The 144,179-nt window shown below is 39.5% G+C and overlaps 1 protein-coding gene across 1 annotated transcript; it reads left to right on the forward strand.

Moving 5' to 3' along the window:
• The first annotated feature begins 7,012 nt into the window (after window positions 1–7,012).
• FRK (fyn related Src family tyrosine kinase) lies at window positions 7,013–62,411 on the forward strand. The gene is made up of 8 exons (XM_030490638.1): window positions 7,013–7,830; window positions 31,059–31,180; window positions 38,782–38,945; window positions 39,577–39,745; window positions 49,501–49,659; window positions 56,511–56,692; window positions 58,845–59,010; window positions 60,915–62,411. Exons 1-8 carry the CDS (start codon window positions 7,400–7,402, stop codon window positions 61,118–61,120), a joined length of 1,599 nt encoding a protein of 532 aa, XP_030346498.1. The 5' UTR covers window positions 7,013–7,399; the 3' UTR covers window positions 61,121–62,411.
• Window positions 62,412–144,179: the final 81,768 nt, after the last annotated feature.

Below are 144,179 nucleotides of genomic sequence, written 5' to 3' on the forward strand. Positions count from 1 at the left end.
ACATACAGCAAAAAGAAAAGAGGAGGTAGGAAACTATATAGGAAAGATACTAGGAGAGAGGAAGAGAAGAACACAGAAACAAATGGAAAGGAAGAAGAGTATACATATTTGCAGGACAAGTTGCATTGGTTTCATTTGTGAAACTTTCTATTTTGAACACACAGGAAACGGGTCAGACTGGTGCTGAAACATGGTAAAGAAACATACTGCATCTTTACTTTTCCAGAAAGACTGTTCTAAACATAAGTCAATATCTGGTTAAAAAGAATAATGAAACATTTAATAAGGGTAAAAATGAGATTCTGCTCTCAGTTAAACCAGTGTTTACAGTATATTGTCACTGACTTCAGAGTAAGAAAAACATGATTTTAAGACCTTTTATACTGGATCAAATAAAGAAATAAGTCACTTAAGTGTTGGTATTTGTTGACCTTCAGATTATGTCTATGCTTCCGAAGATGGGCAGGTAAGAAAACAGTTTTTAAATCAATTGTGCCCTTGGCCATGGCTACGTTATGTTGTTTAAGATTGTTTCCAGAGTTTAACCCATGCCCTGGCTGCTGCTTCCCAACATAATTTTGAAGTACACCCCAGGATTATAGCTTCCTTTTCTGCCTGCCCTTTCCTTTTAATGTGGAAAATATATAAATGCACATCCTGAAGTGGCTCTGGGGCACTTCTGATCCTGTTCCTCTGGTTCGAAAAGACAATGTCTTCCATGTTGGTGATATTCTTTGTACAACATTTCATTTCATACCTGTGAAAGACAAATACAGCAGAAAGAAAGCAAGAGATAGGAAACTGTATAGAAAATATAGAAGGAGAGAGGGAGACAGTCTGGCGAGCAGATGGACCGTGCACAGGTTGCATATAATCACCAGAACTTATGCTAGACCCAGCCCTTTTCTTGTAGATTTTAGCTGAACAAAATCCTAGTGTGTTCACTATGTACAGTAATGTGGAGCAATTTGTGTAAGTATGGTTTACCTAGCAGGAAGAATAAAATAAAAATGGTGTTGAGAGGAAGGTGCTGATCTTTTCTCCCTGGTAGTGATAGGACACATGGAAATGCTTCAAAGCTGCATGGGGAAGGTTTAGACTGGACATTAGGAGGCATTTCTTTACCGAAAGAGTGGTCAAACACTAGAACTGGCTTCCTAGAGAGGTGGTCAATGCCCCAAGCCTGTCAGTGTTTCGGGGGCATTTGGGCAATGCCCTTAATAATATGCTTTAACTTTTGGCCAGCTTCGAAGTTGTCAGGCAGTTGAACTAGATGATTGTTGTAGGTCCCTGTGAGCTGAACTACTCTCTTCTATTCTAAACTTAATATCTAATGTTTTTCTACTGGTATTGCATGTAATATTTCAGTAATTTAAAGTAATTAAAAAAGATAGGTTCCTTTGTATGGTGAATCAGTATATTCTAAGTTTTAGCTCCTTGCCTCTCCCATATACACAGTACAGGAGAGAGTGCTGATTTTATTTTTGGGAAAAAAACCCCAACACTTTAATTCACAGGTGAAGTCATGCGTACAGTACTTTGATACATTATTCCTTTACATCCATCTCTCTTTGGATTTCTCTGCCTCTTTTCATGCAATTCCAACTTCTGAAGATAAAGATGGTAAATCATGTGGGTAAGTCATCCATGGCATAGCATGCAGACTTTGATAGAATTATGTGAGAAATTATCTTGACCCATCATAAAATCTTCATAAATATATACACTTTCTAAATTTAAAACCTATCCATAACAGGGTCAGTTTTGGAATACATTTTCTTAAAAGAATGGGAAAGTCATGTTCACTGATAATTCTTTGTCATCCACTTACCATATTTTTTCCCACTCAGAGATAGTTTCAATTAGAAGTATTTTTCATGCCTCAGAGAGCTGCAGTGGTTTTATTTAGAAAGGCTGCTTCATAGAAAGCAAATTAACTTACAATTTTTAACAGTGTGTGCTGTATATCATTTAGAATAATGTAAGATAAAATGAAAAATAATGGCTGAGGTCTGGTCCCATTGCGCATAATGGCAAAACTCACATTAAATTAGTCAGAGTGAGATCGGATTGTTTGAACAAATAAAGATAGTTTCTATTCTGTCAATTCTTGACAGAGCCTTATTGCACTGTGTTCATTTGTTGTCAGACGTAGCCTGTTGTAGGCCCAAATTCAGCTAATAAATAAGCAACCCTCATCACCAAAGCACTTGAAAATGTACTTTTAATGCTTTTCAGAGTAGAGATGGATTACTGGATCAGCCTTATGAAAATAAATAGCAAGAGTTTTCTCATTACAAATGCGAAAGATTTAAAGTTGGAAAATGCCGAATCAAATATAACTCTATGTCTTTGTGGATTTATGGTTTAAGATAATACACAAAACCGGGAAAGTGATTAATCAATAAGAATAAACAATTTTGTCAAGAATAAAATTACACTCATAATTTATTTTCATTGAAAAGAATGGCAATTTGCAAATTACAGAAACAAAATGGAAGTGCTGATTAAATGGATTATAAAAAAGCTACAAAGTGGTGGTAATGTGTTCTATTCTAATGTGCAAATGGCAAGAAATATAGCTGAAAAGACAGCTGTAATAAAAAAATTACTGTGCTCCATTTCAATTTGTTACCTTAAAAAAAACCCCAAACAACACAACTTTAAAATATTTAATCATTTAAATTATTTCCCAAGCACAGATTCAGAGCAGTATGCATTTACTTTTCTTCTAATTTCTTTAAAGATCATATTATTTGAATATTTTACTTTGCTGGAACATTTGACTTGCTTTATCATAATGTATTAAGAGGTTTTTGTAAGTGAGGTGTAATACATCAAATATTTAAATTAGCATATATTAATGCATCAATATAATGACTTGAAAAAGATTATACAATATAAAAAGTAATGTTACAGGCAGCAGTTTCATACATTATTTACTTATGATTCTTGTATTTTATGTCTTAATTTTTCATTTTCCCACATGGAGTTTTTTCCTGTTTATAAAATTTGAAACAATTCTGGAGGAAAATGTTTGTTTCTGTTGTAATCTCATCTTTTTATGAAGAAAAAACACTCTCTCAATTTCCAGTTTGAACTGATTCATATTTATGAAAAAAACTCCTGGTGGATATTGTCTTGAATATTCTTTTTTCCCCAGCAGAGTACTGTTCTGGCTGTAACTCTTGGCGTGGCATAAGGAAATTGTTTCAAACATCATGTATCATCAGCACCAAATCCGGTGCTCAGTGATCTTCATTCTCCATCTCTGGAATATGGGGCAGCATATTTATGAGTTGGAGGATGGTTAATTTTTTCTAAAACTCTAAGGGTTTATGTAATGATACCTATCGTTCCATACAGAGCACATATAAATCAATAAGCATAGGAAATACCTTTAATGAAAATTCTTACAAGATTGTTTTTGAAAGTGTGGAACAGAAATAAAAATTATATCTAAAACAAGACTTTTGAATTATTATGGATTCAAATCTTATCTGTACTTGCTTAGTATGCCTCGGTCTGATAACTTAATTCGTGCAGACCAGTACCTTATTCAAAGAGCATTTCAATTAATATCAGTGTTGTGGATTATGTTTGTACTAGCTTTACTAAAACATGTCATAGCAACACATTATTCTTCTATTCATTCAGTCAACTAAGAGAAATGTGTTTCACCACCATGTTTAAACATGATTGTTTTGTAGAATAAACAAGGCCTAAAGAATATTGACTTTCAGTTAATTAGAATTTGATTTAATGGATTTAGAGTACTGCAAATTAATCCTTTAAGAGGGGGTAAGGTTATTTGCAAGATTCTTACTTATATAGGACTTTGCAAGCAACATGCCAAATATAAAAAGTTACTTCAGATATCTGTCATCCTCAAACCTATGGCCTCAGTGTGGACTTTTTTCTTTATTGAACAAGGAAATATACTTTAAAAGCAAGGGGAATTGTATAGTTTGAAGAGGGAAAGTACTGCTAGATTGAACAGATTTGTTTGGTTTTCTAAAATCTAAGTTTATATGATCCTGTCATACACAGATTGTAAATGATCCATCTTTGCTTTAAGGTGTTCCATATTTCAAGAAACTACTTGCAATACTAATGAGTTTTTAAATAATATATGGATCAGAATACTAAGTTTCAGTATCCATACTGTAAATGTGCCATACTGGTCATAATAAATTCATCTTTCTCACTAGCTATTGCTGGCTGTAAGAATGAAGTGAGATTCTTGTGTCCTGAAAGCATTTTTGCTAATAAAATTCATCAATATATCTGATTAAGTCTTTCACAGACACTTTACATCTAGTAGCTTATTTATTTGGACAATTTCTGGTTTGACATTCAGCCTCCAAAACAAATTAAGTAAAGAATAGAAGGCCAGTAAGCAATACAGATCTGTTTGGCCTCTTTTGGAAAAAGAAAATATAGTGGGATGCAAAGCAACAAAACTAAATTAAGCCCAGAAATAGGTGCTGCAAAGATTATCCTGTAAAATTATATGTAATACCAGTGGAGAGGACTCAAACAATAGTTTATATTGAAAAGCCTCATAATATACATGATTATCCTAATTTGTTCCAAACTTGGAACATGCTTTTGAGCGTGAAAATTAGGATTATGGGATTTATCAAATTTTATTTTCTTTTCTGTAAAACCAGCAAGAACATTTTTATTACCTGTTCATTTTTTATTGCCTGTGATAAAATTATATAGTCTCTAAAAGATAAAGAGTACTGCTTTATTTTCAGAAATGCAGAGAATCCTCAATGAAGTCACCAGGATGGGAACAAAGACCCTTGCAGAGGCACTGCTTCAGCGTGGCCACCACAGCTCAGCCACAGTCCTGCCCCACATGGGCTTGGGAGTCTGCTCAGCAGTTCTCAGCAACCACACTCGTCTCTCTTTTGGAGGAGAGTTTTAAATCTGACTACTGAATTTCAAGGCTATTTGTTAAAGCCTGCTTGTTTCATAAATAAAACTGATCCTGAAGAGTTGGTTGGAAGAAAGTAATCCGATTTATGGTTATTGATCACTTCCAGCCAAAGTCTTTCTGGTCCTGTAAAGCCAAGCAGGGCCATAAGTTTGGAGAGAAGATCAATTTAATGCCTGGGTTTTTTTTCAGGTAAGATACTCATATACACAAATGTTTGTAGGCTTAAGCCCCATATACTCATATGTGTATACACTCATACACATGAGTGGAATGCAGTGTGATTTCTAATGTGTATCGACATTGGTACCTGGGTGTAAAGATGGGTCTTGATCCTGAAAAGAGCCATACATAAAATTTATTCTGTACAACGCAAGTAGCTCTATTGTCATGATGAAACTATTCTGTGCAGTAAATGTGTATGGAAATCTTTGCTGGATTAATGCCCAACTTGCCAGGACCACAAAACTACAGGAAAAGCCAATCAAATATTCAAACTGAAAAAAACCAGATTATTTAATAAATTTTTTTCTAATATTTTCTGATTTCAGTAAATATAGACAATTCATTAAACAAGACTAATGAAGATAGTTTCCTTTTCAACATAGGCCTTTCCTGACTTTACATATTGTCCTTCAGAGCCAAGAAAAGAAAATATCTCTTGGGTATCTCTGTTGTTATTGATCTGGCTAGTGATTAATAATTGCTGTGGGGAAAAAATAATCTCCAGTGGTGCTTCAGAAACTAAATACAATTTTCATAATCTGCAAAATCAGCATGCCATTTTTTTACCAAACCCAAAGGGTTCAGTACAGATTGTGAGGTTTAGTGATCACTTAAAATGTTTAGCACTTTCATCTTTATTCAATGTCCTTTGCAGCATTGCAGAACAGGAGTAGGTGAGCAGTTCCCCAGCCCTTTTCAGTGGAGATGCACCTGAAAGTGATGAAGTTTCAGTGGAAACTTCTTTCAATCATCCCACAGCTCCTAGTCCATCAGTAGGCTTCTGCCTGTGCCACTGGTCTCCTCATTTAGAGGACTGAGAGACACGATGAAAACAAATGGCTTTGGTTTCTAAGTGATTTAGTTGGCTTTTCTTTCTAGTAAAGTAAGGCAACAGAAGCCAGAACTCTAAATGGAGCTGAGAGATATGTGTGAATGGTTTAGGAAAACAGCAGTTATTCCTGGGGTGAGGGAGAGAAGGAGCCAGCTTGCTTTATCACCAGGAAGCTATAGGTCCACGTGTGGGTTTTGATTGACATCTCGTTTGTAAGAGTTTTCTTCTTACTGAAATGCCACTGCATTGCTCAGATAGGCTATCTCCTGCACTTCCTGCCGCAAGCATTGTGTGTTTCCTAGGTTGTGGTTATTTCCAGCTGTTTTAAAGCTTGGGCAGAACTACTGCGATGTGGCAGTCAGCTCTCCAGGCTGCTTTGCCACAGCAGTATTCGGATGCCTGTGCACAGTCTGTATGCCAGGTTATAGGTGTTTTAGAAATGGAAATATATTGGTCAATGTAGTTTCATTGGCTTACATGGTGACTGGAAGGCAGCCGTCACTTTTATATGTGGTTGATATAATTAGCCAGCCACCTAGAGTAACTGTTTTTTGGCAAGTGCCTTAGTTTCCTTAAAATGCAGAATAAGGAATTAATTAAAATCTATTGCTGTATTACTGTAAGCCCCATGTAAGAAGTGCCTTGTAAGAGGTGCCAAACCCAGCTCAGTAAAAAGAAAAGCCAGAGAACTGGTTTGAAGGGCAGGTGCTCAGCTGGTGAAAGTGCTCGAGTGCAAGCAAGAGCAGAAGTCACAGATGCACTCCAGGTGAGGGCGTCAGCCGGCCTCGGGTGAGCAAAGGCTTCCCTCCAGGAACCAAAACCAGAGCAAACCAGGAAACAAAGAGAAATATTCAAGCTGTCCACGTCAGAGACTTCTAAGGAAACGGGCAGGTCAGCTTAGTTAATCATTACCAGAACAGACTTTACAGGCGTTCACCGCTGATCAGATGACAGGACTCTATCTGAGATAAGAAAACACCCATCCCAAGCAATAAGAGTTGAGAAGCCTCCCTTGCTTAGATGTTCTGACTTTGTTGTTTTGCTGTGGGAGAAGAGGCTCCACGCTCCCCAATGGTTCCCGGAGCTCAGGCTAGCACAGCTTTGTGTCGCTTTCCTGTTCAGAAGAGGAAGTGAGAAATTCCCTCCACATGTGCTCCAGCACTCGAATACTCAGGTTTCACTCCCGATCCAGGACCTGCCTGTAATGAGCTCTCAGTGGGGCTCAGAGAGAAGCTTCCAGCTGTGCCAAGAGTTGTTTCATTTTGTGCCAAAGCAGGAGGGAGAGAAGAAATCCTACAAAATGCTAAAATGTTGATGGTGCACAAATTGGTCTAAGGGTATTGCAACTGGGAAAACAGAAAGAAAAGTAGAAGCAGAGGAAGGCACAAGGAAACAGGATGGGAAACTTTTGTCAGAAGCACTGCACCTGTTTGGAACCCTACATCCCATTCTTATTCTCAGGAAGAGATGGTGAGCAGGATGAGAAAGTCAGCCAAGTCTTCACCAACCTTGCTGTGGTAAAGGATGACTGCCAAGCAGGACAGAAAGACAGAGACAGTAAGATAAAGCAGAAACCTTTACCTCCACTGCCTGGCCAGCATCTGGTGAATATTTGCACATTTGTGGCACTCTTCGACTATGAGGCTCGCACTGAGGAGGACTTGAGCTTCCACGCCGGGGATAAGCTTGAAGTGCTGGATGCATCCCATGAGGGCTGGTGGTACGCTAGGCTCCTCCTGCCAACAGGGTCAGCCTGTCCTGGCCGCAAGCTCCAGGGCTACATCCCTGCCAACTACATAGCTGCTGACCAGAGCATCCAAGCTGAGCCGTGAGTACCCATGTAAAGCACAGCGCAGTATCTTTTCTGTCAGGTTAAATAGGCTTGGGACAGGAAGTTATGGCCTTTTCTGTTGCTGAGGAACACCCTGCCATCGTCAGCCTCCAGTGGTCTTACCAGTGATAGCGCTAGTTGGCATGTTCAAAGGAAAGACACTGTTGTCACAAGAAAATAAATTACAAAATGCAGAGTGTTGAAGGTTTTTGTTTGGTTTAAGTATTTTCCCTCTCTGATATACCCTAATCACATGTTTGAGAAGTGCCTGGGAATATCAGGTTGGCTACAGCTATGATGGTTCATTATTTTATTTGCATAACATTAGGAGTGTGTCAGATACTTCCCAGAGAGTGAAAAGAGATGACCCCTACCCCAAACAGTTTTCAGCCTAAGCAGCTACAAAGTTGTCAATTTTTAGGAAGCTACCTTTACGCCTTCTTACAAATGATGGGTCTCTAACAGCTAAGTTTTTAATGGCTTTCTCTGCATTATTTGTTTCTTCTTTGGAGGCAAATTTCTGCTCTCAGAAGAAACTTAATTAGAGTAAGTACTGCAAAGGGCAAAAGAGTGGATATAGCAACAGAGTACAAATTAAATTTGTTAAACTTTCACAGAGATTAATTATGCAGTCCATGTTTTTCTGCCCCTTCAAAACATGTCCAATCTTATTTAATATTCTGAACTAGAGCAGAAATCACCCAAAATCAGTTACTTGGCTCCCTAGTGAGGATGAGTAAGGTCTGAGTCAGCCTGGGATGCAGAGTTGTTTATGTGTGTTACAGTCAGAGGCAGTGTTTGCTGAAATAGGTCTGACTGCAGTTCCAGAGGTATGTTTTGACAGAAATTATCTGCGTGGAAAGAGACAGCAGAAATGGCACTCATTATTAGTCTCAGAATTAATGTTGACTTCAGAGGGATGATGTTGCAGCTTTTCAGTTAAATCTCATTTGGACCTGAAACATAAGCTCTGGTGTGATCTGCCCACCATACTGCCAAGGGCTAGGAAAATTGGCTCAGATATAATTATGCCGGTCTTTTATCAGCTGTGCTAGAGGCATCTTAGGGCTGCTGTAAGATTCCTCTCTAACCTGAAGACCTTAATTTCTGGAGTCTGACCAGCTGTTTCTATTTCTGTATTCAGGCAGACAACCCTTCCAATGTTCAGAAGAATTCTTCCAATTGCAGAAATTAATCTGCAGGGATGGCATTTTCTGAACTGCTAGAGAAATGGTTGTAGGCTCTAATTCAACTCAGCTTGGCCTTTGCTCTCTTTCAAGAACTAGTTTTATTACAAGTCATCCAAGATTTCTGCTTTCCGTTAATACTTTGAAAGTAATTTTGCTCAGAACTCTTAAGTTTCCTCTTATCTTTCTATACCTACAGCATCAAATACAAAGTTAAGTTTGCTAAAGTGCATTGTTGATAACCTTTGTTGTTTTCTTGTTACAGAATCGATTTTATTTTATTTTATTTTACTCCTTTTATATACCACTCTCCCTTTATTAATAAAGACTAAGTTTTGGCAAAAGATTTTATCTTTATAGGTTGTTAGAACACTGGAGAGAAGGAAATGGAGAGCTTTTACAGCTCTTTTTAGTTTCATACCAAACATGGCTAAACATGTTGTCTTTTCTCAGATCACCTTCTAAGTCAGTTGGCTTTAGTGATCTTCATATGTATACAAAATTGCTGTCATGCCACACACATATAACCATAGACTAGCTCTGGTTGGAAAGGATCTCTGAAAGACATTTGAAGCAATTCTCCAAACTCAAACATGGCCAAAATAAAATTAGACCCATTTACTTAGTTGAGCATTCCCCGTCAAGCTTTCCCCCTCCCCCTTCTAGTAAGGATTTTTTTTTGCTTTGTATCTGATTGGAATATTCCTTTCTACAATTTCTTCCAAGAATTCCGTTTCACTCACCCTCTGCATTTCACATCTCTGTTATTCTAGTAAAACAATAAGAGCCACAGTTATTATGGTTCAAAGAACTAACCCTAAAGTAAAACAATGAGGGTGAAAAAAAATTATTCTAATGTCTCTTTAATTAAAATTCAATGCTTTAATCATATTCTCTTACCAAAGTTTAAATTTAAGTTCTTTCATCATTTTATTTTGATTTTGTTTCCCCTTTGGTGCTGGACAATTGCTCATGGCCATGTTATAGACATTTGTGGAAATACAAAAACTTTTATTGCATCCCTGCATCCTTTATACCAGTCCTTTATGGTCCCAGCACAGAACTGACAAAAACCGGAAGACTTATAGTCTTATGTTCACCTGTCAAAATGCATATATACCATATATGATGTGTGTTGTTTGTGCTTTACAATATTTGTCAGGCACAGCTGATCAACAGTCTTTGAGCTAGTTGAATGCACCTTTCCTAGCACCAGCTAGCTTCTCTATATCTGCAGAGACAACAGGAATTTTAGCTTGTTTCTGGACTATATCTTCATCTTACTAGATCAAGACAAACTGGCTAAACTGTTCTGGGAAACACACTTGATTCATGGTGTGACTCTTAGGAAGCTTGGGAAGAAAACCAAACTGATCATATTCTTTAGCAGCTGATTTCAGCATGTTTGTATAGAAACTTAAAAAAACCCACATTCATATGCATTCATGGATACTCCTTAAATTCACTTACATAAAGGGATAGAGAGGCATAAAATATTCTGTAAGTCATGGAATGACTTAGTGATGATGGGGACACTATATAAGTTTAGCTAATACATGCTCGAAAGCTACATGCACAGCAGTCAAATTTCTGTTGCTAATAATTTCAATTTTGCCTGTAGCCTTCAAGATTATTAACAACAAAATATATCTGGACCCCTTTTATCAACATTTTGACATGGTCTTTATTATAGAGACAGAGATCAGAAAGTCTATCTGGATCTGTGTTGTCCATTCTGGCAGAAGATAATGGTAGGTAATTGCTTGTTCTCGTCAATTGCTGCAGCAGACCATTTTGTCTCCTTGCTGTGAAGCACCTGTGAATTTTTTTCAGGGAAAAAGACTTTTTTAACTTTTCTTTGGTAAGAAAAAGAATGAAGTAAAGTAAGAAGAAAAGTGAGAAACTTCTTCCTTGTCCTCATTTACATAACAGTTTTTCTTCCTGGAAGTCTGTTTGACTCCGTCCAGTATGACTGATGTAGTTACGATAAAGTGATAAATAACTGGATGAAAGGGCAGAAAGGATGTGCAGTATCTCCAGACTGAGGAAAATGAAAATTAAATACTATTTATAAGAAAGGGAATTTTCACGTGTCCTTGGCTATCAGAATGTTCCAGCAGAACTGAGAAAGAATAAGATTTCTTTACTGTGTTGCTTTCCTCGGACCAAAGTTTATGCTAACATTGAAGGAAGACTTTGTTTATACTATATTTTGCTAATATATTTGTATTATATAATATGACAACTTATGCCAAAAGTCAATCACTTCTTATCTGTGCATAATATCATGTTAAAAAAAAAAGTTTCCTTTTGGCTTGAGTGATCTCTTCCAGTGTGAATCACTTGGATGAAACCATTACCAATCTGTGTGAATAGGGGAAGGAGAAAAAAAGGTAAATCCATGGCTTGGGTTCTGCCTGCTGCAGCATTGCAGTCCAAATGTGTGCTACATAAGATTAAATAAGTCCAAGGAATGCACACCTGCTACCATGAAGGCTATTCTGGACAGACTGAGGGAACAAGGCCCTTCATTTTCATATTTACCAGTAAAGCATCTTCTTATTGCTGATCTTTTCTAGCACCTGCAGTACTCCTTATACTAACAACAACCTGTCAGGTGGAGGTATTGTGAAGGGATTGTGCCTAGTGTCTCTGAAGACAGGTGTGTTCTCCTGGCCCTACCTGGGATAGGTGAGACAAGGCAGCTGGGGAGTGGAAGCATTCGTCTACCAAATCGTAGTCGCACATGAGGAAATAAAGCTGTTACTACAAAATAGTTATTTTACTTAATATCTGACTAAAAGCAGATGCAGATTGCACTAATGATAAATCAGCAACTGTAAGAACACTTGGTGCTTTTCTTCTCTCTGCATCACAGATTGCAGTCAAGACCACAAGGCAGACAGATTTTTCGTTTCTAAGGAAGTTTGAGTGAGGTTGTATCTGCCTTATCCCATAACACCAGAATGCTCTTCTTTCTGGGTTTAGACACATAATTCAACTTGCACATCCAGCAAAGAGCAATTCAATTAACACCAGAATATGAATTTAATGATATAAATTGCCTTGGCAAGGAGTGTGACCTTTCTGTCTCTGTGCTCTTTCTGTGCCTGCTTTTCTGCACTATAAACAGGAACCATAGTAACGCATTCACCTACCCTTATTTTATTGCCAGTTGTTTTAACTAAACAAGAAAAAGACATAGTAGAAATTGTTATGGACAACAAATACAGCCCAGCTGTACAATTAATTGTAATGAAGGAAAAAAAAACCCAAACAAAATAACCAAACAAAAAGAACTCACTGCTGGAGTGACATGAATTCTTTATTTATGGAGGAAGGGAAGAGTGTTCTTAGAGAGGGCTCTTGTCTGCCATCCTGATGGACCAGTTGGCTGTCTATTGAAAGTCAACTTCATCCATATGTTCATGCCAACATTATTACATAAGACTGCTGTGCTAAGGAAAGTAAATCCACACACATTCCTAGTAGATTAGGTCAAAGAAGATCACAGCGATTACTTTCAACTTTTGCCAGTTTCAAAAACATTCCATATTTCAGAGATTTCTTATGCAGGTATTTCTCAGCTGGTGGAAACTGACCCCCAGAGCTAATAAATGAAACCTCACCAGGCAATTCCACAATGAGCTTTTTAAACAACTCTTTGAAAGCAGAAGTGACCTGTAGGTTATTTTTGTCAATCACCTTCTGTGACCTGGCTCAGCTTTAACTGTTTCATACACTGAATCTAAGTTACTATATGTGAACAATGAAGCATTCCTTGGGCTGACCTGTTTCAGACTTTCTGCAAAATCAGGTTTATGGGGTATCTTTGGTTTATGTAGGTCATTTTTCAAAGTGGTATTTAGAACCAAAATGTCTAGAGACCCTTTTTAAAGGGAAACCTTAGATTCTGCTGAACACCTCAGAAAACTGAATGTAATCCGCTGTGGTTTCTGCACACTCCCTCTCTCTCACTCATGATTTCTCTCTCTTACAGTACAAACTCCTGAAGACACCACCAGCATTAGCACTAACCCTCGTATGAGAACAGCTTATTGCTTACATGACTACACAAAGTAGTAGTAGTTTATTCTCATATTCTTGGAACCTGATAATAATAAGTACAAAAGCTATTGTCATATAGGTTTTGGTAGAAAAGGTTTCTTTATCACCAAAATATGTATTTATTATAAATCATTGAAAAAATAGTATGTGAACTCATTTGAAATTCCATCTTTTCTTTCATTTGATATATTTCATATGTGCTTTTGTGTCTGCATGCACATGTACACACACAACATAGACAAAGCTTGTAAGACTGATACTTTCAAGACCATGCAAAACAGCCCTGTGAAAATATGTGTGTATTGCAAAGCCAGAAGATCATGCTTTTGAGGTTTTTTGACCTTGTGTTTATAGCATCTCAAGTACCCAAAATTTAGAACTGCCATGCATGTTTTGGAGTGCCTTTCTTGAATTTAAATGATTGAATACTATAGAAAGACAATAAATGTAATCACTTAACTTGTATAGTAGTGGTTGAGCATTCCAGTGCTGTCTTCAAGCACATCTCAAACTTTTTCTTCAGTTTTGCTTGTTTCTTAAATGTGCCAAGATACACTGAACGCAAAAGGAGGTGGTTTACAGTACTATGAAATGTCAGATTTTTCAAATGCCAGCAGTATTTAGATATCCATGTGTATACCCATGTCAAGAAAATGTATGTCTCTGCTCAGAAATGTGGAAGGAATTTTGGCATTGTAAGATGAGCAATTCATGCAAACTTGTCTAATTTAAGTCACCTATTTTCTCGCCATGTGGTTTTCTAAATATACAACCTTGTCTATTTAAATTCTGAGAAAGGAAGAAATTTCTTTCTACCTTGTTTTTATTTGAAATTAGTGTGTACGTTATACATTATAATAATGATATACTAGTTTCCATTACCCTGTTGTGAAAGATTTGACAATAATTCATGGGAAGACCAGAAGCAATATCCTTAAAACCTGCAAACATAGCCAGTTAGTTTTCTTAGTGCACTGTGAAGCCCAGGTGGCCTTTACAGTGCCTTTTAGAAAAAAGAAAGACTAGAAAGTCAGAATAACTCAATAGTCCTCTTTGATGTTTTTTTCTTCAGACTCAGTAGGAATTAGCATTGTGTGTGCTAGCCCAGATTAGTTGGTTTGGAGCAATGTTATTGCAAAAACATTTGCCAGGTATTGTACAATGATTACTGTTTCCTCAATAGTTGCCTTTGATGGCTTTCCATGTAGCACAATAGAGAGCTCTGCAGAGCTGACTGATATTTGAGAAGGTTTAGAACTGAAAAATAGTAACCAACAGTTCAGTCAGGCTAAGAAGTTCTAAAGCTGGGCTGATTTTAAACAAACTAGGTCATGTATCTCTGTGAAGAATCATTTGAAACATGTAAAAAGCACTGTTGGTTTTTAGAAGACTTTGGGGCTTTCTTGGTGTAGGATCATGTCTATTGGTATTGAAGAAATTAAGTCATAAAAACATAAGAGAGATCCTTCAAGGTCAAACCAATGGCCCCTCTAGCCCCATTATTGTATTTAGGAAAGGATTTTATGAAAAGTCCCCAGGCCTGTCCACTTTCTTTGATCTGTTCCCTCTGCACTTCACCAGAGGCTGGAACTGTTGTATAACCCATGTCAGAGGGTACATCACTGCCATGTCTAATTACAGACCTATTGTCAAGTCTGTTTAGCAAAAGTGTAGGTGTTGACACTGCACAATTCTTTATTCCCGCTTGTGGGCAAAGACCAAGCTATTAGGAAAAAAACCCAAACCCACAATGAAACAACAGAAACCAAAATCCAAACCCCACAAAACTCCCTGTCATCACTGCAGAAAGTGATGACAAACAAGTGTTTGGTGTTTTTTTTCCAGATTGGTGCTTGCTTAGTCACGAGTGACTCAAAAAGACCCAAGATCAAAATAGGTAGGCACAAAAGGAATTTATAGAGCTGTACAGGTCCCTGTCAAGTTCAGGGACCAGTTCTTTACAGACCACGCCTACCTGACCCATCTACCCTAATGAACCAGAGTCAGCCTGCGCTGCAGACCTCAGTGACTTTACTGATGGATTTACCTGTCAATTCATTTTGCTTCCTATCAAAGATGCAGAACTAAACCCAGGATGTGTCCTGTTGTTATCTTACACACATTATCTTCTAACATGAGGCTATAGCAGAGGTGCCTCGTGCAAACATAAGAACGATGCAGCCTTCTAGTAGCCTGGTTTAGACAACAAGAAATTTACCTGCACTTTAATTTTAAAACAGATTAGTAAAAAAAATATGATTGATCAGGATTCAGATGCTTTTCTGTAATAAAATGTTTTGTTCCTTTTCAAGTTATGCAAGGAAAGTATACATAGCAAAGAAAGACTATAATTTATTAGGTGCTATTTAAAAAAGGTGAAATATTATATGTTTACTATTACATATAAGAAGAAAAACAGTTTTCAGTGATTTTTAAATAGAACTATATGGGACATATTTGAAGACCCTTCTTGTGTTAGAACTTTAAAAATAAGAGATTAAACTTCTTTAGTTAAGAAGCTTATTCCTCACTGGCATTTTCTTAAATGTTGACATGCAAGTTTGTACCTCATAACTCTAAAAAACCCCAAAAGAGTTACAAGACATTAAAGTGGAAATCCACATCTTTACAGTTTTCAATTCTCTAGACATGCCTAGAATTCATCTGGAAATAGCTTTTCAGAATATAAAACAAAATATTGATCATGAATGCATTCCTTTTCTTTATCACTTAAATCAAAGAGAAATACATTTTTTCCATGCCTGGTACACTGATCTTAACAAAAATTGGAAAAACGAAGGAGTGAATTAAATAATAAGTGATGGTTCCATAAAGGATTGCACTGATTGACGTTTTCATTATTTGTATGCAGGCTATAATTTATAATATTTTACATTATAAATTTATCTGCAATAATGTCAGTAAAAATTTTCCCTTAGCTTTCTCTCACTAAAGCAGATACATTGCTAGTTTAATTAATAACATTTTTCTGTATTTATAGCACAAATGATTTTGCAGCACACCTTTTCAAACATCACTGTGAAAGAAGAGGTTAAAAAGAACTCTAAGGCTCACATGTGGGAATGAATATATACGATGAAGTTCAGAAATGATGAGAACTCACAAACCTCAATCTTTTGAAACTACTGATCTTTTCGGTTAGTGGAAGTCTCTGTAAGGGTGTATGGAAGGAGTCTCTGCTCACCTAAGGGTATGTGGTGGAAGAAGCCATAGATAAGAACCTGCAGAGGCAAACCTGAGGGACATCTGAGAAGGGAGGTGGTGATGAGGACAAGCCTGCTCAGTCACATTCACCAATAAAAGTATGTGGAGTGTGACAATATTTCTTTTTCAGCAAGATTATCAGGGGACTTTGCCCATAACAAAACACACAGAGACACCAAACCTGACCGATTAATATTAACAAAGACAATAATCAGAAATAAACCCAGTCAGTCACACTAACTGATGGGCTATCAAGAAACAGCATGCAAACTTGGACTTTGCAACTGATACGGATTTAAACCTGGGAGTCCAGGATGTTGAAGGTGTTTGTGGGGCTCTGTCAACTGATAAAGCAAGGTTTAGGGGAAAAGGATCAGGTAGGAATAAAGAGGGGATAGACAGAAAGGGGTATAAAAGATGCTGTTCACATGTAAAACGGGAATAGTCAGTACATTTGTCTGGCTGAGCCCTGTGCCTGATCACCACATTCTGTCCTCTCATTAAATGCTTTCTTGACTATCTCTCTGTTATACGCTTGATTCCCTAAGAGTGTAACCTACGCTCTGTCCCATGTGTGAGTGCTGCAAGGACTGTCAGCTATGTGTGGACTGGTGTGACTGGGTGGGTACTGGGCCAGCAACTGGAGTCAGAGCCAGGGTGTAGGTGCCCATGGCCTGTGGTGTCAGCTGCCAGAGCGAGTCAGGTCTCAGTGCCAGATGCTGGAGTGGGTAGGGGTCTCAGCCGCTAGCCATCGGGGTATGTCTCAAAATCAGCTGCTGGGGGACCCTGCTTGCGTGAGTTGAGTGTGGGTAAGAGGGGCTGGGGTCAGGTCAGGGTTGTTGAATGGAGAGGTGGTCTGTGCCGGTATTTGAGGTGGGGATCCGCAAATGTGCATGTGCTTGTGAATCTAGACAGAGATGTGTGTGTCGTCACTAGTGACCTTCTGCCAGCCAAAGAGGAGGAGGAAGGGACTGTGCTTGTGTTTTATATGAGTCCTGTACATGGGTGCTGTTGAAGGCAGCACCTTGTCTGTGGCAGACTGTGTGTCTGGCCATGTCAGTGTCCCCTCTGTGTGTATGTGTGTCTCTGAGACACCTGCGTATGCATCTTCACCGCTGATTGAACTTGCAAACGGGAAAGCACCACCACATTCCTCGGCATGGGCAGACGCCCTGTGTCCCCCTGTCTGGGTCCCTGGAATGCAGCAGCTGGAGGAGGTGGTTGCTCCCAAATCCCCTTAGTGGTCTTCTTTACCTTTGCTTCAAAAAAGAGTGTCTTGGCTTTCTATTCCTTTTATTGTATGCTTTTCCCAACCTTTTGCAGATTTATGCTTAGAAGTGTGTGTATATTCGCAACCACTGACATGGATGAATCAGTACCATTTTTATCCATAGAAGGTCACCTGATGTTTTTTGCTGTTCCAGCAAGACAACTTGATTAGTTTAGAAAGATAATGATTAGTTTTCTGAATTCCTGCAATGAAAGAAAAGAGAAAATGAGATCTTGTTCTTATTACAGAGCTAAAATGTTTGAAAAGTCACCCAGAAACTTGCTTTGATGCTGACATACCTTTCTGACATGGTGTTGTGGTCTTTTACGAAAGAAACCATGTGTGTGGTTTTTGGGCTGATAATATACCAACTGATATGGAGTTTGATGTGCTTTATTTCTGGAAGTCAAAGGTGTCTTTAGTGTGTCACCCTTCCCATCTATCACTCTGAAAAGGTTACTCTGAAAACCTGGAGACCATTTGGTTAAGAAATTTGTCACCATGTGAAAGAACCATTCTGTTGTTTGGCTCAGGGTCACTTGGGGGTGCCAGACTGCACAGTTCCTTTTCGAGACCCTTGGGGACAGAATGACCTGGTTGTTCTCCACTGAAAGTTGACTTGAGAGAGGGTATCAGTCTGCTCAGACTGCTGGCAATAGGCAGAGAGATGTGTGCTCAAGTGAATGTCCAAGAGAGAGCTTGGCACAAAATGGAAGGTGAGATCTCCTCTGCCACCAGTGTCCTCTGCAGGCAAGGTGGGGCTTTTTCTTTCTGAGTGTTTCTTCATTACTTCTGTACCGGCTTGAGTTTCCCTGTGAGAAAAGAAAATAATTTCTCAGGAATGATTTTCTCAAGAAAATCAATTGAGTGCTTTTGGAAGCTGTAACGGTTTTAAGTGAATGTATGATTGAATATTTTCTTGTCCTTTTGAGTTTCCCTTAATGTTAAATCTGTTGATGTTTTTTGTGTTCTTTGTACCATGTTAACATTAAGGCTGCCTCAAGGTTTCAGCTTTATTCCTCAGTTGTTATGTATAGCAGAGTTATTGCTACTTTTAGAGTATATTATGGCAGTAAATCAGTACTTTTTGTTCATTTGTACTAACAAATGCATACAGGTACTACTAGCATTGATGAAAGATTTTACAACGCTATTTGGAAAACTCTATACAGCAGAAATAACATCTGAGGAACACAGTTTAAGTTTTTTAAGGAGGAGGTGATTATACGGCTATATTTCACACCCAACATCCCAAAGCAATGCCCATTAAAGCCAGTGGTAGCCTTTCATTGACCCCAAAGACAAGTTGTTTTAGAACAACTTTTAAATGCAACAAAGTCCTTTTCTAGGTACAAAACCACTACTGGGAGCAAACTTTGATGATTGAATTTAATTTCTTAAGTTGGAGGAATACCAGGGGCTTATGTAACTAAATCACCACAGAAAAAAGAATATGATATCACTTTAATGTACCATTTATTTTCTCATATAGAACTTCAGAACAGTTTAAATGATACAGCATGCAGATGACCAATATTATGGAGAACGAATGCAAATGTTGAAATTAATTACACAATAGCAAAGTGGGGACTCAAAGGATGAGATTTATTTATGGAGATTACTGCAAATTAACTCTATCAGATTGTGATTTGGTTACTGATTTGTCATCTATTGTTCCTATCCTGCAGTGAAACTAGTATTGTGTGAGCTGTGTTAATTTACAGATTTCATGCACTAGGCTTTGTAATACTATCCCTACAGAAGAAATAGTCACTTCCCAGTCATTGCAGAGTGCAAGAGTAGCCAAAAGTGCAATGGTTTGTCATCCCAAAGACTTAGAGCAAATTAATTTCCATGTTTGCAGGACCGTCAACTGCTATTATCAGCTATTGAAAAATTACAACAGAATAACACGACAGTACAGTTCTGGCCTACTGAAGTACTTACTAAAAAGGTTTACATGCAACGTGTCATGGATCTTTTAAACTAATGCTCAAGTAATCTTTGTGTACGTTTACAAGACAGTAAATTTGTTCTAGAGTGTAAGAGGAAATGCCTACCTTTGTGGTGGTTTTTCCCACACTTACTCACTGTTGAACATTACCTTATCGAAACAATCCCACACAGTTATTTACTGTAAAAGTCCCTAAAGCCCTGGCAGGCCCTTTCTTTCAGGCACAGATTAATATTTCTAACAAAAACAATGGAGTAACACAAAACAAAGATATTTCTCAGACCAAAACAGACTTCAGAGGCTCAGAGTCCTCTTTGACACATCTGCTGCCCTCTTCTCATGAGCTAGTAATCTCGTGCAGTTTCTTCATCTGGGCACCCCCAGTGATTTGTTAGTGCAATCTGGGGCTCCTTTTTGGTTTTAGTTATACACAAGGTCAGTCTGCCAGATTAGGTGGGTGTTTCACACATTTAGTATGGTTACACTGCAGTCATTGGGGTTGTGTGCAGTAAGCTACTGTTCAGTGTTAAAGTCAAGATTTCGTTGAGTAGTACAATTAAAATATGTTTTTAAAAAAGGCTCTACACAATGTAAGTGTGGTGAATCTGGTCCTTGAGTCTAGAAGTATAAAGCTTTTTTCCTGTCAATAACCTGATATTTCCCATCTTGCTAAAAAGAAATAGTAGCAAAGGGTCTGCCTAATTTTGGTGGTAGCTCATGTACATTCAGTCCTAAAAGGAGTACCTCTGTTGTAACAGTGGTACATTCTCCAAATTACTGTATGTGAGCATCTATGCATGCTGTGTATCCCAGCAAAATAGTGACTGTGGTATGTTAGAGACATAGGCTTAAGTAGGTTTAAATTGCTTCATTTTAACTCATTTTAAAGCTAAAGCCCTGATAGAATTAACTCTGGCCAGGGATGTCAAGGGCCACAAAAAAATCTTCTATGGGTATGTCAGTGATAAAAAGAAGACTAGGGAAAATGTGGGCCCTCTCCAGAAGGAAATGGGAGAACTGGTCACATGGGACACGTAGAAGGCTGAGGTACTCAATGACTTTTTTGCCTCAGTCTTCACCAGCAAGCGCTTCAGCCACATGGCTCAAGTTGCAGAAGGCAAAGGCAGGGACTGGGAGAATGAAGAACTGTGTGCTGTAGAAGATTAGGTATGAGACCATCTAAGGAACCTGAAGGTGCACAAGTCATGGGACCTGATGAGCATCTGTGGGTTCTGAGGGAACTGGCAGATGAAGTGGGTAAGCTACTGTCCATCATATTTGAGAAGTTATGGCAGTCTGGTGAAGTTCTCACTGACTGGAAAAGGGGAAACATAACACCCATTTTTAAAAAGGGCAAAAGGGAAGACCTGGGGAACTACAGGATGGACAGTCTCATCTCTGTGTCTGGCAAAATAACAGAGCAGATCCCCCTGGAAACTATGCTAAGGTACATGGAAAATAAGGAGGTGACTGTTGACAGCCAACATGGCTTTACTAAGGGCAAATCATGCCTGACAAATTTGGTGGCCTTCTAAAATGGGGTTACAGCATTGGTGGATAAGGGGAGAGTGACTGACGTCATCTACCTGGACTTGTGCAAGGCGTTTGACACTGTCCCACAAGACATTCTTGTCTCTAAACTGCAGAGGCATGGATTTGGTGGATGGACCACTCGGTGATTAAGGAATTAGCTGGATGGTCACACTCAAAGAGTTGCGGTCAACATCTCGATGTTTAAGTGGAGACCAATGACAAGTGGCAATCCTCAGCGGTTGGTACTGGGACGCGTGCTGCTCAACATCTTTGTCAGCAACATGGACAGTAGGATTGAGTACACTCTCAGCAAGTTTGCTGATGACACCAAGCTGTGTGGTTCGGTGGATACACTGGAGGGAAGGGATGCCATCCAGAGGGACCTTGACGTGCTTGTGAGGTGGGCCTGTGCAAACCTCGTGAGGTTCAACAAAGCGAAGTGCAAGGTGCTGCACATGGGTTTGGGCAGTCCCAAGCACAACTACAGGCTGCGTGGAGAACAGATTGGGAACAGCCCTGAGGAGAAATACATAGGGGTGTTGGTTGACAAGAAGCTCACCATGAGCCAGCAGTGTGCACTTACAGCCCAGGAAGCCAACCATATCCTGGGCTGCATCAAAAGAAACGTGACCAGCAGGTCAAGAGAGGTGATCCTGCCCCTCTGCTCTCATGAGACCTCACCTGGAGTCCCGCATTCAGCTCTGGGGCCCCCAACACAAGAGGGATGTGGAGCTGTTGGAGCAATTCCAGAGGAGGGCCACAAAGATGCTCAGAGGACTGAAAACCTCTCTTATGAAGACAGGTTGAGAAAGCTGGAATGGTTCAGCCTGGAGAAGAAAAGGCTCAGGGAAGACCTTAGAGCAGCTTCCAATACCTAAAGGGGGTTCACAAGAAACCTGGGGAGGGACTTTTTATAAGAGCCAGTAGTGACAGGACAAGGGGTAATGGCTTTAATCTGACAGAGAGTAGATTTAGATTAGATATTAGGAAGATGTTCCTCACTGCGAGGGTGGTGAGGCACTGGAACAGATTGCCCAGAGAAGCTGTGGTTGCCCCATCCCTGTGTTCAAGGCCAGGCTGGATGGGACTTTGAACAAACTGGTCTAGTGGAAGGTGTTCCTGCCCATGGCAGCGGGATTGGAACTAGGTGATCTTTAGGGTCCCTTCCAACACAAACCATTCTATGATTCTATGATGATTCTATAAAAGATCCCCTGTTTCATGGATGAATGTATCACTTGTGTGCTTGTGCTCATGTTCGTGATCAAGTAAGTGTGGGAAGAGAGAAAAGAAAAATCACTCCCTTCTCCTGGAAGAAAGAAACAGCAATGTTTCTCAAGAGTCCTCCATTTTAATTTTGGATCAAATCAAAATATTTAACATCATATGAAATAAAATGATGGGTATTGCTTGGTTATATCTTGTTTTCAGATAACCTAGTCCCTTCTGAAAAAAAAAAATTGAAAAGAAAAAATTATTATATTTTGATGGAAACTCCATTTAAGAGCAGAAACCAGAAAAACTTTAAATGTGAAAAATTTTCAAATGGAATACATTCACAAGTTAAGCTATATTTTGTTTAGTAAATATATAAGAATAACTTAATTTTCTTTCCCTTTTTTTGCTTCTATATCTTTTCTGTTATCACCGCATATTCTGCCATCTCACCAATAAAATTCTCTCAAGTCTAACGTAAATTTAGTGTTTATGGAAAAATGCCAACCAGTCAGCTATAATCTGTTGACCAGAACATTAACAAAATGTTATCCAAAAGCAAAGACCAAAATGGGATCTGTTATTTTCCAAAACTGTATTTCACATTGTAATGGTTATTTAAAGAAAAATCACACTGTGGATCTGAAATATGGAAAATACAGTGGAACCTACAGTCTGCTCCTACAGACAGACTGTCACTTTCAAGCATACATGCAGACTTCTACATAAAACATAAACTGATGCTGCTCTGTCATTTTGATACATCTTTGCTGCTTACATAGTGTAGAAATGAGCCTTCAGTTTTTCACAGCTATTAATATGTTCTATGTTTTCCCATGTGGAAAGAAAAACCCACTGCCATTGTGAAAAGACTCGGAAGCTCCAGGTCCCACACAGAAAGCATGTGGATAGTCTTCATTTTAGTTTGTGGTAAGTTATTCAACAACAAGGATCTGAGTCATACACATGACTCAGGTCTTTACATAGGAAGCAAATTCATTGTGGTTGCGAAAGCTTAAGTGTGCTGCCCTACATAACCACCCCTGAAAACCTGAATTTCTAGTTTCAGTTGGAGGAAACTGGTTTCTGATTATGGTAAATAAGTAATCAGAACTGAGCTGTGTCACTACACATGTACATCGTAAATGATTCAGTATTTCAGTTAGTGTCCAAGTACTTTCTGCAGTGTGTTAAGATTTTAACTGATTTACTTACGTAGACACAGAATGTTCTTGTTATCTAAGCATCTTGTAAAAGACTTAATCTGACTCGTTTGTTGATGATGGCACTTTGATGAGTAAGGTTTAAACCAGTACATTTAGCAGTGACCTCTAGTAAATAAATGTATGATGAAAATGAATGTTAAAGTGTTGTCTTGGCAGGTATAAACATGAGTGGTCTGGTGAACTAATAAAGAGAAAGGGAAAAGATACATAGAGAACAATCCTTATAGTGAGAGTTAATCTGGGAAATTTGTTCGAGAGATATTCTGTGAAAATGTTTACCCAAGTAGGACTGAAATTGCTGCCAGAGACACATGCCCTGTGGGAGCAGGATAACCAGCATTTCCTGAGCAGGTGCAGCAGCTCAGGCAGCAGGAGGTTATAGCCCTTGGGCAATAAATGCAGTCCTCAGTTTTGTCTTGTATTTTTTTTTCTCTTCATTGTTGCCTGTTAGTTCTGACTTCCTCCCTTCTCTCCCTCCATCCATTTGATAATATTCTACAGTCCTCTCTGCTCTGAATTTTTGCTGTCCTGTTTTCTCCCTCCCTCCTGCAGTGTCCTATGCATTCCCTTATCATTAGCTTCAAATTCCTTCCTCTTAAATTTTGTCCTTGCCCCATGCATCCTTCAGCATCTGATAATAAATGACAATGAGAGACAGCATTAAAACAATCCCAGGGAAACCTGTAGGAGGAATTAAAGAGGAAGGGCCCAGTTTCCAAAGGGCCTGACACCAGATCTTTGATTTTCCAGCCTCTGGCCAGTGAAAGCACGCAAAACCTAGAGGAATCCTGGACTTTTCACTATGCAGATTCTTGTGCCATCGCTGAGAAGGCTTGTGTTTTAGAAAATACTCATGAAAGGAATCTTTTGCAACTTTTCATCTTCATTTTTTAGCCTGACTACAGATTTTTCTGGTTTTGTGGTGCGTTTTTTTGTTTGGTTGGTTTTGGCTTCTTTTCGCTTTTGTCTTTTCTCTTTTGCCTTTTCTTTCTTTTCTTTTCTTTTCTTTTCTTTTCTTTTCTTTTCTTTTCTTTTCTTTTCTTTTCTTTTCTTTTCTTTTCTCTTTTTTTTTTATTTTTTTTTGTTTCTCTGTTTGGTTGTTTGGGGTTTTTTCCGATGCCTTCATCAGGTTTACTTGCAGACTATAAAGGGAAAATTGAAGCAGCCAGTGCTCATCTCCCACGCTCTCCTTCACGCATGCAGTTCATCATTTGTAAAGCACATCTGTTTCTTAACTCTGTTATATCTGGAAGGCTTTCATCTTTGCAGTGATATTTCCTAATTTCTTGAACTGTCAGCTGTTGGAGAAATTATATTATTTCATTAGTCCTATAATTAAGGCAGCTGAATATTTTCTATCAGAAGAGCTTGTTTAGTGGCTTATAATTTTTCTAGGCTTTTCCTGATTGGATGTGAAATTTCCAGGGTTGATGCCAGGCACATGCTGCCTCTTTCTCTCCCTGAAAGCAAAAAAAAAAATAGCTCAGAACAATATGAGAAATTCTTTGTGCATGTACTTTGGAGGAAGGGCTTGATACTTGGTAGGGGACACTGCTACACTAAAAGTGTGTGATTTTATGCTATTTAGGACAACTTTGCTTCAAACTAACCAGGCCTTTGAAAATAAAATTATGTGGTAACTGAACATATTCATTAGAATTTGACAGCTGCATCTTATATTTTTGATATTTTGCGAAAACCCAGCAAGTGCTTGGAGCCTTCCTCCCAGCTCAGAGAGGATGTGCTGGTGGCAGCCTTGGTAAACTTCTGTCGCTGCTCCTGCGCTACTGTTTACCCACCGCAGACTGCAAACCTGGCATGGATTAAAAGCTGGCTCAGCAGCACTCTTTGTCCTGCATGGATGACGGCAGTGAAGAATGGAGCATGCAAGCCTGTTCAGGTTTCCATGTGCTGAGTAAGGGCAGTGATCACAGGATGGTCATATGATGAATGTAATTGAGTAAGATCCTAGAGGATCTCCCTGTCTCTCTTTCTCTGTATCTTTAGCTTTCCATGCATCTCTCCTTGTCCTTTGTGATGCAGAAGCTAGCAGCTGTTGCTCTCTGAATAAACTACTACCTACTGCACAATGCTAAATTCTATGAAAGGTAGGCCCTTGGCGTTTCAAACTAAACATCCAAAATTAGTAGAAAATTCTTATAATAATGTCTTATTGCCTTAGTCTCTTTCTGTGATGTTTCTACACTGTAAAAAATTTTATAAGGAGAAGTGCCACAAAAAGAAGTTAATGAATGTTCATAAAGCATTCAGATATTATAGTCATGAGCACTATAACAGAGGCTGCCAGGAAATTAGCCATTCATGTCATTTTATAACTCGTATTGAGAGCAGAGACTAAACAATGTACAGTAAATAAACCCTATCTACACAATGACAAAACAAAATAGAGGCTAACTATTCAGTGATCAGCATTCATATTAACACTGTAGGAAGCACTGGATGTGGCCATGTAATTAAAGATGGTATCATACTGGACTTTCCTGAAAATGGCTGAGTTGATGCCATGAAAGCGATATTAATATTCCCCTCTCCTAACTTTGGAGTTCTGGACTTTGCAATTACAGCTTTCTATGACTGTTGATTTTGAGGCATTTAAAATATAAACCTTATATACTGATGAAGCTTTTCTTTATCTGTTTTAGCTGTTGCATGAACTTTCTCATTCCAGAAGAAACTGGGATATATTTGGTTTCATTACATATAGTGCCTATTTTTCATTGTCCTCATCGAAGACTATTGCTCAAATAGTAGTGATTTTTTGTTCTCAGTCTAAGAAACCTTTTCTTCTCCTCATAGCCTGGTACTACAGGCACAGTTAACACACTCCTGTTAATCTTCTGGAGGGCCAGATGACCTGTTTCATAGAATCATACAATGGTTTGGGTTGGAAGGGACGTTAAAGATCATCTAGTTCCAACCCCCCTGCCCATCCAGGGTCAGCCCATGCCTAGGGTTAGGATTAGGAGAGAGATGAATACTGGTGTTCCAGTGTTACGGCTGCTGAGGGACTGCCCGAGGAAGATCAAAACTGCAAAAAGCAGCTTGTAGTCTAAGGCTTAAACCAGGTCTAATATTAATGTTAGGGCATGGATTTAGGATTAGGAGGGTGGCAAACCCTGGAGCTCCGGTTTGAATAAAGCTGGAAGGGCCTGCCCAAGAAAAGACTTGTCTCCCAAGAAGTGTTTTGTCTGGCCAATGACTGGTGAGCTTTGGCTAAAGCTCAGCACACACCTTGCATTATAGTCAGGAGTTAGTGTGTTAGGGATTTAGGAGGGACCAAGCATAGAGGTCCAGTGTAATGGGTGGAGGGGAAGCTGTAAAAGGGCTGTCCAAGGAATCGTAGAACCAGCTGGGTTGGAAAAAACCTTTAAGATCATCAAGTCCAACCATTACCCCAGGAGTGCCAAGACCGTCACTAAGCCGTATCACTGAGGGGCTCATCTAGAAGGTTTTTTAACACTTCCAGGGACAGTGATTCCATCACTTCCCTGGTATGCTGCAAAAAAAAGCCAAACCCAACAGCCCAGTGTTTCCCCTGAAAGCTGCTTCTTCTGGACAATGGCTGGGAATCCTTTTGTTTGGGTTTAACTTTGAGTGCTGGATGGAGTTACTTTCAGGAGAGAAAAAGAGCCTGTAGTTCTCAGATTAGTTGAGATCTTCCATTAAATCTTCAGTGTCTGTCTTGAATGAGTGCATTGCACTGATATGATCAGAAGGGGATATTGCATTAGTGGGAGGGAACACAGGGAATCATACTAATTTTGCAGACTCTTTTTTGGATGGGATTATTTGTGGTTTTTCCTTTTTCCATTGGGGTTTCATCTTCTTCTAGGCATATTGCCAGACACTGGAAACTTTACCAGTGGTATAGCATTGCCTCCCTTTGCTTAGTAATTCTGGCAGTGGCTATGTGGCATACAATAACCCTTGGCCTGTGTTACTCTCTTCTACTTTCCAGTTTAGAAGTTCCTGCCATATCCTTCCACTGTAAGAAAAAAGGTGCAGAAATAGAAATAACTTTTTTTTCATTTTAGCAAATTTTTATGTAGCAAAGCAGAGGAAGACAAAAAGCAGAGGCATCATCTCTACCCAGTAAGGACTGTGGTTGTTTTGCACCTACGTGAAGATAGCCTTTTCTGTCCTCAAAGTCCTCCTATATGTGGTGGCCAGAAGCGACCTAGAGGTAGCCTGAAATTTTTAATGAAGGGATTCCTGAGGCCAGTGAATGGCTTGGAAACCAGGGATTTTGAGGAAGCTGCTGAAACAATCCCCCAAAGCAGATCTGGCATCCTACCCTGAAAAGGGAGTTGGGGTGTTGGATGCAGTGCTGGCCAAGAAAGCATGTTCCTGGGTCCCACTGACAGAAGAGCACCATTACTGTGCTAACCAGACAGCTCCTGCTAGAAATGGAGATTTATGCCCAAGTCTGAATGCGCTTATTTGTGCCATACCTGGTAATCTACTGATCCTGCGTTGACAGACCCAGAGTGATCTGGCTGCAAGCTATAGTTCAGAGCGAAACTGGGTGAACTGCTAACTCAACCTTCTCCTGAACTGTCTAGTACTGATATACCACACTGAAGTCAGAGAATGAGCTGGTTAAATAACTTGTGCAATGCATCGTGCTTGATATTTTAATCCTGCTTTTCCAAGGGTTGTGTTTCAAAACCTTCATCTATCTTTGAGCTATAGAACAGAAATAGATTTACCAAGGACTGGGTGTTGTTTTGGTTTGACCTTTGTATCCCGCAGAACAATATCTCATGGTGAGCAATTACTTTGATTCATTATTACTCTTTGGAGTACTTTTCCCTCTAAGATACACACTTTTGGATGAAGTAAAATATTAAGCTTTTTGAAGCATAAGTTCAATCACTAGAAATTGAAATAAGCCCTTCACGCTTTATAAAAGGAATTTAAACTTCCATTTATAATGAAAATAGTATTTTAAATTCAGATGTGCTTCTGTTAAAAAAAGTGAAATCAAATTAAATTATTTGCTTTGAGGTTAAGGGGTTATTTTTTCACAACTGTTATTGCTTTTGGTGCTGTACGATTATTATTGCAAACCCAATGACTTTGAACTAAGAATCCCATATTCAAGTGCTATTAAAAGTAATTTTCCTTATATTTTTCTGAAACATTTTAATCAGATCATATAAAGTCAGGCAAATGAGGTAATACACAATATGTGTCCACTTTTCACTCTGCGTAATAATTGCTTCAGTTACACTTACCTTCTCAAATACTGTTGCTCTAATTATCTTCTTTTGCAAGTTAGAATCTTCTAACTGCAAATTTTACCTGGAGTCAGAACCAACATATTGCATATCCTCCATATAATCTTTAATAGTAAATTCATATTAATGTAAATGAAGATTTCCCAAACTAATAAAAAAACATATCATTTGAAATATTTTTAAATCAAAGGAACATATACATATGCCTAAATATAATAAGTACTTGTGTATTTTTTTCCAAAATCATAGTCTATATCGTAGACATGACTTTACACACTCAGGTGTGATACTATTTCCCAAATAAACCAATAATTTCCTTGTGTTGCATACATTGTATTACTGCTCATGTTTTCAGCTTTAGTGATTTGAGTTACTACCAGCATATATACAAATACTGGGCCATGTAAAGACTATACTAGTGACTATCCTGAACATAAATTCAACCTTGCTAACAATGCATTGGAAGCTTTTTTGGCTTTGGTACAAAATGAAATCCTTTTGAAAGGATTCTATCCTCTTAACCTGTGAAGAAAAGAGACACAAAATTAAACACCTCTTCTTATACACTCTTATGAGAATCAGTCACTTCAGATATTACTAAGTTAGATCTTCTAGTTCAAGGTGAAAAATATCAGTTCAATTTTTTTTCAGATCATGTAGTTTGTTAGTTTTCATGTGTTATTCTCGGAGCAGGTGCATTTAGATAGTTCAGAAAGATTCTAATTTAGTGTTTAGGGCAGGTGAAATTTCTTTGGGACTTGTATAGGGTTGAACTTGTACTCTGTCCTCTCATTCCTTTGACAAGAACCTCAGTTAAGGATTTGAACATCAATTGCTTAGTTTTCTTCAGTCTGATTAATGAATTAATTTAATTAATTAGTTGAATTAATGAACACTTTTAACTAATTAAAATTATTACTAACACATTCCGGCTTTCTAATGAGATTCCTCTCCTTGCCAAATACATATCAAGGCCCATTTTATCCAAATCATCTTCAAGTCAGAGGACAGGAATGCAGTCTGGAATATCTGGATTTCATTTTCTTTTGTTAACACAGCATATTCAGTGTAGGTTGGCGCCGTCTGTATTTGCCTCTTTGTATTTCCTCTTTATTCATACAAACCCATTTTTCATTCCTCATGCTTGCTCAGACAAGGTGTCACCCAATGTTCTCATTTATTTCCTCCATTTTACTTGATGATTACAAGCTTTGCAGATACTAAAGTAGTTTTTGTTGATGACTCCTTTCGTACTTACCACTAGTAATTGTCAAATCAAGTAGTTAATTGAATAGGCAACTTACGTGTGGTGCGATACATTGATTTATCTTAAAAGTTTGCATAATAGGTTTAGCTGTGATTAATTTAAAAGGAGTTGTCCTGTGAGTATATGGCACATTTCTGGTCACAATTTGTCACCATTTGCTTCAAATAAGGGGTGGAGCTAATCTTGGAAAGAGCTTTGTGTGTTTGTTGGATGGAAGCTGAAGGCTGTCCCATTGAAACTGCTGACTCATCTCAGTCTTATTTCCATTTAATTTACACTCTTTTTTTGCCACACAAAGCAGCAAAAAAGCTAAATAGTACCTTGAAAGGAGCAAACTAAAGCTATTACTTAAATGAGTCCTTGTGAACTACAAGGCTTAGTGAAAGAGGAAAAATATGTTTTAAAAGGAATAGATAGGAATAGATTTTCACAGAACATGGATGTTGAGATGTTTGCAGTGACTTGAGGGACATACTGGTTTTGTTTGTCGAACAGCAGCAGAGCTGAAAAATTGCCAGTAACTCATTTGAGGTATTGACGTGGCAGTGGAATGGGGAAGGCTGCAGAGTGGTTTATATCTTAGAGTGTGAGAGCCCTTCTGCAGTTTTAGGGAATTTTTGACTTTTAAGATATCAGGATGTAAGCATATATCTGCACCTCTACATAGCTCAAGTGGCATCAATGGACTTAGCATCAATTTCTGCCACAGTAACTTTGGCATAATTTCTTGGTGAGTCTTTCCTGGGACAAGATCAGTCCATCACTTCTCGTTCCCTTGAAATCAGTAGGACCTTCCGTCAGCAGTAAAATCCAGATTTCACTCAAACATGTAAGCAATATTTGCTAGCAATAAATTTGTTGTGTAGTTCTTGTTGGGTTTTTTTTTTTACAATGCTACTGAAATTTAGTTAGCATAGCACAGATTATCTTTTAGTAAATATGCATCATGTTTATGAAAGCTATTATTTTTCCTAGTATGTTTCACTGACTGGTAAAATTAATGTTTTTTATTTGTTCAGATGGTTTTTTGGCCCAATCAAACGAGCAGATGCCGAGAGACAACTGTCAAGTCCTGAAAACAAGGCAGGAGCCTTCCTAATCCGAGAAAGCGAAAGTCTAAAAGGCGAATACTCACTTTCAGGTATATTCTAGTTTTTCATCTTAAGCGATGTTTTAAAAATTTCTCAGGTGATCTGGACTTTTTCATATTTGAGAATTATAAACTCTGGGCATGAAAATGAAATTAAGTTCCTAATAATATTTCTTTCCCAGGAGATATACACAGAAAACTTGGCAAGAGTAATTTGAGTTTTTACTAACATTTTTTATAGGCTTTGTTTATTAATATGCTCAGACAGAAATTAACTTTCTTATGCTTAGTACTGCCAGTGTGCCAGATGCCTTAAAATAGAAACTATTTTCATGATTAAAATGCCAAAAAGTACATTACAGTTGTATGCTACTGTTCTGATTAGTAAACACAATAAAAATTAAACCATGTTGGCAGATACCTGCAGTTAGAGAAAATGAGATTTCTGCTAAAGCACACCATTAGGTTTATATTTATTTGTTTTCAGGGGAAAAATGATAGGAAGATCTTCAAAGCTGTACTTAAGAATATCATATTTCATTGAAAAGTTACTTGTGAACATTGGTAGAAAGTTAAACTTATGATGATGATGGGTATTGAAATTTAGAAGTCCTCTCTTTGAATCCAAAAGACTATCAAATAAGGACACTTATTTGATAATAATTGTACTTCTTCACGAAAAGATGATGTCATCTTTTTCGTGTCATAGATTTTTGTCATATTAGATAGTAAATGTGATTGTTTACATTTTTTTTTTCCCAGTGAACATTTTCTATCAATGTCATACAAGTGTGAGTAAAGATTATTGTGGTATCCCTGAGACAGCACAGCTATATGTCCAAACTTCCTAATGTGCTCTACTTATACAATTCCTGACATCAATAAAGACTAGATCTTTATGAATAAACAGTAAGTTGTCATGTGCACAATTATGTCAGTAAAATGAGAAGCACCTTGTGCATAACCAAATTCTTTCATATTGACTCCTTTTCTGCCTGGATGTTTATATGTGAGTCACCTTCTGATCATTACACAGAATCACATTAATCATCTTAATGAACTTTTGACACATTCTTGGTTTCTTTTCCAAATCATAAGGGAATGTTATATACTCTTAATGTCTTGCGGTAATAGGAGGGTTGGTTTTTATCGTCAAGACAAAGAAATATATGTTGCTTGTGGAGTGAAATACAGGGAAGTTTATGAAATAAATATGATATTTACAGTTTTGGGAGAGTTCATTCCATAATCTTCAGTTTGCCCTCCAAGAAGTTCGTTCTTGCCAAGAAGCACTTATAACAGAGTTAACATCAGCAAGGAATCAAACTGCTCTGGAACTGTGACGTAACTGACCCCTGTGGTGCACACTTTTATCCAAAGACTGTATTATAGCTGCAGACCTTTGAAAATGCTTTTCCTTTATATGCCAACTTATCCCTGTCTTACATGGCTTCATCTTCCTTCAAGTGTTCTTCATCAGTGAACTGATTTCATCCAAGGACTGGGCTAGGCCGATAACAGTGTGGCATTATGCAGGGAAGGATAGATAGGCCTGTATTATCTGCTTAATGCTGAGACTTACTCTTTTTATTATTCTCCAACTGTAGATAGCCTTCTGAAAAAGATACAAAATCTTAATTCCTTACCCTGCATCCTGATTAATTCTGTAACAGGAAGGCAGCAGTACTTTATTTAAACTATGAAGTACTGCCGAGAAAAATCCATGAGAATGAAAATAAATATTAGGCCAGCTTTTGTAGTAGGATGAGATTGCCCTTTGATGCTGCGGTTTAATTTTTTCTTTACCAATTGTTGATAGAAACTACAGTCTATCTGGTTCAGTATATTTGATTCAATTATAAAAGCTTGTGGTAGACATTTTTCAGGATTCTTATAAGCTTATCCAGGAACAGGAGACTTGATGATGGCTGAAAACAGCAAGATATCAAACCATCAATGTGGATTTCTTCCATGCTGTTTTGTTTGATGAATGACAGAAAGAGTGGTGCTGAAAAACATAATATATGAGGAGGCAAGGCTCCAGCTACAGGAGCCAGCCCTCCTTCATGCACAAACATGGGCTGTCCTCTGAGCATGTATGCATGTATATATGTGTCATCTCAGATCTATTAAACATCTGTGCTTTTAGGCAGAGAAAGAGAATAAACTCTGAAGCAGTCTGTAGACAGTATTAGTGACACGATTTACCAGTGTTGCTAGATCTTTTAGCAGCTTCCCAGACATGAACGTAATTTAGCCTCAACATGCTACTTCATCCTGAAGAGCTAAATATTATTTGCTGCTCACTGAATAGGCTTGAGTGAATGGCATCTGTTTGTATTGTGCAAGCTTTTTTGCTTCCAGCCTAACAGTATACATGATGGTCTGGACATTGTATATCCATAATCTCATTACTTATATTTACTTTTGGGAGAGCTGGTGCATTCTAAAGCAAATGATGAAGTGGATTGTACTGTGGGGAGTATTAATTGGAAGAAAGATTGTTTAGTTCACCAGATGCTATGGAGAAGGCAGTTTTCTGACTCTCTCCTCTCTGTTCCACCAGAAGGAGTTATGAGACACTCAAAGCTGAGGCAGAAAAGAAGTGTTTTCTTGAGGAATGTTGGTTCAGAACTATTTCTTTTCAAAGCTTTTGGATGGCTTCCATCTCCATCATAGCTGATATACCAGCAGGGGAGAAGTCACAGCCTTATATTTTGGATATTTTGTGTACCTTATTTATGTTTCTGATTTTTTCAGTGCAGAAAGAATAGACCCCAAAATTCCCATCCTCTGTAGGACTGGTTGCATTTGCTTTACCTTCTACTGCTGTTTTGGTTTCATTCCAGAGTAGATGATAATGGCTAGGAGTGACAACCTGGCCTTCAGAATTAAGGTCTTTAAGGAAATATCATAATTCTCTGTCCAGCCTAACATTTAGGTGCAATAAATCTAAAAATGAAAAGAAGTAGAAAAGGAAGAGAGATTTTTACCCAAGCACCAATAAACTGATTTTATGATTTTCAAGCTTGATTTCATACTCATATGTGCAATGTATTAGCGATTTAATGTTAATGAGGGAGATAAATGGATCTCCTTAGGAAAAAATAAAAAAGGAAAAGAAAATAAATAAACACTACCTTTCATTAAAATGACACTTTTCACTTCTAACTTGACGTGATGGGAAAACTCGCAGTTTTTAAGATTTAGAAGATAAATGACTATGTAAATTAAAAAAAAAGTCATGTTCAGAAAGGTTTTCCTCATCTGTGAATGGTTAAATGGAAAGCTTATCAAACCAGATAGGACACTGAGATGTGTTGCTATAATTTTAAAGTGTTTGACATTTTAAAAATAGGTTTTCCCATTTTAAAAATGCACATGTTGTCGACAGATTTTTATGTTGATGACTCCAGCATCTGGTGTGAAATGTATTAAATTTTAAACATGTTGGTGCCATCTTAGACATTGCCTCTTTTTAATTAAAAGCCATAATTTAGATGTGCTCAGCTTAATTGACTGTCATTGCCAATGATAGCAGGAGGCTCTCTACTTCTCCCCTCACTGAATAATGGTATCTGAAAGACCAATTGCATTAAATGACAATGTAAATGGTTTATGTTTTCTTCCTTTTTTTTTCCATGCTCTTAAAAAAGATTGTGTGGTTTCCTCTACGCCAGACTGGGTTTCAGCACAGCGAAGAGTAGGTAGTTGTTTAAGGCAACAGATCAGTAAGAGTGGCAAAATCATGGCCATAGCAGAAGAACGATTTTGGATCAGCCCCTGCACGGGTTCTGTGCTGGTGAGGGTGATCTCATAAGCCACTCTCCTCCCACAGCCACTTGGCATGGAGAATGAGCACAGCTCCTGTTGCCAGCGCTGCACTGCCAGTGCTGCAGAGGACTGCTGACAGGAGAAGTGCTGGGACACTGGTGGTAATGGTGCCTTCGTGTCCCCAGGATTCATCTGGTGAAGATGTGGATTCTGCTGATGCCACTATAAATTTTGCTACCCTGGGGAGGGAGTAGTAAATTACTTATTCTCATTGTTGGGGTGGCAAAATATACTTCTGCATGGCCCAACTTTATGAAGATGGGAAGCAGGGAGAGGAGAATGTTTCTGTTAAACTGAAACCATGAGGAAATCTAACGGGGAGCTGTGATTCTTTTGGGAAGGACAAGTTCAGGAGAAAACCACTTTAGGCTTCAAACCCAGCTGCTCTTCAGCTGTGTGAACCTGAAGTTGTGATCCTGTCCTATTTAGCGGTTTGGCATGGGTGTAGGGAAGACTGAAGGCACTGAGAGGGTTATGGCTAGCTCTTCCCTGAGTGACATGTAGTCTATGTTGTGTTGGTCAGAGGAGGCACACCATGATACAGTGCTGCAAGTGCGCAGTGCAGGATTTGTACAGCCAGAATCAGCCCTGGGATACAAGTAAACAGCTCCCTATCAAATACTGCACTAATCTCAGCTGCTTATTACAAGAAGAGATGGTATCAGTGCAGAAATTCTCTCCAGCTTCTCTACACACATCACTGCCTGACCTGGATACTGACAATTGTAAGACTTTAAGCAAGGCTCATTTTAGAAATTAAAGCACTTCCTTCAAATCCACTCTTGCATTAACATTAGCTGCTTCACAAATAATGATTATAATCATTATTTGACTACCTGCTAATAAATAAAGCAGGTAGTCAAACTACTGTTGCTAGTGACATACAACTGAGACTGGATTAACAGTCATCCTGCTGGCCTTTTATTCAATGCATCATAAATAGCAATTCATTTGGTCAGATGCACTTTCCTGTGAACTTTGGAAAAGTCATTATATTTTCAGCCTGTTGTTACTGAATTACCCTTTCCTTCATTTTGCTTCAGCCCCATTTCTAAATGATACATCACAAAAATACACATGCATTTTATAATTAAAAAATATTATAGATGTTAAATTAAAAAGAAATTGCATTTGAAAAGTGTGATGTAATTATACTCCGGAGTTATATTTACAAACATTCTGATTTCTGGTCCTTATGGAAAATTGCAAGTTCTCAGGTCTCTAAAAATATTACCTGTGGCAGGTATAAAATCCCCTAATATTTTCAATAGCTCCTTTATGCCCTCTGGTGGTCTGGGATGACAATCGCACAGTACTCTAGGGAAATATTCGGTCTGACATGATAGTACCTAAGGAAGGAGAGTTTTTCCTTTTTAACTTAATCACTTAAAAGAGAAATTATCATTTATATCGCCTTTGTTAATTGCATGCAACCGATAATTTTCTCTATTTTTTTCTACATATGATATATAGCTGTCTGCTGTATCTGCTACTATAAGAAAAGTGATTGCTGAAATTCATGCAGTGTTGCCTGTATCAAGGATCTATCAGCTCTAATATCTCCAGAGGAGAACAATAACAATAGTGGGTTATTTTATAATTAGTTTTTCAACTGTACCATGCTGTGGCTGCTTTTATGATTGAAAAATATTTTAATTTCCAGTAAACTATTTAACAAAGAGTCCCCAATGGTCAACATTACCAAATTGAATACTTTTGCTGGAATTTTGGCTACATATATTTGGCTACATATATTGAAGGTAAAGAGCAGAAGGCCTTTTCCCTATGCCTTCCTTTTTTTTTTCAGACTTCTGTCTTGTGCGAGGGGCTTGAGAAGGGGACAATGGTAATCTCCCAAACTGATGGGTATGGAAGGAGCCACCTGGCCTATTGCAAATGTGTAATATTTGGTGATAAGGACCAGGATGGCAACCGAAGCAGCCTCCTTCCCTTGAGAGCTCTTTATGCACCCATCATATTGTTTCATTAAATGCAGGCTGGGAGACTCCTCTGATTTTTGTCCCCTTTTTTTACCTATTGCTACTTGTCTTTTTCCAAAATGAGGTGCTTCACATTTAGTCCTGCTCCAGTGTTTCTTCTTCTAGCCATTCCTCAAGCTCACTAGATGATTCCCATTTGCCATTTTCAGTCGATTCTCAGTCTCACTGGTCCCCAACCTAATTAGGCAGCCTGTCTCCCTTCACCTTGCTTCCACCCCAGCTCTAACAGGTGGGAAAAAAACCTGTCCACACCTTCAAATACTTGTCTCACTTAACCTCATTACAGCTTGCTACCATTCTTTGAGCTCTAAGCGTTTTTCTGCCTGCTATTCCTAGGATCCAAAAACCTCCTTCTACTGATGCATGTATCTTCTGTTTGAGACACAGAAAATTTATTCTACTACGTATTATTGCTCATTGTTCACTTTTAATATTAGAGTTAACAGCCATGGCATTAGTAGTATCTAAATCCTTTACCCTTCAGTATGTAACATAAACTCTCCATTGCTCATTGGAAATGGACAGTGAAGTCTCAGTCATGGAGTGTCATGCATCAGTGACCAACTCCCCTTCCAGCTCTTCAGAACTGCCCCTCTCTTTTGATGCTCAGCCCACCACTGCTACTACTGATATTTTTTAATAAAGGAGATCTTTGAGCTAGTGGTCTCCAAACTTTTTTGATTGTGCACCCCTGTCATTAAAAAGATTTTTGGTCTTCACTCTCAGTATATGTTCATTTATTTATTTGTAAGTTATATACATGTACTACTGTACTGATAGATTATGTACACTGTAGAACATACACACATGCACAAAAAGGATGAAATAAAGATGAAAGAAACAGTATTTAACAATATTTATTTTATCTTATTTATTAATAGTACAGAAATTCTTTCACCCCAATGGGTTGTCTTGAATAGTCCCTGGGTTGCATGCACTCTGCTTTCAACACTATAAGTCACATATGATGGACATGTCAGAAATGGCCATTACAAGCCTAGTATTCCTTAAATAATGTACTAGGTGAATGACAGACCATTTTTTCTTTATTCTCTGGTCTTTGCTGGTCCAGGTCCACACCCAGCATGCAATGGCCCAGCCTTCTTTCTGACACATCTAAAGAGTGCTCAGACAGTCACAGAGAAGGACACTTCACGTGTCATGAAATGCATGCAGGTAACCTGCAGAGAGTGAGGAGAGCCAAGCCTTGTTGGTTAGGAAATAACAGATTAGAATAAAACACATTTCAAGGGAAAGAAGGTCACCAGCTACTTGAAACGGAGCATTGGCCTGATTTTTACATATTCCAAACATACACAAAACGCAGTAAAATCTGTGGAAGACATGGGCGCTTTTTGGAGAATCGTGGCCATGTGGAGGTTATATCTGTTTGCTCTAAAATGCCTGCCAGCCCAGCAGCTGCAATTCAGAATATTAACACTGACAAATGAAATATTAAAAACTGATTAAATGATTACTGTGAATTAGATGCTTCTGGCTGGTTTTGCTGTCCTAAATGATGGAAAGTATGAGCTGCCTCATAGAAGATGTATTTATGTATTTTTGTGTAAGTTCTTATGGTGCAAGCAAGAATCTCCAAACCTGAACAGCTGAAGACTGATAGGCTAGATATGTTAAGGTATTTAAACAGTGAATTTTGGTTTGAAGGATATTTTTCTAGCTGTCATCTTTGAAACTAAAATAAATTATTTTAAGGTCCTCATAAATATACTTAGGAATCTTATGATGCTTTGGCCGCAGGCTATATTGTACCACTGCTATAATTCCTGGAAACTTAATATGTTTAAATTTTCTTAGTTTTTGATGGTGTATCTGTAAAGCACTACAGGATCAGAAAGCTGGATGAAGGAGGCTTTTTCCTAAGCAGAAGGAAAACTTTCAAAACTCTGAATGAGTTTGTTGACTATTATAGTAAGAACAGTGATGGCCTCTGCGTCGTGCTTGGAAAGCCGTGCCCAAAGGTAAGAGTGGATGCTACACTGTGCAATGCATTTTTTGTAAGCTAACTCATCAGAGATCAGTCAGAAGGTGTTAACCCCATATCTGCTTCTACCAGTTCAAAATGCTGATGATCTGCTTATTTTCAGAAAGTTCTGGGTAGTGCTACCATTTTATTCTTGAAGCTGACATGTTAATAATAAAACATCATGCTGTTTTGAACAAACTGTCATGTAGTGTAGGAGAAAATATGCCAAATCATGATTTATGAATACCTTTTTATAAATATATATGGAGATGAAATCTCCAACTTCATAACTCTGGCTGTCCATAAGTAATTACTGAGACAAAACCACAAGGTTCAGGCAAGCAATACGTCACTGTTCAAAAAGCTTGCTAGAGGGATGATTTCTAATTTTTACTTTTAATGGCAGGGTATTTTCTTTGGAGTATTTCTTATTTCTCACAAAAAAAGTACCCAGGATGTGGGCTATATTTCATGTTCTCAGCTCACTTTCTCACATGTGTGTACTCTAAGGAAACATTATTTATATCAGTTATGACTTTACATGACATAGTTAACAATGACTTGTATATGCTGTTGAAAAAATATTAGAAGTATCAACTACTGTATTATTTACTTTCCTTTACCAGGTACAAATTCCTACTACTTTTGATTTGTCGTATAAAACTGTTGATCAGTGGGAGATAGACCGAAAATCTCTGAAATTTTTGAAAAAATTAGGATCTGGTCAGTTTGGTGAAGTATGGGAAGGACTGTGGAATAATACCACCCCTGTGGCAATCAAAACACTAAAACCAGGTATGTGAATTAGTCTTACATTCTAATAATGTGAAATGCTAGCAATGGTGCTCCTTTATTTTTAAAATACTACTGAACAGAGAGCCTATCTGTATATGCAACTGTTCTTAAAACCCATGCACTTTAACATGAAGGTTAGTAAAGCTCAAGGTCCAGATATTTTCTGGCATTTTGGATTACAATTTTGTACAGTTTTCCACTTCCGTATGAACTGAACTCATTCAATATCTATATTACATAAAAAGGCAACCCCAGCAAGGCCATCTCTTTTGTATGATCTTGCTTGTATGGAATCGAATGACTTCATTTCATCAATTTACTACTGGTTTGTCATCTGTAGAATTTCTTCTAGTGCTTAGATGATATATTATAATGATTCCTTTGGAAATATATACCATTCCTTTGGAATACATGCTATGTTAAGTTTGTATTTAAGAAGTGCTTTAATCTTAATATGGATTGATTACAATTTCTCAAAGTTTTTAATACACAACATTAATACCCAATATTTGCATATAATATGGGCTTGTTACTAATACAGCTTTTAACATTTTTCTTAATTATTTTTTATTTACTTCAAGTAATTTGTGCATTCTAAATTGACAACATAAAATACCTGCCAGCAGATGGCAAGAACCACATAGATAAGTGTCATGGTTTAAACTATGACAATAAGAACAGTAGCCTGGATAATACATGTGGTTTTTTAAAAGAGGTAATGTAATGAGCTGCAGTTAATTGAAAAAGCTTGTGTTGGGCATTAATGATCATGTTTCAGGAAGCAGAACAGATTCAGATCTTTGATTCAGAACAACAAGAATATGCTTGAGCTCTGCTTGAATGGTCTCCTGAACAGGGAGGAATTTAAGCTCGTGGTTTAGGACTATCTTGTATCAGGATACTGTTTGTGTTTTGGGATTTGCAAATTGAAAGCAAAAAAACACTTTTTTTTTCTGCTTGACTGAAATTAGAGAAACTGCTCAGACTAAGAAACCCCTTCTACTGTGGCACTTTCGTAGTATCATAGTTCAGCTGGGAAAAAGGGTTGTTTAATCAATACTTTTTCCATTTCTGGTTTTTTTCACTCTAGTCTGACTTCTGTTAAGGTCAACAGTAGTAGTCTTATTGATTTCACAGTGCGTTATATTAAGTTAGGGCAGATACAAGCCCCACCTGGATGTGATGTTTGGATAGCAGAGTTTGTGATCCAATACTGTGATAAGGAAATAGTGCATTGCATTTAGCGGTGCTTAGACTGAAGACTTTGATTATTAAAGCCATCTTGATAAATTTGATAGGTAATACTGAATCTCTTATCACTGTACTTTGTGAACTATCTCATTCTACAAATCCAGTTCAGTCACACATGAAAGCATTTAACCTTGTAGTATACTTCTCCAGGGAATTATCCTCTTCTACACAATGTTTTTCACCACTTGGTGTGCCTTACTGTAATCAGCACACTGGTTTTGCATAGCTTGTTCTCATTGTTCTCATGAGCAATAACATTTCAGTAATTAAATACCCTCACCCTAATCTAAATAAATGCTTAGTTTGGCACTAATAGAATTACAGCAGAGGCTAGGTATGGCAATTTCATTCATCATAATATAAAGATGATAAGTGAATGCAAAACAGTTGTTCTATGATTCTATTCTATGATTCTATGAGTAATCAAGAAATATGTCATGTTATATGTTGGTGACTGAAGCTTCCAATATTCACATAGGCAATATTTCAGGCTTCAGGTGTAATGCACTGTAAAATGATCATGTCCTGTTGCTTGGCTCAAAGATCTAAATCTTTACACTGGGGGAGTAGGGAGTGTATTTTAAATAAAAATCTTTTTGTTAAGCTGCTTTACAGTGTAGACCTGCTGGAAAAGAAACTCATCAGAACAACAGAGGAATGTGATAAACAAAGTATTCTATCAAATATAGGGGACTGAGATAGAGAGGGTTCTATTAAAATGGCCTTACCTCCATAGAAATTATAACATGGAACCATGCTCTCATTACCAAGCTGGATCAGGTTAATCAAGTAAGGTAATGAGATAGCAAATAATACAGAAGGGCTGAGTGAAACCAGCACATCATAGATTTATAGGCCTGAAGAACAGAAGGGATTTCGGCTATTTTGAGTTTTTCTGTTGAACATTATTTTGCAGTGTGCATCTGTCCTAGATCATGTATAGTCTGAATACTTTGCTGGTTTATGCCACTACATTTCACCCTTCTGCTGAGATAGATAGAATATTTATATTTGACCAAAACACAGCTTGTTCTTGGCTAGATAATAAGTAGAAGTCTTGAAGTACTGAGGTGGAGGCACAAAGAGAAGTTGCCTCTGCTGTCTTTGACAGTTTCTATCAATGGTATATCACTACACCTGTAAGACTGTAGGCCTAATTTCTCATCTGGATTTACCTGATGTCTTCTCTTTAACTCTTGTTATGTCTTCTTGTGATAAAATAAAAACCTCCACATATGCATTATTTTTTCTTGCTGTTCTGGGTGTTTATACAGAGCGAGTTAAACCAATTTTCAATTGTCTTTACAAAGGATAAATATAGTTTCTTGTTATATGGTATTCTCATTATTTCTCAATCAGTTTTTCTGGACTTACATTACTTTAGCTATTGCTGCTAAACGGCATAAAATGATTGTGTTTAGGTACATGACCTTCCAATGTGTTGGAAAAATTAAACTTCCAGAATTCTCGTGATTGATTTTTTCCCAGAGCCAGTTCTCACTTGATGCAAATGTGTGATTCTTGACTTGTGAATAATTAGGGTATTCAGAAATCTGTTTCCATTCCAATTTCAAGCAAGAGCCAATTTTTCACATATTGCGCACAAACTGGAAATTTCACAAGTCTTTCTTTCAGAAACATTGAGGCGTAGCATACTAGCTATATTTTCCCTATTTTTAGGCATCTAACATTTTAGACATGTTAGGCTTTTTTAATAATTAGTGGGAAAAAATAAGCACTTACACGTCAGGTAAATCAAACTATAGATTAGAAATGTATGTTATAATGAGGGAATAACATGTTATTAAAGCATGTTTCTTTCCATTGATTGTAAAGTCTGGATGACTAACTCAGATCTAGGTGCCTGAATAATGACCTACACTTGGAGGAGGTAAATTCAGCTACCAGCACTCTTCTGCAATTCCGCAGAATTTACAAAAGTAACAAAACTGAGGAAAATGTCAAGCTGGTGGAGCCTATGAGATCTTAAAGTGGTCAGCCTTGCAACCCTCTGACCAAAAACTGCAGAAGGATTTGGTTCCTGAGGAGGCCACAGGAAATGTCTTCTGATAAACCTGGTGGGGTGTCACCCACTGCCTTTGTAATTAGGGAGTATCTAGTTTAACCAGCTTCAGCGTTTGGGGTCTTCAGTCTACTGGCTATGGACAACAGGGCTCCAAACACAGTCCTCACGGATTGTAAGGGAAATTTTGCAGGAAAATCCTCAACTAGAGATGTCTTTAATTTAATGAACTGCCTTTTTTCAACACATTCCCGTTTCTGCTAGCAATTTCTTGTCCATCTCTAAACAGAATGTTCAATACTTCACTATAAAGAACATCAGAAGATGAATTCTATTTGTCCAAGACCAATTTCCCTCCCCTGGCTCTTTGGAGACTTCTGTCAGAGCCAGTGGTGGATTATTCAGACCTTCAAAATGTGAGAATGATTAGTCTGTGATCTTTGTATTTATGCATGATTTCAATTAATCTTGCAAGAAGAATCACAAGACTCATGATTAAACTAGTCTTTTGGTGTGATGAGTTGACCTTGGCTGGATACCTGGTGCCCACCAAAGCTGCTCTGTCACTCCCCTCCTTGGCTGGACCGGGGAGAGAAAATATAACAAAAGGCTCATGGGTTGAGATAAGGACAGGGAGAGATCACTCACCAATTATTGTCACAGGCAAAACAGGCTTGATCTGGGAAAATCAATTTAATTTGTACCAATCAAATCAGAGTAGCGTAGTAAGAAATAAAACCAAATCTTAAAACACCTTCCCCCCACCTTTCTGCTCATGCTTAATTTCATTCCCGGATTCTTTAGCTTCTCCTCCACAGTGGCGCAGGGGGACGAGGAATGGGGGCTGTGGTCAGTTCATCACAGGTTGTCTCTGCTGCTTCTTCCTCCTCATGGGGAGGACTCCTCACACTCTTACCCTGCTCCAGCATGGCATACCTCCCATAGGAGACAGTCCTCCATGAACTTCTCCAATGTGAGTCCTTCCCACGGGCTGCAGTTCTTCATGAACTGCTCCAGTGTGGATCACTTCCATGGCTGCAGTCCTTCAGGATCAGACTGCTCCAGCATGGGTCCCTTCCATGGGGTGCAGTCCTTCAGAAACAGACTGCTCCAGCATGGGTCCCTTCCATGGATGCAGTCCTTCAGGAACAGGCTGCTCCAGTGTGGGTCCCCCACAGGGTCACAAGTCCTGCAGCAAACCTGCTCCAGCGTGGGCTCCTCTCCCCACAGGACCACAGGTCCTGCCAGGAGCCTGCTCCAGCACAGGCTTCCCATTGGGTCACAGTCTCCTTCAGGCATCCCCCTGCTCCAGCGTGGGGTCCTCCATGGGCTGCAGGTGGAGATCTGATCCACCATGGACCTTCATGGGCTGCAGGGGCACAGCCTGCCTCACCATGGTCTGCACCATGGGCTGCAGGGGAATCTCTGCTCCGGTGCTGGAGCACGTCCTGCCCTCCTTCTGCACTGACCCTGCTGTCTTGCAGGGCTGTTGCTCTCACATATTCTCACTTCTCTCTCCAGCTGCAGTTTCTATGGTGCAGGTGTTTTTGGTTTGTGGGTTTTTTTATCTCAAATACATTATCCCAGAGGTGCTACCACCGTCACTGATGAGCCCAGCCTTGGCCAGCGGTGTGTCCATGTTGGAGCTGGCTGGCATTGGCTTTATACGGGGGAAGCTTCTAGCAGCTTTTTACAGAAGTCACCCCTCTAGCCCTGCCTCTACTAAAACCTTGCCATGCAAACCCAATACATTACACCCCCACCTCTGTGAATCACAAATTTAAGAATGTTCATTAAAATCTGCATTGATGACACTAACTTCACAAACATTCATATCAACAAAAAGAATTCCCCACACCAAAATCAAAATAATATCGTCACAACACCAAAGTGGACAATTTACACACAACCCACTCCTTGTCCCTTCACCACAATTACAATATTCACCACAATTACAATAACCAAAATTCCCCGCCATTCCCAAATGAAATTCCCAAAATTCCCAAAATTCAGTCCATGTTTTGCCTGTTACATCTCCTTATCCTTATTACAATCTATCGATTACTGTGATTATATGAAAAAAGCAGTAGTAATGTGATGCCTCATTCTTTTTGTTCAGTGGTGGTTGACTCCGCTTTGGAGACATCTGTGACATTTTATCAGCTGAAAACATAGTGATGGATGTGTGAATGAAAAAAACAAAACACAAGAATATCTTTGCCTTAAGGAACATCTCTGACTTTTGAGTTGTTGACCCGCAGTCATCAAAGAGGTGTAGGGATCAGCAGATAGAAAAATAGGAAAATTGCTATTTCTGTTCTTGGCTTTGCACGCCACTGTCTTACTGTAGGTCCCTGAACATGTCATTTCACATTTCTGTTTTTATTTCCTCACTGTGACATTATTTTTTCTATGTAAGTGGAAATCATTGCAGCAGGGATTTGCACTTTGTCCTGTGCTGAGTGTGATGGATTCTCTAGAACCTATTGTCTGGGCTAGCTTGCTTCTCCAACTGTCAGCATGTAAAGCAGACATCTATCATCACCAATTAATCGTATCTGAGGAAGTTCCTTATGCCTATTCAAGCTGACAGATACATTTGTCATTATCACATTGTAAAGCATCTCCCAAGCTTCTCTCTTTGCATGGAAACTGCCCAAGCATGATTTTTTTTTTTTTTTACTTTTTTTTTCAGGAGGCTTTCTCGAAATAGTCTCTGGGTTGGTACTGTCAGTGGAGGCTTTAATAATATTTTCAGTTCTTCAATATGTCATCTTTTTAGCACATATGCAATGTAAAAAGCTCTGCACTCAGGAAAGCCTCTCAATTTCACTTCTGTATGGTTAGAAAGCTGCTCAGGGATTGTTAGATACCTGAGATATTCTCCTGTTACTGTGAATAGTTTACACTCAGTCTCTTACGTTACCGAAAACTTGGTCTTTTTAATGTTATTTCTTTATTGCACATAAACTTACTCAGAATATCACAGTATATGCTCAAGGTACTCTGTACATTAGTTCATTTTGAATAAACTTATTCAGAAGACGAGGTTGGTCTGAAGTACAAGGTTAGTTTAAAGTAATTTGGAAAAGTTTATTGAAAGTTGAAAACAAAGGGTCTCGGGAGGTATTTGTTAAATATTTAAGGGCCACTTACCTTTAGCCAGTGGAAGCTGGAAAATAGCTGACCTCTCTCTCTAACTCATTTCCACATTATGAGTCTTTATCTTGTACTGTGAAGCTTCCTTAATTCTAGAAAAAATCTTTTCAGAAAGAAAGTAATCAGAACTGGTATACCTGCTTTAAGTAGGCTTAAAGTAAAGGTGATTTCTGGCAAAGCAGCATATCATAGAACACATCAAAGAAACATATTCCAACATTTTCTTCTTAAGAAGGACTTTGACATTTAGAAAAACATTTTTCATTCAAAAACCAAATTATCAAATTTTTTTCAGGTCCTCATCAATCTACTCCCAAACTGGTGTCTTATACAATGGATACTTGTTTCAGTAAAGGCACCTGTTAACTAGTTGGTTTTTGATCAAGTGGTTTCTACTTGCAGTAATCTGCTCTTGATACTGTGTTTACCACTTACTGCTGAAAATATACTTCATCAAAAGCACATGTAATTCAACTACAAACTAAAAAAAAACCCCCAGTTATCTGAAACTCCATATGGCATATATTTTACATATTTCACTTATATAAACTTCTTCAAAGAAATGTATTGGAACTTCTTTGCCACTATTGTGACAGACTTTATCTATTGTTTGTAACAATCATGTTTGCTTGGGTTTAGAAGCAGTTTTTACTTTGCTTATCTAGTTGCTAAAAACTAATCTTAGACAAAACACTGATAAAGATGCTTTTGAAGTTTTTCAGTTAACGTCCAATCAACTTATTAACTACAGGAGAAGAGCTACAGGGCTCTGGGGGGTTTTGATCACTGTCTGCTACTTGTGCTATTTAAAGATATGAACTAAATAAAACTGGAGGTTACATAGGCTCTTTAAAATATGCAGGAAATACTAAATGGTCTTTGTCACTGGTTATCATTACAATAATTAATTACTTCTACAGAGTAAAGAAGGATTTGCTGCTATTTGGCTAATAGAGTACTTCCCTCCTGATCAATTTATTGGAAGTTGTCATATGTGAAAAACATGTTGCTTGGTTTCAGTTTGTTGGAAGATGTTTATAGCATGATTAAACTGAGAGATCCCTTCTAGTCAAATTTTGATGATGGGAACAAATCAGACTGTCATTTTCTGTGGTGTGAAGAAATCTTGTATAATGATCCATAGAGGAGGGCAGGTGATTTGGTAGACCCCAAGTTAGCATATACTTTATCCTTTTTAGGATCAACTTGTCTGATTTTGGCACTGATGTTAAATCACTTGTCATGGTTATGCGTTTACCTTTAGAGGCAGAATACTTTATATCATGCAGCTTCTCTGTAGACTTTAGGGTGATTTCCATGACAAATGCATTTATTTTGTAAAGAGTAAGCAAATGGACCACAGTATTAAACAAGTATTAAGGTGAGTCCAAACCCTATAAACACAACCCTAGGCTTTCTTTATTTCAGAATCTAAGATTGGTGTGAAGTTCAAATAAAGCTGTAAGGATTGTGCTGCTTTAAACAGGAAAAGGTCATAGCATTAGTATTGCAGATCTTTTTTTTTTTTTTTCCACCTGACTGTCCTAATCTCTGTTTTATCCAGACCAAATATGAGTCATTTGCTTTTCATGTGGGCCACCACTTTCCTTCAACAGTGACAAAAGGAAATGGGTATAGCCTGTACCTATTGAGATGTATTACTGGCTGCTATCCATTTATCGATGGCATGGAAATCCATTAACTTTCACCATTCCTCCTAAGGGCATGCTATACAGTATTGTCAAATTGGACTCCATGGGATTGCCAAGGAAGATATGAGGACACGAGAGAGGAGCACCTGTTCTTTGCAATAATCTTTGCTCTCACAAGTTACAAAGTCAAGTGGCTCTTTTTTCATAAAGTCTGTATCAGAAGCATTTCTGAGTCATTCCTTTTTCATTGATGCAAGCATATGAAATCACACACCATTGCTACATTTTGGAAAATAGGTTGGAGCACTTTTCAGGAGGTGGCATTCAAGGTAGATGCTGTGGTGAAGGTGCCCATGCTGATTCACAAGTTAATTCTGTAGAACAGATTTTCTGTTGCCGTTTTATTGCTGAGCCATTTAGCATCCTCCCAGCATTTCACTTCATTTAAACATCCATATTTGGAACAGAGCCAAACTCCCAAATGAACCTTGTTGGTTACCTAGTGTTAAAAAAACAAATTAAAGACTCTTACTCTTGCAGCCTTGGCTTCTTAAATAACTCATTCTGCTTACACTAAGAAAAGAGTTTGTTTTTAAACACGGCATAGAGCAAACTAGACTTGGGTACATTTCACCACCCCCCACCCCTCCGAACTTTCAGTGTAAACTTTTCCTAATGAAGCTGTTTTAATTTGGGAGGAAGGAAACATTTGAGTAGTTGGATAATTTCACATTTGTTTCTACAAATATTCTGAACTAGATGTTATTTACAATCTTCCTCAAACATCTGAGAATATCTGATCTCTACTGGATCATTCATAGAGAAAGCTTTGCTTCTTGATTTGTGTATATTTTTTCTAATCAATTCCCTGTTCAGGACATATGAGCTCTAATCCTGAGTATGACACTGACTTCAACTCCCTGTGCCATTTCTGTATGGTTTCTTTGGTACAGTTTATGCATTGGCTGACTGTGTATATGAATAGATCTAGAGATATAATGACCTTATCTAACAATTAAAAAGTTGGGATCATTACCCGTTAAGACACTTCTTCATTTAAGGGAATGTAAAATTAGTGTTACATCTGTGCATACACTGGTATTTCTAATAAGGTTGCTATTATGTGAATCTTATAAAGAGGTATTTTTATTTATTTATATAAAATGCACACATCTACTCCTTATATGCTAACATGATTTCAATGTTTTCAGGCTTTGATGGCTGAAGCAGAAAAAATAGTGCAACAATTCTTATTGCAGCATTATTTTTCTGTCAGAAATTTTATGTTCATTACCTAGGCACTCTTTCCTCGGTTTCTGGTCGTTTCATTAACCAGTTGTAACATAATTGTTTGCTTAAATTATATCAGTTAACATTCTACCCTCACTTTTTTCATGTTTGGGGGAGGCCTGGGGGTGGTTAATTTTAGCCTTTCTATTTCTGGTGGCTGGAACACATATGTTCTCTGTCCCTGTGCAACTGGCATGTTTCACTCATTAACTGTTTATTTCAGCTGCACTGTCTGTTTTCTGTGGGAACTGTGAAGATTTGAGATGCTAATGTACTTTGAAGGACAGAAAACAATCTCAGTTATTCCCTTAAGACTGCCAGGCTGGTAGGAAGGCCTTTAATAACCTCAGCTTATGTTTTGTTATATGCTGTTTTTTCAGGTTCAATGGATCCAAAAGACTTTCTGAGGGAAGCACAAATAATGAAGAACTTGAGACATCCAAAGCTTATACAGCTTTATGCTGTCTGCACTTTGGAGGACCCAATTTACATTATTACTGAGCTGATGAGATATGGAAGTCTTCTAGAATACCTTCAAAGTAAGCAAATAGCTATAAACTCATTTCAAGGGGTGTTACAGCTGACAGTTTAGTAAATACCCTAACATAAAGATAGCACTTTGGTTTAATACAAAGGCTACATTATTTGTCATGTGTGGGGATGAGAAAAGAGGAAAGAAAGAGGTTGATGATTTTTTGATGTGCCAAAGTATTTTCACAGTTTGATTCTTGCCTTATAATGACCCACATTTTTTCACCCAGTTCTAAGAGTAGATGGGAACATACACTGACAGAATAAAAATATAAGCATCCAGAAGGATAGGTCATTCTATTTGACATGAAATAGAGGCACTTCCACAAAATGTACTTAACAGCTTTGAAATCTATTACTAGGCAGGGATAGCCTTTCACTGTGAATTTGTCCCTTGCCTATCGCATCAGGGCTTTTATCTCAGCAGCACTTCAAAGTGCTCTTTTGAAGGCAAATAATAATTAAAAATAAAGTTGTACAGCATGAAGCAGACTAGCATGATGATTGCACTTCAAGCTCACCCCTGCTATTGAGAAATGCTTGATTCTAGTGTTACCCGTTTTCAGTTTAGCAGATGTCTCTGAGGTGCTAAATGTCTCTAAGGCTGTAACTATCTCTTGAAGACAAAATGTTCACTGCAATTGTCTTGCTAAATTTTTTCTCTCTTTCCAGCCTATAAGGCAGAGCCCTGTGAAATACCACAGACAGTATTTACCATGTCACACGCCTTCTGCCATTTTCTCTGTGGTACCATTTTTTAAGTAAGGCTCAGACCAGGGACAGTTACAGCAAAAGAAATCTCTGGCAGACAGCCCCACCAAGGAATGGTACAGAGAAGGGCTGCAATGAGCTTGGGCCAGATCAGCTACAGTTTTGTAAGCATTTAGTGGCCAGAGGTAGCAATGTACAAATTTCCTGTAAATTCTCATCTTTGGTTCCTTTGTGTGCAGATTGCTACTTATCTGGTTGAAAGAGCCTGGCACATCAGGAAATGATTGCTGTGCATTAAAACATTTGTTGCGCCACAGAAAAAGCTCTGAGAAAGACAGGATGAGTCACAACTATTGCAGACGTGAAAATTAGCCTGTTTGTGCACAGAGTACAACATGTCCAGGACACATCAGCTCTGCAGCCTGTGTGTGGATCAGTTGCCAGCATATGCAGAGCAGCTTCCCTTGCTGTGGGCAATGCATGTATGTGACCTGATCTTTGCCCTAATGCTCATTTCTGTAGCCCTGGAGAGGCCGAGGAAAGTTGGTTTCCAGGCAGCTGTCAAGATAACTGTAAAAATGGCCAGTTGAAACCCACACTAATGGTATGTCTCCTTGTCTGATGGCCTGTCCACAGGGAGATAAAGAGAACTGAGAGGTGGAGGCAGAGATCCAGGTGCTTCGATAGGTGTTGTTGCCGTCAGTGAGAGTAATACGGAAAGAGATTTGAAGTTTCCGTGGAGCCCTGTGACTCAAAGCAATCTGTATTGGCTGGTGATCAGGGCACAGGTCCTGATAAGCTTTCTTGATACTCAGCCACTGCAGGAAGATATTTCCCGAAGGCTGCTGTGTTTCTGTGTGCACTATGGGTAAATATGCCAAACTGGAATAGAGGGAAAGTCCAGAGATCATTCTTTGGTCAAGTTTCCCCTCTTAGATATGCATGGTATGTTTTTCCAGCTTTAAAAATCCCTAATATTTCATGCATAGTGACTATCGCATACCACCATAACGACAGCTACTTAAAAACGAAGGGCATGTGAATTCCCTGTGCACCCTGTAAATGTAATTTGGGATACTTCTTGATGAACACTGCTATGCAGAGTTATTGAGCTGCCACCAATATGAGAAAAATGCAACTGAAAACTTTCGTTTGCTATTATATGTGAATGAAATTGTCATAAAATGTATGAGTGTTTTTATCAATTCTGATAGACCTGGGGCTTGTTCTGGCACAGTCTTGAGGTTCAGTGAATTATTACAGAGGCAATGCTCTCAACTGGAGAAAGTGCTGCTTATTTTTTTATTTATTTTTTTAATGTCAGGCATCTGTCAATGAGAATTTTTTCCTGTCTTCCCTATATGAGATGTTGTGAATGATTACTTAGAACAGGGTGCAGACCCTATGCCTTCTTTAATATTTTCTCTAATAAATTTTTCATATAAGGGCAATAGTTTTGTCAAAAAATATTAGCAAAAAAGGACATGGAGGCACTGCATTTTCTTTATAGGATAAGTCATGGGAAGGTTTTATAAATTCACCAGTAGTGCCTGCTTTTGAGTGTGGAAGTTATATTAACTTTGTTCTTTTGTTGTAGTTTTTCCTCCTTTAAAACACTTTAAAACAAGCTAAAGTACATGTATACCTATATGAATACAGCTTTTAACTCTTCTGACCTGCTTTGAACCAGCCAGATGGGAGCTGGCTCTCGTCTGGAAACCTCTGTAATTGTACTAATGTAGTGCTGTGCTTGAACTAGTGTGCTTGGCTGGCCCAACCTGGAGTTCTGGAGATATAGTCAGGAAACTTTATGAGACAACTGTATATGATTTTCACTTCAGATCTCAAACAGACCTGTGCTTTTATCCTCTATCTTTGTGCAGTTTGCAGCTCCCAGTCAGCTGAGGCTCCTCCTTACAGCTTTTTGTTCTTTAGCTCCAGAAGACCAGCAGCAGCACAGAACCAGCTTCACACAGAGAAACCCTCCGAGGAATATCAGAGAATCATAGAATCATAGAATAGTTAGGGTTGGAAAGGAACTTAAGATCATCTAGTTCCAAACCCCCCGCAATGGGCAGGGACATCTTGCACTAAGCCACGTTGCCCAAGGCTCTGTACAACCTGGCCTTGAACACTGCCACGGATGGAGCATCCACAACCTCCCTGGGCAACCCATTCCAGTGCTTCACCACCCTCACTGTAAAGAACTTCTTCCTTATATCTAATCTAAACTTCCCCTGTTTAAGTTTGAACCCATTACCCCTTGTCCTACCACTACAGTCCCTAAGGAAGAGTCCCTCCCCAGCATCCTTATAGGTCCCTTTCAGATACTGGAAGCCTGCTATGAGGTCTCAACGCAGCCTACTGTTCTCCAGGCTGAACAGCCCCAACTTTCTCAGCCTGTCTTCATATGGGAGGTGCTCCAGCCCTCTTATCATCCTTGTGGCCCTCCTCTGGACTTGCTCCAACAGCTCCATGTCCTTTTTATGTTGAGGGCACCAGAACTGTACACAGTACTTCAAGTGAGGTCTCACGAGAACAGAGTAGAGGGGCAGGATCACCTCCTTCGACCTGCTGGTCACACTTCTTTTGATGCAGCCCAGGATACGGTTGGCTTTCTGGGCTGCAAGCACACACTGCTGGCTCATGTTAAGCCTCTCGTCAACCAACACCCCCAAGTCCTTCTCCGCAGGGCTGCTCTGAATCTCTTCTCTGCCCAACCTGCAGCAATGCCTGGGATTGCCCCGACCCAGGTGTAGGACCTTGCACTTGGCTTGGTTAAACTTCATAAGGTTGGCATCGGCCCACCTCACAAGCGTGTCAAGGTCCGTCTGGATGGCATCCCTTCCCTCCAGCGTATCAACTGAACCACACAGCTTGGTGTTGTCGGCAAACTTGCTGAGGGCACACTCCATCCCACTGTCCATGTCGCCGACAAAGATGTTGAACAGGACCGGTCCCAACACCAATCCCTGAGGGACACCACCCGTCACTGTTTTCCAAATGGACATTGAGCCATTTACCACAACTCTTTGCGTGCGGCCATCGAGCCAGTTCTTTATCCACTGAGTGGTCCATCTGTCAAACCGATGTCTCTCCAATTTAGAGACAAGGATGTCGTGCAGGACAGTGTCAAACGCTTTGCACAGGTCCAGGTAGATGACGTCAACTTCTCTGCCCCTGTCCATCAGTTCTGTGGCTCCATCATAGAAGGCCACCAAATTGGTCAGGCAGGATTTCCCCTTAGTGAAGCCATGTTCGCTGTCACCAACCACCTCATTGTTTTTCATGTGCCTTAGCATGTTTTCCAGGAGAAACTGCTCCAAGATTTTGCCAGGCACAGAGGTGAGGCTGACTGGTCTGTAGTTTCCTGGGTCTTCCACCTTCCCCTTCTTGAAAATGGGGGTTATATTACCCTTCTTCCAGTCATCGGGAACTTTACCTGACTGCCATGATTTTTTAAATATGATGGACAGTGGCTTAGCAACTTCATTCGCCAGCTCCTTTAGGACCCGCAGATGGATTTCATCAGGTCCCACAGACTTATGCACGTTCAGGTTCTTAAGATGGTCTTGAACCTGATCCTCTCCTACAGTGGGCCTAAGGTCTTCATTCTCACAGTCCCTGCATCTGCTTTCCAAGACTTGGGTGGTGTGGTCAGAGCATTTGCTAGTGAAGACTGAGGCAAAGGAGTCATTAAGAACCTCAGCCTTCTCCAAATCCGTGGTAGCCAGTTCTCCCAGTAGCTTCCAGAGAGGGCCCATGTTGTCCGTAGTCTGTCTTTTATTTGCTACGTACCTATAGAATCCTTTCCTGTTATCTTTCACATCCCTTGCCAGATTTAATTCTAGCTGGGCCTTAGCTTTCCTAACCTGGTCCCTAGCTTCCCAGACAATTGCAATGTCCAGAGCAATTGTGGCCCACTCCCCTCCTCAGCCCATATGCTAAAGACAGTAGGCCAGTCTGGTCTGGGATCCCAAACGAGCCCCAGTGGAAGAAATAATCTTTCAGCTGCAACTTTACCATTAGAGGTGGATCTCATCCTTGCCCTTTAGCACGGCGCACCTGTGTGTCCTGCAGGGCATAAGACAGGGAGGGGTTAGCAGCTCCAGCTCCTGTCCTGCACTGAAGCAGCTCATTATAAACATGAGGCTTATGAGTCACCTTTTTTTCCCTGTGACATTGCTGTGTGTTGACTCTTGGAGCCAGCATGTATCAGGCTCATCTGGAGCATCCCCAGAGCAATGACAAACCTGTGCTCAGGTTTGCCTTCATCCTTGTCTGGTTTCACCAGGAGGTAGTTCACAGCCTGTGCAGATGAAGGAGCAGTGTGAAAGGGAACATGGGGAGAGGGATTTTGAAGTGAGCCACATAAGCTAGTTTCCAAACCCCAGGTACTCATGCAAGGTACTTGTATATATTTAGTTATTTTCTGCTTAAATACAACATCATAGACATAATTTACGGATGTATATCTTTGTCCAGCAAGCTGAATAATAAATGCTGATGTCTGCCATTTATCAGAACTGCAAAAATTTAGAGTGCTATATTATGCTGTGGCCTGATGATGGATTTTCTTGACGGTTAAGCCATAGATTACCACACAGCCTGATTTTTCCTCCTTTCTCTTTCAAAGGTCAAGGAAACTATCAAACATATGTGTGGGAAAGGAAAAGACTTTCTGAGTCAACAATAGAAATAAATAATCTTAGTGCTCGATTATCATGACAATGACTTTAGCCTCAAAAAGGAAGTAGGACAATGCACATACAGGGCAAATTTAATAATTTAAAATTCATTTCTTTTACCTATTCATCTCAGAACATCCAGATGAGCAGGAAATTCAAGGCCTGGAGATTGCAGAATAGATTAATAAACAATGGAATTTCACACTCTTCATAAGGGGTGATTGCAAGGTTAGGTCAGATAAAATGCCAGAACTGGAGGAGGCTATGCAAACCAATGCTAATACACGCTTTCACCAAGAATCAGTTCAAAGTAAGCAATAGAAAACTGCCAGCTACAAATGTTTTATTTAACACAAAGGCTATAAGGAAAAGTCACCATCCTAATGAGAAAGGAGAACTGCTAATAAACCTTGCAGCAAACACTCAACTTTTCTGTATTGTTAAGATTCTGAAACAGAAAGTTAAAACTTTTATTAGAGACTACAGAAATAGGCACTCATGCTTCTGTGCTGCAGCATTTGGGTCTGGGTGACAGTGATGGTTGAATATAACACTGATTTGGCTTACATAGATTACCTCAGGGTAAAAATTCTTTGCTATGAGGTCAGCTGTCCCCCAAAATGACAAGAAGGCCCTGAATTTGTATTCTAATGTCTTATACTCCAATGACTTTTTTGAGGGTACCTGTCTTACAATTTTTGGCTGGATTTTTTCATGGCCTAAGGTTCTTTCCTTCATTTGTGGAGGCAAGTTGCTCTGCTCAAATCTCTTCTACTACTTTGTTTGAACAGGTGATCTTTGATTGCCAAATCTCTATTTCTGAGACTTGATGATCTTACAGCAAGTGGTGGGAATGGCATGCATATTGCTTCAGAAAGTCCTACTAGAGAGGCAGGCAGCTTTAAAGCAGCTCAAGGAGTCCTATTGTTGAGTAGCAGCAACAGAGAGAACAGTGTGAAGCAGCCAAGTTGACTGGAAAGTGAAAATGAGAGTTGCAGTTGACAGCAGGTGGTATATTTCCTAGTAAGAATCACTGGAGAACAGGGAACAAGGATAATCTTGTGCTTTTCCATTTTTAGTCAGCTTTGGCTACTCTCAGTGAGTACTGACATTAATTCTTACAGTTTGAAACTGATTATGCACTTGTCAGAAAGGCAAACATCTGCATTGCTATCAGCAGATGAATGCCTTTCCTTTGGACTGTGTCATCAGCTCCTTCCAGGCCTAGATCAATTGCTGCATTTAGTATTTACTCTTTTAAAGAAGAGGGGACAGTCACTGCTACTCAGTTATTGTGAAATTAGCTGCATGACTTTCAGTAGTGTCATTAACTAACCTCTGTCATTTGGTTGGGCTGTTACTTTATTGTATTGCATGGCTGTTTGAACCAGATAGGATATTATTTATATGTTAATCACATAAATATTATGGTGTCTTTTTTTCCATCTTCTTTTAAACAGAAGATGCAGGCTCCCAAATCTTTCTGCCACATCAAATAGACATGGCTGCTCAGGTGGCTTCGGGGATGGCTTACCTTGAATCTCAGAACTATATCCATCGGGATCTGGCAGCCAGGAATGTTCTTGTTGGTGAACACAGTGTTTACAAAGTGGCAGACTTTGGACTTGCGAGAGTTTTCAAGGTGGGTTGTGAGAGGGTGAACTGGCTCTACTTTAACTCTGGGTAACAAGGTGGATGAGGTCAACTGAAAGATGAACTGTAGCCTCTACATTGCTGGGTTCAGGCAAAAAGCATGCCCAGGGAGACAAGGAGCCCTACTGTGCTCACTTGTATCCTCTACCTGTGTTATCCCATACAAGGTTAGAAGCTGGCCTATGCCTTTATGTCAGTCTGAAGACAGCATCCCAGTGTCTGCTTCCCACTCACCCACCAAGGAAGGAGCCTGGCAAGCAACACCCTTTGCTGTACAACCTTTGTCCTCAACACTAGTGTCTGCCACATGGAGAGAGATCACAGGAATGACAGCAAGATTGTATTCCTGAGCCTGTGAGGGAAGGCACAAAAAAGTGTACTGACAGCTATTCTCTCATTCATTTCCCCACTGCCTCCATGATGCTTGCGAGTGCAAGTAGTAATCATAAAGGGACTTTATTCCTCTCCATGACTAACAGTGGAGTTCATAAAGTGAGCTCTCAGAACTTCAAATCTGATGCAATTTCAAGTTCTTTGCCATTGCACTGTTTCTTTTTTTCTCTAGCCCTTGAGGATGTGGAATGCCAAGTAATGCTGACCCAGATCACCCTGGGAAAGAGCTGTGGTTTAGAAATGAGATTTCCTAACACTAGAAATGATTTTATCACAGTTGGAAAGATTTGATTTGTCATATTTTATGGATTTCAATATGTAATCCATAATTTCTGAGGTGTTATTATTGTTTTTATTGATTTATGTTCTTGCACTGAGAAGGAAAAACGGAGAAAAAAGCCCTCTGCTTCTAGTTTGTTTTTTTCCATTCAAGCAGCAGAAATTGAAGTTCGTAACAGAATTGGATTTATTACATACTGAAGTATAGAATAATGGCTAGACAATGGCATCAAGGGACTTGGAAAGTGCTTTTTGCATAATTTTGATTCTTCTAGTTATGCATAAGTTCAGATTGCACATTTTTTAACATGAAAAATATATATTTTTAAATGAACAATGCTTACAACGGATAGTTCTCCTCTGTCCTCACTAAAAAAAGTAATAATTTACAGATGCTGACATTTCCTATTAAAACTGAGCTTTACTGAGATACTCTGTCATAGAGTCATCTTGGCAGACTTTCTCAGGAGCATTCTGTCTCCTAAGCCAAAGCACTAACATGGTCACATGCAAAGATCCCAGAGTAGGTGTGAGAAATTAAATCTGTATTTCTGTATGTAATTAGCATAATGAAATAATTTCTTGTTTCTAGAGATGAATAGTATGGTCAAGATGCTAGCTGTATCAGTAGATCAGTAGATATAGATACAAAACAGTAACAACCAGTCTTTTCAGAAGCATAGGGCATTACAGCTGGGAAACGTACATTCTGTATTAAAAAAAATTAAACAAAATCTTGTACACATTTGCCTGGATTTGCATGTGAAAAATCTGACTAAGGTTTGGATGCGACCAATATATGCTAAGTTACATGTAGGAATTAAAGGCAGAATAAAGTTTAGATGTCTGTGCTGTAAAACTTTAAGGACATGATTCTACAAATTTGCAAGTAAATGATTTGTCTTTTTTTATGTGTCTTTCATCTTCACTTTACATGAATTAATTGGACCCACTGTAAGCTAATATTTTGTTTTGAATCACTTAGAGATTGTTCTTTGGTCCCCAAAACCTGCTTAAGTGATTGTTATCAAAGTCAATGGCCCTTCAACACTGCAATAAATCACAGAAGAAACATTCTGAAATTCATTAGCTCTTCCTCTTGCCTTCTCTGTTTAGTAAGAACCAGACGTAGAGCCATTTGGTCTCTAGTGTCAGCAGGATGCTTACACTGCCACTGCTGACAGACTTTTGAAATCTTGCATGTCAGGTCCAGAATTCACAGTAGCAGGTCATAATTAATGATGAGCCACTCCAACGCTGTGCGCTCACTTGAAATCATGAATGTTTTAGAAAAGCCTCTGATGAACAGTACCATTGCACAACTGTGAAGCCCAGTTTAACAATAGACTTCAGAAAGTGTGTGCTTTAACACCATGAAAGGCAAGTGCTTGGCTAAAAGATGATAAGATTAATTACATGCTTAGCTTAGTCAGGTGCTTAAGTGCTTTGCCTCATTTTACCCATGGCAGGTAGAAAATGAAAATGTATATGAAGCTAGGCCTGAAACAAAACTTCCAGTGAAATGGACAGCCCCAGAGGCAATCCGGTACAACAAATTCAGCGTTAAGTCAGATGTCTGGTCATTTGGAATACTTCTGTTTGAAATAATCACCTATGGGAAGATGCCTTATGCTGGTAAGTGCTTTTACCTAAAGAATGATTCCTAATGTTTTCTTGCTTTAAGAATGACACACGCAGAAGAGTTGAGTGCTTGTACTATGGGCATGTTAAAGGGTTAAAACTGTAAATACAGAAAACTGCCTGTTCAGATGATGTCCATTTAGTGAGTCAGACCTTCTGGCTGCCCCCACGTCCCCGGAAGCTTTCCAAAGGTTGTGATGAGCAGCTATTCAAGCTCTCTTTGGCTGGAGTCAACCTGCACAGTGCAGGCACCTACGCCAGCTGGCTATTTCCCTCCAGCGTCAGATCAAAGATGCCAATTCTTGCAATGTGGAAAAAGGGAAGGTTTTTCTGTTCCTCACCCTGCCCTCAGTGGTGTTTTTTGGTTGTGGGTTTTTATTTTTGTTTTGGTTTGTGGGGTTTTTTTTGGTTTTTTTTTTTTAATTTTTTTTTTTTTTGAGGAGATCTCATGGAAGTAAGATTATTATGCATGAACTAGTTCTGCACAGGCACTCCAGGAAGAAGGTGTCTGAAAAATAAATCAGGTGGTTTTACTCCCTTTCCTCATACCTGACTATTGCAGTGGAAAGCCTTCAAAAAGAGAAGGATTGCAAGAATTAGGAACAAAATGTCACCAACCTCAAAAGTAGATTTAATAGTATGTGAGCTGCTATTATTCCTAGCACTGTGAGAAATGCTCAAGGAACTGTGCCTCCAATAACACAAGATATCAGTGAGATGATTGACTGTGACTCATTTTGTGCTAGTGAGGAGAACACAAGGGAAGGACTAAAGCAAAAAAAAAAGTTATGCTGCATCTGTACAGGCCTGAGGGGTGTTGCGTTCATCATAAACTACATTTCACAGGGTCCCAAACTGGTATTTCCTGTAAAAGGAAAAATTGATTTTGCTTTTTGCTTCCTACCCTCACCGCCTGTGAAACTGTTCTGAAAAAAGAAAAAAAATAAAAGGAAACCAAAGCCAAAACTCCTCAACTCTTTCTTATATAATCTATAGGTGTGGGCACGTGCACACACACACATAAATAAACTATTCAAGTATAAATGATATGTAAGAAAGACCATGACTCCCGGTATTGTCTGAAATATTTTCAGCATTATCCTATTTGCAAAGGCATAGTTTACCTGTGACTTCACAGTGGAAAATGTCTTTTTGCTATGGCTATTTGCTTACTCGGTGTTACTTTCAGGAGCTTGGCCTCAGCAATCAATTAGGAGAAGAGGTATGTTGGTCCATAGTGTCAGTGGGTAATGTACAGAGGAAACACCATTTAGAGAACTAGGGAAAAGAAGGAAAGGTTACACAGTTCAAGATTTGATTAAAAGAGGACAAAATTGGAAGGGGAGGACAATAGTCTTCATATAGAAACATATAGCAAAGGCAGGGGAGTAGTTTCTTCTCCATGACTTTTGGTGACAGAGCAGGCAGGATGCCATCACATAGCTGCAGTGATGTTTAGGGTTCACATTACGGAAAACTTTCTAAATGTGAGAAAAATTCAGCATCAGGACAGATTTTCTTGGGATATTTTGGAGTCACTGAGACTAGAGTATTTAGGAATAAATTAGGAGAAATAGATCTCAGAAAAATTTTGGCAAACCCATGTGATGGAGGAAAAGCCTCACACCCAGAGCAACCCATTCGCTACGCATCTTAGGTGGCTTAGTTGGGGTGAGGGGGCTGGGAGATGCTGGAGGTGATTTTTAGCTGCTCGTTTGGGATCCTCCAGTGACCACTGTGGCTTGTTGCCATTGAAGGTGCCTGCTGAGGCCAGCTCTGCCCACAGCATGCACGTGTGCTTCGCAGTGAGGCATGCCATTGCCTCGTCTCAGTAGCAGATAGGGACATGTGGCTTCACTAGACCCCCAGCAGTCTGATGAACTCCTTTCTGCTTGCAGGCATGCCAGGACACCAGGTGGTCCAGATGCTGGACAAGGGGTACCGACTTCCTCAGCCAAAGACCTGCCCGGCGCCACTCTACGAGCTGATGCTGCAGTGCTGGAGTGCAGAGGCAGGCGGGCGGCCCACCTTCGAGGCCCTTTGTGGGCAGCTCGAGTGCTATTTTGATGCAGACTCCTCCTATGCCCATGCCCAGGCCTGGTGAACTGAACCAAAGGGTGGGGATGGAGGGACAGACACTACCAACACGTCTGTGGAATCAGCCTGAGCCCAGACGTGGAGGTTCTTAGGGGGTGCTGAGGAATTCTGGTACGTTGTCATCCCTGTGATGGTACTCAAAGACACTTCAAATTTTTGCTGCTGGCAAGTGTTTTGCGAGACTAAGCATCAGGGAGCTGGAGGGGTGGGGGCTTCTAAAAAATAAAATGTCTTCTATTTATTTTTTAAACACCAAATTGCAAGAATGAACAAATGAAATGGGTGTTGCTCAATAACCACTGTAGCGTTTTGTCATTTCTCTGTTGGAATGATTGTTTGCTGTTCTTTAGATTTTTTGCTCCTACCATGTTGTTCTCATGAAGGAATGTGATGACTCTGCACAGCAGGATCTGTGCTTCCAGAGTCCTCTCATTGTAAAAGAATATAAAAATAATACTATGATGGTGATGATGGCAGAATCCAGATTAATCACCCTGCTTAGACTGTACCTGTGCTTTGCTATATGGGAAAATAAAACAAATGTTCATGGGAGAAAAGGAATTATTTTGTGCTGTGGATGCAAAGAATGATTCTTTTTAATTTGTTTACTGTTTCTCTTTTACAAGAGTAAATATAATTATTATTAGATTTTTAAAACTGTTCTTAATGTTATTAAATAGTGCCACGGAACTGATGAGTTACTGTCCATTGAGGTGTAAGGATTTGTTTTGTAGTTCTTCATTTTAGAGATATTGGAGGAAAGGATATTTTAATGTAAACTCAAGACTGCCTCAACCTTTTATAGTGACACCCTTTCCTATCTTGCTGCCAAAATCACAGACCCTTTCCAATAGGACAAGACCCAGGGCAAATCTAGGTATTTTGCAGAGGAACTAGCGATCCATGCTTCCATCTTATCCAGATGAAACTTTAATATAGGAGATTTAAATAATAGATGATCCATTTTATTTTGTTCCATGGAAATGGAGCCCAAGTTCTGCTAGCAGTCTTTACAGCTACAGATTTTAGAATACTTTTGCAGTTTGTCTAATTTACTACAATATTGGTTCTGCTAAAATCTGGTATCACTGTGACAGTTTTATATTCTTAGTTGTTAGGCTTAGAGAACCAAGTTTTAATTATTTACTTATGATGCACAAGTTAATTATTTAACAACATAATCCAGGAAGTAAGAGCTGTACTGTGCTAACATAGTGTGAGCTTAGTATAAGTGTGCTACCATTTTCCTCTCATACCGAAAAAGGGTATAAATAAATGAAAAGATTCATTACTTTAAAGACTGGGTGGCTTTTATTACATCTTTTTCATTTTCTTTTCTTCTCTTTGTACTTCAAATCTATTCATCTCAGTGCCTTGCTTCTAATTTTTAATTTCCTTTTCCCCTCCTCTACTTTTGGAAAGAAGCACACCTTTTTCTTCTTTCATACACATCTCTCACTATTCAAAACTCCTTTCCTTATTTATTGTTTTTCTCTGTTTTCTATCTTACTACACTTGGAGTCTTCTTAACATTCTGTCTCCGTTCACCTTCATTTTCTATGCACTGTTTTTCCCTGCTAACTGTCTTTATACTAATTAAATTTATAAAGCACGAGGCAATAATAATTAATTAGCTGTCATAGCATCCATGCAATTTTGGAAAGTAATCATCCACTCTGAAAGAAGAGGCGGTTAAATGGCTTTGCAAAACCCATCCTGATAAGAATTGGTGTGAAGGGAACTGGGAGACTCCCAGCTAAAGACTCCTGCTGTCCTCCATCCATGTTTGTTTTGAGACTCATGCTAGCTACTGGCTCATGGCCCCAACAAGACGTTATTTATGAGTATCAAACCTCCATCAATCCACGTCTCTCATCTGGCTAGGAGCTATGTTTAACACGGTTATGGTATGAGGTTAGCAAATCCCACAGAGCAGCTTTACGTAATAAGAATAGGAATGCTGTTATTTGGAAAGATCTCTGCCTCAAGCTTGCAATCTTGATGTTCAAGCACTATTTCTAAAATGACTTTTCAGACTTAAAGCATTAAGAGTGTTGCAAATGAAAGTTGAGTTTGCCCAACTCAAAAGAACTATTAGTGAAAGAAATGCAATTTTAAAAAACACAGACGTGTGCAGTTCACAGATGAGTTACCAGGAAAAAAGAAAGAAAAAAAAAATGACAGCAGGGAAGTAGCAAAGTTTTCAGAATACCAGATTAGACCAGCTGGTCCAAGCTGCTCTGTACTGGCCTCTGCCCTTGGGTGGAAGGATCTTGTAGGACTCTACTGAAATGACACTACTAATTCTGAATAAAGCACGCCTGTACAGTAACTATCCTCTTAAACCAATATATAGGGAATAGAAAGTCTGTTCATCCAGATAAACTGAATACTTTGTATTTTTAATTTCTCCTATAGTCAAAAGAGAGAGAGAGGTTCCTTGAAATGGTGAGTCACTGCACCAAAAATTGGGTTTCTCCTCTGAAGCACCCCTGGCAGGCTTCTTTCTGTTATATAGAGGTATCTAGGAGAGATACCTATAAAGGTATCTAGGAGAGATGAGACTCTTTGCTGAGGGGTATGTGTAATAACCCACATGTTATAAACTGAAATTAGCAGTTTCAAGCTACCTCTACTAAGCGTGGACTCATGAACCACCTTTAGCTGAGAGGAGCAAAGGCTGCAAGTGAGCTGCATGCAGCTGAGCTGCATGAGGAGCAGGCACCTGCATGTGATGGCCTCCAGGTAATACAGCCTGGCATGCTGGGCTGCTGGTGGTGGGCATGTTCCCCTGCTGCTACATCCTGCCATTTTATCTCTTCTGCTTTCCCTTTGCATGCTCGCACAGCCACAGCCACTTAATGGGGTTCAGATCTGCCAGCTGCCTCTACTATGTGCTGGCCCAGGGTGAGAGGCAAGCAGCAGTACTAGCTGAAAGCAGGGTATAGGTTCACTTTGGTGCATCTCATTATAGGCATTGCATCAAAGAAATTATTTTGTATTCATCTTTGAGGCAACCTGTGACTCCCCAAGGCAATATACTGTAGGTAAAAAGGTGCAGTCAGTCTTTGTCTTCCAAGCCTGAACACCATTTCCACCCCACTGGTGTGTGTCCTGCAACTAATATACCCTCTTTTCTTAGCAGAAAGTGAGGTGCCTGGTTGAGCCCCTTGGCCACTATCAACCATCCAGCTGAGGTCAAGATTGGAAACCACAGATGCTGCTATGAGGTCCAGTGGCTTCTTTTTCTGGCTTAAAACCATGCACTTGCACTTGCTGCCTTATTTTGCCTGTCTGTAAACTGCTGTTATACCAGTGAAATACTGCTACTCTGAGTTCTAATTTTGCTTCTCTTTTTCCCTGGTCTGGCAGGGGAACAAAGAAGAGAAAAAATCAGCAATACAATGGAATTAGCAATGCTCTGGAAATAGAGAGTATTGTGTAAATTTATCATTTGTTTTCAGCTCTTTCCATATTTTTGCAGTCAAATGGCTCCATTACTGAGAAAGACTGGAGGAAGAAGGTGGCAAAGGGTTATAAAGCTTCACAGAGTTCAGCTTGCTTACAGGCAATGCAACAAGCAAAACTATACTTTTCCACTTCCAATTTCATTTTATAATAATTTTATTTGTATGACAGATAACAATTATAGTCAGAAGTCTTTGCTACAACTTGATTTAAATTAAGCATCAAGGTTATCATTTCCAGTTATAGTGCACAGCGAGATGGGTTTAACTTATCTCATTCTGTTCTTGAGGCTTTTTATGGTCAAGGTTCTGCTAGACCTATCGTCTATTGCACTTGTTTTTACCTGATGGATCATGGAGGGAAAATAATGGATTCAGTTATGAGAAACAGTAATAGATTTTTTTGAACTGACATAAATTTTTATGTTTAGATAGAATAAAAGGATCAGAAGAGATAAGCTGAATTTTCTACAATAGACTAGTCCTCGTGAAATTCACTTCACATAAATTGTACTGACATGTCTTTTGTGTAATGTTTTATTTATGTAATTCAGTTATTCTTTGAGAACTAAATCATTTTATGTGGTCCTACAAAAGATAACTTAAAAATGTCCAACCAGAAAGAAAGCTTTATTTTTCTTAAACTCTCCATTCTTCAGGAAGTTATAGAGCAATGCAATTGAGCTGTAAGTGTTAGGGAGTCCCTAGTGTTTATTTTTGACTTCTATTTGAGAACCTTTGCTCACCTAATCTGCATTCAAGAACATATGCATGTTCTAAACGTGATAGGGCAACAGGGAACCATCTATCACTTGTACTATTTTCTTTTTTCTCTCCATTGTATTTGCCACTTGCTCCTTGAATGACTTGAGCAGCAATTTTCTTTGTGTAGATTTGTAACTTATAACATGCAAGAAACTGAACCAACAGAGTGCGTTATATTATTGTGGTTCAGACTCAAGAAGTTATCAGTGTGCAGAACTGGAATGCACAACTCATTCAAGTGATCACTCCTTATGCTCCCCTATGTGCTTCTGTTTCACTCCTTTGCAAAGTGCTGTAGCATCATGTCCACTCAGTGCTCCCACGGTTATGGTGACTTGCTGGTCAGCTATTTGTAGTGTATGGATCTTGGAGCAGATAAAAATGCTCCATTTAAGAGCTGTGCCACTGTGCTCAGAGACACACAGATGTGTGGTATATTTTTATGGAAAGCTGTGTGGCTTCCATTCTGTTCCAACAACATATGGGCCAGATGTGTTCTCCAGTGTGTAACAGATCCCTGCCTTAGTCAGCTGCTACATAAGTTTGCCCAAAAGAACTCTGCATATGCTCAAACAAAATGCTGAACTGGGGTCTATGAAAGACTTCATTCTATCCACGCTTGCTGTTAGCAGGTCCTTGTAATTTATTTGTCCAGTCTCAGGCTTCTCAGGAATGACGAATACAAAAGAAAAAAATCAACGACATTTATAAGCAAGCTGGGGAAATCACTGAAAAGTACTTTGGCGTTTTAATCTTCACAGCTACATTGTGCTGAAGAATTCAGTCCTTCCTTATTTTGGTATAAAGAAAATTAAAATGTACATTTGAAGCATTCAGTATTCTAGAAATGAATTTTAGCCAATTTCTGGATCTAAATATCACTAGAATTGAAAAACTTGATGGAAAACTACCTTGGTTCCCACCACTATTTTCAACAAAATGAATTCTGCAAAAATTGGGCAGATACGTGAAAAGACAGGTATACAACAACTTCATTTCTTCCTCTTTCCCCCAGTTCTTTACCAATGGTATTACAGTAAGATTAGAATTCCCACAGAATAAAAAGACTTTTTAGTTATGCTGAGGGATAAGAGGTTTTTTCTGTTCTTTTTCTGAAACAAAAAAAGTTGAGCCTTGAAGATTATAAGCTGGTTGTGCTATTTACGCTATTAAAGAAAAGCATACTGCACTGCATTGTGTTCTCTCATTTCTTTGATATAGATATCTGATAAAAACACTGACTAGACTTCTGTGTCTAAATATACTAGAGAATTCAAATGTAGGTACAGCAATATACAAACAGCTTATTTTCTGTCTCTCTGCAGCTGCAGTTATATCTCTGCTTAGAAGAATATCTAATCATGTTAAGGTTTTTGTTGTTGGTCATGTTGGTTTTCAGCATTGTTTTTTCTCTCACTTTTTTTTTCAGTTCTTAATATTTTAGAAAATTTACTTGGCTGTTTTTATACTATGATTAGTTTATTTACATTTGCAATCAGCAAAACCTGCTTGTATTCCAAAGTGCTCCTTTACTCTGCCAAATATTTAAAATTACCAAAAATAGAACCCAATGTACCCAGTGTACTTTTTCCATGAGGCAGCTTCTTATAAACAAATACTTTTCCACTTTGTGCCATCATCAGCATCTCAGTTCCACATCCGTCTTAAAAGCCAGAAGAATGAAAACTGAATTTGCATGTTCCTCTAGAATTCCTTGGCTCTGGGTTACTTACTTTGCACCAAAATAAAAATTCAAAAATGTATATCTCACCGTTCTTTTTACCTCACCTTCTGAATGTAAGCATCAATTCTCCAAAGTCAGCAATGTCACCTGAAGCCACATTCTTATCACAACTGTCTCTCCATTTCCAGTTCCACCATTGGCATTTTGTGTTTCCTTAGCAAGCTGCCTCTCATCCATACTTATCCCTGCCAGATAACAGATCTGTTATGGGAAGAAAGGCATGCAGTAACAAGTTAGAACCCCCCACGTCTTCTCTGATTTATTTAAATGTTGCTCTGACACACACACACATACATTGAATTAAGATAATAAGTTAATGAGAAATGACTCAAAGATCTTCGGGATCTCTCAACTATCAATGAATAATATTACTATAGTCAGATTAATAAGGTACTAGATTTTGAAAGAAATGAGGTATGAGAGCTGTTACATCACAAACTTCACAACTTTCCCTAAAATAGAAACACAGGCCTCTTTCTGTAGGAAGGAATAGTTGGAAGAGAAATTCATTGATGTCAGGGCAACAGAGACTGTGATGGTTCCCTAAATTCCTAACATTAGACCCTTAATATTGACCAGGCATTTTCCTGTGAGATTAGAAATAGAAAATGGACTAGACTTTTAGCAGAAGAAAAATTATTGACAGAGGGCATGACTACAGTCTAAGATGTTAGCAAAGTATAAATCTGCAACTGAGGTTGGGTTGGAGGGCAGGCTGGTATGCTATTTTTTTACCTGTACTGTGACTACATGAGGGACTGGCTCCCAGGCAATCATCTGCCTCAAAAAGCAAACACACATTGGAGACCAAAACTGAGAGGAAATGTCATTACTGTCCATTGCCTTTAAGGAAAATTCTGCGTTTGGTTACTGTCCTGTAAAGCAAACATTGGTGACAAGTATTTGTTTGTACTCTGTGGATGTGCATAGGAATGCCCCAATCAGCTTCAGATTGTCCAGCTGGGGAGGCTGCTGTCATCTGGCTATGGCCCTTTGAAAACAGCAGCTCCTAATGGGAATCTTATCTGACTTTGGGTGTGGATGAGACCTCTGATTTCTGAAATACCACTGGTGCATGCTGGAGCTCACACACAACCAAGACAATGTTCTCGCCTTGGAAATTCTGGAGGTAAAGGCTTTGTTTTGGCAAGTGTTTATATCCTGCTCAGCTTCTTTCCCATGATCTTTGAGAGAGTTTAGAAGACTTCAAGTTGCAGTAGCAGAAGACCCACTCCTACTGCCAACGACTTTCTATATCAGCAGAAGTAGATTAAGGACTTAACACAATTTCTCAGAAGAATATAACTAAAAGAGATGAGGAAAGAACCACAGAATTCAGAGAAATTAATTGTTTTTTTGATCAGTTATACATTTCCATCCTTAGGTTTGCATGGATGTTCCATTTTACCCTTTGCACTTCGAAGCTTTTTCAGCTTTTTTGGCCTCACAGGAAAACCTAATCCTAACCAGGGCTATTACTAATGTCTAGAACATTCTAGCTTATTTTAATTTAGCGTGGGAAGGGTAACATTTTAGTGTCAAATTGACTGCATCAGCTGAAAGTTGGAAACATTCCTTCCCCAAGCTCACATCCCAGCATGCATCTTTAGCTCTGTATAAGCCAGCAATGCCACAGATTGCTACGTAGGGTCAGCAGTAGGATGAAATAGCTTCAGGGTGATCCAATAGCTCTCCGCACCCTGGCACACAGTCGTATTACTGCACGTCTGACTCCTGAAACCACTTGCCCACTCCACTTAAGGAGAATGCAACGTAGCTAGGATTTTCCTTTAATTAATTGTCACGCTAATAAAGGAATTGTATTTGCTAATCCCTGCCTTATATGGTGATAAGATATTTCACTATACTTGTGTTTTCTGGAGGCCTGATAAGTGCATATCATACCCTTTTAGAGGTCCCAAAGCTCTAACATAATTTTATGAAGTTTTTCTTACTCTTAAGATAAGAGATGTGGCTCCAGCAATCAATTATCATGTGAAACGACTCTTAAAGACAGAGATAAAACATCCAGAGTATTAGAGAATAACTATAATTTATTTCTTTAATTCTTCATATAACTAAATTATGAGTTATAATGTGATACTGCACAAGATTTATTTAGGATGGGTTTTGGAACTTTATTGCGGGAAACATACTTACAGTTATAAATTGTTTATTACATTGGCCTTTCTTTAGCCTGATCTGTGGAATAACTGTATGCTCAACAGTGAATTCTTAATGTACTTTACAGCAATATATTTTAAATATAGTGCAAGTGTCAACTATTGATTTGGAGTTAACTTATGACTGATATCTAAATCATAATGGTGCTGCTTCTTCAGGCTAAAAACATCCGACCCCTTACTTTATTATATTTTACATTTTATGACCAAAATTAAACTTCTGTCCTTCTAAAATTAAAATTTACAGTTGCATACTCTCAACATGAATATATTTCTGTGGCAGTTAAGAAACCTTCCGGTACTTCAAATAGGCTTTTTGAAATTAGGAAATAGCAATTTTCTTTATGGTATTTCCATGCATCAGCGAAAAGTGTGACTTCATTCTGTGTGGACATAACAGAAAAAGCTTTACATTACAAAATAACTTGGGTATTACTACCAAATAGTTGTAGGAAACTAGAATCTATTGCCAGCCTCGCAGAGAAAGCTGGAGGAATGTATCATAGAGTTAGTCTTTGCAGTTTTGGGGTGTTTTGGCATCAGTGTTAACCACTAGTTGGTAAAAATATATTAGGTAGGCTAGCATAAGTTTCAACAACTGCAGTGAAGATACATATTCTCTGTACTTTTGAGAAATTGATAAGGATAAGGCTAAATCACCTAGTCATCCAAATTCAGTGTTTTGGTTTCAAAACTAAGAGTTGAATAAATAGTCTCCTGAACAGCATTTCAGGATAGCTTTTAAAATGGCATTGTTTCTTACCCATCATAAGCAACTTGCAGTTCAGTACATCATAGAAGTTCAGCTGAATGCTTTTATCCCGTGTTCCTGCAGATGTATTGTTATCAGGTTCAGCTGATAGATTAGGAATGGCCTGTACAAACTTTTTCAAAGTTTACATGGTGTGTGAGGTCAGCAAGGCTTAGGCACACCAGTCTCTGTAGTGAGCGGAGCAATGTGGCCTGGGTGGCATCTGTCTCCCCACTTTGAACAACCAGGCTCTTCTGCACAGAGCAGAGCTGGGGCGCAGACCCACATCTCTAGGTACCTCACAGATTACAGTAACCACGTGGTTTCTACCATAATGAATAGGAAGCTCTGAAATAATAATATAGCTCAAGTTTTCATACAAATATTTAGAAGTGTAACTTAGAAGCTCATTCTTTCAGAGTAGTTAGCCATAATCATCAAATGCCAAGATCAGATGACCTGTCCTCAGCACACACTGATGGTGGCCTTGCAGAAATGCCTGGAAGAAGCAGGACATTGCTGTGAACTAGGGCAATTGCTCCAGAGGTTGCAGACTGGGAGTGTTAAGGGAACAGCCAAGGGCAAACACTAGCCCTGGCTGTGAGAGCACCTTTGGTGCAGACTTTGCATCAGGCAGCAAGCTGACACAGTACATGGCTGGGTGGCAGGTCTGCCATCTGTCCCTGAAGGGAAGCTTTTCAGGGAGGGCTGCTAGCTGGAGGAGGGCACAGTTGCCCTGTAGTGGCTGCTGCCAAGGGGTTTCCAGCCTGACCCCATCCCTGGGCATCCCCTGCCCTTTTCTATTGCTCTGTGTTTCAGCTTAAAGAAGGGGCACTGCAACAGTCCTGCAGCCTTCACAGGATATATTATTTAATTCACTTTTTTTGGGGGGGGGGGTGGTGGTGGTAATGGTTTTTTTGTGTGTATGGTTTTGTTTTGCTTTGCTTTGCTTTAAAATTTGCTTCAGCAAAAGTGTAAATGGTTTAAGTTATGGAACAACTTGGGAAGTAATGTAAAGGCTTGGGTGGAGGCGCCTGCATGGTCAAACTCCCTCCTTACCCCATATTTTACTAAAACATCTTTCAGTTACTGTGCTAAACACAACACTGACAAGCAGGTGTTTGCACAACCTGATTTTACCTGCTGTGATCTTCGTAGATGTTATCAGAATGCCCTGCTAGTCTTAAACTTGAAATCAGCCTTTAACATTTCTGAGAGAAGAATCTCCTTTCCTGTCTTTCTAGACAGTTGAAAATGATGGAAGGCAAACCCTGAATGTAGAGGCAGATACTTGCTAGAGTATTTGATTCCTCCTACCTCTCCTTCATGGAAGCTTACTGAAGTCCAGGAAAAAAGTAGAGCAGAAACACACTGGTATAAATTATTCAAGGACACTGCTGTTTCTAAGAAGGAGCCAGGAGAAGTCTGCCTATAAAACATTAACATGACATTTTTGAATTGTGACAGGGGGATTGGGAGAAGAAAGCTTAAGAATGAGCAGAGCACTGTTCTAAGGAAGCAGAGACTTTTTTTTTAACTGCAAACAAACCTGCCTTATCGCTGAGTTGCACGCTGGCTTCCAGTGATTATGAATTGGGGAAAAAGGGAGATGGGGTGGAGGAGGGGATATTAAAATCTTAGAAAGTCTTCACAATAGGTTACAAAAGATTTGTTCAGTGCTGCTGTGGGAAATCCGAAAGAGGGTCAGAGTCAGATTCCAGTTGGTTTTCTTTGCTATTCCCATCCTTTGGTTAAAATTGGGGGGGTGATCCACTTGCCCTGCTTAAAATGTTGAAAACCCCTTTTGCTTCTGATTGACAATTTGGGATCTGCCTGATTTCCCTGGAGACTCCAAAGTACAAAAGGTGCAGAGAAGGTATAATTTTTATTTAACTCAGTAGACAGTAACAATATAATGATGCCAAATTCGCTCATCTAATAGAGCATTTTTTTCAATTGGGAATCCCTACGGCAATGTCAGATGCCCTCTATTTAATGATATCCCTGTATCTTAGAACTAAAATACTATTTTGGACAGACTGAAGACAGGTTTCTAGGTGAATAAAATAACTCCCAGGACTAGAGGCAGTGAACAATGTCTTATGTTGAATGGAGCAACTATGTAGAATTTATGAATTTGTCACTGTATTTTTTGGCTTTGTACCTGTAGTTCAACGTTTCAAATATTTGAGTCCTATGATTTAGCCCTATGGCCTTTCTCTTTTTCCCCATAGGTGATTCAAGCTTTCTTTTCCTAATGCATGGTTTTCTGCAAAAGCAGTGTCTGCTACCTATATAGAAGCTAGGGATAAAAGTGATGCTCACAAAAGGCTAGCCTACAGAAGTAGATCTCCTTCTCTTTTTCTTTCTATATATAATTTGTATACAGTACTATTTCGTTTCCCAGCTGAATTTCTTTCTTTACTGTTTTTGTCCCTCTTGGGTTGATTTTTTTTGCTCCTCTCTGTCCTGCAGTGTTTGATTTTCTTTTTATCTTCTCACTGTTCCTTTTCCCCCAGATATACAATGCCAATAATATTTGAGTCAAATTTTTAATGGATGAATACATTTGAAAGGATGGAAATTGATCCTGCCCACTTTGCCCACGCAACATAGGGAAATAACACCATTTCATAGTTACTGAAAGGTGAGAATCAGAACTATATCTTTGACTGAGTTTTCATCAAATAATGACCCTTAACATGGAAATGCCTTGTGTGGTGTAGATTTGTTTCAGCTTCCTCTCATTGTGGAATGCATCACAGAAATGCCTGGGTAAATGCTCTAAAAACACCCTGAAAAAGGAGACTTCCAACTTCCAGGCCTGCTCACTGTACAGAGGGGTAAATCTGGGGCACTGAATGTCCTTCCTGAGAACAGCAATCAAGCTTTCCCCTGCAGATCAGGTCCCCATTCCCACTTAGGCAGGTTCCTGATCTCCTGTGAAAGCAAACATCCTTGTTTGGGGGCGTGGGGTTATTAATTCAAAGGAAACTAAGGGCTATATCTGCCAGCCGACGTAATTCTGAGCAGAGGAGTATTCTCTGGTGTTTACTGCTTGAGTCTGTAACAGATTAGGAGATAGTATTTAGGCTATGTGTTTGTTTTCCATGCAGTTTTGTTTCTTTCATATCCTCCAAGGTATCGGCTTCTGCAGCCATCCACACATGCAGGTGATGGCTGAGAGCACCGCTCAGCAGGTCATGCTGGCACAGTGTAGCATTTGCTGTGCAGCTCCATGCCAAAACTCTGCTGCCAGGATGCTCCAACTGTTCGCTCTCCATTTTTGTCTTGGCTGAAGGAACAGCCACCTCCTGCTACGTCTGCTACTGCAGAGCAAAAACTAGATTCTCACCATTATCACAGTTCACCAGCCAACTCCTACTACTTCTACCAACTGCAGAACAGGCATGAGCAATCACATTTATTCAGTGTGCTTGCTTCCCACATGTTAACCCAGACGTGCCTTTGGCTTGCCAGTCACTTGCTCCTGTGCCATTAGAATAATACATGTAACACTTCTCTGTCTTTTGGATGGAGGTGAAACTGACAAGATCTCACCTGTAAACGACATGCTCGTCTTGACAAGCCAGAAAGCTTCATTCTTTGAATCAAAAATGCTAAGTCAAGATGCTAAGAAAAAATCCCCTTCTTACACTAAGTTTGGCATCATGCCTGGTGGTGGTAGGCTGAGTAGTCATGTGGGATATCTGCAAGAGGCTTCAGACTTTTCCTTTCCCAAGGACTGGATGAGAAAGAAAGTGCAGCTTCAATGTGCTGAGTCTTTGGCATGAGCGAGCCAGGCAAACCAGGGAATGATTCCTCACTCCCAGCTGCTGGTTGATTGATGGGAGCTGAATTGGTGATAACTCTGGTGGGAGATGTTTCCCTGTCTTCCATCTGGAGCTGCTGTGTTATGACTCACAGAGATGGCTATTGAACAGGCTGGGCTGGCAGACCTTCTCCAGCAACTCAGACTGGAAGCTGGGGAAATATGCAAGTTATCCAGGGGTGCTTGGAGTGAATGGAGTTTGATGTATCTAATGCTGATAGCTTTCATAAAAACACAAAGTGCTGGGAAATTGTGGAGAGTAAAGGGAAAACAGAGTGTCTCTCTATCTTTAAGACAAGGAAACAATTGCAGATGGCATCTTCCATCTCTCAAGACTTGCTTCATCAGGGCCATATTCTGTCCTTAGATCTGCTTGGTGCATCACTGTAAAGTGCTTCAATCTAGCATGTAAAATGGTGCCAGCTGCCAGTTTAAATTACAGCCAGAGACTATCTCGTCTTTCCTTGAGCCCAGTGTCCTCTGCCTGGTACTTATCATAAAGTTCTGAACCAGACAGGTCATTGCAACACAATGTGTTAGACAAATAGAAGTGTAATGCTATCTAAACATGACATTCTTTAAACAGCATTCATTAATGGGTATAAGGTAGTGTGTCTTCATCTGAAGTAGGTGAAATATTAGTAAGTTGCTTTATTTTTTGTAACCCAGGAGAAACATAGAGCTCTCAAGAGAATTCAGGAGAAAAGAAAGCAAAGACATAAATCATGCTATATGGTACAATTAAAAGGGATATCACATACCCTAATGGGGGTGATATCTGTGGCAAATATGCATGTTGCAAAGTATTTGGAAAACACCATTCAGTTTCTATGGCTTTCTTAATATACAGGGAAAAAAAGTGTTTCTAAATCATAATATTGAAGAAAATATTGAGATAGTTGCCCAGAGCATGGCACCTTTATGCTGAAAATATACTGAAACTAGTCTATGTACAGAATTTCTACTGCAGTTCTGGGTAGAAAAATGGTGAAAAAAAATCTTTTAACTCTATTCACAGAGAAAAATCTTCACATGCAGACCGCTGGGGATGTGAGGTCAGACTATGAAAGCTATTCAGATGCTTCAGTTCTGAGCAAATTATACATATAATCCATATAATATTAAAAAAAAAAAAAAAAAAGTAATTTAATGCCTGGCTTTAGTTATTTTAGCCAAAGGTGGGTGTTGGTTTGGTTGTGGGGTTTTGTTTTGATATTTTTTTTGATGGGTGTTAGTTTTTCATTTTACTTTATAATCTACAAAAAAAGTATAAGAGCTTTCACAATTTTTTTTATGCGTTAAAGAAATTCCACTTTCTGTAATGATTGCTTTTGCTGTTCAATAGGTTCAAGAGATACCTACATAGCACTGGAAAAATAATTTTCCTTTTAAAATTTTCTATAAACCTTTAATTATTTCTTCTCTTTAACTCAATCTTTAATTTCAAACTGATTTTACTGCCTACTATTTTTCCTTCTTTTCATCTATAATTTAGAGTATGGTTTAAATATGTAATTTTATGTAGTCATTCAGACCCGACAAATACATGCAAGTTCCCTCCTTTTGTACCTAATTTTCTTTGTAACATTTTATATGAGTTACCTTTTTTTGAAAAAACAATAATAATAATAAAAAAAAGATATCTCCCTGAAAATACACTTGCCTTGCAACTATTTTTCATTTCATAGATTAGAATGGTCCTTAAAAATAAAAACAAATGAAAGGCTACATATTGGAGGCAAAGAAAATGCTGAATTGAAGGCTCTAACTGAAAGGTTTGTAACCTTTGGTGTCTATCCAGAAGTCCCATCTCTAAGCTCTTTTGCATTCAAAGTGAAGTGCCTAGCATACAGAGAAGAAACATGCTGAGGGAAATGATTGCTGCTCATTTCTTGTCTCTTTAACATTGTTGGAATTCTTCAGCCAGCTGTGCAGTGTTCTGTCCTTCATGGTGCCTTTGAATAAGCATAAATGAGATTTTCTCATCTCTGGTAGGCATAGGTTTGCTGAGCAGGTTGTAGATTAACCTGAAGTGTTTAGTAAGCTTTGTAAGTTGAGAATCTCTCAAGCGACCTCTTTCCTCTGGTTGCAGCTACTGGGCTGGTAAATCTGTAACACCAATGGGATTTTAATTATTTTAATTAATATCCTTGTGTTAAACTTTGAAGACATTTTCTGCATAATCTGAAGAAGAGATCTGTAATTTTTTAACAGATTTATTGGGATAAAAAGGAATTCTAAACATCCCTCTGCTCCAAACGGTATAAAAGCTATCACCACTGGGAAGACTATCTATGCAAAGTGATGTTTTCCATGTCCACTGTAGAACGATGATGCTAGATGCTGTTTGTACCTAACAGTTAGGTAACAGAGCTACTAAAAATTTCTTGACACACACTCACACATATAAAACTTTGAAATACATGTTACTATAAAAAAAAGACACCAGAAAATGTTAGTTCTGATATTTTCCCATTTTTTTATTAATCTAATCAGAGGAATTTTAAAAATATGCATCCAAATAAAAATATTGTGTCTTAAAATGTCAATATGATTTGTTAATGATATAGTGAAATACTAGGTCTAAATTCTCTTCAGATGTTATAGTGTTTCCTTTCACTAGAAATAGAAACATCTTTCACTGCTTTTTAGGCTAACAATTTTGGAATTTGCTCTGAACAAAGAAAGCACTTCTGCTTTTCATCTTAATTATAGGGCAATTGGATAATCTTAAAATCTCTATAGAAAGAGAATGCCATTTTCCTTTAAGCAACTTGATTTAACACAGCTAATCTCTAAGATATCTTCTTACCCTCCACAAAACAGTGAATAGAATGTCTAGATACCTAAAAATCACATTTTTATATTATTGGAAACCCAATACTGTTTGATATTGTGGTCAAATGAATTATTTCTGACCTATACAACCCCTCAACTACCAAAAGTTATATTACTTTAGATTCTCAAATAATCTCTGGGTTTATGGAACTGAAAATGGCATCCCAATTAATTCTATTTTTTAAAAATAATGTTATTAGAACTACAATCAAACATTTAGAAATTGCTCAATGAAATGGGATAGTTAATATGAAAATACAGCAATAGTAACATAAATTCCACATTAATTTGCAGTGAAAACCTGTCGAAACTTTCATTTAAGTAAAATGAAAAAGAAACTGTAGTGTTTCACTTTTCTTCAAACAAGATGTGTCTTGTTTGTCAACTTTTAAAGACTGTAAAAGAAAAATACTGAAATCAATTTTGAAATTGTGCAACATAAAAAGAAAGATACAGAATCACAGAATGGTTGAGTTGGAAGGGACTTTAAAGATCATCTAGTTCTCATCTAGTTCCAACCGCTCTGCCACGGGCAGTGACACATTTCTCTAGACCAGGTTGCTCAAAGCTCCATCCAACCTGGCCTTGAACACTTCCAGGGATTGGGTATCTACAACTTCTCTGGGCAACCTGTTCCAGCACCTCATCATCCTCAAAATAAAGATTTTTTTTCCTAATACCTCATCTCAATCTCCCCTCTGTCAGTTTAAAGCCATTACCCCTTGTCTTGTCATTATATGACCTTGTAAAGAGTCCTTCTCCAGACATCTTTCACTGGAAAGCAGCACTGGAAGGCTGCTATAAGGTATCCACTGAGCCTTCTCTTCTCCAGGCTGAGCAACCCCAACTCTCAGCCTGTCTATATAGGAGAGTTGTTCCAGCCCTTTGATTATCTTTGTGGCCCTCCTCTGGACTCACTCAAGCAGGTCCATGTCCCTCTTGTGTTGGGAGCCCCAGAGCTGAACACAATACTCCAGGTGGGTCTCATGAACGCAGAGTAGAGGGGGAGAAAGCAGAATAGAGGGGTAGAAGAGCATTATTAGTTGTAGATCAAAGTGCATACTCAAAGTGGGACAAAATCTGTGGATGCAGACAATGCTTTTTATTATACCAGGTAGTGTACTGGGAAAAGATAAGACAGAATTTGGATTTAGAGACCATGTAATGGCTTGGAAAAGGGTTTCTGTGCTTTATTTTTCTACAGCTGTAATAATTCTAATACTCCACCAATAAACCTTTATTTGCATATGTCTAAACACTATTTGTTCCAAAGTGGTCAAAACCCACTACAACTGGACTAGAACTAAACAATCCCAAACCTTATCATGTACAACATTATGGCTGCATGTCAATTCCAAACTTAACCCTGGGTCTAAATGTTAGATAACTTCCCAACTATTTGTTTCAAACCTGTTCTAGGCTTTCACATCTCTTGGTCCCTTTGGATCAGTATAAAGGAGCTCAGGTTTGGCCAGCTATTGCTAACCAGTTTAGTCCAGAGTGGAGGTGAACTCTGCTGTCAGCTCCAAAGCACAGCTGGGCAGCTGAGACATCCTTTCCCAGATGGCCTGCATGCCTAACTATGGTTGCAATACAGCAGCCCAAAACATGGAGTTTGGATTCTGGCTGAAGACAGTGTGTGCATAGTTTTGCCAGTTCAAGTTTTCCTGCCAAGGACAAGGTATGCAAAACAAGGTAGTAAAAAAGCCAGAGATGGAAAGACTTGTCTCCTCCATTCCCTTTCCAAAGGACTGGCCTGTCCAGGCCGAAGCCAGTGGCAATATTTCTACTGTCTATTATATTGAAAACTGTACAAATTGCCTTAAAGCTGTAGGAAAAATATCATTACCTTCTCCAGGGACTGGCTCACCCCTTAATGCATCTTTGACAATGAGGCACAGAGCTGTTTTTTATAGAAGAAATGTGAACTCCAGCAGATTGTTCTATAGTCACAGCACAGCTCTTATTACCAGATTAACTAATTTATCCTGGTCTTACTATTTAAAAGTCACAAAATTTATAAAAGGCAGAGAAAGAAAGCCTGAGCTTCCAATGCATATACTCAGACCAGGCTCACCATTTCATTTCTGTGATACACAAGCTGTGTTGTGTTCTGCAACTGCCTGGTTAGGCCCTTATTGCTCTTAATTCTTTAATGGCCTCTTATGTATGGATGTTAAGTGCCACACATCTCCAGAAGCACCTAATGGAAACCAGTATATGTAACACAGACATGATGAAGGGTTCTCAGACGACTGTATTGTGAAAATGGCGTGTGGTTTACTGTTTGTATGCATAGATAAAAAGTGGCTGTTTTCCTGCTTCATTCTTCTGTATTTTTCCCTTGGTGGGGGACTCCTAATTTTATTTCTAGTGTGAGTGCATATAAAATCTATTCAGCAATAATAATAATAAACCACAGATTTGCTTAAGTCTTCTTATTATTTAGCCACTCTTCAAAACATTTAAAAAGGTAACTGTGGAAACAGAGAAACCTGGGACAGACTACCAAGTCTGGCTGATACATCCCAAAAAAGATTTGCTCATTATGACACATAAAGAAAGAAGGATGTTTTTCATCTGTAACTCTTCCCAGATAGTTGTTTGTTTTGGTTTTTTTTCAAAAGTGTCACTAATATATTCTTAGTTCTGTGGGAAAAGGAAGAATTGCACCCAATTACCAAAAGCAAGAAATAAATCAATGAGGTCTGTTAACAATCAAACTGCATTAAGAGGCTTAAGCACACTTTTTTGGCAAGATGCAACACTATTTATTTATTTGATATCCATCCAAATTATTTTAATTACAAGGTGAGAAGGTGAAAACATATCTATAAATGTTGCTAACTTCTGAGGTTGGGGATCCCATAGAATGAAAAAAAAGACTGCAGTTCTTTAACCATTCCTTAGGTCTGGGGAAAGGTTGGAAATTACCCTAGGATTAAACTATCTATGACAGAAAATAATACTGATGAGGTGATCTGATTCTGAAAGAGGCACACATACACATTCCCTACCTCAATGCAATGCCTTCATGTCTCAGGATGTATTAGGATTAATATTTTTTAGTCCTGACATGCAAAAAAGCAGATGTTTTGACTTGTTCATGAAAGTTTGTGTACACAGTGGACTCAATGAAGACTCGATCCTGATGTCTTATCATAATAGGATTATTGTTGCTTGGTGCAACCAAAGTCAGAAATGCTTTTCCTACAGATTACCAAGATTTCCACTATTTTTCAGAGCTACCTTCCCCTCAGACCAAAAAGTAACTAAAACTCATCCAACTGGGTCAAAGAAGATTCAGTTTTTTTCAAACAGAGTAGAATGGAAGACTTGAGTCTTCCATATTTAAGGGGAGTACCTTAGTTCACTGGTGACTACCTGCTAGATTTCATTCTCTTCTTTCCTTCTTCCTTCTGGTTTTGACCAGAATTACATCATGCAAAAAACTGTCCTATCAAGAACTAAATTAAAAGTGGTATATTTGTATCAGAAGTTTTTATTATTTCCAAAGTAGATCTTTTCCATTTGAAAAAACAAAAAAAAGGAAATTTCTTATCCACTGCAGTCTGGCCTTGGTCTACTCAGTGTAGGTTCCATCTAGGTAAGCTCTGAGCTCAGTGTGGTTTCTTTTCTTCCTTGCACATTAATCCATCTCCTCAAGCCACTGCAAGTTCCCCTTCTCCTCATTCCCCTGCAATGTTCCTCCCACAGGCTCGTTGATTAGATGAAAACCAGCCAATCTTCTCTTTCAGTTTGGGAGTGATAACTGGCTGATACAGTGCTATGTAATTTATTAGCAACCAAAGCTTTATGTTGGCTTAAGAATGACACAGATGATCTTTAGGGCAATGCTTGTACAACGTGTCCTCTGAGACAGTCCTGTTGCCAAAACATATTCTGCAATATCCCACCCCTCAGATACATCCAGTTGTAGATTTTTTGTGGTAGCTTATACCATCTGAAATGAATAACGCTGTTTACTGTGAGCCAGCCATTGAAACTGTATTGTCAGAAGCAGGAACCCATGTTACTGGGATCATAATGGATTCTAATAGAGTTATATAAAATCTCTATAAATTAAAATTCTATTATACCTATTCAAGTATTCTCTTGTACTTATGTTAAGCAATGACAAACTAATTACTGACATTGAAATCACTTAGTGTTCCAATTGCTACATATTCTATAGTTCATGCTTTCATTTCCACACTCAGATCACAGGATACCTGTAGGCCTGGCTCAAGGCCAGGTAAGTGGTTATACCTCCCTCTTCTTCCATTCTTGCTGTACTTCATTGTGTTACTCAGTGTATATATAATTAGGATTTTTTTTGGAAGGGGATAAAAGTGATACAACACCTCTATTAGCATTTGTAGATTGCCTTCAAATCCAGCCTTTTATTTGTTATGCCTGTGTTATGCTGAAAGAAAGCATGCTATGAAAAAGCAATGCTTGCCTAGTACAGAAATATAGTGATGCACAAACAAAACCAGTAATTTTTATGACGAATACCACATCCTGTGGGTAATGCTTTTTAATATTTTTGGAGAAAATCTATTTGGTGTGATTGGACCAGAAATATTCAGTGAGGAAAGTTAACATGGTAAGAAGTGGATGCAGTGTGTATTTAGTCTACACCTGCTGAAAGCAAACCAGACATTTTCAAAAGAGAAATGAAAATGGCGCTCCCCTTTGTGAGTCATCTGCAACAATAATAATACTAATATTACTTGAGATAAAATATTTCTTCTCACTTGAGTACTGCAAAGGTCTTCATAATGAATAAATCTCATGATCACCTTTGTGCAAATAGAGAAATGGAAGCAGAACAGTGTGACTGAATTATTAGAGGTCACCTAATACTTTTCTGGTAGAGCTGTGAATCAAGTTCCTATGTGTATATACTCCAACTTTTGATGTAGATTTCAGTTCATCAGTCTTTAGATAACTATGGTCTCAGTGTCTGCACTTATTGCAGCTCCTTTTGCAGTTATTAGAGAGAAATGGAAAGGAAGTTTTAGACAGTAGTTTATGTGATATATTTTGGTTGGTTGTCTCAAAATAGGATGGACTGCTTCCTAAAGATATTTTCTCTCCTTTGACTACAAAGAGAGCCTGGGGAGACTAACTTGGATGTATACATCAACATTTGTTAACATGTGCATTTATTCAGGTGAAACCCATACTTAATTAATTGCATCAGCACATTAATTACTAAATGTGTTGCCTGTAGGATGCTACGTTAACCATGTTATACCAAGCAGAAATGGCAGCTAATATACTTTCTGAACAACATTTCCCAAGTACCATAACTACCTCCTGTACTTTCTCTTTCATCAAAATACTTAATTCTGAAGGATGTCTTACAAAAGGAAGCAGTGATTCTACTTCTCCTGCACAAGAATATCCAGGAAATATTAATTAATTAATGTTTAATTGAGTACATGATATTTTAATAATATCATTTATTATTAACATTATTCAGAGGTATTATTGGGAAGCATTGTGACAAGGCATGTGGCTTCTTTCCAAAGCTTCCAAATCTCTACCACGACTTGCATAAATTTACCTTCATAGAAGTGCTAGCAACAGATAAACTGAGGCAGAAAAATACGACTTGCACAAAACCATAGCAGGCTAATGAAAAAGAACCAGTCAGGGCTGATGCTGAAACTCACAGCCACATTTCAATCTGTTAACTACAATCATCATTATTCTAAAACACTGACAAGTTAAAAAAATTCTAGTTCAGCTTTGACAGTATAAAACAAACCAAAAGATAGTCTGTTTATTCTGGTTGATTTTCTTATCATAAAGAACAGGTGTGCCTTTCATTCACAGCCCGGCAGTGCAAGTGTAGTCATCAGAGGCATTGCACAGCCTTTTGTAACTCAAAGTGTTTGTTTTAAATCAGACAGGTTTTCATTTCTAAGCTTAGAGACCTGAAAAATCCAAGGAGTGTTTTCCCCTTTGCAGTGCTCTTTGGAGGACACATGATGGAGCCAGAAAGTTCGCAAATAGTTTCTGCAGACCATCTGCAGTGAAAACCAGCTAATGCATGCAATATGTCCAGGGACAGAGGTGTCAAAGTGCTTTGTCACCAGTGGCCATTAGTGAATCTCCACAAGCACACAGAGCAAACACAAGCAACTAGCCTCTGAAGAGTATCTGTCAGAGTCTAATGTTTCAGTACATTTCTTTGGTAGAAATACCTGCACTGGGGAAGGTGACTGAATTCTTAAGATATTGGGCCAGAAGACCTTGCTCTGCAAGATCCCAGACCTTCCTGGGTTCCTTCATTATTCTCACCTTCTGGAGACCCAGCTTCAAGGAAGGTGGATTTGAGCCTATATCCTCAATATATAGGCTTCTGTTAGATATGTTTTTTGAAGCTTTGAAATACCTTCTTCAGGAGATTTTTTGTTCAGAAACTGGGATTGTTTCTCTGTGAATCCATAATACTAAGGACATCCTTTTCTCCTTGCTTTCTCTGCCCTTAGGCTTCTTCAGACGCTTGCAGCAACCTTAATGGCAGATGCAGAAGCAAACCAGCTGGGGACTGAAACAAATCTTTAACCCTTGCCTCTACTCCCCTTGTGCTCATCGATAAACTACTGGCTTACACAATCAGTACAAGTGGTTAAGCTCTGCTGTGTTTGCCTGGGTCAGTTGTAACTTTTTCACAAACTTGGCTGTAACTTTCCCTTTCAAGTATATGCTGCAGTAAATCCATAATAGCATTCTGTATTTGCTATGAAATGACAAAAAAAGTTTGAAATATATTTACACAAAAAATGCCCCTTTTTGAACTATAGAATAAAACTTCCACTCTCCTCTTCTGCTTCATCTCTAATCCACAAAGTGGTGGAAATTCAAGCAACTCGTTTGGGAAGTAGGTGGGACACTGCAGCTAGAATTGCTTTGCAGAGAACATTTCAGAGTTGGTAGACATAGTCACAAGTTGTCTTAACATACTTTCTTTCATATATAATTTTTGGAATCGTGTGATCCTTCTGAGGAAGTTTCATTTTTTACTTGAATCTAGATCTGCCAAGTTGAATATCACTGCATCTTAAAAGTGTCTCCTGAAATACCTGTGTTCAAGGTCTCTCTGTATATATGCAGAGTCACATCTGAATTTCCACAGTAAAAAAAAACCCTCATTTTTTTCCCCCAGGATGTCTTTGCAAGTGAAAGATGCTTTAGAGAAAGTGAACTGGTTCCTTTTATTTCTATTGCCCCATTAGCCAAATTTCATCACAGGAGCAGATTGTACTCTAACCAGTAAGATAAATTAATTCCAATCCTGCGGCCCTCACCTACAGTGGATGATCTAAACTACTCAGAATTGGAAGTTTCAAACCCCTTTTGAAGGATTTAGGTAGCTAATGGCTCTCTCATTTGTAATCTTCAAGTTAAGAGCATATATTTTGAACAAAACATCAAAGCTTGAATAAAACTGTGGGTTGGATGCTAAGGATATCCAACCAGTAGAACCCCATATGAGCAACAGGTCAGAGGACCCTATTGCTATGGTTCCTTTTGCTTCAAAAGCTGTGAAAAGAAAGGAAAGAGAGAGGGAGGAGGGGGAGAAAGGGGAAGACAAATGCAGAAGCCTAAAAGCCTAGGCAATAGGAGTTTTCTTTAATTTTCTTTTGTGTGTATGTGTGTGTCTGCAACAGCAATTCTTGATAAGATGAATAAACAAAGAGTGTTTCAAGCAAAGATAACAAAAGAATTCACTGACATATACAGATAATGCTGAGGTGTTTACAGTGAGGGACATTCCTAATTAAGAATCTTGTGGAAAGTGCAAGTTTCCAAAAGAACATAGGAATAAATAATGCTTATGAGAGAATTTCTCCTACAGTCCTAGTACTTCGCTGTTCAACCTGGAAAACTTATAATCATGTAGTAGTTGATTTTAACCTGGGCACTATCTTTTCAAGTTGGAATGTCTCAAAGTTTTCTTTCCCAAGGGAATCAGGGCATGACTGTGTTGGGACTTGGTTTTACTAGAACCTGAGAATTGCAAAAAGACAGTTTAGATGCATAGTAGTATATTAACAGAATCTGGAGCTAGGACATACTCTTCTGGCTAAAGAGGAATAAATCAGAACATATTTGTGTCTCCTAAGGATGCTCCATACAGAGTCGGTACTGCACAAGGCTCACTCTGAACTGTGAACTGAATAATCACAGCACTGAACCTGAATAAATGTTCACTGTTTTCAGGGTCTGAGCTAATATCGCTGTGAGCGTGGAACTCTGCTGTGCTCTGTTGAAATATCAACGCTGTCAGATCTAGCTGGGGTACCAGGAGAGAGGTGTTTCTTTTGAAGTAATCTGAAGGAATTGCCGAGGTGAGTATCTCCACAGAGGACGCCTTTAACACCGGAGCGGGGGGAAGCACAGCGTCCAGGAGCCTCAGTTCGGAGCGGCAAGAGCGATCGAGGGAGCCTCAAGTCCTCGACAGGACTTGCCCAGGAGCCGGCAGCTCCGCTGACGCGAGCAGCTGACTCACAGGGGGCGGCGCCAGGGTGACGGCACCAGCCCCCAGTGGTGAAAAACCCACTCCAAGGAGCGCGGGCGACCAGGGTGTGGCACGTCAGTCAGGGCATGGCGCGGCAGTTGGCGCAGGCAGGGCGAGCGGGATGGTGAGCACTCGCCTCAGGACCAGGGCCCGCTCTGGGAGCTCTGCCCCGGCGGTGGCCAGCGTAGGCACCCAGACAGAGCCGATGAGAGGGGAGGCTGCGGCGCAGACCTCGGAGTGTAGAAAGTGCCTCGACTGGTCTCTTGAGGCGAGGGTGCACAATGGGCAGGGCTGCACTCGGTGCGCCCTGGTGGAGGTTCTTCTGCAGCAGGGGCTGGGCTGCGGGAGGCTGTTAGTGAGCTGAAAGATGCCAGGGAAGCTGAGAGGAAGCTGGGCTGCTTGCTCCAGGCCCAGACTGTGCAGGGGCTGCAAACGTCCAGCATTGCTTATACAGGAAAGAAGGAGGGCAGCAACCCAGGAAGCTGGGAATTTAGTCACGAGAAAAACTAACAAAAAAAGGAGGAAGAGGACAATTAATGACAAGGGACTTCCTCCTAAATCTGATGTCCCCACCCAGAACCACTTCACAGTCTTGCAGGGGGCTAATGAGAAAGCACCCACCACACCTAATGAGCATTCTGCTGATGCAACAGTAAAGAGGATCCCTACTGGTGCCTCCAGGAAAGAGCAGCGGGTCATAGCAGTAGGTGGCTCTACTTTGAAAGGCACAGAGGCATTCATCTGCCGGCCTGATCCAGTCTCGAGGGAGGTGTGTTGCCTGCCAGGAGCTCAGGTCAGGGATGTTGCTGAGAGGCTGCCTGCTCTGGTAAGTCCTGCTGACTATTACCCCCTTCTAGTGGTCCATGTGGGTGCTAGAGATATAGACAGCAGTAGCCTGGAGAACATTAAGCAGGACTACAGAGCCCTGGGAGAGGTGGTTAGGAGCTCTGGAGCTTAGTTTTTTCATCGATTCTCCAGGACAAAGGGGAGGACCCTAAAAAAGCTAGGCACATTTGGCAGGTTAATAAATGGTTAGAACGGTGGTGCTGTAGTCAGGGGTTTGGCTATTTTGAACATGGGGCTCCATTTGGGAGGCCAGATCTACTGGAGGCTGGTGGAGCTGGTCTGACAAAGAAGGGGAAGAGCTGTTTTGGTAGGAGGCTTGCCAGGCTGGTCAAGAAAGCTTTAAACTAGATGTGTTGGGAGAGGGGAGCATTGATCCATCCCAACACTCCCAGTCGGTTGCCAGCACCTGTAATAAATGCTTGGAGTGATGTAGAGATGTTCCAGCTGCCCCAGCCATTGAGTCGGCTTCATTTGGAGCTCGGCTAAGGTGCCTCTATACAAACGCCCGTAGTATGGGGAACAAGCAAGAGGAATTAGAGATGTGTGCAAGGCTACGGGAATATGATGTCATTGGTATCAGAAAAACATGGTGGGATGGCTCCTATAACTGGAGTGTCAGAATGGAAGGTTACAGGCTGTTTAGAAAAGACAGGCCAGGCAGACGGGGAGGGGGCGTTGCTATTTATGTCAGTGATAGGCTGGAGGTTATGGAACTCTCTCTGGGGATGGGTGATGAGTTAACAGAGTGTTTGTGGGTCAGGATCAAAGGGAAAACAGCAATGGGGGACATTACGGTGGAGATCTGTTACAGGCCGCCTGATCAAGAGGACTCTGTGGATGAAGCGCTCTACAGACAGAAAGGAGCAGCCTCACGCTCGCAGGCCCTTGTCCTCATGGGGGACTTCAACCATCCTGACATCTGTTGGAGGGACGGTACGGCCCGGCACAAGCAATCCAGGAGGTTCCTCAATTGTGTGGAAGACAACTTCTTCTTTCCAGTAATAGAGGAGCCAACAAGGAGAGGTGCCATGCTTGACCTCGTGCTCACCAACAGGGAGGGACTGGTTGGAAATGTGACGCTCCAGGGCAGCCTTGGCTGTAGTGACCACGAGATGGTTGAGTTTGAGATCCTCAGGACAGTGAGAAGAGCATGCAGCAAGCTCACTGCCCTGGACTTCAAGAAAGCAGACTTTGGCCTCTTCAGGAACCTCCTTAATAAGGTTCCATGGGATATAGTCCTAGAGGGCAGGGAGGCCGAAGACTCCTGGTCGATATTCAAGGATCACCTGCTACATGCTCAGGAGTGTTGCATCCCGACTAGAAGAAAGTGCAGCAGGAGGGCCAGGAGACCTCCGTGGATGGACAAGGAGCTGCTGAGGAAACTTAGAGGGAAAAAAGAAGCTTATGGAAGGTGGAAGCGAGGACAGGCAGCCTGGGAAGAATATAGGAGCATTGCCCGGAGAGCTAGGGACCAGGTTAGGAAAGCTAAGGCCCAGCTAGAATTAAATCTGGCAAGGGATGTAAAAGATAACAGGAAAGGCTTCTATACATACGTAGCAAATAAAAGACAGACTAGGGACAATGTGGGCCCTCTCCGGAAGCTATCAGGAGAACTGGCTACCATGGATTTGGAGAAGGCTGAGGTTCTAAATGACTCCTTTGCCTCAGTCTTCACTAGCAAATGCTCTGACCACACCACCCAAGTCTTGGAAAGCAGATGCAGGGACTGTGAGAATGAAGACCTTAGGCCCACTGTAGGAGAGGATTAGGTTTGAGACCATCTTAAGAACCTGAACGTGCACAAGTCCATGGGACCTGATGAAATCCATCTGCGGGTCCTGAAGGAGCTGGCGAATGAAGTTGCTAAACCACTGTCCATCATATTTGAAAAATCGTGGCAGTCAGGTGAAGTTCCTGATGACTGGAAGCAGGGTAATATAACCCCCATTTTCAAGAAGGGGAAGGTGGAAGACCCGGGGAACTACAGACCAGTCAGCCTCACCTCTGTGCCTGGCAAAATCTTGGAGCAGTTTCTCCTGGAAAACATGCTAAGGCACATGAAAAACAATAAGGTGGTTGGTGACAGCGAACATGGTTTCACTAAGGGGAAATCCTGCCTGACCAATTTGGTGGCCTTCTATGATGGAGCCACGGAACTGACGGACAGGGGCAGAGCAGTTGACGTCATCTACCTGGACTTGTGCAAAGCATTCGACACTGTCCCACACGACATCCTTGTCTCTAAATTTGAGACACATCAATTTGACAGATGGACCACTCAGTGGATAAAGAACTGGCTCGATGGCCGCATGCAAAGAGTTGCGGTAAATGGCTCAATGTCCAGTTGGAAACCTGTAATGAGCGGTGTCCCTCAGGGATCGGTATTGGGACCTGTCCTGTTCAACATCTTTGTCGGCGGCATGGACAGCGGGATTGAGTGCGCCCTCAGCAAGTTTGCCGACAACACCAAGCTGTGTGGTTCGGTTGGTACGCTGGAGGGAAGGGATGCCATCCAGAGGGACCTTGACACGCTTGTGAGGTGGGCCGATGCCAACCTTATGAAGTTTAACCAAGCCAAGTGTAAGGTCCTACACCTGGGTCAGGGCAATCCCAGGCACTGCTACAGGTTGGGCAGAGAAGAGATTCAGAGCAGCCCTGCAGAGAAGGACTTGGGGGTGTTGGTTGATGAGAAGCTTAACATGAGCCAGCAATGTGCGCTTGCAGCCCAGAAAGCCAACCGTATCCTGGGCTGCATCAAAAGAAGCGTGACCAGCAGGTCGAAGGAGGTGATCCTGCCCCTCTACTCTGTTCTCGTGAGACCTCATTTGGAGCAGTGCGTGCAGTTCTGGTGTCCTCAACATAAAAAAGACATGGAGCTGTTGGAGCGAGGCCAGAGGAGGGCCATGAGGATGATAAGAGGGCTGGAGCACCTCCCGTATGAAGACAGGCTGAGAGAGTTGGGGCTGTTCAGCCTGGAGAAGAGAAGGCTGCGTGGAGACCTCATAGCAGCCTTCCAGTATCTGAAGGGGGCCTATAAGGATGCTGGAGAGGGACTCTTCCTTAGGGACTGTAGTGGTAGGACAAGGGGTAATGGGTTCAAACTCAAACTGAGGAAGTTTAGATTAGATATAAGGAAGAAGTTCTTTACAGTGAGGGTGGTGAAGCACTGGAATGGGTTGCCCAGGGAGGTTGTGGATGCTCCAGCCGTGGCAGTGTTCAAGGCCAGGTTGGACAGAGCCTTTGACCACATGGTTCAGTGCAAGATGTCCCTGCCCATGGTAGGGGGGTTGGAACTAGATGATCTTAAGGTCCTTTTCAACCCTTACTATTCTATGATTCTGATTCTAAGCATTCACCCTGGCTTTAATTGCTGGAGCTTAGGATGATATTGTAAGTTACTTGAGTCAATACAGGGAGATTGATGGGAGTTATTAAAGGTATCTTAAGATACATACAGCTGTGTGACAACTGAGGTGAAAGGTTAGAAATAAAATGGACAATAGCAAGAAGTTATTAAAAAGGGCTTAACAAACTTTTCTAATAAATAATGTTTGTGAATAAGAGATTTCAGGGGAGCCACTGTTATGCCATTCAATCCTTTCCCCAGAAAAACTCCACAGTACCCTGGTTATCAAAGCAGGATTTTACTACTAAGTTAGATTTCTGAGATCAATGATCCAAACTGAATAGTGCTCCAGAGTAGTTTCTCTTTAAAACAGGAAGCAATTGCTTCATCAGTTTGAAGTGTAGCAAAATCTAAACCAAAAACAAACATAAAGAAAAATTACTTACATATAGCAACATGAGAATTCAGATAATGAATTAATAAATCCAGGTTTTAAGGGAATGGAGTGATTGATGTGATACTGCAGTGACATTGCAAAGGCAAAGGCTTATCACTGCACTATTGAATAAGTATAATTAACAAGTTCTGTTAATTTCCTTGCTCTTACACTATGACAGACTGAGATTATGAGAGATTATACATTCCTATGTATAATTCCTATGCATAGCTAGGGTCAGAATTCAAATGTCTGTTTTTCCAAGACGAAATGCACCCTAGTGAAATCCATCATCAGGGTCAGCAGGCAATGACATGTTATGTGAAAGAATTTTAAAGTCTATAATAAGAAAACTAACCCCTTCACAAGAAGCAGAGTATCAAAGCAGATCAGAATATAGTATGAGCATAATAGCACTTCTGTATTATTTTGGGCAAAAATAGAATTATGTCTTTTTATGCACATTCCTGTGTTTAAACTCCCACTCATAGTGAGACCAAGTTGGCATTCTTGGATGAATTTCAATCTTCAAACACAGCAGGATCAGATCCAATGATACTTGTTATCAGAAGATGCTGAAGTCCAGATATTCAGATTTATTTATCCATTTATTTCTGATCAAAATGTATGAGAACCTTCTGAGTCAAAGAACTTAATCTAGCAAATCCAAGGCCTAAACCTTTATAGAGCTCAGACTTAGCTATGCAGAGGTTTCTGTGTATTCTGTAATTGAAGTAATTCTCCTCTTTGATTAAGAATTTAGTAAGAGAGATTGGAGGACAGAGCAAAAAGAATAGATAAACCATGGCTGATGCAGAAAGACAGGAATATCTGGGATGGTGTAGTCAAGAAAGGATAAGGCAGAAGGCTATGACATGCAAGGCAATAATCTCTTCCGTGACTCACAGGACATAAACCTCCTTGTTTTCATTGAAACAGTGAAGGCATAGATTAGACATTGAGAAAAAAATATCTCAAGTTAAAAACAGGAACAGGCTGCTGAGAAGTTGAGGAGTTCACACTACTGGATGTTTCCAAAAACAGGCTGGACAAGCTTTTGTGAGGAATGATATTGGTGCAGCTAATCGCACCTTTGGGCAGGGGGTAAATGAAACAACCCTTGGATATTGCTTTCGAGTCTTACTGTCTATAATTGCAATGATTTATGAGGCATAGAGCACACCAGGTCCTACATTTGTGCCAATTTGCATAGCTGAGAAGTTGGCTTATTGTGTGCCTAATTCTTTACTGGCCATTAATTTGTAGTTAATTATCCTACTGTTCTAACATGTTAGATTGATTTGCTATATAGTTTGGTCTGCGTATCCATTGTGAACAGCATTAGTGGTATGCTTGCAATCTCCTTCCTACTTATTTTTATTGTATTTCAACATGATGTAGAATTTGCCAGACTGGGCTTAACTTTGGTATTTGTGTATGTGTATCTGCCAAAAATAATTTGATTTACTTAAGTTCAGCAGTTATTCTGTTATACTATTTAAGAAGGGAAGAATATAATTACTGGTTTGCATTTCTTTACCTTAATTAACTTTAACAAAAAATTAGATTAAAAAGAATGGATTTTTTTCAAGCTCTTGATAATCAGATCAACCCATTTTGGTGTAACAACAAAAATATTGTTGAAATAGCAGAATTTTTAATGCCCAAAGTGCAGCTCTGTTGTTTTCAATAATGTTTTGAATGTGGGCTGCATCCCATATTTTACACTGTTGAGGAACATCTTTCTGGAGATTTACATTAGAATTCATTCTCTAAGGCTGCTACCACATCACTATTCTGCAAGGATGTAGGGAAGATTACTATATGTTTTGTGGTATCCTTAAACCATATGTCTGAGCAGATATAGCACTGTCAGAGAGTGATAAAATCCCAGAAGAGGTTGGTGTAAATAGAAGAACTGGGACAATTCAGATCAGGCCCCAGAAGAAATGAAAGTTAATAGTTCAGTTCAAATTGAGTTGGGTTTGAAGGATCCCTTGTCCTTTTATTTGACTGCAGGTTTTATTCTGGTTTTGGTACACCAATCCAATGCTCCAGAGTACTCTGTATAGTAGTAAAGTAGTACAATTCTCCAGACTTATGTTTCAACTAATAAGACTTTTGTCAGAAAATTTTGAACAGAACATTAAGGGCTTTCTTTATCTTTAATTTTTGGTACCTAAAAGTCAGAGACTATTCCATGTTTGATGCCAGAGATTAATAACCCAGAGGAAAGGGTTATTTCTGAGGCAACCTGGACATCTAACTTAGGTTTGGCTTGTAATGTAAAGCTACCTAAAGCTGAATGGGATAAATCTAGGGGCCAGGATACTAATAGATAACCTTAGCCTGATTTCATTCCTACAATACAATGATTAAGAGGGAACTTGTACTTGTGCCTCAGCTGTGCAAAATAATCTGGAATTAGAGAACACAAAGCTTTTCTTCTGTGTAATTATTGCTACAGATACAGTTTTGGGGGTTTTATGTGTTTTGGGTTTTTTTCCTTTTTTGTTAATATAGGCACAACTTGTGTCTATAGGGCTGCACTGGAAGATCAACAGGATTACTTTTCAGTCTTGGAACAAAGTTGAAATAAGGTGAAAATGACTGAGGAACACTTTCAGCTACTCAATAGCAGAAACTTCCACCTAGGTGGTATGTAAATGGCAAAGTGAAATCTCTGCATACCAGTAGGCCTTTCATTTACTAGAGACCTCCAGTTCCCTGGATCTTATATGAGTTATAAACAGTTTCTTAGTCTGGCCAGGATGATTAGAATGGAGATCCCAGACCACCAATCACTAAATGCACTTACATTATAGTCAGCCATCACCTATGTAAAAAAAGATTGAGTGCGCCCTCAGCAAGTTTGCCGACAACACCAAGCTGTGTGGTTCGGTTGATACGCTGGAGGGAAGGGATGCCATCCAGAGGGACCTTGACACGCTTGTGAGGTGGGCCGATGCCAACCTTATGAAGTTTAACCAAGCCAAGTGCAAGGTCCTACACCTGGGTCGGGGCAACCCCAGGCACTGCTACAGGTTGGGCAAAGAAGAGATTCAGAGCAGCCCTGCAGAAAAGGACTTGGGGGTGTTGGTTGACGAGAAGCTTAACATGAGCCGGCAGTGTGCGCTCGCAGCCCAGAAAGCCAACTGTATCCTGGGCTGCATCAAAAGAAGCGTGACCAGCAGGTCGAAGGAGGTGATCCTGCCCCTCTACTCTGCTCTTGTGAGACCCCACTTGGAGTACTGTGTACAGTTCTGGTGTCCTCAACATAAAAAGGACATGGAGCTGTTGGAGCGAGTCCAGAGGAGGGCCACGAGGATGATAAGAGGGCTGGAGCACCTCCCATATGAAGACAGGCTGAGAAAGTTGGGGCTGTTCAGCCTGGAGAAGAGAAGGCTGCGTGGTGACCTCATAGCAGCCTTCCAGTATCTGAAGGGGGTCTACAAGGATGCTGGGGAGGGACTCTTCCTTAGGGAGTGTAGTGGTAGGACAAGGGGTAATGGGTTCAAACTTAAACAGAGGAAGTTTAGATTAGATATAAGGAAGAAGTTCTTTACAGTGAGGGTGGTGAAGCACTGGAATGGGTTGCCCAGGGAGGTTGTGGATGCTCCATCCCTGGCGGTGTTCAAGGCCAGGTTGGACAGAGCCTTGAGCCACATGGTTTAGGGCAAGGTGTCCCTGCCCATGGCAAGGGGGTTGGAACTAGATGATCTTAAGGTCCTTTCCAACCCTTACGATTCTATGATTCTATGATAATGATGGCAGGTTCTTCTTTACAGCACTGGTATAATTATAACTCTGCTATTTTAAGGACTAAAGGAAAGTAATCCCTGTTTTTATAATTATTGTCTTCCTCTTTCAGAGAATCATAGAACAGTTAAGGTTGGAAAGGACATTAAGATGATCTAGTTCCAACTCCCAAGAAGCCACAAGAAATCCTGTATGTATATGATTTCAGATGGTTCTGGGAATGGAGGCCCATCTCATGCCTTTGAAACAACTTTGGCTAAATTGAGTTTGCCCTATTAATATAAGGTAGCCTACATGAACGTATTCTCCAGATGTAGTGTCCAGTTAATCTCGGTAGGCATGAAGGAAATATGACCTTTTCCATTCTCAGAACAACAAAGTTGTGTAAGAAATAGGCTGCAAATGGGAGTTCAATGCCTACTCCTTCTTAAGAGCCTTTTAATGTGAGAACACCATTTCTGCTTTCTCTTGACAACATAAAGATGTTTTCTTAGTCATGAAAACAGTATTTTTCTTCTACAGTGGATAAAATGTATCTATTAGCTTAAATCGATACCTGTGAAAACCTGCAGAAATTACATTCTCTCAACAGCACCATTAGATGGACCCAGCTGCAGCTTCTTGTGGAGTAGATGGTAGGGTTCACATGCTGGAAGGAAATGGAGGTGTGATAGGGCAGTAACACTTGGCTCAGCAGGGGAGTAGGAAGGAAAGTGATATATGAAAATCTCTAGGCAGGCATTGGTCATGGCACAATTATTTTGTGTGCTATGAGATGATAGCAGCATGGCAAACAGATGGCAGAAGTATTATTAAGATCTTGGAACAGTCTTTTCTCCTTCCCATTATGAACACGTTTATCTTCCATCATAGTGAGGCAGAACTGTGTCTCAGGTAGAAATTTCTGAAAGGTGGAGTTAGAATGTGAAGAGAAAATGTCTTTTTTTTGGTACAGTTGTTAGATCCTCAAGTCTTTTGGGGGCATTACAGTGCTCTGTGTGTTGTGGTTACAAGTGTGTTCTGTGTGGGTGCCAGGAAAAAAAAATTATCTTTCAGGGTCAAGCAAGCCTTTTCTCTAGTCAACAAGGTAAAGTATGCAGTCTTCCTCACATTATGGATATCCGTGCAGTATAATGCTAGTACAGGGAAAGGTATACCAGAACTCTGAAATATGAGGGTGTTGTGGCCTTAGCCTTGGCCTCTAAAATTGGTCTAACCACGCATAAAAGACCTGTAATGTGATCTTTATAGGGTCAGAATACAACTGAAGAACACTTTCAAACCTCCACAGCAGATACTAGATCAGAATATCTTAGCAGTAGTCTGGTGCAATTGACTTTCCTGCTTGAGGGCTGTGCTGATGTTTATGATGTCATGGATAACAAACAGAAGTAGACAAAACAGCAGTAGGTTTGTACAGTCCACAGCAATGGACTTGCTGATAAAAAGGTAGTGACTGATCATTTCTGGACTGAGTTTAGATCTAGAAATAAGATTGCTGCAATCAGTTCTCTTTTGTTTCTGAAGGCAGTGAAAGTGGCTTTTTGCCTCTGGACATTTGTAGCCTGTTGCAGCTGTGAGTCTAGAGTTGTCCAGATACAATAGGCTGAGATGCTATGATTTCCCACAATGGTGCCATTATGCAGAAATCCAGATTAGTGTGCCTAGGACAAGATGCAAGCCTGGTGTTTGCACTTAGGAGATTAATTGATCAGATAACTACATGATTATCTTTATGGTGCTATGCGGTTTTGTGAGAACTAGCTTCTTGCTTATTTTTCCTACTCTATCTCATATCTTTCCTGTGTTGCTAATACTGCTGGGCTAAGATTGATGACACATCAATGTGAGGGTGGACAATGGAGTTCAATGAGCTCCTTATACAATGAAGGATGCTGCAAAGTACAGCATGATATAGATGAGCTTGCATGTATGTAGTTATTGCAGAATCATAAAATCATAGAACACCTTGAGTTGGAAGGGACCCATAAGGATCATCAAGCCTAGCTCCCAGCTCCTTTCAGGACTACCTAACACTAAACCATATGACGAAGAGCATTGGAAGGGCTTAAATATTAGATAATGTCTGTCATGTACCTGGGCTTGTGCACTAGTGTTATCCCTAAAATCTCTCACCTGTGTATGCAAATCCCATAACGGGGGTATGCATGGAATACCCTAGAGCTCCATTCTGAATGCAGACAACTGCTCCAGACTGAGTCTCCATCACGCTGCTATCTCAGGAGTGCTCTAAAAGATCAACAGAAATGTATCCATACAGGCTTGAACTTGTCAAAGAGCATGTGTGAGCCTGTTTCATCTTAGAGAAAGAAGCGCATGTTCAACTCCCACTGGCTTCAAAGGAATTAGAGAGGTGCTTAAGCATTTAGTATAATCAGAAACTTAAGTTCTTTCCTATCACATATAAAATGTGAGTTCAAAAGTGAATTTACTAAGATTACCCTTAGCTCAGTGTTTAATATCCTTCCTTCTCGTCTTTTTTCATTGCACTATTGGATTTTAACATTTTTTAGCATCAATGAGGATATTTTATTATGTCTTTCTTGTGCTTAATCACAATTTATACAGGCCATGAACACCTGTGTAAAGGTGCTTTATTAAAGCACAAAAATAAGTATTTATTTTAGTTTTGGCATGCTTTTATGCATATATATAAATTATAGAGATAATATGATTCATTGGAAATATTGCAAAACTATTCGCATGGAAAAATAAAGATCAGGTAATAGTGTAAAACTTATGCACTTTTTTTCATAATTCTTATTTTTGCACATATAAATCACTTAACATCCTCTCTACCCATATTTTCATTTTCTATATTGAATGCATCACATTTTAGTTTAATACTGGTACTGGCCAAAAGAAGGATGCAGTATTTTTCATATAAATGTAAAGTTTTATTTGGGAAGGAGAATATTTTGTTATTTACTTAACTGTGGAAATCCTATTCCTATAGCAATGAAGCAATTAAAATGGTTAATAATCATATCCTAACATAAGATCATCAGAATCATTATTTTCTTGTTTATAAGAGTGATTATGGCATATTTTGCTGTCGATAAAACTGGCGCAAGTGAACATGTGTTGTTATTAAAAATGGTCAATATTTATTCATTTTTGGTTGTTGATAAAATAGATATTGATTTTATTTAAATGATTTGCTTTTTCCACTGAAGAAAATATTGGTTGTGTTGTATTCTCTTAATTATATGCAAAAGAAAGGAGTTACTGTTAGCATAATCCTTACTTAAACTTGATATTTTTAATTACCATGACTGCTTTTGTCTTTGGGATATGCAATATGAGCTGCAGTTCATGACACCGCAACATTCCCGTTTCTTAGGCATCTCTGAAAATGTTGTAAATAAATGCCAATAATGAAAGCTTCATCAATACCATGTAATGAACTTCATTGTTAGAAAAAAAGGAAATCCATTTGTGTTGGATTTTAAACACCAGGACTGCTAGCCTTGATAAGTATGTAAGAAACGACCTGCCTTGGTAAATAAGCTACTGATTATGCTTAAGCTTTTTAAAGGCTGTCCTGGGACTGGAAAATTTATGAAGACTACTTCAAGCCTGGGTGGCACATATTCTCAGTGTAGCCACTGGTGACTGTCCACTGAAGCAACCTCTGCTGTCATGTCCGCTGACATCAATGACTCACTGCACACACGATTTTCAGCATTGGTACATATAGTCCTACTCTCTGAAGAGATTGGGCTCCATTGTTGACAGATGGGCAATGCCAGCGGATGCTTCATTGCATGCTCATTGCATACTACAGATGAATAAGAATACCTTCTACAGTTCTTTTTCTTCTTTGCATTCCTGATAAAGAGCTGAACCTAGCATGTTTTACATAACTGAGTTGGATATTAGCCATTCAAAGGACATAAGTGTGATTTTAGAGACACCAAAGCAAAAGTCCTGCATCCTTTTTTGATAGTGGCTGTTCCACAGAACAAGAGAATGGTTGAGGTTGGGAGGGACCTCTGGAGGTTGTCTGGTCCAACCCCCTGGCTCAAGTATGGTCATTTAGAGCTGGTTGCCCAGGACTGTGTCCAGACAACTTTTGAATGTCTCCAAGGAAGGCCACAACTGATATGGGCAACCTGTGCCAGTGCTCAGTCACCCTCATAATAAAAAACATGTATCCTGATGTTCAGACGGAACCTCCTTTGTTTCAGTTTGTGCTCGCTGGCTCTGGTCCTGTCACTGGGCATTACTGAAAACAGCCTGGCTCCATCCCCTTTGCACCCTTTCTTCAGGTATTTATGTACATTGGTAAGGTCTTCTCTGAGCCTCCTCTTCTCCAGGCTGAGCACTCCCAGCTCTTTCAGCCTTTCCTCGTACATGAGATGCTCCACAGCTTTCACCACCTTCATGGTCCTTCGCTGGACTCTCTTTGGTAACTCCATATCTCTCTTGTACTGGGGAGCCCAGAACTGGACCTAGCACTCCAGGTGTGGCCTCACCAGCAGTGAATAGAGGGGAAGTATCACCTCTCTAAACCTGTTGGTAATATTTTGCCTTATGCAAACCAGGATACCATTATCTCTTTCTGCAGCAAGGACACTCTACTGGCTCATGGTCAGCTTGGCGTCTGCCAGGTACCCAAAGTCCTTTTCTGCCAAGCTTCTTTCCATAGGGTGATGCCCAGCACATACTGGTGCCCTGGGCCGTTTGTCCCCAGGTGTAGGACTTTGCAGTTCTCCTTGTTGAACTGCATAACGTTCCTGCCAGGCCAGTTCTTCAGACTGTTGAGGTTCTGGATGGCAGCATGACACTCTGGCTATGAGCCACTCCTTACAGTTTTCTATCATGATCAAACTTGCCGAGGATACACTCTGGCCCATCATCCAGATCGTGAATAAAGATGTAGAATGGTACTGAACCCAGTATTGACACCTGGGGTGCATAGCTTTTTACTGGCCTCCAACTAGAGGCGAGGTTGAACAGCTTGTGCTTCCCTGGGTCCTCCTTCTTGCCCTTCTGAAAGATAGGAGTGACATTTGCTTTCCTCTAGTCCTCAGGCACCTCTCCTAGTTGCCACGAATGATCAAAGATTATCAAGAGTGGTGTTGCAGTGACAACAGGCAGCTGCCTCAGCACTTGTGCATGAATCCTGTCGGGGCCCATGGCATTGCATAGCATCCAGGGTTCTTAAAAGAAGCTACAAATATTATCTACCTGTCTGTCTGTCTATCATTTCCTTTTAGTTTTAAAATGAAACATAAAATCAACTGTCCTGCATCCCTATTTTAGACACTTATGTTATTGTCTCTGTCCCTAGACCATATATTGTATGTTCTCACACACCAAAGCTTACCATAAATTGAGAAACAGAGAAATGTAAACTATAAATTTCTGCTGCTTTATCAGCAGTAGAAGCTACTAGCAATTCCAAGTGCAATTTCAAAAAAAGACAAATAAAGTGGTCTGCTTTGGTTGTTATGCTTTACAATATCCTCCTTACCCCTCCCCCAGCTACTAAGAGGTTAGTATTCCACCTTGAGGTCCCCATTGTGTACCATAAATACGGATAATGCAGTTGACCTTACTAGAAGATTTCTTCAATATTGTGATTCATCAGCCTGTTTTAGTGATTAAGTATCATTTTAATTACTACTATACAAAAATCTTTCATGGTAAAGGCCACTTTCCCTCTGACTCTAAACTCTTCCTCTTGTAGCATTTTTCGTACGTAGGCAAAAATTACAGGTACAGAAATAAAGCTATATTTTCCACTTCAGATTCACTAAACCATTAAATGTCTGAGTTCAAACACAATCTCTTAATGTTATCAAATGATTTATAGCTTTTCTATTGCTGTGGCTCGACATGCTATTCTTATTACCCAATACAGTAAACAGTGTAGTCTGGTAACCACAAAAGCTGAAAGATCAGGGAGAAAAATGTCAATTATTACAAAGACAGAAACTTCAGCTCTAATAGGTGACTCCCTAGTGTAACATCAGGAGAGCAAAACAGCTGTGTGATGAACTCATTTAGATCCCTGTCCTCAAACAGTGAGATTGATAAATATTGGCTGTGCACTCATCAGCTCTCTCTGCTGCCGACATTTGGGTCCAAGGGAGATAGAGACACCAGAACCATACTGTCCATGCTAATCACTCCAGTAGTCATATTCTCCAAAGGACTTTACACTCATGCACAAATGCATGAACAAATTCTCTGAGGCACCCAGTATCAAGGCTACAGCTCTAGACAGAATTACATATTGGTTGAAGTTGGAAGAGGCCCCTGGAGATGTCTTGTCCCCCAGCTCAAACAGAGTAAACCCTGTGGATCCCTGACTTAAATCGTCTTTGAGCGCTGAACACTTGAATGGGTGGGTGCTTCAGTATACAGTTGATGCCTTCACAAAGGCATAAAAACAAATTTACAGTCAGAGGCCCAGGTTAATAACTCATGTGAGTCACCATACCAGCAAAAGACAGAATTTCATAGGTACTAGGATATTTGCTAAACAAAAGCAAGAACTAAAACCATGTGCTTACTTTCAGCTGTTTTGTCTTGACCATATGTATTTGTGCTCTGCCACCTTACTTTCTACGGTATCCATAATATTGTCGTTATATTAATAATCATAAATTAATTGAGCTAAGAGTAAGCATGCAGTACTGATTTACTCATTATTAATAATTTACTGTCCCTGGAGAGCAATATTGCCTGTCTTCTGCTTGTTTCTGTCTCTGAACTTCACAGCTGATTGCCATTCATGGGCCTAATTTAGATTGTAATTTCCCTGTAGCAAGTATCTTGCTCTTTTATTTACCTGCAAAGCATTGCAGCAATGATACTATACATGGTAAATAATGGTGTAACACTAAGGATGAGATGATGCAGCTCCTTTCATAACAAGACGAAGGTGCTTTATTTATGAACCTACATCGCTGTGCTCCTACCAGTGTGATTTTCCTTTTCTCTTTCTTCACATAGAATCCCATGTGAATTGTAGATGAGCGCCTGTACCAGAATCTTTGTGAAGCAAAATCATAGAACATCTCAGAGTTGCCTACAGGCTAGATTTCAGCTGCGAAAGCACGAGTAGATCCAACCTTAGAATTTTCCGTTGTATAGATTTTCAGGCATATCAGAAATTAATTTACTGCTTATCCTGAAAGCTTAATGATGAAGAAACATTATGCTCATTTCTGGAAATAAAAACCCAAAACATATACTAGACTTCGTAAAAAAAGAAATTTCTAAATACAAGACCTTGGTCTTTGATTCTGTGGAAAGGAAACTTCTTTAGGAAGAGAACATTCTTAAGAAAATTACCCTTTCTTTTGTAGCATTGATTACTGTTGTTTTTGTAAGTATTTGCCAAACTAATCCATTCATTGAAAAATAGTGAATAAGATGTGACCATGGATGATCTTGACTTTTGTGTGTTTGTTCCCTATAGCAGTATGTTTCTCAGGGAAGGAACTGGCTCTATTACATAGTGTTTAGCACAATATAAGGTATTATGGCAAAAGTTAATAAAATGTTAGCACTTAGTAATTTCTCTGGTTTTGATATCACATGATATTTACTTTGTAGCTCCATGTATGCCCTGTACTGTTCTATATTATAAGTTAGGGATAAGACAGAAAATAAGAACCCAACAAACCAAACATGTATTTCTGCATTCTTTAAAGATTTGTCACTCTTGTTGATGACAAATTTCAATGTTTTCCCTCCCCACTAGGTCAGATGTATGTTTCTTCTATATTGACCTACAGATATACCAACTGCATAACTGTCAGTCAGACCAGCAGTGAAGAACAACATCCACTATATCCCCTTTTTCTGAGGAAGACCATTCATGTATGGGAGCATGTCAGGTTCCCCAGTCTCTCTTTGTAAGAGAACATGCAAAAGGTGGCCCTCTAAACCTGTGAAAATAGATGGACCAGCATGACAGCAATTCCCTGCTTCATTAGTGTGCTTGGAAATAGAGGCGCTTCAAGGGAGTGGGAGAATCTGATCGCTTTTCTAATTATCATAGAGTCAAGAAAAGGCAATTCGAGGCTGAATGCTAATCAGTTCTTATTGGGAAAAAGGGTGGTCCATGTAACTGGGAGGATGGATGCCATACTAAGTGGTGCTGGTGGGGAAACCATTGCTCTACAACCCATTGAGCCTTTGGGGTAAATTCATAACTGTGCACAATGTCCTTGTAACAGTGGGACATGTGCCCTGACTGTTACTGCAATAGTTACAACATAACCTGGCTACACTGCATAAAAATATACTTTATGCTGTGCTGTTGCCGCACAGGAAATATTCACAGTAATATTCATCTGGAAATGTTTAATCTGCTTTTAAGTCTATTTTTTAAGAAAACCCAGCCCCCAACCCCAAACTCAACCAACCAAAACAAACACCACCACCACCCCCATACCACTATGTCTCTCATAGTTAAATTTAGTTTATATATTTCTGGCTCTCAGGAGTAATTTTTAACAGCTGGGAATCTAGGCAGTTTGAAAAAAAAAAAAGAAAGGGAAGAACAAGAAAGGGTGAGAGTAATGTTACTTGTAGATAGTTTTCTTCAATAATTAATTATTTTCTGTAGTTTCTGCAGATGTGCTGGTTATTTGACCAGCATGGTGTGTCTGTTGCCATAATAAACTAATTGAGCATTTAGATGGTAATGGCGCATGGCTGTGCATAGTATGGCAAATTTCACCACCTGTTCTGCCTGCAGTTTTCACTATGCTCACATGGGAATTTTGAAGCTGCTCAAACTCCTTTCATCTGTGACCCTCTTTATAGATTTTTGGCATGTGTGACACTTGCCCCTGGGGAGAGAGTTTGCTTCAGAAACTTGTCCTGTAGGTAAAAGCAATATGCCATCCATTACCCTCTTCCTTCCACTCTCAGGTTAATGACTTCATTAAATATTAAACAGAGTTCCATCTCCAGAGTGCCTGTGTAAGTGATTTTACATTATCTCATTCAGCCCTTCTCTGATTTCTTATAAAGTGTGTTGTTTCTTTCTAGCATAACTCAGTGAAAAGCATGATTGATATGACAACCATTAACAGAATGTTTAATATTAACCTTCCTCATCAGTGAATGAAGAAGATGGTGAAAATGGAAAGTAGAAAACACAGATATGATGTGATGTTGATTTCCCTTGTTTAAAATGTTATTTCATATACAGCTTCTGCAAGCTATTACTAGTAGACATGAGCTGCAGGCTTGTTGGAGAGATGACTGAGAAATAAATGGGACCTTTTGTACCAACTGGGATTAAACTCATAAGCAGAGGATCGAGGTTAACAAATGCTAGAATCATAGATTCTTTTAGGTTGAAAAGATCTTTACAATCATCTAGTCCAACCATTAACCTAGCACTGCCAACTCCACCATTAAACCATGTCACTAAGCACCATGTCTACACGTCTTTTAAATACCTCCAAGGATGGTGGCTCAACCACATCTTAGACAGCCTGTACCAGTGCTTGAAAACCCTTTTGGTGTAAAAATGTTTCCTAATAGCCAGTCTAAACCTCCCCTGGCACAACTTGATACCATTTCCTCTTGTCCTATTGCATGTTACTTGAGAGAAGAGACCGACACCCACCACGCTACAACCTCCTTTCAGGTAACTGTAGAAAGCTATAGTCTCTCCTGAGCCTCCTTTTCTTTAGGTTAAACAACCCCAGTTCCCTCAGCCACCCTTCATAAGACTTGAGCTCTAGACCTTTTGTTGCTCTTCTTTGGACACACTCCAGCATCTCCATGTACTGAAAGGCCCAAAACTGAACACAGTATTTGAGGTGCAGCCTCAACAATGCTAAGTACAGGGGGATGTTCACTGCCCTGGTCCTGCTGGCCACATTATTTCTGATACAAGCCAGGATGCTGTTGGCCTTCTTGGCCACCTGGGCACAAACTGGCTCATGTTCATTCACTGTCGACCAAAACTTCCAGGTCTTCTTCTGCTGGGCAGCTTTCCAGCCACTCTTCTCCAAGCCTGTAGCATTACATGGAGCTGTTGTGATCCAAGTGCAGGACCTGGAACTTTGCCTTGTGGAACCTCATACAATTGGCCTTGGCCCATTGACCCAGCATGTCCAGATTCTTCTGTAGACCCTTCCTACCCTCCAGCACAGCAACACTCCTGCCCAACTTGGAGTCATCTGCAAACTTACTGAGGGTGCACTTGATCCTCTCATCCAGATCTTTGATAAAGATATTGAACAGAACTGATCCCAGTACTGAGCCCTGTGGAACACCACTTGTGACAAGTGACATAGTCTCCATTATCACCCATGCTGTTCTGCTAAATTACCAGTGCATATATTTGTTACTGCATGTTTTGCTATGTGCTACACAAACAGTTCTGGGCTGTGATGTCCACAGAATGTCCTCTGTTGCATTTGTCAAGGTGAAATATAAAATGAGGTTGTAACAGAGTCAAGTCCAGTAAGACATATGGTTATCTTGAAAATACACTGTGCATCTTAATAAAGCATTATACTAAGAAAGATATAAAATGATGTGAGAAGAAGCAGTTACACAGTGGCAGAAAATATATAGCTTTATCTGTTACAGAAATGTTTCTGATGGTGCAAAGCACAAAGAAGAAAAATAATCCTGAGGATTTGTGTTATATCCCTCATGTCCTGCAAACAGAAGCCCAGTTGGAGAGAGCAAGACAGACATGCAAATGTAGGCAGAAAGAAGACTACAATCCAATAAATATAGATAGCAGTATGTATACCTTTATGAATATGATTTTGAGGGGGCATTGAAGTCCTTGATTTAGGACCGACTAAATAATCTTTCTTTTCTTATTTAAAAAATAGAAGAAATAAAATACAGAGACACATTGCTAGCATGAAAAGACATGAAAAGCCTGAAAAGAAGAAAATGCAGATCTTGATTTGAAGATTTGTCTAGGCTGTTGCGTAAAGTATTTTGGTGTCCTAGGGCAGTATATCAGTTTGGACCGTGCTTTTACCCCTCGTTGTCACTGGTGAGCAAGTCTCACTCCTAGCGAAGCCAATTTTAAAACAGGGAAGACAGAAAGTAACAACCACAGTCTTCTGAAAGCTCCCACTTTGTACGTTGGCACTTCCCTTGCACTTTACCATTGCTACAACTTTGTCTCTTCTTTTATCACATGAAAAATGGTGTGGAATGTTTATTCTAACCAGAGTTTCCTTATTCAGGTAGTTATTATTAGCTACTTTGGACCAGACCATAAATGGCAATAGTCTCAAAATGCTGTATCTATCTTTTGTGTTGCTAACCTAGGATTTGACCAAATACTGGGAAAAACTGCGTATAACATAGCCCAACCCCTGAAGAATCATAGAATCGTAGAATGGTTGGGGTTGGAAGGGACCTTAAAGATAATTTCTTCCTAATGTCTAATCTAAATCTACTCTCTGTCAGTTTAAAGCCATTCCCCCTGGTTCTGTCACTACATGCCCTTGCACAAAGTCCCTCTCTAGATTTCTTGTAGGCCTCCTTTAGGTATTGGAAGGCTGCTTTGAGGTGTCCCCGGAGCCTTACAAACTCCCAGCACAGAAACCAGCATTCATTTTGACCTAGGCTGGGAATTACTATGTAACTAGTGGTACTATAAAGGTATTACTATATATAGGGATCCTGGGGCAGGAGATACATGCTCTAAAACGTATCCTCTAAATCCTTTTAAAGGATTCACTGAAGATAACAAAAAAAGCAAACCTACTATCTGTGGCTGTAAGACACTATAGAAGACCTCCACTTCCACTAGGAAAATCTGACAGGGGTAGCCAATCTGAAAATTAGGACTTCAGTGGGGTTATTCTTGATTCATTATAATGTTAGGAAAAGGTATATCAAGGGGGCTGCTTTAGAAGTGCACTGAAACTAAGAGTAGGAGCAAATGCTCTGCTTACCAGAAACCAGTCATAACCATAAAGCCAGCCATATGGTTTTTAAATGTTTGAGATGTTTTCATTTTAGTCCCTGACAGAAACCAGAGAGTTCTGCTCTTCTTTCTGTGAGCAGTTTTGCTGTCTCCATCTTATGTTCTGGTTTAAAAAGGTGCAGTGAGCACAGCTCTAATGCACAGACCCAGCTTCCATAGTTGTAACCTCTATGACTGACTGGAGTTTGAAAAAGACCCTGACCTAAGGAGCAATGCCCCCTGCCAAAAAAAAAAAAAAAAAAAAAAGAAAAAAAAAAAGTCTTCAGTGAGAGAGCTGTGAGGGATCCAGCCTGAAATAAGGTGCTTTGATTTCAGCATTCCACTCTGCTGCTGCCCCCCAGTTCCCAGCATTGCCCTCAGCAGCAGGTTATCTCAGAACCGGCTGAATCTACAATCTCTGCCTGGCTCCTGGCATGCTCTCCTGTAGGCTGAACCCCACAGGTCAGGCACAAGCTGCACTAATGGCATTGCTGAACACAAAGGACTGTGATGGAGCTTCACTGCCTTAAGCCCAATAATACAATCACTATAGAGGAAACTTCATTTTCAGCTTCTTTCCAGCTTTCACTATTTAATCGTAGTTAAGTCTAAACTGTCACGTGCAGTTTTTATTTGTAGTCTAGTATCAGATCTCTGTGAACTTAATGTAATAATGCTTTTTTTTTCCCACTCCTTATTCTTTTCATTTCATTTATGGTTTGGTCTACCCACTGTTTTATCTGTAGTCAATCATCCTTACCAAACCAGCTTGTTAAATTATCCTCTGAATGCCAGAAGAAAGCAATCTGAAATGATGATTTAAAGGAATGATGCTTACTTGGGTCAAATAAAACACATAAAACTCAAGGAGGTATTTTCATACTTTCTTTAGCTGCGCTTCAATTACATTGCTCTTTGTCACCCCCTTTGTCATTACTGTCACCCTTCACCTGCAAATCACTGGCAATTAACACCGAGGTAAAATGGTGAGATAACATTTACCATATCATTGTCTTTATTCTGTGGTTGATACACAGGAAATCACAAGCAAGTGACCAAATGGGTTTGAAGATTAGGATTTAATGGCCAATAAATAAACAAATAAATAATGTTAATAAAATACCAGGTATTTGGTAACACTTTGTAAATTGTTTTATACAATTTAAAAGGTTTTATTTATAACAAACTCCTTATGTTTGTTTTATAGAAGCACCAGATTTTTCTTGGTATTTATCTTCATTTGTTGTTAACTGGAACAGGCTGTGAAAATCACAAAGGACACACACTGTCTATGTAAATTTAAAAAGCTATTTTTTCCCTTAAAATCTAAACACCAGTTAAAAAGAATAAATCGGAACAGATTTAATTGGTATTTACACACATCAACGTTAGCAATTAATAAAGCATCAGTGAGGGAAGGAGAACAATTACTGCACCCAGTCTAATTGGTCTTTTTGGATGAATTAAAAAAAAAAAAAAAAAAGTCAAATTTAACCAGCTGTTTGCAGAAGGAATTATTCTTTATTTTCATAAACATATTTATTTGAATGAAATTAATCCTTACAGGCAGTAGGGCAGGATTACAGTTGTTTTCCTCCTATTATTATGTGTATATTGTTAGGGAATATCAGATATTGTAAACATTAACAGCTTTCCTGCTTAGCTTAATGATCATCCAAGTACAATAAAGGATGACAGATTAATAGCAGTTCTACTCATGTAAAATAGCAATTGTCCAAAGATTTTCTCTGGATGGATTTCCCCCCACTTGCTTCTAGAGATTAGGAGAAAGAGCTGATTTGCCTTCTCCTGCCTTTCCCTTTAAGACATTATTAGCAAAAGATTAAGGGATATTTGAATATGGAAACTGCTGTGATCCCTATTTCTGAAAGTCAATACAACATACACAGAGCTTATCTTGCAATTGTGCAAATCTCTCCTAGTTGAGAAGGTGAAAAGTAGGAAACTTTAAACTAATTTTACTGCTCCTGCATCTCAACTACTTTGACTAGGTGGTTGTTTTTTGCATTTATCCTTCAAAATCTGTGACTGAAGAGAGATGCTGGGCATATTTTGTGAGAATTTGACAAGCTAGTGCCTATTCCTGAGTTTACAACTCTGGGTGCTGTAGTGATGGATAGCAGACTCTAAATCCCAATGCCTTGCGATGTGATTTGGGCTTCATTCTGAGAAATCTTTATGGAAACAGCTGAAAGTAACTATCAGAGACAGAGTGTGGAATAGAAACTTCGTCTTTGCCTAATTTTTTTCCTTGCGTATTTTATTTTATTTTAATTAAAACATTTATTTCAGAGTTTTAAGAGGGTTTTTTTTTTCTTCTATTTTCTTTGCATGTGATAAGTTTAAATAAGGAAAGCTTAAATGTGCACAGAACTAAGGAAACACTTATTTACACCAAAATGTTATGCTATACTCAGAGAAAGTGTTGATTCATAGGAATGACTTACATGAGGAATTCATAGGCAGGCAGGGAGCTGAGACATTCCTGAAATCAATGTTATGGCCTGTAATTTAGAAACAAAAGGATATGTTCAGCATCATTCTTTGAGCAAACTCTGATGTCTAACCCATAGGATAATTTTAATATCACTGGAGACTTTCTGCATGTTCTATCTCACCAAATTTTAGAAAAGGGATGCAAAGCATGTCTTTGATATTTATTTTAGAATTAAAACAATCACATGACCAAACCCATCATGTGCCAGAAATTCAGCCAACCAGGTGAGCACATGGGGCATCTACTCAAGCATACTTCTTCAGAAGGGGCAGTAGCTGCAAGGGGAAGGGGCATATGAGGAGATATGTGAAGAGATACATTGAGAGAAATGTGAAGAGACACTCTTGGACACACACAGAGTGGGGCTGATGCTGAGGAAATATGTGGCCAGGGGTGCATTCTTGGAAGGAGACACTCCAGCCTAAAGGAACTGACTGTAAAGTGTTGCCAAAACAATGGCTATTGAGACTAGAAAGGTACAAGAAGAGGTGATTGGCTTAAATCAAGTTTTGAGAAGGCGTTTGCCTAAGTGTTTATTTTTTTGTGTTTTATTTTTCTTAATACTGGATTCAGTGATTACAAGTTTTTGTTTATTTGGAATAAATTAAATTAAGTAAGAATGATCTGAATTGAGACTGTTTTCACTACTACTGTTTATAGGACTTATAAAGATGTGTGTTTGACAGTTGCCCTCTTGGCTGACAGCATGGGACTGAACCAGAGCTCTAAGAATATGCCAGTTATAGTGATGTGTACTTTTGCATTAGTTTTATCCACTTGTAGGCATTCTCCTGCAAAAGTTCCTCAGGCTCAGAACAGAACAGGCAGTCAACATGTTACAGAAATTTTCTAGAAAAAGCAAGAGAATACTACAAGAAGATAAAAACTTCTTTGAAAGATTACTGAGCCATATATGTTGTAATGATACTATTGCTTTGGAACTCAGGTCAGTAACTTTGTTTAATTCGTGCTTTGGGCAAGAGAGCATTGGCTGCTCAGGTGTATGGTGCTATCTTTCACTTGGGTCTACAGAATCGTCTCCTGAATTAAAAGTACAAGTTGTTAACTAATCACAGAGGCTTTGCAGCAGGAGTAGCAAAGTCTTACCCTTGACAGCACCGTGCAAATTTGGAGCTGTAGCACATACACCAGAGTGTATCATACTTGCAACAGGTGGCTTCATCCTAATGTGGATGAATGATAGCAAATCAAAAATGGCTGCATTCAGCCTGAAGGGAATAGAAAGGACTATGGTGAAAAAAGCTGAAAGAATAGTAAAAACATATAAGTGCTTCTTTGCTGAAAACATCAAAAGAAAAGGTTAAGTTAAATTGATGAGTATATGTAAACAGAGTAAATAGCAAGTAATGAGGAAAAACAAGCAAAGAAACAAAAAATAACCCAGAGGAACATATGTCTTGTGATAGAGAGAAACAGGAAGAATAAGCATCTTGCAAATCTGTACCAGGACCTGAAATGTAATAAATGACATGATATTCAGAGATGGTGAAGTGTGAGTATTTAGCATCTCCTGCTCAAGTAAGCTTTCTGTTGTGTGTTTTTATTCTATAACAAAGCAAGCCAGAAAGATTGAAAGGAAGTGAAATAAATGAAAAGAGGTTTTCCAACATCAACACGTTCAACATGTGATTGATTCAAAATAGAGCAAAGTATGAAAATAAAAGAGAAGAAATGAGGGTCAGTGTGTAAAAGAAATACAAATAGGTATCAAGGAAGAACTATTGCTGCTGGGTTCAAGCAAAGAAAAGATGTAAAGATTCTTTGAGCTTCAAGGAATGCATTTTTCTTCCAGAAACTTCTTTCTCCTCTTTGGTCCTATCAAGAAGAACTGGGTCTCCTGCACAGAATTCTTCTGTTTTGAAAGCAGCTAGAACAACCATACTTTTTATGGTTTTTAATAAAACCCAGACCTTTCAGTGTGGTCATTCTCAATTTGCCTCTTTCTTCTAAACATTCATTTTCCATTCTGTTCAGCAGCTCAAGCAGTCATGTCACTTGGGTGAGTTCTGAGGTCTGCTGTCAGGATTGATTCATGGAGGGCAGGGAAACAAGGTTATGATGTCAGAGTATATTCAAGAAGAACTACAAACAGAGATGAGTGACTTCCAATGATTGATTATTAATACAATCACTATCTCTGAGTTGATGTAGGACTTAACAGTTCATTAACACGAAGTGCATGACAATGAGGAGAACACTGGTTAATTGCTCCATTTTATTGACTCTCTAGGCAAAAGGGACAGTTCTCAACATCAGCACCACTTTCTAAAGTGGACACTTATTCACAAAACCAGAAATTTAAACTTTTCCATAAGTTGTTTTAATAATGGTATTAAAGCAACTGTGTCTAAAAAAGAAAAGAAAATTAGCCTATTGACTGATTTGGAGAAGAGTGCATGACAATGTACAGGGATCTGACTAAAAGTTGTAACTAAAAATAGGTTAAGCAAGAATGTGAAATGAGTAAGGGGAGGTGTGCACGTAACATTGCTGAGTTTAGTGTGTTATGTAAGAATATTTTGATTTATTCTCTGGTTTGCTTTATTTTCTAGTTTTCTTCTCTGACTTTCTGCTTCCTCTCAGTAATTTTATCTGCAAAATGGATTGTTTTACTACCCTTAAAACTGGAGTGATGTACTCTTGCTTATAAGAATTTTCACAATAGGATTGTGAAAGACACAAAAAAAGGTAGAACAGTCAGTAAAGTGATAGGTTTTGATTAAAATTCTGTGTGTTCCTTCTGCCTACAGCTTGGTTTATGAGTGTTGTTTCCTAACACTGACAGGTTTGTCATATCCTTCGTTATGATAGATGGTCAGGTATTCTTTAGCAACAGTAATTGCTCAGTAGTTGGTAGGTCTGAAAGTAGCTACTATGGAAGGCAACCTTGCTTCCTTGTCCATACTGTTCAGTACAGTCTTCTCTTTGTCATGAAGGGGTACGAGAAGAGAGATTTCCAACTTGTGGTTGCCCTGTCCCTTGCCTGGACATTTCTGTCTGCCATTTCTGGAGACTGAGTGTCCTCTTTTTTCTGACTCTAGGATTTCATTTATTCAACAAGTTATTTCAGAAAAGGTCCCAGGCTGCCCTACCTAGAAAGTTTCATTAAACATGTCATGTCTGTACCACTACAGACAGGAAATCTATATTGGTTAAGCCAGATAACTTCTTTTGCTCTTGAGAAAGAAATCCAATTCTCAGCAAGTCCGTAGTTTTTCCCTATCCCTTCCAACCTGTAATTCTGGAATAGCAGACATTAAGCCAAGACTGGGAGAGAAGCCCAATGTTTTTGAATTTCACAGTAGGAACCATGATGGCCTGGCCTGAAATGAAAGGGAAAGTAAATGATTTTTACTTCATTCACTATGAACATGAGAAGGCATGAACAGGAGAAGACTGGAGGAAGCCATTAGAATTCTCAAAAAAAAGAACTTGCTTTATTTTCTCTAGGAATTTTTTTCACCTTTCCACAAATGCCAATTTTTGTACTATTTGTGAATTAATATCAAAGCCAAAAAGTCAACCGAAAGAGTTGATGTAACAGAGGAACAACGTGAAGCTTGCTCTTCCTTCCAATTATATTCCTTGTGAAGAATCTTCACAATCTCATTTAAATCTTTTTTGATATGGGTCACACAGGGAAGCTGATTAATAAGGTGCTGGAGAGTTGAACTTTATGGCTGAGCAGCAGACCTCTATCAACTCTGGGAAGGGAGGTGTTCCACAAATAGAGCTGTCACTGCTGCAACCCTGCTATTAAATCTTTAAAAATGGCAAATTTACAGCCTGAAAGAAGGGGCATGGGCTGATCCACTCACAGAGATTGAATATGGAAGGAGAGTAATTTGAAACTGCAGTGAGTTGTTGGCAGGAGACTTGAACTCTAGAGAACAAACCCATCTGAGCTCAGTTGGGAAAAGTGTGCAGTTCTGCTGCCCTTCATCAGTTCAGTGACAGGCTGAAAAGCATGCTAAATCTCCTAGTACAGAAACATTAAATTCAGGTTTTGGTTTTTTTTGTTGTTGTTGGTTTGGTTTTTTTGCCTTTTTATTTTATTTTATTTTTATTTTATTTTTATTGAGAGCATGAAGAAGCCGGAGATCGAAAAGATAGAATATTGGCTATGCCCGAGCTGCTGAGGTAATCCTGTTCCCTGGGTCCCAATACAACTGAAACAATGTCTTTGGAGATGAGTATCCATGTGCATATCTCACAGATTTTAGCAATGATCTCCCATAGAATCTTTGTGTAACTCCTGTAATCAGAATCATACCCTTTTTTGTTCATCTTTTCTAAGTTAAAATGTATTGACTGATGTCCTTAAGAAACTGGATATAACTTACATTTCCTTTCTGTATTTTTTTCTGGGTTTTTTTGGGGGTTTTTTTTTGTTTTGTCTTGGTTTTTTTTTTTTTTGTTTTGTTAATATGCCATTCTAGTCAATCAGTTCTGATTATGAACTATACTTAGATCCCATTGCAAGATGAAATAAAAGATCAGAATTACGTGCTTAACCCCTAAGTATTTATAAAATAACATGCAGATGTTGAGTTGGTATTCGGTGGATGTCAAAGAAGAGAATAGGTAAAGATGGAGAAAGAATTTATGGTTAGAACTTTGTGGGAAGTAGTAAAAAAATCCTTTCCCCATGGATAGAATCCTAAACATTACCAGGAAAGAAACAGAGATGAAAAAATAATGGTACTTCATCTCGGAGTAGCTATTAGTTCAAAACAGTTCTGAAGGCTGAATAAGAAAACACAAGTCGTTGCTCTAGCTGATTCAAAACAGGGACTTGAACATTATCTCACATGCCAGGTAAATATCCTACCAGCTGACCTTTCTGGTTGCTAATGACATTCTTGTCTCTAATTTTGACTAGTTATTCTACCTTTTCTCGAACTGATATGATCATTCCTGCAAAAGGTCTCTATTTTAATGAACCAGAGCTTTTTAAAGAAACAAAAAACAAAAAACCACAAAAAAAAAAAACCAAAACAAAACAAAACCACCCAAAAAAAAAACCCCACAAAAAACCAAAACAACAACAACAAAAAAAAAAACCCAAACCAAAAATCCCCAAAAAACCCACCTGGAAATTCCTGCACAAGTCTATTTATTAGGAGGTATACAGAATCATAGAATAGTTAGGGTTGGAAAGGACCTTAAGATCATCTAGTTCCAAACCCCCTGCCATGGGCAGGGACACCTCGCACTAAACCATGTCGTCCAAGGCTCTGTCCAACCTGGCCTTGAACAGTGCCAAGGATGGAGCATTCACAGCTTCCTTGGGCAACCCATTCCAGTGCCTCACCACTCTCACTGTAAAGAATTTCTTCCTTATATCCAATATAAACTTCTCCTGTTTAAGTTTGAAACCATTACCCCTTGTCCTACCACTACAGTCCCTAAGGAAGAGTCCCTCCCCAGCATCCTTACAGGCCCCCTTCAGATACAGGAAGGCTGCTATGAGGTCTCCACGCAGCCTTCTCTTCACCAGGCTGAACAGCCCCAACTTTCTCAGCGCATCTTCATACGGGAGGTGCTCCAGCCCTCTTATCATCCTTGTGGCCCTCCTCTGGACTCGCTCCAACAGCTCCATGTCCTTTTTATGTTGAGGACACCAGAACTGTACGCAGTACTCCAAGTGAGGTCTCACAAGAGCAGAGTAGAGGGGCAGGATCACCTCCTTCGACCTGCTGGTCACACTTCTTTTGATGCAGCCCAGGATATGGTTGGCTTTCTGGGCTGCAAGCCCACACTGCTGGCTCATGTTAAGCTTCTCATCAACCAACACCCCCAAGTCCTTCTCCGCAGGGCTGCTCTGAATCTCTTCTCTGCCCAACCTGTAGCAGTGCCTGGGATTGCCCTGACCCAGGTGCAGGATCTTGCACTTGGCTTGGTTAAACTTCATAAGGTTGGCATCAGCCCACCTCACAAGCGTGTCAAGGTCCCTCTGGATGGCATCCCTTCCCTCCAGCGTATCAACCGAACCACACAGCTTGGTGTCATCGGCAAACTTGCTGAGGGCGCACTCCATCCCACTGCCCATGTCGCCGACAAAGATGTTGAACAGGACCGGTCCCAACACCGATCCCTGAGGGACACCACTCGTTACTGTTTTCCAACTGGGCATTGAGCCGTTTACCACAACTCTTTGTGTGCGGCCATCAAGCCAGTTCTTTATCCACTGAGTGGTCCATCTACTAAATTGATGTGTCTCCAATTTAGAGACAAGGATGTCATGCGTGACAGTGTCGAATGCTTTGCACAAGTCCAGGTAGATGATGTCAACTGCTCTGCCCCTGTCCATCAGTTTCGTGGCTCCATCATAGAAGGCCACCAAATTAGTCAGACAGGATTTCCCCTTAGTGAAGCCATGTTCGCCGTCACCAACCACCTCATTGTTTTTCATGTGCCTTAGCATGCTTTCCAGGAGAAACTGCTTGAAGATTTTGCCAGGCACAGAGGTGAGGCTGACTGGTCTGTAGTTCCCCAGGTCTTCCACCTTCCCCTTCTTGAAAATGGGGGTTATATTACCCTTCTTCCAGTCATTGGGAACTTCACCTGACTGCCACGATTTTTCAAATATGATGGACAGTGGTTTAGTAACTTCATTCGCCAGCTCCTTCAGGACCCGCAGATGGATTTCATCAGGTCCCATGGACTTGTGCACGTTCAGGTTCTTAAGATGGTCTCAAACCTAATCCTCTCCTACAGTGGGCCTAAGGTCTTCATTCTCACAGTCCCTGCATTTGCTTTCCAAGACTTGGGTGGTGTGGTCAGAGCATTTGCTAGTGAAGACTGAGGCAAAGGAGTCATTTAGAACCTCAGCCTCCTCAAAATCCATGGTAGCCAGTTCTCTCGATAGCTTCCGGAGAGGGCCCACGTTGTCCCTAGTCTGTCTTTTATTTGCTACGTATCTATAGAATCCTTTCCTGTAGTCTTTTACATTCCTTGCCAAACTTAATTCTAGCTGGGCCTTAGCTTTCCTAACCTGGTCCCTAGCTCTCCGGGCAATGCTCCTATATTCTTCCCAGGCCGCCTGTCCTCGCTTCCACCTTCCATAAGCTTCTTTTTTCCCTCTAAGTTTCCTCAGCAGCTCCTTATCCATCCACGGAGGTCTCCTGGCCCTCCTGCTGCACTTTCTTCTAGTCGGGATGCAACACTCCTGAGCACGTAGCAGGTGATCCTTGAATATCAACCAGCAGTCTTGGGCCCCCCTGCCCTCTAGGACTATATCCCATGGAACCTTATTAAGGAGGTTCCTGAAGAGGCCAAAGTCTGCTTTCTTGAAGTCCAGGGCAGTGAGCTTGCTGCATGCTCTTCTCACTGTCCTGAGGATCTCAAACTCAACCATCTCGTGGTCACTACAGCCAAGGCTGCCCCGGAGCGTCACATTTCCAACTAGTCCCTCCCTGTTGGTGAGCACAAGGTCAAGCATGGCACCTCTCCTTGTCGGCTCCTCTATTGCATGAAAGAGGAAGTTGTCTTCCACACAATCGAGGAACCTCCTGGACTGCTTGTGCCGGGCCGTACCGTCCCTCCAACAGATGTCAGGATGGTTGAAGTCCCCCATGAGGATAAGGACCTGCGAGCGTGAGGCTGCTCCTATCTGTCTGTAGAGCGCTTCATCCACAGAGTCCTCTTGATCAGGCGGCCTTAACAGATCCCCACCGTAATGCCCCCCATTGCTGTTTTCCCTTTGATCCTGACCCACAAACACTCTGTTACCTCATCACCCGTCCCCAGACAGAGTTCCATATTCTCCAGCCTACCACTGACATAAACAGCAGCGTCCCCTCCCCGTCTGCCTGGCCTGTCTTTTCTAAACAGCCTGTAACCTTCCATTCCAACACTCCAGTCATAGGAGCCATCCCACCATGTTTTTGTGATACCAATGACATCATATTCCCGTAGCCTTGCACACATCTCTAATTCCTCTTGCTTGTCCCCCTTACTACGGGCGTTTGTATAGAGGCACCTTAGCCGAGCTCCAAATGAAGCCGACTCAATGGCTGGGGCAGCTGGAACATCTCTACATTGCTCCAAGCACTTATTACAGGTGCTGGCAACTGACTGGGAGTGTTGGGATGGATCAATGCTCCCCTCTCCCAACACATCTAGTTTAAAGCTTTCTTGACCAGCCTGGCAAGCCTCCTACCAAAACAGCTCTTCCCTTTCTTTGTCAGACCAGCTATACCAGCCTCCAGTAGACCTGGCCTCCCAAATGGAGCCCCATGTTCAAAATAGCCAAACCCCTGACTACAGCACCACCATTCTAACCATTTATTAACCTGCCAAATGTGCCTAGCTTTTTTAAGGTCCTCCCCTTTGTCCTGGAGAATCGATGAAAAAAACTATCTGAGCTCCAGAGCCCCTTACCACCTCTCCCAGGGCTCTGTAGCCCTTCTTAATGTTCTCCAGGCTACTGCTATCTATATCTCTAGCACTCACATGGACCACTAGAAGGGGGTAATAGCAGGACTTACTAGACCAGGCAGCGTCTCAGCAACATCCCTGACCAGAGCCCCTGGCAGGGAACACACCTCTCTCGAGACTGGATCAGGCCAACAGATGGGTGCCTCTGTGTCTTTCAAAGTAGAGCCACCTACTGCTATGACCCGCTGCTTTTTCCTGGAGGCACCAGTAGTGATCCTCTTTACTGGTGCATCAGCTTGTTGTTTCTTCGTTAGCCCCCTGCAGCACTGTGAAGCGGTTCTGGGTGGGGATATCGGATTTAAGAGGAAGCCGCTTGCTGTTAATTGTCCTCTTCCTCCTTTTTTTGTTGGTTTTTTTTTTTTTTGTTACTAGTTCCCAGCTTCCTGGGTTGCTGCCCTCCTTCTTTCCTGTATGAGCAATAATTGACACTTGCGGCCCCTGCACGGTCTGGGCCTGGAGGAAGCAGCTCAGCTTCCTCTCAGCTTCCCTGGCATCTCTTACCAACAGACTCCCGCAGCTCAGCCCCTACTGCAGAAGAACCTCCACCAGGGCGCACCGAGTGCAGCCCTGCCCATTGTGCACCCTCGCCTCAAGAGACCAGTCGAGGCACTTTCTACACTCCGAGGTCTGCGCCGCAGCCTCCCCTCTCATCAGCTCTGTCTGGTGCCGACGCTGCCACCGCCGGGGCAGCCAGAGCAGAGCTCCCAGAGCGGGCCCTGGTCCTGAGGCGGGTGCTCACCATCCCGCTCGCTGCCCGCTCGCCCTGCCAGAGCAAACTCCCGCCCCACGCCGAGGCCGCTCGCGCTCCCTGGGGTGGGTTTTTCCCCACTGAGGGCTGGTGCCGTCACTCCTGGCGCCGCCCCCTGTGAGTCAGCTGCTCGCGTCAGCGGAGCTGCCGGCTCCTGGGCAAGTCCTGTCGAGGACTTGAGGCTCCCTCGGTCGCTCTTGCCGCTCCGAACTGATGTTCCTGGACGCTGTGCTTCCACCCGCTCCGGTGTTGAAGGCGTCCTCTGTGGAGATACTCACCTCGGCAATTCAATATACTGCTATTAGGAAGTGCAGTTCTGTTACATTTAGACTCAGAAAACAAACCAAATGAGCCAGAGATGGCTCTTTGGCCCTGAGTCCGCCTGCCATGGCAGAGTTTGCATTCACATAGTTAAAATCTCCTGCCCCTTTCCACAGTGGACAGGTTTGTTAGCAACAGTTCCTAGACCAGTCCACTCTAGAAATACCCTGGTCACTGCTAAGGAGAGTACTGATTGACTCAGGCCAAAACTGCAACAATCATTCAACAGTATGGAAAGTTATAGGATAGAACTCAAACTTGTGTTTTCAATTCACTAGCATAGATGTAGCCTGTGTATACAGACTACCAAGTCTTGACTTTGCTTAATGCTTAATGCCAGTGTTAGTTACTGGATTGCGTTTTTACATCAGTGTGTGGGAGAGCACGTGCGCATCAAATTAAAAATTCATAGGCTTATTGAATCTTGCTAAGCTTGATTTTTTTCTTTTTTTTTTCCTTTTTTTTTTTTTTTTTAGTAAAAAAAAACTATCAAAATCACTGTGGGTCAGGACAACTATTCACTGTTCCTATCTACCTAACCTGTAGACTGATGCAGTCTGAAATTTGAGCAAAAATTTCAGTGTCAGTGGTTTAAATTTTAGGAAAAGCAGTGAATTATCAAGATGAACAAGAAAAAAATTCTTCATAACACCATAGAGTTTGACCAATGAATAAGAGAAGCATATCTGATTTTTTTTAGAGCATTTTGTGTATGCCACTGGCACAAACAGTAAGAACTGTAGGTCACATTTCTAATATATTAGAGGAGGTTTATGTGGTAAAACTAATCTCTCTGAATTAAAGCTGTTGCTTAGGAATATGCCAGTTAAAAGTGTAAGAGGGTGATTTGTTATACAGATTGTCAGATACTTAAGAGGCAAGATGAAGGAAAGATGTCCAGTTGGTTATGTTGAAAAGAGAATTCTTGTCTGGATAGATTAAAAGTGTTCTTCAATGTTATCTTACATAACATTTCTATTAAAGGCTTTGGCACACAAGTAGGTGTGCACTAATGAAATTTGATAATGACATATGGGTAGGTGGCTGGCTTTATTTTTTAATACTGAAGCTAGAATCTATGATTTTAATTTTATGCCTCTGGCGTACATGGGGGAGTATATGTGGGCCCTAGAGAAGGATTTTCTTTTTCTTTTCCTTTTTTAGAAAAAAAACCACCTCTTTTTTTATACAATTAAATTGGGAGACAGAAAGATTAAGCATGGCTGTTGCTCTTGTGAACTGAGAATATATTCTTACCATAATGCAACATTTCTTAATTTATAGTGCTAATTCAGCTTCTCTGAAGGCTCATTATTTAAAGTAACATAAAGGCACTTTTTTGTTAGATTTTTATTGTGATGGGTACATTTAACTAATGGTGCGTTATGAGGGAACTCTTATTGGAGTCAGAAATAAACATTACTTGAATACAAAATTAATTCGTCATCCTCTGTGCTTATAAAAAAAAACTAGTAAATGAATTCATAATGCGATCACTTAATGTGCAACTTTTCCCTCCTTAATTGTCTTTAGGAGGTGAGAGAAGTATTGCAAATCAAAGTAATAGCGGAAATACTTTGTGGTTAGTATGAGAGAGTAGGCTTTCAAGAGCATGTAATGTCTGTGCATCTTGTGTCTGATCTATTTACATATGTATAGGCACATATTTATAAACCTACACAGGCAAATGTATCATATCATGAAGATCTAGAGAAATATGTACACATATATGTAAACACAATCATGCATATGACTATGGACCTGATTCTAGGCTAGTATAAGCCAGCAGCAACACTATTAACTTCTGTTCTGTGCTGAGGATTTAGCTTTGAGGAAATTTTAGAACTGTACAGAGGGCACACCACTCAGGGTGCACTCTCATGGCCCGACACATACTGATCTAAGGCTATGTGCATATGAAAAAGGGAGTCCTGCCTCATGTTTTCCTGGCCACATGCTTCTACTTGGGTCTTCTTCTCATGGTGCTTATCATGGTGTGATTCAGATTCCTACCTGGTCTGAAAACAATTCACTGAATGTATTCCTAAGAGGCATGCCCAAAAGGAGGAGTTGGAACCCACACTTGAGAATGGACAAATAGGTCAGACCATTTTTTTACTCCACAACTCCTAGATAGCTAAAGCTGCCTGTAAAATTGTAAGGTCTAAACCATGGGTAGCATCCTTGTATATACCACAACGCTTAAGTGTGGGAGTTGTCTTTTAGGACTTTGTACTCCTATCACCAACTAATTTTTTTTTTTTTTTCCTGTCTCTTATTGCATCATTTACACCTTGACGAACTAAATCACAGTTATCTCATTTCCTTACATCTCACATTTTGCATGCTGCTTACTCAAAATTGTAAGAACAGAGAACTGAATTAGGTTGACTTTTAAATGAAATCATTAGCTAACTATCGCTGAGAAGGAGTCTGATCTCAAGCCAGAATGAGTGTAAATATGCTCAGGTAACTAGACATAAGGGATGTCAAAATCTTTTCCCTTGTTGCTCAATTTTTAGGCTTAAGTTAGGATATAGGGAGGAAAGGAGACAGGAGAAAGATATTTTCAGCTGGTTTTAATTTATATAATGTATATTTTTTGTTTACCATCTCCCAGAAGATCAATTTGTGATCAAAATTTTTATTTTCCAGAAATGAACAAGACTTGGGATTTTACGATATTTTGACAACAAAATTTGTATTTTTTGTACACAAAACACTTCTCACCCAAGGCAAAGAAGGATATGATCTTTACAGCATACTTTTCTCTGGTCAGCCACAGCACTTGCATGGAAATCTCCACTTGAACATGGGCTAGAACCAAGTCTGTTTTGACCCCATATCCGAAGTGAATCATGAGCTTAGAAGAGAACCTCTTTTGTTTATCATCTCCTTGCTTTTACTTGATATTAAACTAACATTGGAAAGTTAATATAAATGAGATTAAATATTTGTCTCCTGTGATTATTTCTGTTTAGTAAAAAGCCCAGCTAAGAATGTGGGAGTTTAAGTACATAGCCTGTCCTTCTAGATAACTATAATTTATGTTGAGAGAGGTAGTGAGTATAAACAAGCTAGTAATCATCCCTTTTTCTGTTCCGTGACTGCCGACATGTCTGTTTCTGATGGGCTCCTGCGGTGCATTACCCAAAGTCTTCTGACATGTGTCAGTTCTGCTGGCAGGCCACTGTCACGCGGGCTCTTGTCAGGTGAGGACCATGAGTTGGAGTAGTGTAAAATGGCTGCAACTTTAAGGAGACATTTCCCAGGATAATTTCAAGTGCTGAATGTTGCATCTAGTAAAAAAGTTCAGAACATTTAATTCTGGTGCCATTTTTCTTAAAGAAATCTCTCTGGGATCCAAGTTCTTTCTGCCTTCTGCTATAGGCTTCCCAAGGGAAAGGATTAAGGGCTGATGTTGCCTGTTTTCCAATCTTTTTTGCTCACAGAACGGTCAGTCTTAGTTTCTTTCCCTGATGGAGGAGACGAAGCATGGAGCAAATTTGGAACCACTGGGGAGCAGCAGCAGAGAAATATTTCTCAGATTTAGGAAAGGGCGGCATGACAAGTACAATTTTTATGGTTAAACCCCTGACCTGGTGTCAAAATACTAGAGCCTGAAAAGACTGTGACTAATAGCTCCTTAAGGGAATAGGGTCTTTCCCTAAGAGACAGGTTGAGTGTGGTAACATGGCTGTAAGGGTCTCACCAGCCCTGCATGAGGCTGAGCCAGGGCCTTGGCCCCTGGGGGGCCTGGCTTGAGGGGCTCATGGCAGAACTAGGCAGGGCTGTGGGGGGCTGGAGACCAGCCCTGCCGTGGTGTGGCTGGGGCAGGGGCTGACAGCCCTGGGGGCTGACATGGGGTCCTGGGCTGTGGGCAGATCCACGGGTGTCGTCAGGGCATGGATATGTTGGGCTCGCTCTTGTCATGATTATGAATCGCATCTGGCATGCCTGTATAAAAACCTCTGGGCTCTTTACCTGCCCCTGTGTGAAGGATGAGTAGATAGTAAATTTACTAGACCTAACTAGTGCCACAGTGGAAATAGGATATTTTCTAATGGAGAGATAGTGACCATCAAAAAGTGCCAAAAAACTCATTAAGAAGCTTAGGAAGCTGTGCAAATTCCACAATAAGGATGTTTTGCAAAGTGTTTGGTGATGGTTCAATTTTTTTTTGTTTGTTTGTTTTTGTTGATTTTGTTGGTTTTGTTGTGTTTTGTGAGGTTTTTTTGTTAATTTTTGGGATTTGGTTGTTTTGGGTTTTTTTTTCAGATGACTCTCGATTTCAATCAGAGTGGAGTTAGGTTAAAGTTGCCTTTGGAAAAATTAGTCCTTAAATTGAGAAGGTTTGGAGTCCTCCATTTTTCACCTTATACTGATGCTGTTTCTGTTTCTGATTCTGAATTCTGTTCCAGAATTTTCAGAAGAAACTGGCTTTATGGCTCTTTAGTCTGCAGTCATTCAGTCATATCTAAAATTTCTCTTAATTGTAGTAGTAGGTGAGTAGAAGTTTGGAAAGGTGCCTTACTGACTTTCTTTTCCAAATAGATGTTAAGATACTCTTTATTTTTGGTTTGGAAACACAGTGGGGCTTAGTTCAATTAATTTTGTAGTTCTGAAGAGTTAGTTTTGAGGAACTGTGGAGATTTGTGATACACTGTTTCTTTAGCCTTCTTGGAAGACAAGTCCAATACTTTTGTCAGAATATTTATTTGAGAAAAGGATATATATTACATATGAAGCTTAAGGCTTCTAGAACTGATAGTGAAAACTTTTAAAATTAAATTAAGAGAATCTGTATATTAGTAAGTTCTGAAATCCAGCCTATGGTAAATGCAAAAGATAGGCTTTGAGAGGGCTTTAATTAATCATCTAATTAATGCAAGATTTTTTTGTGTATCTCCTGCCCTTCATGGTATGCCTTATTTTCATTTTGTTTGTGTATGTTCAGCTAGCCATTTCTTCAGGACTCCTTTGTCATCAGTGAGGTCTTCACCTGATGCCAGTTTATAACATGTTCTGGGCAGATGTCAGTGCACACAGACAGGGGGATGAAGTGTGTCCACAGAAGGAAGTTATCCAGTGAGGAAGAGTGTTGCAGAGCTGACGAGACTGATGCTTTGCCTCTGAAGACTGCCTGGTCCTTGGCGCAAGGGGTAATTTTGTGCTAGGATGCTATTTGGAAATGTCAGACTCACAGAGCTAGTGTCTACTGGAACACCAGAAAATCTTGACTGGCATTTTTAGTAGCATTTTATCCTTGTAGTTGTACCTCTGGATTTTTAAGCCAGGTAATAATACTGCCAAATGATCATTAGTACTGAGTAAGTCTAATCACCATTTAAATGGAAACAAGTATTGTGACTAAATGAGGGATATGAAGTTCATTATTTCACTTTGCAAATCAGTAACTCTTGGGAAATTTCCATTTTAATATACTGTTTAACATAATGACTAAAAGGTTAAGATCACATATATCCTGTGGATAATGTAAACAAGCATTTCTTTCAGCCTCTTTTATTATCTGAAAAGAGGCTCATATGCTGTAAGGTTTATTTGTTTACTTACACACTTACTTTGCCAAGCACTTTCATATTTGTCATCCAACTACCCTTTCTTCTACTGTCTGTACTCTTAATTCCTGCTGAAAATATTTGATAATGATGGTGGTGTGTATTAATAAGTTGTTTTAATGTAGAGAAAAGAAGTGGTAGAATATGACCTTACCCTTTAGCCCTGTGTTTTATAGAAACCTGTATTTTCTCTGGACATATGTTATTTATTACATCATTAGGTTTACATCAAAAGATCAGTGATCATGCTTGGGTATTAGGAAATAAATCAGGCCCTGAATTTCAGAGGTGCTTTTTATGACAGGCATGAGACCATTTTACTTTAAGCCTGATATTTTGCCAATGGCTATTGCAGTGATGTTAAAGTCTTTAGAGAAAGCATACACTGTATCTTACAATTCCAGACCAGAATCTGCTGTTTATATTTTCCTACCTTTTTTCCCTTGTATTCTGCTGCTACCGCTTAGAATTAAAGTAACATTGATTTTGGGAGGAATGGGGATTATACTAATTTAGTACAATCCCCATGTTTAAAATAGATATATAAATATATAAGTAAACAAATTAAGCTAAAAGATTATCTGGAGCAGTGGCAGATTGATTTAGCAGAGAGACCGGGATCAAATATTTTTACTTGTCTTAATGGTGTTCATTAGGCAATTAGAACATCCTGCTGAGAAAGACTGGCATGCTTTGGCTGTGCCACTGCCAGGCTGCTCTATAAACATGCTAGTGCCTCAATTGTGAATTGCTTGCCACACAGATGAATGTTTGTCACAGTCACTGGGAGATAGATGTCACAGCCTAGTGAAGGTCTGCTTATCATTCATGAGGTCACTTCTATTACCTCTGCTTGGACTCTGCTGACCTGCTATTAGTGGCTCTAATTTAATTTCCCCCACCGGTGTCATAGGTTATTTCTTCCATTACTTTAGAGATTTAATTTACAAGGTAAACTCCATCACTTGAAAGAAAGAATTTTTCATGACATGAAGAACAAGTTCTTTTTGAAGATTAACATGGTGCTAGTGATTTATCTTGGTCATCTCCATGGCATGAGGCTTAAATGTCAGTGAATAACAATATATTCATATGTTGGCGCTATTTCCAAAAGACTTGAAATATTGTATGTTTTCTCTTTTCAGCTGTACTACAACATCTAAAAATGATTTTGTGCATGGTGTTATGAAAGACAGGTTACACTTTTATTACAACATTAATAAACTTCTGCGGAGTTGAGCCTGGGCTCACATTGAAAAGACTGACACATAGATATGGTAGTGACTGTAATAGGCAAACATGTTACACCTGTATCCTGGATTTCCCACATATTATTTATTCCAAATATTGAAAAAATGGGAGGAAGCAATCCTAAATAACTGAATATTAATTTCTTGTCATTAATATAATTATATTCATTTCCTACAATAAAAACCCTGGTAGTGACTAATTGATTTCTCAGTTTGTTCAAATTTGAATGCGTTCACCTCCTGAAAAAGAGCAAACCTTGACTGCCTTTAAAAAATAAATAATTATTTCCTTACATAATCGTGAGTGTAACTACTAAAGCTTAATATAATTTTATGTGTTAGTGAAATAGTTTTAACTGTTTGCCAGAGGCTTATTTTCCTGTGTGGCTAAGAATGTTCTCCAGGAAAATATTTGGCAGCCAGCTTTTTCAAAAATGCTAACCTGAATTAATTTCTCCTACCTCAGGGAATTGCTATCCTATTACATCCTCCAGTCTGAGGATGCAACCAACGCCCATGAAAACATAGTTTGGTCACTGAAAGGGAGTGGGCAGGGTTTTCCTGGCCCAAACATTCATGAGAATGAATGAAGGTAAGAATGAAGGGGAGAAACCTGCCTGCTGAGTTCTTCAAGGGCTACACGACTCTGGGGTCAACAGAGACAGCAAAGGGAAAACGCACCTGTGAAAAGTTTGACTTCAAAGGAGAAGAGAGAGGATGGACAGGTAGATGTGAGGTTGGAATGAAATTTATGACAGAACATTTGGTAACTGGCCACAGTTTCAGCTGAATCAGCCTAAACTTTCCAAAGCAGAGTGGAACTATCTGTAAGGAGTGAATTACGTGATCTTGTACTTGAATGCCTTCACCCACTCTCTGCCAGTCCATCTCACATCAGTTTTGTAAAACAGAGAAACAGAAGCTGCAGTGAAGAAGCCTAGGTTTCCCCATTTCTAAGTTATAATTCAGTAAGACATTCGTGTGTATTTTATACTCACACATATTCAAGTATGTATGTAATATACACAAATATTTATGGAATATGCACACATATTCAAGTATATATAATGTGTGTGTGAGTGTGTATGTGTTATATTTGTTTGCTTTAAAGAAAGGCAGATCATTATTAATTTTTCAGATTCTGACTGGTAATAAACTTTTATATAACATTTGGGAAGAGTTCACTGGGACTATTTGTTGTTCAAACTGTTTTGACTGGAAAAGTAGGTCATGTTGCTATTTTTGTTCACGTGAAACTCGGAGAGAATCAGGTTTTCTCTGTGAAGACTCAGGCTTACTAATTTATAATTTACTTTCTGCAACTGTTCTGCATTATTCAGTTAGAATTAAAGTAAGTTGTCTTACAAAGATCTTACCCAGAAGCTTTAAAAAGAATTTCAGTTTAACTGCCTCCTACATTTCTCCTTTTGCTAGTGCCATCTCTTGAAATTTCATCCTAATTCAATTAACAGCGGTGCAAACATTGATTAGAGCAGTAGAAAATGCAACACAGAATCTTATTGACAAATATTTTTTCTACCAATGATCCTGCCTTACCTCTCAATAAGACTTAAGTCTTCTGTTTGTGTCATCATACACTTTTCATATTTGAAGAGGAGCATTTCAGCAAGGAATATGAAGTAGGATGATATTAAATTATAAAAAGAGTTCCAATTTTTATGCAAATTAACTTGTTTATGTAAAAGTGCAAGAAACAAAGTAAATATCTGAAGACAGACTGTTCAGTGTCAGAGATTTACGCATAGAAATGCAAGTGAAGTTTTAGGGAAGCTATTTTTATTTAGGATCAGGTTCTTCTGCTGCTTGTTTTGAGGCACATAAAGCAGGGGAGAGAAGGCAGAAAGGAAAGGAATAAATTCTTCATGTTGTGGGACTCCTCCCTCATCTCAACATGTGCAATGCAGCTTCTGTGGTTTTAGAATGAAGGACCTGGTCTGGAAGGGACTTTTGGGTACTGAATGGTACAAAGGATACAACTCCAATTAGAGAATCTGTCTTATGAAGGATACTATTTGTTTAACTACTTTAAAAATATTTTCATGCTCTTCAAGCAGTTCTGGAATGTATTTAATTGCCAAAATCACTACGTGATTTTAAAGTGAATGTGTATGTTCACTTCAAAACAAATGTGTAATCTTTATTGAAATGTCTAGACACACATTGCAGTAAGCAGTTCTATTTTGAAGTCAATCTGCAAGTAATTTAGCACAATGAAATAGGTACTAGTCTTTTTGTTTTCTTACTGAAAAAGTTCAGGCAGTAATGTTTCTTTGTGATAGTTCTCTTCCTTTCAAGTGCCTCTGAGAAGAGGTGTCACAGCAAAAGCGATATGTGTAAGTTAAAAGCCAAACTAGTGAAACTAACATTTCCTTTCTTGAGTGTGCGGCTTTTGAGCATCAACTTGGTGTTTCAAGGTAGTCAGTGCCCCAGATTCAAAACATAAGTGAGAGCTTTTCTTCCAGTTTCTGCTGACAGAGCAGTCCAAAGGAATGCTGACTGCAACAAGCCTCTGAGCCTTAGCGATGACTGAAGCTTACTTGACAAGATTCACTTACTAAACCCAATGTGCATGATGAGACCCTGTCACACTGGGGTGTGACAATAATGCAGACTGGTGGAGAAATAGGCAAGGCAGCTGAGTCACTATATATACAAGTCACTAATCCACTTTGGGTATAATCACTTATATTTGAGAGTGTATTTTTTTTTTTTTATTTAATTTTTGCAAGAGTAGCTTTTGGGCTAATCTTCCTAACTTAATAGTGTCTGTTAAAAAGAAATTGAGTTTTATAATCAAAAATGCCAGAGGAGGAAGGGAAGAGGTTTATTTTATGGTGTGGAAAAAAATTTACAAAGCTGACTGGGTTAGCTGTTATTGACAAATACCTGAGAGGAATTTATAGCTGTATAGATACATCCAGTAATATTGCTCATGCAAGTGTCTTCCAGTACTGGCACAAAATACCTCAAAGAAACAGCAACTAAACCTAAGGTTTTGCTAAAAAAATACAGAAGCATAAATATATTTTAAAGTGCATAATTATATGAGCTTTTAATGTAAGATGAGGTACAGTTGTGTCTGGAGATTTAAGATGTTCCAGATTTGCTTGAGTTTAAAATTGCTATAGATCACTTTGTGGGTTTTTTTGGACACATCATCTCTTTCAACTCCTGGAGCCCTGGCTGTGTGGGTTCCTTGTAAGAAATGTCTACTTGATATTCCTGACAGAAACATTCGGTTTCTGCAAGAAGGGCCATGGAAGAGTGTGGGCTTGGCTTCAGCTGTCACTAGGAGCTTGGCATCAAATGCCAAGATCCTGGGGAATGTTGTGAATGGGAGGTTAGAAGCAAATTTCTGGGGAGCTGAACCTGAACAAAGTAACAGTAGGAAGAAGGAAGAATTTCAGTATACATATGTATTTTTAAAAATGTAATTTTTAAGTAAAATATATAATTACCCCCCATATTTTAATATTGTGAGTCATAAGCTTTAGGGCACATAGAAGGTTTTATAGTAATAGTATGAGTAAGGGGCTTATTAATACACTGGAAATGTGAGGAATCAGGGGATCTGGTGCGAAATAAAAAAGATATATAGTTCACTGGGTGAAATGAGTGGGATTTTCATGGTCAGGGGCACCTGCCCTGACTGGGCAAAATGGCAAATCTGAGGAAGGAGAAGTGGGAATGTGGAGCTCTCCATTTCAGGTTAGAGGTGTCGAGAACTGCCCTGCCCCTACATGTGTCCTCTTTGCTGTTCAGAAATACAGTAGCCCAACATAGACTGAAGATTAGAGGCTACATGAAATTCCGTAATGACAACAGTTAAATGGAGAAGTTAGGATTAATATAAGAGTGCATTGCTGGTAACCCACTGGGCTGTGGTCAGAAAAGAAAACGACAATCAAACAAAGAAAAATGTTCCCATGAGTTCTGAAGCAGAAACTGGAAACATAATACAAAGACTAATTCAAGAAAAATCCGTAGGATAAGACTGATTCAGCCTCTGAAGTACGTCTTATTCCTAATTGGGATTGTACTTGTCAACAGTGCGAGCTGCTAGACATAAAGCAGTCCCTGAGAACAAAGAAGGGGTAATTATATTTGTTAAGTTTTAGCTCGCCATTGTATTCCATAAAAAATAGCTGCTTAAGGAAGACTTACATAATTGAAACACAGCCTTACACAAAGAGGGAAACAATCTAGGTATAAACCTGTAGATGATAATTGTAAAATCAGGATTTTTTTTTTTAAATTACTATTAAAACCACCTTAGTTTACATGTTTAATACTATTCTTCCTACTGATACTGAATTCAGAGGACACTATTAAAGGGAGAGTAAACAGCAAATTAAATTATAATAAAATAAGAAATTAAAGTACAAGATTTGGAGACAGATTATAACAGCTGGACAGTTAACTTGGAAAATGCTATTTTCCAGGTGTAGGGCAGAGTTACACATTTACTTCCAAGGCTGAATTTACAGAGAAAAGACCAACCCCTTGCTTCAGAAAGTTCCCAATAGAAGGGAAGACACAATGGAGTAACTAACAGGAGCATCTGGAGGGGAGTGTTGGGAAGAAGTAGCAAAGCAGCCTCTCTCAGGCTTTGCTTCTCTCAGGCAAAAGTTGGATGGATGTGAGTGGGCTGAAAGGGAATTACTGAGCATGCAAGGAAAGAGTGGGCTTTAGGAGAAGGAAAATATATAAATAGCCTATACTTTACTTGAATCTCTGTGGATGCTACACACTTTTGGTGTAAATTACTACAAAGCACTTTGCTCTGAAGTGGTTGCTTTTGGTCACTCAACCAGCCACTGTTTACAGCGGCAAGGGAGAAAAGAGGTCAGATTAAGAAGGGCAGTTAGATTTATGGACACTAGGGAGCTGCCACCTGGGGATCTAGTCCTTGTGCACCTGGTCTGTGACATTAAACTTTAGAAGAGCTGAAGATCAGGGCTCTCACTTCTCTGGACTGAGAGGGTCTGAACTTCCTTCTTGACCCATAACTCTGAGAGAAGGTGTTAGAACACTGTCAGGCAATAGTACAGAAACTGTCAGTGTGCTGTAATTGATAAAGATGTTCTTTACCCCTACTGTCAGGATAGAAGTGGGAATGCACTGGCAGTAGTACTGGATATGTTTGTCATTGCCTTACTATAGGGATGATTAGGAGTCACCTTTCTGAACTTCCCTCAATTCAAATATGACATTTAGTTTGATCTCAAATATTGATAGAGGACTATCAGACTGCAATGGTTTGTGCAATCTTCATAATTTTTAGACTCTGTCCCCTTAGGTTTTAGATCTACTAATGGAACAGAAATCTCATTGTTCCCATAGCAATCATTGGCCTTCTTTTTGGGATGCTGATAAACTAACTGCATTTATTTATTTCGGTCTATTGTTATTCGTGGATTCTGCCAGCTGCATATAGGCTTTTAAATGCATAAATATATTTTTTTTTTTAACAAGGTGTTTTGGGGTTGGTACAAAGTGTCCCTATCTCTCTGTCTTCTTGGGAGAGTGTAAGAATGTTTTTCCACACTGAAGTATTTAATTTCTCTGTAATACAGAGAAACTAGAGTTAATCTTGTTTTGATGCCAGAGACTAGAAAAACCAACAGAATTGACACCTGTAACTAGACAACATGATTGCCAAATGTGGCACAATGCAACAACTGGGCATTATTAGATCACAGGCTTCCTGGCTCTGGAGGTAACAACCATGGCCAAAAGTGTCCGGTACGTTTGGTTAGAAGAGGTTGATGTTCCGTCTTGCACTTGGACCCCACCACTGCTATCTATGAAATTCATCATTAAGTTCTAATTTCTTCTCTGGGGGCTGCACAGTCAGACTATTTCTAAAGAAACCTAATCTTCACAACTGCTGCTTTATCGTATTAGCAGATCTATCATTTACAGAATATTTAGTAGTGGTGTCATGTAATCTGTGCTTGTTACCCTCTTAGAAAGTACTTTCCTCTTAAATCAGATGTGTTAACTTTCTTCAGATCTGTGTTTGAGGCCAATAAACTGGATTGGGTCTCTGTTCTTATTAGCACTGATTTGTTAATCTGGTAGTGGTGAAGTTTATCATAGTATGACTGAGGAAAAATTAATTGTGAAACTAAACATATTAATTTTAATATCACAAAGTGCCTGTAATACAAATAACCTGTCATTTTATTATTGAAACATATAAATGGAAAAAAATTCAGAGGAAACAATTTTTATTTCATACAGCTTGATCTCCTCCATCTATTTTGATAGCGATGGTACTACTATGTAGTACCATCCAAATAATCATGACATGACCTATCTGTGTGCTTGAATTTAAATAAACATATATATGAATTAGATTCTGACACAAAATTTCAGCATGTTTTTAAATTTGGAGTCTGAGAACAGTCCCACTAACTTCTTACCAGTACTTCCAGAGGCCAAAATTGAGCATATGCTTCAATTCTTGCACCTTCTTATACCTTCTATTGAATAATCTAGTAGTAGATTCTCAGATGGAGTTTCAGATTAAAGCACTGAACTGTGAGAACAGTCAGCTATTTCAGCTTGGCAACTTTTGCGCATATAAATTTATTCCATGCATCATCTATGCAAGAAAGAAGTTTGACAAGAAATAAAAAGATTAATTAGGAAAAGAAAGCTTTTAAGACTTTCTAGTAACAAGTGTGTCAAATGGAATATGTTATGCAGAGATTTTGCATGATGCAAGAATGAAATCATTTTATCTCATAGGGGAGAAAAATAATTTTTTACAGTAGCTAGGCAAAAAAAGAATGTCATGAAAAGGAGCAATTACAGGTTGTGAGTATAATGTTGTCAGATATTATTACTTTAAAAAGTTGTTATCATTAAGCATAAACTCTAAGCAAAAGAAAATTCTGAGACCATCATTTAAATTTTCTTGGCAACTAATTTTGGTTTGTATCATGAGCACAAGGCTCAGCGTTACAACAAGGGCGGGATAACGAGGCGAGGAGGGCCATGGCTTCACCTGTGCGAGAGCAATCAAGGGAGGTAACATAACGCAGTGAGGGGAGCAGGACAGGTCCGCAGACACTGACTGAAGCCACCCACAAGACCGGATCATGAGACAAGTCCACAGTGCCAAGGCAGGTCTCAGGTCAGGCTGGGAAGTTGTGTCACTAGGTCAGGGTCCAGATCAAGGGTACGAGGCCAGGCACCAGAGCGCCTGCAGTGCAGCTCAGGCAGGGACCACAGACTGGGGCTGAATTGCAGCCCCTGAGTGATGGGGGAGCCCGGAAGGGCTGCTAGTAGATCTTTCCCCTGCAGCTGCTTCCCAGCAGCCAGACTTCACAACGACACAGAAACAGAGCTGGCTGTGGGCATGGGGGGGAAAGCCCTGGGGAAGGGGAGCAGCAGCCTCTTAGAGTGCCTGGGGCCCTGTGTTAAATGGCCTCATACAGCAAAGCAGATTTAGTCTTTACTGAAAAAGATTTCTATAGAGTTTGCTTTTATGTGTAAATTCTTGTTGTCCCACAATTTTACAATTTTTTATTTTATGCCTATTACTTTATCTGTATTGAGCTGGTCCAGTTATTAATTTATTTCACAAGAAATACTATTTCCCATAAAAGAAATTTATTTTAGATCAATAACTGAAGTTGGTATTTGAATACTTTCAAGGTGGATTAAAGTTTGGGTTAAATACTTGTGAAAACTTTCTCAGTTCATGTCTATGAACAACAGAAGGAAAGAAGAAACTTCACATTACTCCTTACCCAGTCAGGTCCTGAGAGTCTTTCAGAGATATTGTCACAGTAGTTGGCTTCTGATTGACCCACCACTTCAACCGAATATATCTCAAAAATTTCCCTGGAAGAGAAAAAGAAATCAACAGAAGTACTTACTTGACACAATTGCTTTCTTTTTTCAGTTCCTCATTAGCTAACAGTTGTACAGGGTCTGAAGAAGAGCTGGGAGCTTTGCCTCAGGTAAGTCCATTTGTCACAGAGGTCTCCTTGTCTCCTGGTCCGTTTGCCCCAGAGAAGTTGAGGACTCAGAAGAAGGACACCCTATTGGGTCCTCTCCCAGGGCTGTCTCAAGAGAGCCTCAGCCCTGGTGTTCAGGTGCGACACCTACCAAGATGACTGAGATCCAGGAGCAGCTACTGGGCAGACTGTCTGAGCCCAGCTATAGCAAGAATCCATGTTTTATTTTTCTGTCTAGGAATGTATGCATATAGTCCATTAATCCTGATGAGTCAGAAAGGGGAATAGATGAGGTGGTTGTTGCTGTTTGTGTGAGTTCTGCATCCTGGATAACGGAAGGAAACAAAAATTACAGTTTCCTTCCAGTGTTATGATAAACCAACATTTTCCATTTAGTAAAATCCTTCGTTCACAGCAGACAAGGTGGAATTTGGAATTTTTGTGGATCGTAAGCTTTATGTTCTATATTCTTCTCTTATTGCTGAAAGAACATTCCTTCCTTGTTCTTTCTAATTTCACAATAGAGGACAGTAAAACCATTATGTAGATTGGCATTAAAATGTAGGAAAACAATCTAATTCCTTGCCATGGGAGTTCAAAATTCCATGAGCATTTTTTCTTCAGTTAACTCAAGTTTAATCACAAATTCAATACTGCAACTGGGCATTCAATAATGTAGCTTGCCTACTGTGTAATGATTTTCAATTGAAGTCCCACTGACTTCTGGCCATAGTGATATTCCTTATTTCCATATTTTAAAAAATAATCCTTGGATTTATTTGTATAGTAGTGGAATTACAGCATATTTGAACATGATTTTCAAAGAACTGCTATACAACTATATACAGCATTTGTCCTTCTGGTGACCCTTTCTTTTTGTGATTGCAATTTTGACAGGTGCTTTTGCTTCAGGCCACTCAGAGACTTTATGCTATTAACTGTGGTGACATTTTTCTCCCTTGAATTGTTCCAGGGGAAAAAGCTGATGAGAAAGTTCGACTTTTCTTTTGTTTCTCTCTGTGTCTTAAGGGCTTAATGTTAGTGCCATGGTGACAATCAAAAAGTTAACATTCACCTCTAATTTCTACAGAAGTATAGCTGTCATGGCACAAATATTTCAATGGTTTATGAAAACTTCAACAATGTGCATCAACATATGTGGAAATTACCAGTAGTAAACAGTCACCAACAGTGAAATGGAATCACTGTTAGTAGTAAGATCCTGACCTAGATCTATAGCCCAAGGAAAACAGTTATCTTCTTTTTATCACTTTCAAGGGACTCTGAATCAGATTTTTAGGCTATGATTAAAGAAACCTAGAGAACTTACTGGGTAATGGTCTTACCACAGTCTTAGGAAAAAAAAAAGTTAAAAACTCTTGCCCATTTATTTAATCAGACACAAAACTTAAGTTAGTGGCTTAGGCAACATTTCATGGGAGACCTTTACTACATATAGCATTTACCTTTATTTTCTTTTCTGATTTATTAGTTTAGGGTTTTTTTGTTTGGTTGATTTTGTCTTTGAGCAGTCTCTTTTGTTATGCTGAACAGGTTAACAGCACTGCAATAACTGTATATCAAAATGTTTGTCTCTATCACATTCAGTTACATCAAATATGCCATAAAACTTTCGATAGTTGTTGGGAGGTGAGAAAGCAATTGCCCATTGAAAGCTCTGGAGCTCAGAACCCTTTTTTTTTTAATGCTATTGTATTGAGGGAGATTTTGCTCACATGAATTCACTAGTCATTAAAAAAACCAAATGAAAACAAACCCCAAACATTCTTTTTCATTCAAGTTACCTACAGATTTAAATCAACATCAACACACATGGAATTTATTAGTATTTCCTGGCCTGGTGATATAGAATCATAGAATCATAGAATAGTAAGGGTTGGAAAGGACCTTAAGATCATCTAGTTCCAACCCCCCTGCCATGGGCAGGGACATCTTGCACTGCACCATGTCGCCCAAGGCTCTGTCCAACCTGGCCTTAAACACCACCAGGGATGGAGCATGCACAACCTCCCTGGGCAACCCATTCCAGTGCTTCACCACCCTCACTGTAAAGAACTTCTTCCTTATATCTAATCTAAACTTCCCCTGTTTAAGTTTGAAGCCATTACCCCTTGTCCTACCACTACAGTCCCTAAGGAAGAATCCCTCCCCAGCATCCTTATAGACCCCCTTCAGATACAGGAAGGCTGTTATGAGGTCTCCACGCAGCCTTCTCTTCTCCAGGCTGAACAGCCCCAACTTTCTCAGCCTGTCTTCATATGGGAGGTGCTCCAGCCCTCTTATCATCCTTGTGGCCCTCCTCTGGACTCACTCCAACAGCTCCATGTCTTTTTTATGTTGAGGACACCAGAACTGTACGCAGTACTCCAAGTGAGGTCTCACGAGAGCAGAGGGGCAGGATCACCTCCTTGAACCTGCTGGTCACACTTCTTTTGATGCAGCCCAGGATACGGTTGGCTTTCTGGGCGGCAAGCACACACTGCTGGCTCATGTTAAGCTTCTCGTCAACCAACACCCCCAAGTCCTTCTCTGCAGGGCTGCTCTGAATCTCTTCTCTGCCCAACCTGTAGCAGTGCCTGGGATTGCCCCGACCCAGGTGTAGGACCTTACACTTGGCTTGGTTAAACTTCATAAGGTTGGCATCGGCCCACCTCACAAGCGTGTCAAGGTCCCTCTGGATGGCATCCCCTCCCTCCAGTGTATCAACTGAACCACACAGCTTGGTGTCATCGGCAAACTTGCTGAGGGCGCACTCCATCCCACTGTCCATGTCGCCGACAAAGATGTTGAACGAGACCGGTCCCAACACCGATCCCTGAGGGACACCACTCGTTACAGGTTTCCAACTGAACATCGAGCCATTTACCACAACTCTTTGCGTGCGGCCATCAAGCCAGTTTTTTATCCACCAAGCGGTCCATCTATCAAATTAATGTCTCTCCAATTTAGAGACAAGGATGTCATGTGGGAAAATATAGGGATAAATCTTATTTTACATATACCTTTATTTGCATCAATGTCTCAAAAGCATTAGTTACTTGTCTGTTTATTACTATTTTCTCTGAAAATACACATCTTCTTTATCTTCTGTGTGTGTGTATATGTGTGTGTGCATATATATGTATAACTATATAAATATGCATATGTATCCTTTTTGTGCACTACTTATTATTATTAGGCATCCTAGTAACACTGCTTGCATTGAATGATTTTGTATTTTTATGCTAGAACAATTCTGACACTGAAAATAAGTTGCTTGAAACTTCTCTATGGAAATTGCATAATGTGTAGAGAGAGAGTCTAGTCCAATGTTTATGTCATTAATCTGGCTCCTAGGACACCTGAATATGATTCTTTGCTCCACCACAGTTATCCTGTTTGACCCTTGGCAAATTACTATGCCTTTGTATCTCTGTTCTTCAAGCTGCCATGTGATTGAGGATGTGTGTTTACCTCTCTTGAGAGGGACAGCATAGGTAAAGAATAGGAGCAAAGAGGAAAATTTTGAGAATAAACATTCAAATTCGACAATAATGGGACTATGCAATACCCTCGTCCCCAAAAAAAAAAAAAAAAAAAAAAAAAGGAAAAGACCCAAACCAAACCAAACCAAAACCAACCAAACCAGAAGATAATCTATGTGAAATTATCTGGGCTACTATTTTTGCAGGCTGATGCTCCACTGTTGTCTGCCTCGTACTCTTAGTGATGCTAGTGCAACTGTGAATAAAATGCCATCACTCCATTCATGCAGGAATACTATATTGGCAAAGGGACTATAAAAAAGCAAATATTCATTCTTAGTCTGTTTTAGATACTATGACTTCATGACTTTATGGACCTTATTAACAATTTTGGCTCTGTCCTTGCCAATGATACATTCAAGTTGCCTTCCTGATTCTTGATTTGAGTAGGATGTCCTGTAGTGCTATGAATCACTCATTATTTCTGTCTTAAACTGGTATGTCCGGATATATTGAACTAACCTCCTCCTGGAAATTGTAGGGGTTCAATAGCCTTGTTAAGCAGCCCTAAGGACATAAAAAGCATGCTGCATATAGGTCACTGGCAGGAGGTTTATAATCATATTAAATTTATTTTCTATACCTTTTATATAGACACTACTGAGAAGCAATCTTCATTTATCAAAACCTACTCAGAAAGGGGTAGGGGATGGTGTTCTAAATGAGTCTTCCTATGACAATAAAGGTAGTTACTTCAAGCTCATATTATGCTATATTAAAGCAGTATATCACTAGTTAATATATGTATAACCCCTTATATCTTTCTTTATGTATTTCAGGTAATGCTTTCCTCTGTACTGAACAAAACTTCAATAGTATTATGAACTCATGATCAGAATGCCTCCATAATATCTCAGACAATGTAGCCAGTCACCTGCCATGACAGAACAATGTTTTATTTGAACCATTATTTTAAAAAATACCAAAAAATAACTAAAGAAATGTTCCTAAATCTGTATTTAAGCACTTAAATAAATGAGGCCCTTCTTTACAGACACTCATAACCTCTTCTATGCAACATAGTTGTGCTGTTCACATACATGGAGCGGCGAGTTATTCGTATTAAACTGTTAGAAACAAGAATGTTGTAACTTAAGTAGACCTCATATTAAAAATCAATAAGAGAAGAAGGAAATTCACCCTTGCCTGTAATCACCCTTGCCCTTCTCACTGGAAGAACTGGCTTTAACTCAATGCAATCATAAAATTGCTAGGTTAATAGCAAGAAAACTGGCAAGTTCTTATAACATAGCAAAAGGTAAAAATGATTAAGTTACTGGGGTCTTGGATATTAAAGAGATTAATGGTCTTTTAAATGGCTGTATGAATTAATTTGCATGACTGATGCCTGGAACCTGGAGAAGAATGAAACGCTCTTAATGCCAGCATAAATGATCTGTATTCTCTTAAATGATCATACATTGAAAAACAAAGGGGAAAATCCTTTGATGCAAATGTCACCTTTACCGAATTCCCAAGTTCATAGAAAGTCTAATTAGGGTGCTGGCCAAGACAGCACTGCTAATGATTTTCTAAAAGGTCTCATCATTCTTTGAGCGATCACAGGATGATTAAGCAAGGTTGTTTTAAAACAAATAGTCATTCTTCTGTTTTTGTACTTGATTCTGGTGCCAGTGTGATTGCTAATTATAAAGACTGTCGCATCTTATTTGCAATCTTGAAAACATGTAAATTTCAATATCATAGCATTTAGCTTTTCCCAGATTATATAGATAATACATGATCATAAGTCACAGGGTTGCAAGACTAATTCTATATAAAATCAGAGCACAGCTGAGAGCCAGAAAGGGTCTTTGTGATATTGGAAGATCTCTTCACCAAGCAATCTTCACCATTGCTTTTTCCTATAAGTTGCACAGGTGACACTAGCAGCCTGAAGCTGGAAATTGTGAATAGAATCATGGTAGCACTAAATCCACCTGCAGATTTTCTTAAACTCTTGAACATCTCCAAGTTTGGCTAAGCTTTCCTGAAGCAGGTAGAAAAGATGTCTTAAAATCTGCTATAAGGTTTAAGAACAAAACTCCAAAACCAGGATTTTGCAAGTTTTCAAAAATGATTATGTTGCTAGTTTTCAAAAAATCATTATAAGAGAACTATTTTACAACCTAGTTTCACAGAAGGACTTAGAATCTGGAGCCCTTGAATATGGGTCCTAGTTAGCACATAGTTTCCTAGGGAGAATAAGGTGGGAAGGATATGGAGAGAGTGTTACATGAGAGTCACTGCAGTCAGCACTCAGCGGAGGAGGCATATAATGTGGCCTAAGAGAAAAGCAGTTGGAGAGAAGCACTTCATCTTGAGAAGGAGGAGTCATCTCACCAAATGGTAAATGTTTAGAAGGAAGGTAACTAGTCTGTTTTTTCAGACTACAGTCTGTGGAGGAGGAAAACAAGGTCCAGAGGCAGGTTTGTCCCAACTTGAATTTAATGTTTAGAACCTGTGATTCTTTGAAATGGCACCCAGTACTAGAATTCCCCCTGAATCTCCAGCTTGACGTGGATGTTCAGAGCTACTTTACTGATTTGATTATTCCTGTAGGTTTCAGTGAGTTAAACATATCGAAAGACCTGAAAGGAACCTCACTAATGTCAACAGAAGTAATCAGATTATACATGCCCAAGTCTAATATTTTGCAAGACAAAATCACAAATGTTTAATGAAGCAAAATTGTTATTGAGGGAATATGGCAAAGATGAGTTTGAAATAAGACAGACTCAGAAGTGAGTAAAGATGTCAGAAGTTAACTCTTTAAAAGCATTACTATGCGGACAGTTATGAGGTCTGTTTATACAATAACTTTTTTTCTGAATTTTATAGCAGGATCAGATTCCCAGCATATATCACTGCTAAGATATAAAGTCTGACAATAAATCTTAAGACTACAGGCTAAAATTGCAATAAGCACTGCAAACTTTTACAGCCACAAATATGCTTTGAAATAAAAGATTTAGTTACAGTGAATATTATGTGCTTAAGCAAAGGGCTAGCACAGATTGTCATGATGAAAACACTTTAATTTTTCATATTTTAGTAGTATTGACCCAGTATTAAATCAATGTGAAAAACACTTTTATGTTTTCTACTGCCAGTTTTGCTATCATAAATGTTGTTTTTTACAAGTCCTTTTTTGGCAGTTTGTGTTTTAGGCCATTTTCTGTCCACTGCTAGGTACAGTAAGAGAATTACTTGGTTTATCTCACCTTCTGCAGTAGGACCTTGCGAATACCAGTCTTTTAACATCAAGTTTTAAAACTATGGCTGGCGTCTAGCTCTTCACCAAATGAGCTTATTTTCTTTTTTGTTTTTTAAAATTCCAGCTATAAGGAAAAAAGCATGATTCCTATTTTTTGTTGAAAACACGGAACACAGTTAAACTGAATATTGTAATTTCTGCTGAAAATGAACAGGCAGAAAACTACTGTGGCAATTTGAACATATTTGAGTGATACTTAGTGGGAAATGCAGCTCAGTGACTTGCTGCTCTTCTTCTTTGCTGGCTTTCCAAGCTTCTCAAATAGACTTCTTAATCATTGCTTCTTTCTGATGAAGAGAGAAGCCAAGGGCAGACAATTTTAAGAGAATGAACAATCGAGAACAAAATCTCAATCACCAGAATGGCCAGTAGTAGCATTTGAAAAGAACAATTTGAGACTTAGGTTGGTTTATTACCTTTCATTTTGGAACTAAAAGCATTATATTTTCTGCAGAATTATGCCCGATATTCAGTGTTATTAATATTTATCCTATGAAAAACTACCACACTCAGGCAGATCTCATGTGAGCTTATTTTAAACTTTGTTGCCAGTACATACCTGCCTGTGACCTGGCAATTCATTTTTGCAAGCTAAGTTTTGTCATTGAATGGTTGTGAAAAACAACATGAGTATATGCCTTTTTCCAATGCTTTTCCCTCCTTACATTTGTCTATGAGTGCTCATAAAATTAGTCTACTTTTCCAGTAGACTAATTACAGTACTAATATTTTTGTTTTCATAAAATGTGTAAATTTATGAATCTTAAAACTAAACCAGTGAGTTTAAGAAAATTAAAAATAAACTTTAATTATAAAGAGGATTGTTATAAATTAATAATTATGCTTCTCTGCATTACCTCCTTACTCATTAGATTCAAGCATCTCTGACTCTGAGTAGAAGTCATAGGCATATGTCTGAAAATTTCCTAATTTACTTAGTGGCCTTCCCTTAGGATGCGTTTCTAGGTCATAAGACTGAGAAAATAGCCTTTTATACCAATCTCTTTCCATCTTTTATTTTATTAGACTATATTCTAGCAGCAGATGTATTAATAGAATTCGAGTGCAGTTGGCACATAGATTGAGCTAACAGACTCATAAAGGGCACACTTACAATACACTGATATCTGACCCAGTGTTATGTAAAGGTCAGGCAAACTAGATAGCTTTTATGGAGCTCATTATTTAATCTTAATGTTAAAGAGAACCTAGCATAGAAGACCCTAATCAAGATTTGTAATTAAGTGAGAACATCATTCATAACTTGATTATAATTGCAGGGTTTTATAGCCCTTTTCCAGAAATCAGTCTCTTGTTGACGTGATGCAAGGGGTTTTAGACAAAGCATGTCTTAGACTGTTTGCAAATTGGTTATTAAATGCATTATATGAATTTTTAATATAAAGCGATATTTATAAAATTTACCTCACTGACATAATGTTAAGTACTTCCAAAACCCTAGTTTAGAACAGTAGGAAAAAGAATAAAATAAAGTCAACATAATAATTGAGTTAAATTATAAATGTCTCGTACTCAGATTTCATCCTCCTGTCACATGTGGTATTAACTAAAAAATACAAAGTATGTAACCATCCTCACCATGCTTACATACCTGAAGTCTCCTTTAATACACCTCCACAATATTCCAAATTAATTTTATGTGGAGGGAGTTAAGTATCATATTAGCTCAGGTATAAGTCCCTTTTTACAGAAGAATGGCCCTGAATCTGATTAATCTGAATGCACTTTTTAGCAAACTAGATTGTAATAGCTCCCTTGGTAGCATTAATATCTAACTTTTCCAGAATCATGATGTCTTAAAGATAGTAGATTCATGGATTATACACCCATTAGGCTGAAACATTTCTATTAATGTACTGTGGTCATGCATTTATCATGATTCCACCAAGAAGAATGTGGTGCAGAGTTCATACTGAATCAGACTGATTACAAAGGAAAAAAGTTTCCCTACAAATCAGTTGAAATTAGTTAATGATATAATGAAAGTTGTAATAGCTCCAGATCTTTTATCGATATTTTGCATGAACTACGTCACTATCAGTGGCAGCTTTAGCTTAAATTGTTTATTTCATATTGCAATGCACTCAGCAGTATATATGATAAGTTTACACAAACTGTAAGGCTGGTTCTTGCATGTCAGTGAAGGATGTAATAATACCCAGGTGACAGAATAATAGCCTTTAAGATTGGTCTATCTTGATAGCTTGCAATTGTTCCAACACAATTTGAAAACAAACCTGGCAGGATTTTCAGATTACTGAGAGCTAGACTTTGGCTGAGATAACCATCCCATGAAGGGGAGCAAAAGAGGAAGATAGATAGTTCCTTTTCAGAACTCTGGTAGCAAGGAGAGTGATCACTGCAAAACCTGTGGGTAAGTAATATGTGGGAATGAGAGGACATGGTGTTCAGTGAAGACGAGCAAATGCATTGAAAATTAATATTAATCTATTACCAGTGCAGGCCACAGGAAATTTATGAGGCAAGTGCCAAGCAGAGCAAGTAACAAGCAGAGCAGCCTCAAGAGTGGCAGCTTAAAGTGTTCTGGGGTTATTGCTGCACTAGGATGATGCAGTTAAGTAAGTATTTCTCCTTCTTCAGTCTTTTATGTCCCCCTTTTCTTGCTTTAGTAGTTCTGGACAGATGTCAGATAAAGTTACAATTTTAGAAAGTAATCTGTTACCTTTTCTTATGTTTTGCTCCACTTCAAACATGTAATAACTTCCTAAATGAAATACATACGTACATACAAATCCAAATCCACACAGAGAATGTAGACTCCAAGAGAAATATGTACTAAGTTTAAAATGCACTGGTTTGTACATCTCAGCAGAACTGTAAAAGGAATGGGCGTGCATTGTGTAAGTAGCACAATACTTAAAATTACTAATATGTTCCCTGGATTATGAAAATGGAATTCTGAGGTCTATAGCAATTTTTCTGCCTTAAGAAACTGGCCATTTTTATTTTAAAGTGTTAGATTTTGTGAATAAAGACTTGTCGCAGAGAATCACATAATTATTTAGGTTGAAAGGGACTTCTTGAGAAGACAAGAGTGACACTTGCCTTATCCCAGTCTCTCCAGACACAAAAAAGCAGAGCAGCAGAATGCCAAGCAGGGGGAAACCCAGCAATCCAGTTAGAGACACAAGCCCCTGCCCTGTGCCCTCAGTGCATCCCAGGAAGATATCAGCCCCAGGATTCTGGAGTGACACCCATCACTGTGAGTCCCTGGGAGAGACTGTCCTGAGATCACCTACAGGCTGGGGGGTCTTTGCTGGGGGGGGCATGGACTCATTAAGGGGGAAAGAGTGTTTGGGGATTACACAAAACTCATGGTATGTTTAGGCAGGAAACGAAGGCAAATGAAGGGATGAACTGAGTTCCTCCATTGAGGAGGAACAAATGTAGGAAAATAGAAGGAACAGTACATATCAGAGGTTTGTTGGGTATAAACAGCTGACAGAGCAGTACACTTGTCTGGCCATGCCCAACTGCAAGTTGGTCCTGGCTTTGCATTAAACTTCATTTCTATTTGTCTTCCTGGGTGCGGGACTCTGCATGCATTTTTGTGTATGGGGATCTGAGAGCAGCCACTGGACTGGGAACAGGTCACAGCGACCTGTGAGTACTGAGTGGACCCAGGCACACAGGGTGTAACACTGGTGACACTGGGGTTTGTGAATATTGTGGGGGTGCCCAGGCCAGCGTATGATTGCTGGCAAACATCACAGGGCTGGCCAGGGAGTAGAGTAAGACATTTGGGAGTTAAATGTTGGAGCAGCCATATATCTGGGCCAGGTGCTATAGGAAGCAGAAGATCTGTATGACAGCTACTGGAGAGACCAGGAGGCCCAAACTGGATACTGCAGAGACCATGGCGCCTGATTGTCAGCTATTGGTAAGGTAGAGCCTGGGCTGGCTACTGTTTGCTAGTATGCGTTGGTGCATGAGGCCATGTATATGCTTTCCACTAATGGGTTTTCACTGGTTTGACCAGAGAGGGGAAAGGCATGAAACCATTGGTGACGTTTGTTTTTGTGTGAGCACTGAATGTTTCTGTTTCCATGTGAGGATGGCCCTTTCTATGTGTATTTATGTATTGTATTCATGTGTGCATCAGTGCCTGTTGGGAATACATGTTCAGCCTTGCTGCTGGCTGGGCCTGGGGACATGGATCTGTGTGGCAATCTCACTTCTGTCAGTCTATTGAGTTTGGCAGTCCCTAACAAAAAGAAAGAGAAGATTTAGTCTCCTTTATTCTAACAACCTAACAAATCCTGAGAATGTTGAAATTTTTATAGCTTTTTTAATTTTTAAACTTAGCAAGGCTAACATCATGGTAACGGATAGGTGGTGTTTGTTGACATAACATTGTGTTCCCAAATGAAACTATAAAACATCTTGATAAGAGCTTAGAAGGATGCTTAAAACATAATCTTACCATGACTTTGAAAGGTTAAACTGAAATATTACAAGGATTCTTCAAGAACAGCCAAGATTTACAGCTCCAGATATCCACAGTAACTTTCAAGCCTTTAAGAAAATGACCTGAGAGCTCAAGGCAATCTGCAAATTCCCAGTCCTTCTCAACAGTTGTTTAATTAGAGAAGCAAGAAATTATTTAAAAAAACCCAAACCAAACAGGATAAGATAATATAGGTATATAACATTTTTAAACTTAATAGCATAGCTTGGAACAGCAGATTAAAATGGCTTTGACTTACAGTGCTAACAAAGTGGAATATGGTTTGCACTTCCTCTGTCTTTTGTGGCAACAGCTTGAAGCATGTGTTCTGTTTCAGAAAAAAACCCAAACACAGCAATTCAACAAAAGAAGACAAAAGAAAGAGGATGGCCAAGACGATTTTTTTTAAAAGTGCTTACAAAATCGGTA

Source organism: Strigops habroptila, chromosome 6 (assembly GCF_004027225.2).
Source record: "Strigops habroptila isolate Jane chromosome 6, bStrHab1.2.pri, whole genome shotgun sequence".
NCBI classification, from domain to species: domain Eukaryota; kingdom Metazoa; phylum Chordata; class Aves; order Psittaciformes; family Psittacidae; genus Strigops; species Strigops habroptila.

Bases quoted from the DNA above. Each gene is read 5' to 3' on its own strand.
- FRK (XM_030490638.1), top strand. From the start codon at position 7,400: ATGGGAAACTTTTGTCAGAAGCACTGCACCTGTTTGGAACCCTACATC. The intron at 7,831-31,058 runs GTGAGTACCCAT...TTATTTGTTCAG, and splicing joins CAGAGCATCCAAGCTGAGCC to ATGGTTTTTTGGCCCAATCA. The intron at 59,011-60,914 runs GTAAGTGCTTTT...TTCTGCTTGCAG, and splicing joins TGGGAAGATGCCTTATGCTG to GCATGCCAGGACACCAGGTG.